A 144,179-nucleotide genomic window follows, 5' to 3' on the forward strand; every position below is an offset into this window, starting at 1 on the left:
AATTACATTTAATCTGATTAAACCATGATCAGTCTATTAGACTGGATTTTAATTTTAATGAGAACTTTGAAGTGATTTGTGTATATTGTGAAACACTTCAGACTGGACTAGAAAATCAAATTTTCCTTGGTCATATTTTGTTTAAGGAAAGGGGTCTTTTATAAATCATCGAAAGTTTTTGGAAAATCAGAAGAACAAAATAGAAGTATAAACAAACCACAAAGTGTTTAATTTAATTGTGACTCTAATTCATGAGATTTAGCAGTGGTAGTTACTGGGTCCTGTATTGATTTAGAGAGAAATGTGGGTCAGACATACCACTGCGCTGAGGATGAAAAACAGACCTTTACTGAAATTACCGACAGTGGTGAATCTTCAAACTATTTTTTACTTGCTCACAAACCATTGGTTTCATCTTTCATTTGAATTAGAATAAAATACTATTAAAAGGGGGCATTTCATCAAGTAAATAATTTTGAAGAAACATTTTTTTCTCAGATCTATAATATAATAAAATCATACCATAATTTCTCAGTTTCTATTTTCATTATAGTGTTTTTGCAATTGACAAGTGTATTTGCTAGAACAAAACACCATACAAATGCAACTTAAGGGAGGAAAAGTGTTTATTTTAGCCCACAGTTCCTGGACAGGGAATTCAAAGTGGTGGGGGTTCAGAGTACCTAGGCATAGCACATTCACAGTCAAAAGACAGAGATCAATAACGGCTTTCTTGTTTTCACTCAGTCACAATTAAGGTCGATTTTCACAGCTCAACATAACTTAGAGCAGTGGTTCTCAACCTTCCTAAGACTGCAAAACTTAATACAGCTTCCTGTTGTGGTGACTCGCAACCAAAAAAAAGATCTTTGTTGCTACTTCATAGTCATAATTTTGCTACTGTTATGAATGTTAATGCAAATGTCTGTGTTTTCCAGTAGTCTTAGGTGACCTCCCCCAGGGGCTGGGATGCACAGGTTGACAACCACTGGCCTACACCGTCGCTCACAAGCATATGCAGAGACATGTCATCAGCTGTTTCTAGATTAGGAAACTGATATGCTACTCATCTATTTGGCAGCATGAATCGAGGAGCCCGAAATATAAAAATGAGCTGGACTAAAGTCTCATTTAGCAGCCAACTTTATTCAGAGCATCGGACAACTTGTATTCTGAGGATATTCTGAAGGTCATGTAAACAAATTTCACTTGAGTTCAAGTTAAATGCAGTCGCAATGCAAGGTCACGTTAGTCCAAGCTGAATAGAGTTAGGAGGGCAACTCATGCTTGAAAGCATCAGTCTGAGCAATAATGGGTAAGATGACCGTAACCTAAAGTAAACCTACTCACATTATTGTAACTGGGAGGAGCACAAAACCATATGCCAGGAACAACTCATGTTACAGAGGAACAGAGGTTACAAGAGTCTCATCTTGTTTGCTTGAAGTTTCCTGACAAGCTCTTGGAAATCTCCTTACACAATTCTATTCATTTCTTAAGTGCAGCACAGCCACAGTGGTTTTGATTCGGGATGTTGACAAATCTAATTGTCACTTAATGTGCAAGTACCCTATAAGTAAGCAAATGATAAACACAATGAATAATATTAGACCAGAGAAAGCATTCTTTGTTATACTCTGCCATGAGGTACAAGGGTCCATTTCTTCTGAAGCTTCAGCTATTCCATCAGTTATACCCTTGAAGAAATGCCTGCTAATCAACGTGAAAATGTATCAAAAACTTTCTGCTATAACTGCATAACATCAAAACTTTAATACATCTCCCAATCTTGTAAATGTATTCCCATGCATCCCATAGAACTGACTGACTACAATTAAATCAATGACTATTACCCAAAGAACAGTTAGCAGTAAATGTTCCATGAGGATTCCAATCAATAAACACATGATCACCAGGGTGATTGATTTTTCCTTTTTTCCTTTTGGCATCTTCTAATAGTAATAAAAATGTTATGATACCAATAGGAAGTGATACAAGTTTAAACACCGTACCTACTTCAGATGGATGAATGAATCTATTATGGTCCAAAAATCCAGGCATAAGCACTGTGTCATTAGTAAACATGACAGGAGCTGGTTAGATGTGTTCAGAGACACCACAGATGTACGGGTCAAAGAAGCTAGCATCAATGGAGAAACATCCTCAGGTGACATAGAACTCTGTGTTTCGTAGAATAATACCTCTCACTTGGTGCGTGGGGCCATAACTTGGTCCTGGGTGGAAAGACTTGGCTTCAGATGATATGATCAAGATCTCCATTTGTCCTTTGCCCTTCAGCTCGAGGGTTGCTATCTTTCTGGTGACTTCTGCTGTCTCCATGCCATCTGCCAGATTGATGGCCCTGGGCCAGAGGAGCAGAAAGAGGAATCCATAATGTTTTAATGGATCACACACTCTTCAATTATACCCTTTCTACACTCACAACCTTTTGCAACATTTCTTGTCTCTCTCAAGTCAGTTCAGTTTCTGTTCTCAGTGCAGCTCAATCTTTCATGTGCTAATTCATACACAAGGTTAGTGTTGAACCCCAGTCTTCCTTAAGAATACCCATTTTGTGTGAAGATAGGCAGACTGGGATTCCAAAGCTGCCCATTATGATTCAAAGACTCTGAGTCTTCCTTAGTCCACACAATAAGTTGCCATCCAAATTTAAATAAACAGCAGGTTCAGTTAAAACAACGGCTGATAAATATCTAATAAAAGCTGATTGGTTACAGCAAGCTGTAGAGCTGTAACAATTAGGGAATGGGTAAAATCTTTTTGCATGTGTATGTGGAGTATGTAGAATTTAATATAGAATTTATGCTTCTTGCCTTTTCAAAGAGCCACTGATAGTCCCAAAGATGGGAGAAGAAAGGTCACTGACCCAAATCATCATGGCCAAATTAATTAAATCAAGATTTTTTTTTATTCATATACACTGTCCACCTCCCTCCTCTTCAGGATTGAAGAGGCATGTTGACAAAGTTTATGTCCCACCCAGTCTCGAAGCCACTAAGTTCTAAAGAAACACACAGAGATCTACATTAATTATAAACTGGTTGATCTAGTAGCTCAGGATTCTTATTAATTTATTCTTTCTCATATCTTAAATTAACCCACTATTCTTGTCTATGTTAGCCATGTGGCTTGGTACCTTTTTCAGTGAGGCAATCACATCTTGCTTCCTCTCTGGGTGATGATTGCAGACTGAATTTTTCTTCTTCCCAGAATTCTCCTGTTCTCATTGCCCCACCTCTACTTCCTGCCTGGTTGCCCCACCTGTACTTCTTGCCTGGCTAATGACCAATCAGCATTTTATTAAACAAGGCAAGGTTTTTATAGCTTCAGAATAGGGGGTTTCCAAATAGGGGACTTGGCTAGTAAAATAGGCAGAGTCATAGTAGCAGAATATAAGAAAACATGTTAGTCATAATGACCTCCTGAAACAAAGACATAATTGCAAGGTGGGCATACCAACAGGCAGGCATGACAAGGTAGCCATAACAACCCTTTTGAAACAAAGTCAGGGTTGCAAGTTGGTTATTGACTTTTTGAAACAAGAACATGATTGCCATTCCTGAAATAGGCAGTACAGAAACATTTGTAGTTAAGCTTACAGGTAGCACCTAGCCCAATCTCTAAGAAACAGAGACTTATTCATAAACAGGAATGAAGCTAATTTGTCATTACTATAGGATGGCTTTTTACGATAGGAGGCAGTCTGGTTCTTTTTCATCTATAAAAGCATTATAAGCAATCTCTATGGTATTTTTAGACATGATTTTAGGTAATAACCATGTTCTTGGAACTCAGGTGAGCAGAAAGGAATGACAGACATCGTGCAGCTGGACAGCTCTGTACTCTTGTCAGATAATGAAAAAGAGACAAGCTCAAAATCCTGAATGTGCTTGGCTTCATAATCAGAAAGTGAGAGAGGCTGTGGTCCACCCTGTGAAGCTGTGTCCGACAGAAAATTTTCTCTTTTTTTTCTCCATTTTTTTTTTAAGGTGGCCCAGTAAACTGCAATTGGAACACTATGCTGAAATCTGTCTTTGAACAGGATAGGTATCTAAAGCAGCAAATTTTGCTCTAGGTCCCCACATTTCCACATAATTTTAGAAAGTTGGAACTTGGAGCTCTGAATCCATCAAGCAAAGTTTGAATTTGAGTACCAGTGGGTGTGTTTTGTGAGTCTCTCCTGTCTACCTCTTCCTTTGTAGGCATTTATGTCTGTGACCCTCCGTGGAAAAGAAGTCTTACCAAAAGGATCACTGAGATTTTAACTATCAAAACCATCTGAAATGCCAGTGCAGCCAAGAAAAGCTTGCAAGTAATTCTTCCTAATCTCAGTTCCTAAGAAAGAAATTCATCTGGGAATGAGGATGTTTGGATAGTAAACCAAACCACACAGTCTCTAAGATCAGAGGAAAGTTACTTCTCAGGGATCTTGGGCACTAATTCTAGAATTCCCTAAACAGTCATTCTGGAAAGTTTAATCACAAACACTCATATAGCCTCCAACAAAACCTTTAGTGTTGTGTCCTAACTAGTGAGGAGAAGGAGAATGAATAAGAACTCCCAAATATCGATCTATATGGGGTATCTCACACCTTTCTTTGTGTTGTCAAGAACGGATGTTGACACAACCACCCCTAGGATCCAGTGCTAGCAGAGAGTATCTCTCCAAACTGTCTCCCTCAAGAATAAGTCTGAGGTTTAGATATGTGGCCCAGGCAGGACTTGAGTCTTTCATAAGATTAGACTCATGCTGGGTGAGAAATGGTATCTATCATTCGGTTCAGAGCATACTGACCTGAAACTATGAAAAGGAGCTGTCTTTGCTGCAGGTTGAAAAGTTTTCATAAACAAACAGGTCAAATAAAATCTCAGCATGGATGGGCGTGAAGTCCTATTTCTAACTAAGGAGCTACTGGCAATTGACAGTAAATGGCGATGAGGATATGATCACTCCAAGCTGTGGTTGAAAAAGAAGGATTTTACTGCATATATGAGGGAGATTAAATCCAGAAGCATCTGGAAAAGTCCAGACTGAAGAGAGCCATGAGAAGAGGTGGAGCAAGAGAGGAGGAAAAAAGAGAGGACAGATAAAGGGAAAGCAGACCAAAAAATGGCTGAGGACAGGAGGACAAAGAACACAGTGCTGAAATGGCAGGTTTGGGTAGGAAAAAGAAGCCGGGGGGAGGGAAGCAAAGTTCAGGGGCTGGAGAAGTTTAGGGAAGGGGGTGGGTGAGATGTGCTGAGGAGGGCCCAGCCCAGGACCCTGTAACAGGTGCTCAGAGCTAGAGTCTGGAGGCCAGTTTGAGCTTTGGTGTGTTAAATAGGCACCACAGTTAGCTAGTTTCCTGAGTTTGTTTAGGACTTGACAAGTGGTGGCTGGGACGGGGAGAGTGTGTTTTCTCTGAGGGTGTGGCCCCTGGTGAGTTGATCATGGTCCAGTGGACAATCACACATATCCAGGACTACTGGGCAACGTCAACTGTACTTAACGGGTTATTTTAAAACAGAGGACACAAAGCTCTGTGGCAGGGAAGTGGAGGAAGATCTGAGAAAATTATGGGAAAGGGTGGATATGATCAAAATATATTGTTTCAAGGTCTCAAAGAACTAAAAGAAAATTGAGGAAATGAAAAAAAGAATTATGTCAGAGGATGGAAAGATGACTCAGAACTTGGGTCCTTATTGGTCTTCCAGGGAACATGAGTTCAGCTCCCACCACCTATAGAGGGCAGCTCATGTCCCTGTAACTTCTGATCAAGGGGCTGTATGGTTACCTACACATACAGGGCACACATATAATTAGACGCACAAAATAAAATAAAATTCAGACAGCTAAACAGAAAGATGATAGATAGATAGATAGATAGATAGATAGATAGATAGATAGATAGATAGATAGATAGATAGATAGATGAATAAAGAAAAAGTAATGAAGTCATCACATAGGAATACAGGGAGACTGGGTGGATCATCTTTGCTAACACTGGGTCACAAAGTGCTCAGAATCTACTTCTTGTCTAGATGTATCTTACTTTAAAAGTGAACAACAGACACATTCCAAAGAAAACCAGATGGCAACAAATATATTTGAGTTTGTATGGATGTGCATTTGGTTTCTTTTGTTTGACTAATGGATAGGCCATCTTTTTCACAGGAAGGAGCCACCAACAGATGTGGATAGTAATTTGTTTCATCAGGGCCTTAAAGAACAAGGGAGATGCCCAGTGGAAATAAGAGAATAAACCAGAGTCTCAGAAACTATCGTCAACCATTGGAAGACAGCGTATGGAATTTGAGTTTGGACTCTCGCAGATTTTTTCACGGTATTGCTTCCTTGGAGTCATGGAAGGTAAGACAGAGGAAAAATATTTCTTAATTTTCTACAAGTGAATGTTAGAAGTTTCTAGAAAAGGAGATTATTATGCCTACTGGAATTTCTTTAAGCTTGGTGAGGTTTCTCACTACAGTGATCTAAAATACAAGAGTTATGTATAACCCATCTGGCTATTTATATCAGAGGAGTAAGACAAGGTCATCCGAGGAAAAGCCGAGTGTTGACAATGAGTACGTCCATTCCTGTGGCTTTGAGAAGACCAAACTAATGAGATAATGTGAAATTATGGAGAAGGTAGTGAGAAATAAGCCTGGTAAATTATAGACAGGTAGGGTCAGAGCATAGCTTATCTGCAAAGCTTTAATTAGACTTAGCATGAAATAGGAGGAAGATTTTTATATTATTTACTCAGATGAGTTTAGCATAACTTGCCTAAGTGGCTTGCTCTACAAATATAATCACATTTCTCATCTCCATGACCTGCTCAAGTTTTTGTAGTCAACTTAAGGACCCTTTAAAATGCACACTTCTCTGATCCAATCGTTCACTGGTCCAAGAATCAGGGAGCTAATTCAATGGAAAATTATTCTTTTTTCATACTCTATGCGGAGAAGTGTGGCTCACAGTCTGACAGTTTTTCCTCTGTTTTTGCTACAGTGCCCTTGCCTTTGCAGACACCTTCACGGGATGGAATGGCCACTGTCTTTTAGCTGCAAGGAAACAGATCTCACGTAAATATTTATTTTCTCAGGATGTACTTCCCAGAACAGGATGTACACCAGACTGGCTGGGTCTAAACCCAGGCTGAGTTTGAACAAGCAACACAGATGTTCCTAGAGGATCAACTCTAAATTTCACAAGCTCTGCCTCCTGGCAGCTGTTCAGGGAATGCACTTTGTAACCCTGCTGCAAATTGGCTGCCAGCATAATGAAACCGAGTATTCTTGAAGCTATGACTAAACTACATACAATTTGAAGAACAGTCTCTCTCATTTAGGGAAGACCAAGGTGTGAGTGTTCGTGTCTACTTACTACATTCCCCAACTATGTACTAAAGAGGAGGGTGTCCACAGCTGTGTTTACCCAAGATGAGGAAATGAACAAAATGGTCACTGGTGGAAAATTACTAAATAATGTAGTACATGAGCATTAAAGAAATTAAGATTTACCAGTGAAAATATGTTAGGAGCAGCATATGGCAAGGTGGATAAATATCGCACTCTCGAATATCTATAAAAGGAAGTCCTATGAAGAGATCAAAAGTTGGGGTCATGTGTCTAAAACTAAAACTAAATATTTAGCTAAAGGGTGTTTTCATGTGTGTACAGGTATATATCATATACATATGGCATAAGTATATAAATAAACACATGCATATATATTATATATGCTAAGGGAATCAAAATGTGCAAGGCAATTTGAGCACAAAAACCTAAGTACTACTCAAATGTTCAGAAGGTAGAGACAGTTATGACCTGGAACAGGAAAACAAGACCCCAAAGATAATGCAAGTTTGTGTCACATGGAGATGGACTTCTTTAATTTTCATCACATATTTGATATCTAGATGCATATATATGTATATATGTGTGTATATATATGTATATCCCCTACATCAGGTGCATTGTGCATACTCATTTATGACATTCTTAATTGTAATAATTCTTAGCCTCATTGGGCTCTTCAAACTAACCTAAGTGGGAATCTAGTCAGTCAGCCTTTGGCGCATCTTCTAGACTCTATACCTCCAAGAACTGGGGACCGGAAGATTCATTCATGCAACAGTCATAAAGTCTCTTTAAAGAGAAAGAATTAAAATATCAGCTCTTCCTGGCTTTGCTCTGGAAATAATTGAAGACAGCTATCATAGTAGCTCTAAAAACTGGACAACATTTCCTGTGCATATTCAGGTCAGGGATAAGACTGGTATCTTCCTTCACTGTAAACCATCTCCCTGTGGGCCACCAGAGCACCAGAACACAACCTTTTAATTGCCCATCTACCCAACCTTTGTTCAGCGCCTCTGCTCTCCTAACTTTGCTACACATTTTTTTTTCACCAACTTTTTCTACTATCTCTCCTCACCTTAATTTTCTATTTGTCAAATTTGTCATGGTTGTTGCTGGTTGTTGCTTTACACATACTTTTGAGTTAACTCACTTGTGAAGTCAGACAACAACTTGTGGTCAGTTTTCTGTCTCCACTGTGTGGGTTCCAGGGATTAAGCTCAGTTACCAAACTTGGAGACATTGTTTGCACCATCTGAACCATCATCACATAGGCCTTAAGAGGCAGAGGACGAGGTGCTTAGGGATCTCAAGGTTTCAGAGAAAGTCTTAGAATAACAACTCTGTATGACCATTCCATGGAAACAAAACTGGAAGTCAGACAGGTACTATTACTTATTATTGTCATTACTAATTATTATTATTATCTTACTATTAAACCATGACAAGGGGTCAACTTCTCTTTATTTTTAATTCAATTACAACAAATTTAAAATTATCATCTAAATTTCAGTAAACATGGCAGTCCACACATTTTTTTTTATAATTTTCAGCTTAATTTGACAAGAAAGAAAAAGCCCTCACCCAAACTCATGTTCCATTACTTTCTATGGATTTTTTTCTCTATTATAGGATGACTCAGCTTTAGATCCTTTTCATTACCAATCATTTTTATCTAAAGACTCTCATTGAAGTGTCGTCTGTACTTTTCAACGAGCTCCTGATTCTGCTTTAAAAATTGCAGGTAACTGGCCGGGCGGTGGTGGTGCGCGCCTTTAATCCCAGCACTCGGGAGGCAGAGGCAGGCGGATCTCTATGAGTTCGAGGCCAGCCTGGTCTAGAAAAGCTAGTTCCAGAACAGGAACCAAAAACCTACAGAGAAACCCTGTCTCGAAAATAAAAATAAAAAAATAATTGCAGGTAACTGACTGAGCATGTGCATAGCATTGTTAAATGCCGACCCTTTCATCTTGAACAGGCTGGCTTTTGGGTTTTGAGCACCTCTTTGGTGATCCCAGGGCAATGAAATGAGCCTCCAAAGATGCTAGGCTCTCATCTGAGAAGCATTGGCTAGATCACATTTCATTGTGTATAGGAGTTTGCAGATGATTTAAGTTAAAGATCTGAAGATGAAATGATGGTCCCAGATTATCCAGGCAAGAGCAGAGTTCTCACAAGGATCCTACAAAGAAGGCAAAAAAAGTCATAATGCGCATGACATTATGTTAGGACCGAGCAAAGGCTACAGGAAAGATGGGACACTGTGAGCCTTGAAGACAGAGGCAGCAGTCGTGAGCCAAGGACTGTGCACAGTTTCTAGAAGCTGAAAAAGATAAGAACTCAAAGTTCTCTTTTGATGTCTTCAGGTCAAGTGAAGGCCTATGCACCTATTTTGAGTTTTTAAAGTGCTTTGCAAGTACCTGAGAAGACAGCTTAAACTGGCTGCTGTATAAAGGACTAAACTTGTGCCAACCTAAGTTCAGTTCTGCAGAACCCACATAAAAGAGCCCACCTGTAATTGAAATGGAGGGTTGGCCAAAGGGACAGGAGACCATAAGATTCCAGTATTCATGATACTTCTTGGCCAGACAGATTAGCAGATCTGATTAGTTCTGGGTTCCAAGAGACAATCTGTCTCAAAAGAAACAAACAGACAAACAAACAAATAAATAAACAAAAGAAATAAGGCTGAAGAGTAATGAAGAAAAGAGACCCAATTCTTGCCGTTTGCTTTGACATAAATGTGTACACAACAGAAAATCAGCAACCAACACACACACGCACAATTCACACATCCATTTATCTTTTTATATGTATTATAGTACTTAGGATGGATACCAAGATCTTATGTTGGACGCTATCTTATCTACAAAATTTATAAGACTGAATTATCACTGTAAGTCATTAATTTTGTGGGTATTTGTACTACATAAGTAGGAAGAAAATAGAAGCTTAATTGGATTTGATTGTTTGTTTTCTGATTGAATGAAAACTCAAGAAAATCTTGGCTTTCAACCTGACCACTCTCTCAGGGGCAGTTTGGCAAAGAACAGAGAAATGCTTTCCCTCTGTCTCTGCCCTTTCATGGACCAGTGAAAAAGTATTTTCCCTATATAAACTAAAATCCCCAACCTAACCCTACTGATTTTATTTACTATAACTACAAGCCCATTCTGACAGTATAGTGTTTTAACACGGCATGCCGGGATCGTGGAGATGAACTAGACTGGACTGGCAAAGATGGCATTTCTTCTAGAGTTCCACTTCATTTTTCTCTGTATACCAATTAATTGTTGACAACATCTGTCCCTCATCTCTTTCTCCCTAGCCTCTAGTTCTCATGTACTCATCACCATCATGAAATTGCAGTTGCTTAGAATTGCCATCTTATTATATGTCTGGTACATCACATGACCAATTAACCTATTTAACCCTAGCTACAACTATAAAGGGATATCACTTAAATTATTTAATTTCTAGAGAGATACTGAATCCTGGGGCCCACTCAAAGCTGTAGACCAGGCTGCAGCAGGGTCAGCATTGAGATTTGGAGATATCAGGTGCAAGGCAGAGGAAACGCACTTCCATTCTGAGCCTAAATATTGGAGAAAAACGGAACTTAGTGTACAAGCAATAACAACCATGGAGTAGTTTGCATCTCCTCCAACTCTCTGTGGCGAGCTAAGAAAGAAGAAGCTGTCCACGGAAATTGTTGACCTTGGTTTTATCAAACTAAAATTAAAATATTAGAATTGATTAGGGGAAGTAAGAGTTATTGAAAGGAATATGTACTTTTTCAAGTTGCCTTTGTGTTCAGAGCGTAACCACAGTGTGCCTGCCTATAAGAGGAGCTGACACCTGTAGATTTCTCACCAGGACAATTTGTCCACTTGTCCTTGAGAGTAACTATATAGAAATTATAATATTTAATTAGAAAAGGAAGCACATCTGCATGGCTTTGAAAATGTCAGCATGTCTCCGTGTGATGTATGAGACTAGATAGCCCAGGGACCTAGAGTAAAACCAAATACTTCTGTCCTTTAAAAAAATTGACAGCAAGATGACTACTAAAGACATTTTGATATACTCATAGATCTCTGTTCAGTCATCATCAATGACCCTTCCTCCTGCAGCAGATAGAAACAAATACAGAGACCCACAGACAGACATTATACAGAACGTGAGAGACCTTGGAACGCTCAGCTGTAAATGAGTCTCCATCAGATCTCTCCGTTTCTTTATTATTGTTACACACATAAGTGCATTGTGTGAGTGTGTATGCGTGCATGCACATACATGTGTGTATGTACAAAGGCATAAATATAGCCTACTGTCCGTGTGTGTTGTGGGCCCATATTTCTACACTGTGTGACAGCCGAGTTCTCAGGCTGTTGCTACCCTAACGAAAGCTCAGCATCTGTGGCTCCTTTTCTTTTGTAAATATGTAGATCTCCTGAGAAGAGGTGTGAATTCCAAGCTAGTGACTGAGCTGGGATGGGATTTAGGAGTTGGCTGGCAGGACAGAGAAAGATTTGCTGCCGTTCAATAAGCTAGAGATGCTAGAAGTTTGATATATGTGGGTCCATTAGGGCTGAGCTCCCCAGGATCTACCATCTTCCTTCACAGATACTCATTCAACAATGTTCATTGCCACACAATTCACAAAACCCAGGATGTGGGGACATCCTAAATGTCCTTTAACCTTGTACAGTACACACACAAAAAATGGTACATGTATATAATGTGTACTATATAATGTGATATATATAGAATGAAAATGTGGTACACATGAACAATGGAATATTATTCATCTGTAGAGCAAAATGAAAATTTCAAGAGAATCAATGCATCTAAAAAGGTTATTTAGTAAGGTAACCCAGACCTAGAAAGACAAACACCACAAGTTCACTCTCATCTGAAGTTCCAAACCTTCAGGTGTGCATATGCGGCACGGAGTAACCACACAAACCTTGGTCCTGTAAATGGACCAAGATATGCGGTTGTTCTTGAGATGGGAATCGCATACGGGTTTTCATAGACAGGTAATGTGAAGTGTGAAACAGAAAAATGTAGAGGGGAGCTTCACTGGGGAGAAGGAAGTCAAGGCATAAAGAGGAATAAAGATGACAGACAAATAGCATCAGTGTTTAATAAAGCCTTAAGGGATTATATTATATATGTTTATATATATATATATACACACACACATATATATATGTTATACACACACACACACACACACACACACACACATATATATATATATATATATATATATATATATATATATATATATATATATATATATAAACACATATGAATGTTAAGCCACTCAGGCTGACAATGATCCCCAGAGGAAGCATAGACTAACAACACCTTCATACCAAACACAATACATATCCTTTAGAATGGTTGGGCAAGTAGTCCAGTGAGTCCTTAAACAATATAGACTGTGATTGTAGCCCTCGGTTGCCACTCAGAAGTTGAAGGTAAGCCCCTCTTGCTGAATACACTGAAAACTAATGATTAGAATTGTGTCTAACCTGAAAACATGATATCAAGGGAGGGACACAATTAGTCTTATGCCTATGAACCACAGCAACGATCATCTTGACAAAGATCTGCAAAGGAGCAATAAATGGCACACATAGGCTAGTGGTGATCAATAGCTGTCCAAATGGAGCAAAGACCTACTCAAGAGTAGGGACGTCATCCTTGTACTAGAAACCTAGCCAGCATCCTGGAGTGAAAGAGGTCATGTAGCTTAGAGAATAATCTACTACCTCCATTTTACTGGATCCGAATTCTTTCTTACTACATTCTAATCTCACCTTTTGTCTACTATCAAGCCTCATCAGAGAAGCTTCTCCTTAGTACAAATGAAGATTGTCCCAGAAAGCCATTGATAAACGTCTTGATAGTTTTAGTAAATTATAAAAGAAATTACTGACATCTTCTATTGTATGTGTTATACACCATACTTAAATATATATATATACTATATATATATAGACACACACACACACACACACACACACACACACATATATATATATATATATATATTGATTTGCTTGGATATGTACATATGTATAGCAACCTTTCTGATGAGCCAAATGAACCTAATCAAAAAGGAAATTGCAAACCTGGGAAGCTTCAGACAGACAGATTAGAAGATTTTAATGGACTATTCAATAACCATTTGTCGTCATTCTCAAAACCAAAGCTGTTCAAGTGACTCCTGGAGGGGTTTGGTGTCCTGCTGATTTAGATCCTTGGAGCTTCAGCTTCCTTTCTCCTCCTTGTCTCCTGAAGCCACTCCTTCTTAACCACATTAGAAAGATTTGCCTCTCATGCATGTCTGGTCTAACCTTGTGCTGTGGGAAGTGTGAGAGGAGGAAGGAATTGTAAGGAGGAGTAGAAACATATTTTCAAAAAACCACAGCACAACAACACTCTACTCTGCACTTGTGATTTGCCTGCAGGACACTGGGAGATCGGCAGTAAACCTATGCTTAGGAATTTTCTGCTATGCCACGAGCCATCTCCAAGTATCAGGACTAAAAATAATTCCAAAGTTCATTTCTAAACCTTGGACTTCCAAACGTCCGCTCCTCTGTTCTGTTACAGATGACAGATCTGAAATGAAAATTGGGCTTTTTCCTCCTTCTGCAGCAAAGGCCATATTCCATCCATCCAAACCACAGCACATTGGAACTCAAATAGTCCAGTCCCTCACAGAGATGAGTCACTATAGTAGTGACTCTAATATTCAGTCCTTTCATATCTAAATTTTAACTTTTTAGTGTGTCTTCTGCTATTAAACTTAGAAACCCTTTCATGGAATTCAAACAGATTTGCTTTGGGAGAAAAAGAAAAGCTATGTGAGGTTATATTTCTAATGATTCTTGTTACAATAGCACTTTCATCGGACTGTAGAGCTAGGCTGTTTAAGCATCAAATATGGGACTCCCAGAGAGAACACGGGGGGCCCCTGTGGACTGACTCTAAGCTTTCCACTCTGAACTCAGTCGGGAAACTACCAGACCTTGGGTTATTCTTTGTGAAGAGTCAGTTCAGAGTAGGGAATTTGATGAAAACAAAACAGAGTGTGCACCCAAATATGAAATCTAAAGCTGTATTTATGAAAGGTAGACTAGCTTGTGCAATAGGGTCCTAGACCTGTCACTTACAAAGGGTAATTCTGTGTGTTGTAAATAAAGGAATCACTATGCTCAGTGGGGCAGTGGGAAGCATGTCCCATGTAAGCCATATTAAAGAAGATGTCCGAGGGACAGTCAACACAGCAGGCTAAAATCTGAGAAAATACCATCCGATTCAATGAAAAATAAAGAAAGCTCTGAGACAGCTTTAGCTTCAGTCTTTTGATTTCCAAAGCAGTAACAGGATGATATTCTGTAGCTTTCATAGACAGTGACTGTGATCCAAACATGGAATCCAGAAAATTTGAGGTAATCAAATTACATTTCTACATCGGTTCATCTTGAGGACGAGGTTCACAGTGAAAGTGCACAGTTATTTGGTAGTTTGGTAACAAATCAAAATGAGGATAAAAATGCTACAAAACTACAAATCTAATTAGGTAAAACAGGAAGCTTCACTGAAATCCTAAATATGTTTTTGCTTGGAATGTCTGTGAAGTCATGAAATAGCAAAAACCCCGTATCTTAGTGTCTCCGCCACATTCACATAATATGCAAGGCTGGAAAATTTATAAAGAACAAAGATGGGGAGGCTTAGAATCTAGTGTAAGGAACCTGCCAGGGCATCACACAGTAAGGATGTGAAATCTGAGTTCAGAGTTTCCTCTTTCTTTTTATAAAGCCACAAATTTCAGTGTGGGGCCCAGGCTTCCTCAGTTCACCCAGTCATATCTGCCTCCTAGAGTCCTGACCTCCAAATGCCACAACATATTGAATTTGGGATTAAGTTGTCAAATATCAGTCACATACAAACCACAGCATACTTCAAAGATTGCAAAGGGAGAAGACATTTCATTAGTCTTGTGTTCTCAGGGCCTTGCTCTATAAACTTCTTTAAAGATACAATGCGTTATAACATTCAAATAGGAATGGCGCCATTATTAACCAGTACTCGATGAAGAGTACCTACTTAGGTTGGTCTTCCATGTATGCCGTCTTCAACAAATCTAATTTTCAATCACTTATAATTTTATTATAATTACTCTTCCTTTACAATGGTAGCAATCTCCATTCTATGGATAAAGTGAAAAGTATTGGCAACAAAATCACAAAAGCTGTGAAGGCTTGATTATTTGCCTGGTACTCAGGATTGCCTACAGAGCAAGGCTATAACAGTCAAGCTTCCCTGGTTTTCGTCTGGGCAATTCAGCCAATTCTTGTCTGAAACTTGGGTGTCTCTAGACTTGATGATATGTGTTTTATAACTTTTAATGTAACTAAGAAAATTGAAGTAAATTAAAAAAAAACACTATAAACACCAAAGCAGTCAGGGTAAAATGCCTGGGAAACAGGCCAGTGGGATTGTGAAGTACAAAACTGAATCTAAATGTATTTTAACTATGAAGGCAGGGTTATGAAAAGGAAATCAAAGAAAATTTCCTAAGTTAACTTTAAAATTGCAAATCTCCCATAGATTTCACTACATTATTAAAAAATAACAGCTGTCCCCAAATTGAGAGCATTATTTTTCTCTCATTTGACTTTTCCAGTATCAGTAGCCACATAAGACACTAGGAGGATTTTAACCATAAAGGTGAATTATGTAGAAAGTTTTTGAGGCATTTCACACAAAATGCTCACCAATATCTATTTGTTAAGCACTGATTATGATTTAAATCTCCAAACCCTAAAATGGGGTTTGGAAAAGTTACTTAGCAGTTAAGAGTGGAATCAGGTTCCCAGCAAACGGAGGGGGAAGTGCCAAACAGCCAGTGACCCCAGCTCCAGGGAATCTGATGCATCTCTGGTCTCTATGGGTACACACACACCCACACACACACACACACACACACACACACTGAATTAATGAATGAATAAATGAATGAGTGAATAAGAAATCTTCTTTATACATAAATAACAACAACATTCGTGAGGGTTTCACAAATACTGTACCCTCTTCTGTGTGGTTAAAATTCACATAAACTTCAAATTGACAGCAACCAGTAAGATGAATGGTCTATTTTGTACCACTTTTCTAAGACGATAAAAATGAGTCAAAGCAAGATGGAGTAACAATGCCCAAGTTAAGCAATTAGTAAGGGAGTCAGACTGTGAACCCACACTGCGATAGAATAGCATCCTAAGCATTCTATGATAACAGTTGCAGTACTGGTCACATTATTAAATAAACACATTAACAAATAAGAAGGGTAGTGAGTAGTTCTACAGACAAAAAAAAACATGCAAAAATATGTAACTATTGTGCCCTTCACTATATTGTCACATTGACAATATAGATACCAGCATATCTGGTACTGCGGTTTTGTGAGCTAAAATTGCATTAGTGTTCAGAGAAACTCCAAAGCCATGAGTGTAGAGAAGTGGGTGAGCCTTATGATGGCTCCTTTGGAAATAAGATAATTCTTTAAATACCTCTGACAGACAAGCAATCGTGGGTTTGAAATCTTGATTTGGCTGAGGAAAATTAGCCTATCAGAGATGTCACCTCTACCAGTTGGCAGCATTCAGGGAGAACTCACACATTTCCACTTTTCAAAGAGGTTGAGCATTCTTGAATTGGGTTAAATAGAAGAGTGGTTTTTCAGAGATGTACTGAAATGCAGGGTATCCTACGAACACTGAAGTGTTACTGGCTCTAAGAATGGGAAGAGACTGTATGTGCATTAGTCTGGATCACCTGCTCATGGATGTGTGATCAGATTGGTCAGGCTTAAGCCAAGAGACAGGAAATAAGAATGTGATTGGAATGGCAGTACCCAAAAGGGCTCTGCTCTGCATAGCCCAGCTGCCCAGAACTGAATAATCACAAAGAAACTATATTAATTACAAGACTGACCAATGACTCTGGTGTCTTACTAGCTAGCTCTGATATCTTAAATTAATCTATTTCTATCAAACTGTGTATCTCCACAAGGCTGTGGCCTACCAGTAAAGTTCCTAAGTTTCCAACATATCCTCCTCTGTTGGAAGCTACATGGTGTCCCCCTGACTCTTTCTACGATCTCTCTTTGTCTTTTCTAGCCTGGCTATATTCTGCTCTGCTATAGAAAAAAAGCAGCTTTATTCATTAACCAATCAAAGCAATACATATACAGAAGGACATCCCATGTCATCTCCCCTTTTCTATCCAATTAAATAGGAAGGTTTTAACTTTAACGTAGCAAAATGTTATGTTTTGTTTTATATACATAATACAAAATAGGTATAAAGCAAGAATTACAGTATTTAGTCATCTATCCTATCTTTGTGAACCAAAAGTTTTATATCTAACTTATCTTTGTCATAACTAAGGAAAACTATAATTATAATTATCTAGTCTTCAACTCCATCAAAGACTCCAGAAGGATATAATATTACCTAAGTAAACAGGAAGTTCATTGTAAGCAACATCTAAATCTCTAGAATTGATGGAGACATCTTGCTGCCTGGACAGTCACTCAAAGTTCTTCTGTAATATTGAGACATCAATCTTCAGGCTACAGGCCCATAGTATCCAGCAGACTTTTTTATACAATAGAAAATTTGAAGATCTGTTCTGCCATGTAATGGCAAAGTTTTTCAGTCACTTTTTTCTGTGTCCTGCTGAATATCTGGCATATTCTTTATAAAGCAAGAACCCTGAAGGACTGTCTCACTTTTAGGCATGTTCATTTTTCTTTGGGTCCTGCATGTTCAGTTCATACAGCATACCATCAATCAGTCCAGGCAAGAGCAGTTTATTGCCCAAATGGCCAGCCTTGTCACAATGAAGGCAAATTGTATAATGAGTTTCCTCACTCATCCTCTCTGAAGTAATTTGTGCTACCAAAAGCAGACATGTCTCATTGTCAAGAAAAGCCTAATTTCTTAAAACATTTTAAATGCCATATTCTATAGGTCTTTGAAGCATTGAAGGTTATCTATCTAACTGAAATATATCTCTATATATTAAGAAAACCTAAATAATATGACTATAAGCTTGACTATTATAAATGACTCTCTATTAATCTATAATTTTTAATTATATATTACATTTTAAATAATCTCTATAAACATATAACCTTAAATAAGAATAGAAATATATTTATAACAAAACTGACAGCAAATTTTTATCAATAAACCAAAGCAAAATCATACCAATGTAAAGTATTCATCTTTATATTATATCTCCCTTAGCCTTTTTTAAAGAAAGAGTTTGATTGTGACCATTTAACCATTTATAATCAATCTACTTTAAATGAAAACAAACATTTATAAACAATCATTTTGGGAATTTGGACATAGTTTTCTCCAAACTGCTTCCTGCTGTTTGTTGCGCAAATTATTTTTAGGGTCATGCAGACCTTTTGAGGGGTCTTGTTCCATCAAACCACATAAACCTGGATAGAATCAACAGGTTCTCATCTCCCATGGAAACAAAAGAAGAACCTCTTTTCCAAAGCAAGATAGCCTTAGACCCAAATTTTGAGGTCAAGATGACTTTAAAATATTTATGTTGTTTTAGCTTAGCAGGTCCCTGAATCAAATTTCTCTCTGTAGTCAAGAAATTCAAAGGAAACACAATAATATGCATAATCCAGACTGAATTTTCCATCTTTACATTGCTTATTTTTTATTCTATAATTTTTTAATATTTATTTTATGTTTACTCCTTTTATCTATGACTGTCTGTACTCTTATTTTACTTTTACTGTCTCTTTAAGGACTTTACTTTACTTTATAACTGTCTATAATCTTTTCCTCCTCTCCCCCAAGCCTATGCACATTTTTAAACACACTGTGTCTCATTTAGAGGTCCTTTATGTCTGAATCTGTCCTATTATATATCTGAAATCCTTTTCTGACAAAGAGCATTTTAAAATGACAAGCAGTATGGTTGAGGCAGCCCTGGGTGCTGGTTCCACCTCTCTTGGCCTTTCAGTTTGGCAGAGGTACATTTTCTGCCAGCTCTGGGTGGGAGCCATGCTCACCGCCTCAACTCTGGGAATCACCATGCAACACTTAAACCCTTTTTGTCTGAGTAAAAGCTAAATCTGTCATGTAGCAGGCTGTGCAGCTTGGAGATATCTGTGTGTATGGCAGCAGGAATCCCTCTGTGTATGCCTAGAAGACCTAATCCAGCTACTTGCTCAGGCAGGGATGCTGAGCAACAGGTGTCCTTTCAGTTACTTTCCCCCTAACCCCTAGAGCGCATAGAAGCACCTGAACCAGAAGTGTGTGGGCATACAAGCCCAGACCAGAAGTATGTGGCAGGTCATGCTGGTTAGCCCCAAATGTAATAGGTGCCATTTTGTAGAAGGAGACAGCTCATTTGTTTTCTGGCCACCCAGACCCAAATAATCACAAGCAACTATAATAATTACAATGCTGTTTGGCCAATGACTCTAGTAGATTTCTAGCTAGCTCTTACATCTTAAATTAACCCATTTCTATCAAACTATGTACTGCCACAAGGCTGTGGCCTACTGGTAAGGTTCTTAAGGTTCCACTGTGTCCTCTTTTGGCAGCTACATGGCATCTCCCTACTCCGCCTACTCTCTATCTATGTATTTTCCAGCATAGCTATATTCTGCCTTGCTATAGGCCAAAACAACTTTATTCATTAACCAATAAAAGCAACACATAAACAGGACATCCTACATCACAACTCTTCATGGCAGACAGGGGAGAGATGGCAGAATCTAAAGTATAACAAAAAAAATGCCATTCCATGCCCTAGGCAGGCTTTTAAAATAATGGTTATATATCTATTTTTCTTTAATTGAAAATAGGTTCTTTTCTCATAAATATATCTTGATTACAGTTTCCCCTACTCTTTTCCTCCCAGTTCCTCAACAACTTTTTCCCCTACAGATCCACTCTCTTTCTCTCATGAGAAAAGAATGGGCTTCTAAGAGATAACAACCCAAACACGACAAAAATGAGAATTAAGAGGATTAAACAAAAACCACCACAGTGTGGCTGGGAAAAACAGCCCAACAGAAGGAAATGGGCTCCAAGAGAACTGTTGAGGAAAATTGCTTTAACCACATAAAAGTGTGCTACATTTGTTTGTGCTGCGTTTGTTTAATTATATAAAGATGTTATGCTGTTTCACCTTCCCTGCCTAAGGCACTTGACTGGTCTAATAAAAAGCTAAATGACCAATAGCTATGAAGGAGAGGGACAGAAGAGAGGTTGGAGGGGTTATCTGACAGAAAAAATAAGTAGAAAGAGAGAGAAAGAGAGATAGAGAAAGAGGGGAGAGAGAGAGGAGAGAGAAAGAGGGAGGATGGACACACTGGGACCAGCCAGCCAGGCAGTCATTAGGCAGCCAAATATAGAGGAAGCAGTGAAAGCAGGACATACAGATCAAAATTAATGTAGAAAGTCCCAAGGCAAAATATAGACGCAGAGAAACAGGTTAAAATAAGTTATAATAGCTAGAATGAAATACTCAAAAAACCAAGTCGGAGCATTCATAACTAATAATAAGTCTACATGGCATGATTTTGGAGCTGGTTGGTGACCCAAAAGAAAGCTTGCCAGAGAGACCCACTGGTTCACAACACTCAGAGGTCCCATAAAAATATTAAGCTGAAAGCTATGATATATATGTAGAGCACATGGTGCAGCCCCGTAGGCCCTGTGCTTGCTGCTTTAGTCTCTGTGAGCTCATAAGAGCCTTGCTTAGTTGATTCAGAGTGGCCTGTTCTCCTGGTGTCCTCCATCTTCTCTGGGTCTAACACTCTTTCTACCTCCTCTTCCACAGGGTTTCCTGAACCCTTACAGAAGGAATCTGATGGAGACATAGCTGTGTGTTTCAAGAACTCTCTCTTTCTCTGTGTAATGTCTGGCTGTGGGCCTCTGCAACTCTTCCCATCTGCTTCAGGAGGAAGCTACTCTGATGATGACTGAATATGATACTAATTTATGAGTATAGAAGAACATCTTTAGGAGTAATTTTATTTATATGTATTGTATGTTTTTATAAATATAAAATGTATATATCCATATATGCATACATACACACAAACATACATACATACACACACACATATACAGTGTTTGGTTATTATCTTGTCCCTTGTTCTTGGACACCCAAGCAATCATTGTCATGGAGTCAAATCAGACATTGGTTGGTTACTCCCCTATTCTCTGTGCCGCCATTATCCCAGTATATTTTATAGGCAAAGCAGAATTTAGCTGAAAGGTTTTGTTTGTGGCTAGGTTTGTTTCTTTGTATCTCTTTTGGTAGCCTGCAGAGTGTTCCCACACCAACAGTACTAGAATGTAGGAGTAAAGGTTTTATGTAGGCACCAGCTCAACTTCTCCATGTTCAGCGAGTTGTGTGGGTGTTGTCCTCAGCAATGGGGCCTTGCTGTCAATTTGTGGGGAACAACTTGTTTTCTTAGCAAACAGTCTGGGTTGTTTGTGAATTTCTATGGGATCCTTTTGACCAACATCTCAATTATCTGGAATCAAGTCTGGATACTGGAAGCTTCATTTGATGAGAAAGGATGGGCAATTGGTGTTCTGTCGCCATCATTATTTGGAAACTTCATTAGGGTTGCCTTTATATTTCATAGGAAGTTTACATTTCATTAAGTTTTTTATATAAACCCTCAGATGTTCTTTAGTTTTGCTGTCTGTCTCCTCCCTCCCTCCTTCCATCCCACTTCCGCTCTGCCTTCCTACTTTATGATACCCTCCCTCCCCCATTCCAGTCCATCCACAAAATCTATTCTATTTTGCCCTCCCAGGGAGATCCATGTGCTCTCTGACCGCCAGTCCCTCCCTTCCTCTATGTATAACCTTCTGGGTCTATGGATTGTAGCTTGATTAACATTTATTTAATGGTTAGTATCCAGATATCAGTGAATATATAGCATATTTATCTTTCTGCATCTGAATTACTCAGAATGCTTTTTTCTACTTCCATCCATTTGTCTGAAATTATATGATGTCATTTTATAAACAGCTGATTAATAGTCCACTGTGTAAATGTACCACATTTTCTTTATTCATTCTTCTGTTGAGGGACATTTAGGTTACTCTCAATTTCTGGCCGTTATGAATAGAGCAGCAATGAACAGGGTTCAGCATATGTCCCTGTGGCAGGATAAAGTTCCTTTGGGCATATGCTCCAGAGAAGTATAGTTGATCTTGAGGGAGATAGACTCCCATCTTTCTGAGAAACTACCTAGGCAGCATTTTAAAGTCTATGCACATGACACCTAGAGAAAGCCTCAGTCAAACACAAGGCACTGTTTGCACGTAGTATAAAAAAGAAGGTGGAACGTTGATATGAGCTCAGAGAAAGAAAGGCTTTGACAAGGAGGCTTTCAATAATACTCAATTATATTAAGTCAGAGCCAGTGTGGATTAAAATAGAGGGCAACATAGTCCCAATTCTATTATTAAGCATGCCAATCTAGATTTCAAGGGGTTGACTGACTTTCATCAACAATTTTAAGGGGAAGCTCAACAAAGTCAAGAAAACAGGGGGGAAAGAGATAAAACACCCTTTCAACCATAAACTAGTAATGATTCAGAGAGAAAGAACTCCCCAACGAGAGATGCAGACAGAGAATATGCAGAGTTCCAGATGGCCAATTTCAACTTAAAGATTTAGTAATGTCATCTTTCTCTGTCTTTCTCTCTCTTATGAAGCTTTAAGTAAGTTAATGGTTATGTGTTTGACTGTGTTCCTAAATGTCTTGAATCACATATGACCTCTGAATTATATGCATCTGGATGAAGTTGTTACTCAGCACGTATGTTATGCAGCTTCGGTAACTACAAAACACATCTGTGATAACAAACTTATGAAGGGAGAGGGCTTATCCTGGCTTATGGGTTTGGATAGATTGATCCCACTGTTTTATCTCTGAGGCAAGGCGTCATGCTGGAAGCACATGGGAAAGCGAATCCACTCACCTCTTATGCCATGCATTAAAGAAAACAAGAAGGGGCCAGATTCACACAAGCCTCTTCTAAAGGACACTCTCAGGACCTAAGGACCGCAACTTCTCCACGATTCTACCACCTGCCTTCTAACTACCCTTGGACAAAAAAAAATTATACATGGGTCTTTGGAGGACATTTAACAGCAAAACTATAGCAGCAGCTAAAGGGTAATAACTGATTGAAGAGAAAATGATGAAGCATTTGTTTTTGGGCAAGGTGATCTAGGGAGTTGAATTCCCATAAGGGGCTTGCATGCAGGCAATTTTTATATCAAATTTCAGAAGAACATGTAGATAGGGCAAACTCAAACTTCTCAGACAAGTAAAGCCAACAAGACAGAGCACTGGAAACAGGAAGGAAGCTCCCGAACACGGATACCTAAGTTCTAACGCAAAATGAGTTCAGTCAACAGGGTTGTAAAATTTTAAAAATTTAAATTTATTAGGATGTATTAGTAGCACAGTTACACAGAGTAGACTTCAGGGATTCACCAATGATGGTCACCAATATGTGCTTCTTCGTGGTTTTTAAACCCTATTTTCCATCATTCAAATTTATTCAGATAGTGGTTGAATTTCATACAGAGCTTCACAATCTGGGTCTGACAGGTCTTCCATTAGTAAAAATGAATGGAAACGTACATTTCATGAAAGGCACATAAAAATAATCTAAACTAACACGGGAGGGATTTCGGTAACCTCGAATTTCTTGACATTGCAAATAAGAAAACCATTTCCCCCAAAGTAAACCACGTGAATGCAATTCATGATTCTCCATACACTTAGGTGTGCACACATGTCAACAAGAAGACTAAGGAAACGGTAACATCTGAGGCGAGTGAGGAACCGCACGCTGGCACAGTCTATAGAAAGACTTAACGTTACAGGATGAGTCAACGAGGGGAATGAGCTGGGCAATGCTGCTCACTTTGCCAACACAAGGGCACACAGACACCCTGTAAACGATTAAAAGGAAAACGGCACTAACAAAGTTCAGTATGCAGCTCTTATGTAACAGATATGTAAGCACACACATACACACTCACTGATCTTGTTAAATACTACTATTCAATGTCTAAGTATAATTGTCCGCTTAATGTCAGAAACCACAGTATAGCTTTAAATGAATATGAATTCCAGCGAGTGGAAGGAATTTGGAAATCGAAGGGAAAAGAAGCAATTTTTGACATAAAGTGATAAAACTTGAAACTAGTGAATTACAAAGCTTGTATGCTATCAGTAATAGAGGATTTTCTGGTTAGCTTCCAAACACGGAACTATCATGTATGCTTAAATATGAGGGACTTGCCAAAGAAAATACATACATGAATGTCTCAAAATTCACACATCAAAAATTTTTACCCACAAAAATGTTTTCACCACTCACCTAAACTTTGCCATAAATAAACTATGTTTTTAAGGGTATAAAATTAATCTGGCATCACCCAAAGGCAATGCAGAAATGCCATCCGGGTACTAAGGTTCAATTGAAACAAAGTGGTGGACTAAAAGCGAAGTGTTTTAAAGTCTAAGATCCTGTATCTTCAAAATTCTGAACCTTTAGCTTCTTCAGACAAATTTAAGGTAGAATCGTAACATCATGCATCCTGTAAAGAAAATGTCAATGCACACGATGCTTGCTTAACTGATACAAAGGCAGTGTGCTAACCTTGGTAAGAACGTCCCCGTGACACACAGAACCTTTAGAGGACAGCTCGTGGTATTAAAATAGTCTGTGCAATGTTTGTACAAATAACATTTTATGAATACAAGTATACATATAATCAAGGAAAGGGCCGTGACGTTTCCTAATATTAATTATGGTACCTAAAATTCATAGGACATGAACATAAATAAAGCTGTTTGAAACTGGCAAACACAGAGCTATTCTGTCATTCAGTACAAGGTACTTAAAAGTTATGTTATTTCCAAAGCCATCACACTAGAATCGTAAGTTGCCACTCTTACAACCTAAACATAATATGGGAAATCAAAAGATATAAATACATCTTACATTTGCATATTTACACTTACACAGAAGTCATCGGTTACACTAGAGCCCAGCTTCAACATCACACCTCCCTCTGACATTGCAAGAATCCTCTTTCCCCTTTGAGAAAGGTCCTAGTCCTTCCAGATAAAGACACAAAACAGAACAACTTTGGTCATGTCCAGGATGCATTTGCAGTACACTACATTCTGTGTGGCTGGGAGACTCTAGTCTAGAGAGATCCATATAGAAGTACTCATTTGGTTTGAAAATGCTTGTTACTACCAACTGCGAAACTTAGAAGAGACCGCAATCTTTCAGGTTGTTTTTTATGATGACGTCGGTGACAGCGTCAAACACAAACTGCACGTTCTTGGTATCCGTGGCACAGGTGAAGTGGGTGTAGATTTCCTTTGTGTCCTTTCGTTTATTGAGGTCTTCAAACTGACACTGGATATACGCAGCTGCCTCTTCATAGGTGTTTGATCCTGAGATGGAGAAAAAGAAGTACGCAAAAAGTTGGAGTGGTATAGGGTTAAGTAAAACACGCCTTTAAACACAGGCCACTTTTCTGCATGTAAGCTATAGGGACTCCATAACTCCACTTAACCCTCTAGAACAAAATGATTTCTTTTTCCAGTTGAAAAACACCTGGGTAAACGCCTCTTCACAACTCATCTTTAACCTTAAGAACTCCTTTCCATGGTAGTCTATGTTTGCTCCGTTTCTGCTTAAGTTTCCAAGAGCCAGACCCCTTTCTATCACTGTCTGTCATCTACATCCCCACGCTGGAGAATTCAAGCCACCGAACCCTAATGGTGGCTTAGTATTATTGAGATAACCCAGCGGTGAATCAGCAATGCCAGCTGAATTCGTTTCACTCCCCCTTCATATTTTCTCATTAGTCATCTTTTTGTCATCATTTTTATTCAAAATCGATATCATGTCTCTAATATGGTAAATGTTATGAAGTTACCAAAAAAGAAAAAAAATGATGTCCTGCTCCTGCTTTTAGGTGAGGGGCTTGAGTCTGGCTCGGAGCAAGAACAATTTAGAAAGGGCCTGGCAGAATCAGGGGATAAGCACACACATCCTCTGACCCAGAAATTCCAGTTGTTAGGTATAGGTTCAGTAGAGCTTTGTTATGGTCAAAGAAAGTTCACAAATAATGCCAGCACAACACGGCCTTCTACTGGAGGAAATAGGACCTGCAGAGAGCAATTTGGGCTGACAACATAATTTTGCCCAGTTAAGAATAAATACGACTATGAAAGGATAGTTTGCAAAAGGAATATAGGGCTGCAGACAGACTTTGGTGAAATGGCAGCTCTCAGTGATAGGAGAGGAAGTGCATTGCAAGGCAGCAGAGGCAGGACACACCCAAGGTGCTGGCACGGCCACCTAGGCTTTATCCATACAAAGCCATAGCCACAAGATTCTGATGCTATGCCAGAAACAACTGAGCCATTCGCAGAGCAAGTAAGTAGTGCAGATTTGAAATTATAATCTTAGCCTTTGGGATATCAAATAATTATGCGATGTTCAGTGTTTATCAAAGACAACTTCCTTTCTGCATCCAACGATACTCTAATTAAAAGCAGCTTGACTGGGGCAGATCTGCAGACATTGCATGATGCATTGAGGTCTGAAGTTGGACTCCGTGGCTGCACCGAGCTCTTGTTCTTGTCAGAACGGGGTTGGCCAAGTAGGAACACCAATGGGCTACCCAATGTCAGCTGTGTGAAGACACTCACTCAACACTCACTAGCAACCCACCCACTGTAATGCTAACTCAGATTTTAGTTAGACTTTAAGAAGTTCTTGAGAATGTTTTTGTTCTTTCAAATAGACTGAGGCAAAGGTTAAAATATTTATATTTAGAGTTCATACAAACTAACGGCAGTTTTGTTTTTTGAAGGGAAAGGGCCCCTCACTTAAATATATATAATACATATTTAATTATGTCATATTAATATATATATGAAATATATATATACATACACATATATGAAAACTGATTTACTTTGCTTGAACAGCAGGAGTGGGTAGGTATTTCTCTTCTCGGCACTCAAGTTTTGTTTTGGAAACAGGTTCTCAGATACCCTGGCCTGTCTTTGGACTTACTATGTAGCCCAAGATGGCCTTGAAGTACCGATCTTCCTGCTTCACCTGGGGCTTACAAGTGTGAACACCAGACTCATGTTCAATAGCAGCTCGGGATGTGCTCCATGGAACTAAACCAAATTTCAACCAACGCTTTATCCCAATTCCTGACTTTGCAGATGAGGCACTGGAACCTGGAAAAGGCATCTGCCTTGTTCAAGATTGTGGATTTAATTCTGTAAAGGCTGGGTTTTTCCTTCAAATCTGCTGTACTCTAGGAGCTCATTGGCCGGAGCATCAACATTGGGACGAGCTGCCCTACTGGCTCCTCTTCCCTGGTCTGCTCAAGTCATGCTCTGTCCATTAGGCTGAGTGACTGCTATTGTTTGTCATGGGCTTATTAGCATGTGTGGGTGTTTGCCACGAGATAGCGAACAGAGACAGATCTTATCTTTGCTCATCCAGTCTGTCATTAGCTTATTGCATGAGCAAGTCAGTTTTTAAATTCATTAAAGACATGGGATCACCTTAGGAAATTACCAGAAAGATTTTCCAGAAAATGGACAAGAGAAAACTCATCCGCATCTTCAAGACGTATTTGTGTTCGGTTTGGAAAATACTATGTCCTCCAGAGCAAGAATTAGTAAGCCAATAAATTCAAGCCAACAACTGAAAATCATGCTTTCGGGGAAGTTTCGCTTAGATACCCATGATTTGCTAAGTTAATCTAAGAGTCCAATACCTGCATATTCCGGGTAGCAGATTGTGAGGGGGCTCTTCTTGATTTTTTCTTCAAAGAGGTCCTTCTTGTTTAGGAAGAGGATAATGGATGTGTCTGTAAACCACTTGTTGTTACATATACTGTCAAACAACTTCATGCTTTCATGCATTCGATTCTGGATCATAAAAAAATCATTTTCATGAGCAGCGAAGGCTTTCAGGAAGATTGTTTTTATTTAATTAACATTTTTCCTTTAGTTTTCATACTGACCATAGTTCCCGTCCCTCTTCTCTTGTTTCCCCCTCCCCTACACTCCAACTAGCCCCCTCTCCATCTAAGAAAGGGCCAGCCTCTGATATGACCTTGACCCCCCCTGGCTCCTACAATCCCTCCTCCCTTTCCGCAGTAGGGCTCCAGAGTTCGGCCCAGCATTATTTGTCATAGCCAGAACGTGGAAACAATCTAGATGCCCCTCTATTGAAGAACAGATAAGGAAAATGTGATACATTACACAATGGAGTATTACTTAGTGGTGAACATCAATGACCTCATGAAATTTGCAGGCAAGTGTATGGAATTAGAAAAAAAAATCATTCTGAGTGAGGTAACCCAGACTCAGAAAGACAAACATGGTGTGTGCTCACTCATAAGTACATATTAGGAGTAAGGTATAGGATAACCAGCCTATAACCCACAGCCCCAGAGAGGCTAGATAACATGAGAGGTTAGCTACAGGTTGCATGGATTTCACTGGGAAGCAGAAATAGAAGAGACCTCCTAGGTAATCGGGGGTGGGAGGGCAGGGGATGGGAACTTGAGGAAGCAGGTTATGCAGGCTGGGTGTGAGGTGGATTGGGGGCTGGAAGAGGGGGAGAGTAATGAAAGAGACATCTTGATAGCGCAGGGCATTTCGGGGTTAGGGAGAAACCTGGTGCCAGGGAGGCTCCAAGGAATCCACAAGGACCCAGCTAAGACCACTAGCAATAGTGGAGAGGGTGCCTGAACTGGCCTTCTCCTGTAATCAGATTGGTGACTGTCCTAATTGTAACCATAGAGCCATCACTCAGTAACCAATGGAAGCAGATGCAGAGATGCACAGTCAAGCACTGGGGAACTGTTTTAAAAAGAACAAACATTGCACCAGACCAGATCTTTGCAGCTGAAAACCATTCAACACCCCGAAGGACATCCCAGTTGTTATCTCATCTCCAATTTTGTCTTAACCTGCTCTGTCTGAGTCACTTGGGCTGATTTCAAACTCAAGCAAAGAAAGCCTTAGCCGGTTTATTCCCTGTGCTGAGACAGAGGCTGGCCCTGAGTGAAAGCTATTACCTCCTCATGGGAAACGAACCTCTCTTCTTTCCTACAAGTAACAACAATTTTCTAGAAGCCAGCAGGAGACCCTGCACAGCTAGGCCTGAGACAATGATCATGAAGACCAGGGTTTGACCCAGACAGTGGAATGATGCATACCCCTCCCCCTTGACTTCCGACTTCTTCTTCCTTATTTAGAATCCAAGAGCTTTTCTCACTATCCAACTAGCAGCATCTAGGATGCTGAGACCCTGTTCTTCCCATAAGGCTGTACTGAAGGAATATCTTCCACTTCTTCCTAGCCAGTTACCTTCTAATTAGACTACTGAGGTGAGCGGAGGCCAGGTCTACCTGACTGAGACCTCTATCCAGTCAGGTCTCCCAACCAAGAACTCATAAGCATTCCATAGCAATACATTTTTGTAGTCATCTCTACACAAGCACAACTTGGATTGTAGATAAGCTGACTGTCTCGGTATCACCTCATCACCGCTGGCTCCGTGCCCACTGTGTAATGTCTTGTGCCTGAGGTCCTGCTGCTGTAGCATGTTGTAACCAAGGGGTGTTCATGTCTGAACCCTTCAAAGAAATGTCACTGTCGTGCAGATCACCTAGGCTGACGACGCTTTGGAGAGTAATTATTAAATTGAGCAAACTGAAATCCAAGTAGGTCAGCACTGTGGATATGAGCAAAGACGACTTCCAGTTTTGTTGGCTACCCTTTGAGGGACTGAGTTCCAAGAGGACACTGCCGTATTTTACAGCGTAGGAATGAAAGAAATGTATACGTGACGCTGTATTTTCCCTTCTGGCCAACAGCTGATTGTACTTGATGTAGAAAAACCTGAAATCTTCCCCCTTGAAATTTTCTTTGTACTTAAGGGCCAGAACTTTAAATCTGGATCCAAAAATGCTTCCCCCGGGAGAACAATGCATTTGTAAAACGCTATTTGAAAATTATTTTTCTATACATAATTAAGGGTAGCGTATATCAAAACAACAAGCTATCAGAGTAACTTGTGAGAAAGTGTGAGCCTGAAGCGGATGCAGGAAATGCACAGGTGTGTGTGTGTATGGGCACCTACGCCTCCCAGCATCTCTACCCTCCAGGCTGCAGCAGAGAAGCCACGGCGAACAGCCTGAACTTTCAAACACTTCCTTTGTAAGCCAGGATTTCTCGGAAATGTTCTTGGCAACATCTGCCGCTGCCGGCGTTTCATGTTGCACCCCAGAAGTGCTTCTACTTGCCATTTCTTCATCCTCAGCGAGAACCAGGTCGTAGTCACTCAGGGCCACACAGAAGATGATGGCGGTCACGCCCTCAAAGCAGTGGATCCACTTCTTCCGTTCTGACCTCTGTCCCCCCACGTCGAACATTCTGTAAGAGGAAGATTTATGACTTGACACCGCATGCAATGTTCAAAAGCCCCGACAAGTTCTGCAACGCCAACAGAAATGCTCCGCATAGCTTGGGGATTGTGGGACGGGAAGAAAGGGACAGAGTGGGAGGGGAAAAATGTTACCAATTTGTTTTCTCAAAGGCCCAGGGTGGGGGGTTAAGTTATTTTTTTAAAATAAATTCTTTGATTGCAGCAAGAGTAACTCTAAACCAAATGAAAAATATTCTTAACAACCAACACATATGGGCCCTTGATGTGTCTCAGAAGCCTGAGTTCAATCCTTCGGTCCCTTCTACAGGCACTCTGTGGCATGTGTGTATGTGTGAGTTCTTGTGCACACACACACAAGTGATGAAAAATTAAAATTCATTTTTTTAAAAGCACAGACATCCATGAACAATCATGAAAGCACTTAGGATATCAAACCAGCAACAGATTAAAGGACCTCACTGCTTGTAAACACTGGCAGTCACAAAAAGCAATGGAGAAAGCCAGAGACCAAAGGAAACACACTCGACTTGCCAGTTCCAAGCAATAGAGCCACGGGACAGGGCTCCCTGTTCATACTGAGAAATGAGTTCGGGCAGGATGTTGGAACGTCAGGGAAACCATCTCAGTAAGAAGAGGGTTATGAGACAAAGTAATTTTAGAAAATGACCAAGAGGTTTGTCTAAATTATAGACTAAAACGAGAGAGGCGGGGGGGGGGGAAGAGGTGACGGGCCAATAAAATAAGAATTCCTCAATAATTATATAATATATAACCATGGACAACGGGAGGTTAGTGTGCATGGTTCTGGCACAATCAAACAATATAATGCCAATGACCTTTTCTTCCTGTTCCTGGCAAGGATACGAAGTTAAGCCAAAGTTTAAATTTGCATAGACTACATTATACTGCCTAGAAATAGCCACTTATATAACGGAAACACTGCGTAAACAGGCACATTTTAAAGGCCCCATTTATCTCAATGGCGCACTAATTAAAGCCACTCCTGGTTAATTCCCCACAGAGGAGCGGTGGCCTAAAACCAAATCTGGATCCGTCCACTAGTGCCGTCACTTTTGGCGTCTTGATGGAGCTGGATGTTAACCTGCTCGTGAATGTTTGCTATAGCAGAACGATCCTACCACAGCAGACATCAGAGCAGACAGGCTGAAAGGAGAACAGAGGGCAGAGGGGTAAGATGCAACCCAGTGTAAAGGAGAACAAAGGGAGAACCGACTTAATTCCATTAACATTAATACAAGAATACAATTTGTAAACAATTTTACCATAAGCTTAGAGAGCTTTTTTCACACAGCACGCCTCGCCCATCCATCTGGAACAACCCATTCCTTCCTCCACTTTCTCTGTCTGCTCTGCTCACTCCGTGACTCAGTCACCTACTAGTGCTTCTGTGTTACTGATGTGGTCGGCGTCTAGAGATGCCTGACTTTAAGCAAAGCAGACTCTCCTTAATGGGGTAGCCAGGCTCCCTGCACTCAGCCAGGAGGGCTAGAACCAAAGCTAGGGTTTCTCAGACAAGAGCTAAAATATCCTCATGATGCCTCCACAGCTTTTAGTTGAGCCTGACAGTCTGCTCTGCAAACTCAGGTCTGCCCGTGCCTTCGAACAACTTAATCATTCCTGCTCTCTGGAGAATACTGAGTGGTACAAAAGGAAGTACCAATAAAGGGGGATACAGTAACAAAGATCTACAGGTGTGAAAACGAAAAGGGGCTTGGGACTGGATACATGAGTAGCATCTTGAAGTGTCCTGAATTACTTCACAGAAAAAGAAACAACCAGATTTTCTTGAAATATAGACAACAAAGTTAATTTTATCTCAAATTCAGATGAAAGCAAAACCCCCGGAGTTTCTACAGTCTTAGAGAGTGCATAGACTATGAGGAATAGCATGCACATACCAAACTGCTTAGAAACAGTTTTAATGAGTTCTCAGAGGAAAGGGGAAATGCCCACTGTGGAGAAGGTGATGCTGTAACAGACGGGCAGACGTGGCTGCTTAGCTTCTCTGCACCAGTCTGTATGTAGTGGACTTCCCTTCTTACGGGAACACAACAGCAGAAAAGCAAACTTGAGGAATGAACTCCAGGCCAGAAGGGAGTCCTCCTCCCCCACACAGGAAAGAGCGACATATGACCGCACAGTTGGCAGAGGTATAAGCCAAGGTGTGCCATGAATTGCCAGCAGCTACCAGACACTAAAATCAGGACAAGAATATTCTTCCCTGGAGCCTTGAGAGGGAGCACAGTCTCCCAACACACTGATTTCAGTTCTAACCTGAAGAAAAGGAGGAGGAGGATGTTTACTTGTTCATGAACCCATTTTTGGGCAATTTGCATGGCAACCCTCGGGAGTGAAAATATTATTTGCAAAGAATATTCTTTACTCGTAAGCTCTATTTTCTGCCTTAGCAATTACCATCTCCTAAAAATTAAATATCTGCTTATTTATCTGCCTTTTTCCTTAAACAGTTTAAAAGCAAAGACTGTCTCTCTTTGCTTGTTTATGTCCCCAACATTTGATACACAAAGAACTTACTACTAAATAAATCAACCATGCCTACTGAAGACTTTTCAACATTTTCAAGAAATAATAGACTAACGTTGTGTTTAAGATTTGGAAATACTTTCTATATCAGGGGAATGTTAAAACCAAAGAGATTTCATTATAATGTGACAGTCAGATCATTTGAGTAGAGAAGAAACCTCCCCGATTTATTTAACTTGTGAATTATAAATGAATGATGCTCCTTCATATATTGGTCATAAAATGGAAAATTCATTCTACACTAGTGGTTCCCAAGTAGCATCAATCAGAAACAACAGTCGGGAGATGCTGAAGTCACTGGTCAGAGACTGTGATTTGCGAAAGAACCTGAAATCCAAGGAGCAACAATAGTTGTAACCAGATTTTGTTTAAATTTATAACTATTTAAAGAGCTAAATGAAGATAATAACCAGATTAATTATTTTTACTACTCTTTTCAGATTCCATATAAATCACAGAGTACTCAGAAATGTCATAATTATTTATTCATAAAATGTTATTAATATAATTCTTTGATATATTGTTTCTCAAATTCTGAGTATCTATTTAGACAATAAAAATTTCTCATAAAATCTGTTCTCCTTTATATGAAAAGGCTGTTAACAACTAGAGAATCAGGTTGAATTTCTTAGGCATTTTTGTGATGTGAAGTCGAAGGAAATGTTTCCTGAGATGCACTATCTTAGCCTTTGAAAACATCTAGGACCAAGTTGGCCAGGACTGACCAGTACAGAACCATCTAACTCTATATGACTATCAAGCTGTCCCTCAAGGGTCCTCACCCCTGGAGTAAAAATGATTTTCTGAGAGGATCACAGTGACAGCCAACCTCATCAAATCCTAGGGTCTATTTGATGTTGAAATGACCACTTTGACAAAGCTTGGAAACGTATGCTCTGGTAGCAAACACGTAAGACTATCCTGAACAAAGTTAAAGTGATTTCATACGGCCAGACTGTCTTATGACTGAAATAATACATGCGCCACCATCACCTGTCACATTGGTGGAAGTTTATCTTTACATAATTATTTTCAAAAGAAAAACAGACTCATTTTGTTATTGCAGTCCTGATTAAAGGCAACATGCTAATATCCGAGCATCTCAGTGGGCTTTACCAAGCTACTTAGTGGAGTAATCACTGTCCAAATTCCTTCTGTTTTAACTGAAATGCTTTCCAATTCCTCCTTAGACCACACGACTTCACGATCAGCCATTTCCTCACCAAAACACGTTTTTTTAGTCCATGGTCACTAAAACTTGAAAAACTTGCGGATGTGGCAGGGCACCCTTTTAAATCCAGAACTCCAAAAGGCAGAGATTCAGGTGGATCACTATGAATCTGAGACTAGCCACAGTGAGCTCTAGCCAGCCAGGGCTACAAACTAAGACCCTGTCTCTAAATAAAGCAGAAAAAAAAAAAACAAAAAATGAACAAACAAAATTTTTGAAAAATCAGACTTGAAGATGTTTTATAGTTAGGCCAATATGTTTTAAGTCTTCAAACAATAAACATTTTAAGATTAAATATCATTGCATAGTTTTAACACAAATGGATATGTCTGTTGTGGCAGTCCCCTCTGTGTGTCGTGATTATAATTAGTGAATAAAGAAACTGCCTTGGCCTGTTGATAGGGCAGAACTTAGGCAGGCTGGGAAAGCTGGACTGAATGCTGGGAGAAGGAAGGCGAAGAGAGAGATGCAATGGAGTTGCCGCCACCGGATATAGACCTGCTGAAACTTTGTTGGTAAGCCACAACCTTGTGGTGATATACAGATGAATAGAAATGGGTTAAATTAAGATATAAGAGTTAGCCAATAAGAAGTTAGAGCTAATGGGCCAAAAAGTGATTTAATTAATACAATTTCTGTATTGTTATATCAGATGTAAGCTAGCTGGGCGGCTGGGAACCAACAAGCAGACCCTCTGCAACGTATGTCCCCAGAGCAGACATTGCATATGGCTACTTAATAACCTACAAATTTATCAGGAGGTTACATGGCAAGAGATTCAGTAGAAAAGAAAAATATACCCACTATGAGGTGCAAAAAAAAAAAGGAAGTGGAAACAATAAGAGTGAATTCAAAATCATTCCTACTAAATAAAATTTGTATTGAAGATAAACAGTCTACACCTTCCCTTAAGACAGCAGGGAAATGGCCACTCTTTCGAGGTAGAGGACATTATAAGAAATTAGAAATGAACTGGGAATTCCTGATAACACAGTGAAATTGACATCAGCAGGTAGGCTTCACTTAAAGCACACACACACACACACACACACACACACACACACGCACGCACGCACGCACGCGGGGGGGGAGAGAGAGAGAGAGAGAGAGAGAGAGAGAGAGAGAGAGAGAGAGAGAGAGAGAGAGAAGCAAGCTGAGATGCTCCAACTTCCCAGCGTGGAGCACTGAGCCTTCATTAGGAAGTGAACTGACAATGGTTTGTTTTGCTAACAAATCTCCAACTGACAATCTCCTTGACAAAATTTCTTTAAAAAAAAAAATCTGTTCCTTTGTCCTTATCATTTGAGAGAGCTGAAGCTACCTGAAGCAGTCTAACCCATGATTCATAGTAAATCTTTCTTTTGAATGACAATCTTGAACCAGAGCATTTTACAGGCAAAGCAAAACAAAACAGAAGATAATTTCAATGACAACATAAACTAGTCCATTTCAAGCTGATGTGGACAAGGGCTGTTGAACAGATGATGCAGCAGTTGCTGCTAGCTTTGCCTTTTGTTCCTTTGTGCCTTCAACTTTTCAGATACTGTGACGATGGTGTAGAAGAAAAGCTAAGGGTGTGTGTGTGTGTGTGTGTATACATACATACAAACATATATATGTATATATAGTCTTTTTAAAACAATCTTATTTTCCATACCAATTCCAGTTCTCTCACCCCTCCCCCTTCCACTCCTTAGGCAGGCTGAAGCCTGCATAGAGAGTCAACAAAGTCTGTCACATCACTTGCGGAAGGACCAAGGCCCTCCCTCCTGTACCTAGGCTGAACAAGGTATCCCTCCATAGGGATGAGCTTTAAAGAGCCAGTTCATACACATGGGATAAATACTGGTTCCAATGCTAGTGGCCCCACAAATTTCCCAAGCCACACAACTGCCATGCACATTCAAAGGGCCTAGTTGGGTCCTATGCAGGTTCCCCAGATGTCAATACACAGTCAGTAAGTTCCCAGTAGCTCAGGACAGCTGTTTCTGTGGGTTTCCCTATCATGGTCTTGGCCCCATTGCTCATAATATTATTCTTCCCTATGTCTGGACACCGGGAGTCCATACCAGTGCTTACGTGTGGATCTCTGCATCTGTTTCCATCAGTTGTTACTAGATGAAGGTTCTATGATGACAATTAGTCATCAATCTCATTACAAGGGAAGGGCACTTAAGGTACCCTCCCCACTATTGCTTAGATTGTTAGTGGAGGTCATCCTTGGGAATTCTTGGGAATTTTCCTAGTGCCACATGTCTCCTCACTAGCCCCATTATGGCTCTCTATATCAAGATGTCTCTTTCCTTGTACCCCCTCTCTGTTCTTCACTCACCCACTTGACCTAGCTGATCCCTCATATTCTCCCCCCTGGCTCCCCTTATCCTCTCCCCACTCCTCTACCAGCCTCCCTACTCCCCCCATGCTGCCAATTTTCTAAAGAGGTCTTTTCTATTTCCCCTTCCCAGGAGGGGGAATCTTGTGGGATAATGCTCTTGTACACTGTAAATATTTGTCACTCATATTGGTTTAATAAAATGCTGATTGGCCATTAGCTAGGCAGGAAGCATAGGTAGGGTGACAAGATTAGGTGAATTCTCAGAAGAGGAAAGGCAGAGAGTCAGTCACCAGCCAGATGCAGAGGAAGATGAGAATGCCACACTGAGAAAAGGTAGCAAGCCATGTGGGCTAAACATAGACAAGAATTATGGGTTAAAGTTGTAAGAGATAACTCATAAAAAGCCTGAGCTAACAGGCCAAATATTTTATTATTAATATAATCCTGTGTGTTTCTTGGTGACTGAATGGCTGTGGAACTAGGCAGAACAAAAACGTCTGCCTACACAGGGATCCAAGTATGTCTTTCTGGAGTTCTCCTTGCTTCCTTTATTCTCTAGGGTTGTGGACTGTAGGATGGTTATTCTTTACATTATGTCTAATATCCATATTATGTATGTATGAGTGAGTACATACCATGGTTGTCATTTTGGGTCTGGGTTACCTCACTTGGATTTTTTTTCTAGTTCCATCCATTTGCCTGCAAATTTAAAGATGCTATTTTTTAAACCACAGAGTAGTACTCCATTGTGCAACTTTACTACATTAACTTTATCCATTCTTTGGTTGAGGAGCATCCAGGCTGTTTCCAGGTTCTGGCTATATATGAATGATGCTTCTATGAACATAGTTGAACAAATGTTCTTGTAGTATGAATGTGAATCCTTTGGGTATATGCCCAAGAGTAGTATTGCTGTGTCTTGAGATAGATTGATTCCCATTTTTTTGAGAAACCATTGTACTGATTTCCAAAGTAGTTGTACAAGCTTGCACTTCCATCAGCAATAAAGGAGTGTTTCCCTTACTCCAAATCCTCTCTAGCATAATCTTTCATTAGTGTTTTTAATCTTAGTCATTCTGACAGCTGTAAGATGGTATCTTAGAGTTGTTTTGATGATGCTGAGAATGTTGAGTAGTTCTTTAAGTACCTTTTAGCCATTTGAGATTTTTTTTTGTTTAGAATTCTCTATTTAGATATGTACTCCAGTTTTAAATTGGATTATTTGATATTTTGATGTGTAGCTTCTTGAGTTCTTTGTATATTTTGAAGATCAGCCCTCTGTCAGGTGTGTGGTTGAAGATTTTTTTCCCCATCTGTAGGTTGCCGTTTTGTCTTGTTGACTGTGTCCTTTGCCTTACAGAAGCTTCTCACTTTCAGGAGGTCCTATTTTTTAATTGTTGATCTGAATGTCTGTGCTACTTGTGTTATATTCAGGAAGTGGTCTCCTGTGCCAATGCATTGAAGGATATATCCCACTCTCTTTACCATTAGTTTCAATGTGGGTGGATTTATAATGAGGTCTTTGATCCATTTGGACTTGAGTTTTGTGTAAGGGGTAAGATATGAACCTATCTGCATTCTTCTACATGCAGATATTCAGTTATGCCAGCACCATTTGTTGAAGATGCTTTCTTTTTTTCCATTGTATAATTTTAGTTTCTTTGTCAGAAATCAGATGTTCATAGGTATGTGGATTCTTTGGGTCTTTGATTTGATTCCATTGGTTCACCTGTCTGTTTTTTGCACCAATACCAAGCTATTTTCACTCCAATAGTTCTACAGTAGAGTTTGAAGCCACAAACCACATAAAATATCTTGTTGTAACTCTAAACAAACAAATTAAAGACCTGTATGATAAGAACTTTTAAGTATTTAAATAAAATATTGAATACGATATCAGAAAATGAAAAGATCTCCCACTCTCTTGGATAGGAAGTATTAACATAGTAAAAATGGCAATCTTATGAAAAGCAGTACAATGCAATTCCCATCAAAATCACAGCAAAATTCTTCACAGATCTTGAAAGAACAATACTTTACTTCATATGGAAAAATAGAAAACCCGGGATAGTAAAAACAACCCTGTATAATAAATCGTATATATATATATTAATCATACACAGTTTGAATTTATATAAAGCAAACATAAAGCTCTAAAAATAACCTGGAAAAGAAAATGTGTAATGCAAAACATAGGGTATGAATATTATGACAGTTTTCATAAGGAGGACTTATCATAAATTTCATTTCCAATAACTTCCGTAGTGACAAATGGGGTCTGCTCAGTCTGAGTCATGGGATCTGTAGCGTCTTGTGGGAACATGAAGGCACCTGCGTGGACTTACACATGAATATAGCTGCAGTGTCCCCAGACCTATCTTACTCACACTGGTTTAAGGAAACCAAAGGAAACCCCCGCCTGCTGAACCAAGGAAAATGATACAAAACCCACGCAACACATTTAATTTCAGCCTTGTATCCTTTCTCTGGGGCTACTAATTAGCTGTTATGTATATGGTCTAGGGAACGTGGTATTTAATATAGTCTGAGTAATCTACCATCAGGTTTATGTGACAGGGGGGCCCAGCAAGCTGTCCAAAGCTTTACATCAGGATCCTTGCCTCTGGACAGAGAACTGACACTTAGGGGATGTGCCAGTTTAAATGAAATTAATCATAACGCATGCGGTATTGAAAAACAATTTCCTCCAAGTTCCTGTATAGTGCTTCAAAATAGAGAAACATGATATCAAGGAGGGAAGATTAATTATGAAAATTATAAACAAGTATATAATTATTTTAAACATCAAGTAACAGCACAGTGGTCTTAGATTTCTATGAAAACACAGGCAGTTTGTTTCAGTAAAAGGTTCTGTAGCCAAGTTATTGTTTTCAGACATACATATTTATGTAAAATAAGTAGCCTTGTTTTCCTTGCTTCCGTCGTCATTACTTAAATGAGTAAGGTAGACAGAATGAGGAGCATCAGGGTACACGTTCAGCAGTTCTGACTGGGAAGGCATTGGTTTAGCAAGTCCAGCAATACAGCAAAGAAATGGGGGACAAAAAATAAACATAAAACTCCAGCAGCAGGTATTGACAAGGGAACCCTGGATGAAAGAAACTACCAAGGAGACTTTAGGGCTGGAGGTGGACTGGCAAATTAAAATTTGGGTTTGGCTGGGATTCAATCCCTGTCTTTCTCATGTTTTTGAAAAGTATTAATTATTAGAAGAAGAGAGATACAGTTTTATGAATGTCTATATGATTACTCATTGCCTTCCTCTGAAACTGGCTCATTCCAAGGAAGGAGATGGAAGGAACATTCCCCATACCCTTTCATTCCTAATGCTCGTTATGTACCATTATTCACATGCAGTAGGTTCACACTGGACACACTTGAAACAAACATTGCCCCCCCACCAGACTTCAAATATTAGTTTGCTTCATGAAATTTTTCAAGAAAAAATTAAAAGGCACCTTTGTGTGGTGATATTTTGTTTCTGATCTAACAAATAAAGCTTGCCTGAAGATCAGAGTGAGGAGGGAGCCACCAGTTAGCCATAGAGGCCAGGCAGTGGTGGCAAACGCCTTTAATCACAGCACTCTGGAGGCAGAGGCAGATGGATCTCTATGAGTTCAAGGTGGCCCTGGGCTACACAAGGTTGAAACATTTTAAAAGAGAAATGGAGCCAGGTGGTGATGGCTCACACCTTTAATCCCAGCACTAGGAAGGTAGAGAAGGGAAGGGATATCACTTGCTGGAGTGGGGAATGTAAGGTGGGAGGAGACAGGAGCTCAGTGCACTCAGTCTAAGAAATCAGTTTGAGGATTTCATGGAGACAGGATCTTGCCCACCATGGGTCTAGATTTGGTAAAGGTCTCTCTAGTATCTGGCTCCTTTCCTTCTCTGATCTTTCAGTATGGATCCCCTAATATCTGATTCAAAAGTTTTAAGTAATAAGACAAATTAGAATTCACACAACACCTTTCTTGAAACAGTTTTCTAAGTAAGCACATATTCTACAACTAAAGCTTCCCATTTTACCTAAAGACACACAGTGATGCCCTCGTTAGACATATGCTTATATATTAAAGACACATCTTCTGTTGAGTCAAAACAGCCAGACACTATTATGGTTTGGGTACCAGAAAAATAGCACTCAAAGGGCACTTGTCCGGTTATTTTTCCTTAAATAAAAGTTAAAATATTCTTCTGAAAATGTTGTTCTCGCTCATTTCCATACAATTATCTTGTCTAATCTTCTGAAAAAAAAATTCCCAACAGTAAGCATGTCATAAACATTTATTACTTTGCCTTTTGTTTCTAAAGCAATGCATTTTATCACCGTGCTTATGGACAATATCTTTGAAAGTTACTCACTTAAAATGAAGATCTTTAAAAGTAAAATGGGTCTCCACAATTCCCGTTGTTTTCACCCTGGTTCTCAGGACGTCCTGCTGAGTTGGGATATAATTTGGCTGTGCTATTCTGTCCAAGTCATTCAAGTAACTGAAAACAAATAACAACCACATTGTCAAGAGGGACTAGAGCCAAATAAGAGTGCTCAAAACCAAAACTACAGCATAGTTTAGTTATACGGTGCCCTGAAGTCTTCAAGGGTCTTTATGATCAATAAAACAACCAGTTTAAGCCTCTATGTCACATAGTCACTCACAAATCTTTTAGTACCTGTTCAAATTTGTTTTCTGGTTATAGAAATTCAAAGGAAGGTGGCTTAAAAATGCCTAAACTGAAAACCATTATGAGCTGTTTCTTAAAACTCTAACTTATACTTTTTGTATAATGCCATGCTTGGGTCTATACTTTGGCCTCCGCTGAAGACCTCACAGGTCTTAATTGTGGAGGCGGTGGTAAGCAAGCTCAGCAAACACTGGGTGGGATGTTCCTTCCTCCTAGCCCTCTATTTCACTGTTCTGTTCTCTGATTCAACAGCTCTACAAACATCGAGTCCCCCAAAACAACATAGGCTCTTGTCAGTGGCCTTAGTTGTCCATCACAATTAAAGAATAAGACACTACTGTTAAAGGTGCCACACACTCCAGCTTAAGATATAGAAAAAGCAAGGTAGAACAATTTCTTCCCTGAAAACAAGTGTCCCAAAGGTGCTATGCAGCTGCTGAGGGAGAGAAGACACCACAGGGCTGGTGAACCCTATGATTCAAACATCCAAGCTGCCAAGCAAGACGTTCCCATCTTTCAACAGTGGCACCACTCTCTGCCGTCTGATTTTATTTCAGACCTGCGCCACAGCTGAGAATCCCACTAACAACCTTTGTCTGGGGAAGTCGTAGGCCCAACTACAGTTACTAAATTGATATGACATAAAGCTACTTTCTAAATATCTATGTTTATGCTCACAGACAGAAGCTACTCTCAGTCTTAACCAGAGAAGCCTCTTTCTACAGTAATTGATGGTGAACATTGAGACCCGACGATGTCTAAGAGGAAGAGAGGAAAAGATGTCTGAGGTCTCCAACCTAAACAAGACATTGACACCACCCTCTCTAAGGCACGGAGAACTTAGGAAGTGGAGGAGGGTGTATAAGAGCCAGACCAGTCCTCTGAGAAAAGCAGAGTGAGTTTTTGAAATTTCAGTGACATTCCTGGAGATAAAGTGGAGAAAACCCTGTTCTATACAGTTCTAATTAGAGATTAAACATGAAAGATGCTTTTCGGAAACATGGGTAATAGCAGCATTGCTACCACAAACACACACACACACACACACACACACACACACGACAGGGAAAGCATTCAAATATTGTCACTCAGCAGGAACCATGAGTATAAGAACGTGCCAGGCAGTTCTCCAGAACAAATGACCTGGAGATAGAGTTGCTAGCACAAGATGATTCACTAAAGTTGAGTTTTGAGTTTAAGCTGTGGCTACTTACTATGCTGCAGAGTCATTCAGCTGGTACTCCCGGGATCTGTTGAAGCAGGCTTGCACACCGCTGTCTTTCCACAATCTCTTTATGACTCCGGCAAGCTCTGCCGTCATGAAGCCTTCTTCTGCAGCCCCAGCAAGCACGAAGAGTTGGCGAGCGTCATCCTGCACATTCGACGGAACCAGAGGTGTTAGAGTTAAAAGATCCAGATGGAGAGATGAGCAAGAAGAAAAATGCAATTGTGAGTTTCCTTCGTGGTTTTTATAAAGGGCCACAACTTTTCTCTATCTAAAGCACCACTTGCAAAGTTGGCTTATGCAAAACAAAATGATAAACAGATGTCACAAGCCTCTGCTTGGTGGTACAGGTGGCAGCTATTAAATCACCTGGAGCAATAAGAATAACTAATCACGGCATGTGAAGAGACCTCTGCTATCCACTGACGGAATGTTGTCGACAGAAGCTCATTTAAAACAAAAAAAGATGGATGATTCAGAAAGTCATTCTTCTCCAGAGACTTTTAATCAAAGAAGCACAGCATCATTAAAGACTACCTAAAGCACAATCTAATTAAGTGTTAGCATTTTGATGCAGTTTACAGATGCAAAATATTGTCAGGGAAGAGAGAAATCAATGTGGCGAAAGCAACAATGGTTTCACAGAATAGTCTGTGGATTCTCACGATGTACACATACGGATAATCAGGGAGAGAGAAGCTAGGAGCAGGGTCTGTTAACCCAGGCATAAGGACGGACATCTGGAGGCTTTGGAGTAGATACACCCACAATCCACGTGAGGACAACACACACCAAGCTCTAAGGGAAAGAAGACTGAATATAAAGGGGGCCTGGTTCTGCGTTGGAGATGAAGCTGCTAACAGTTACTGAACCACAAATAACCAACCACTCGTAGTCCCTGTGGCCAAAGAGAAACAGGGGAGGAGCCTCTGGGTGTGATCCAGGCTGCCTTACACAGCCATGCGCCAGAGGAATGAGCTCCCGCTCCAAGTGCATGCACTTTATTCGCACTGAGACTTCCACATCTGGGCTGTAGTGTAACACATCTTTACTAAGACCAGACACATATTCAAGTTCTGAGCTCCAAGTGTGGGTAGTAATTACCATCCCTGGTGGCAGAGTGGAGACTTTAGGGAGAAACTGTCCAAAAAGGAAACCTTGGTGTCACAAGTTACTACTTTACTCGGGTTATTTTTAGCTTGAGATGTGTGGTTTTGTTTAGTGGGGGGAGGGGGAACACTGCTATTCCCAAGGGCCATTCTTTCTAGCTACATCTGGCTCTCCAATCTTCAGGTTGAAGGTATTTGAAAGGCACCTACTGGGGAGGTATAGAGGCTTTAATATTTTGTTATTCTTATCATTATTCTATGCAAAATGCTGTATAAAATCTATTAGCCTATATGATCAGGTTATTATTAACAGATACCTAGAAATGATTAAATATACACAGGTAGGATTTCTGTAGATTACATATAAATACACTTTTGGCTTTTCTAAAGTAGGTGTTTACTACACAGTCCTGACTAGCCTTGAACTGGGGATGCTCCTGCCTCACTGCCAAGTATTGATACTACAGAAGGGTACAACCACATCTGGAAGCCAAATTATAAATAAACTTGATCACCTTCAGATGTTAGTATTTGCTGGGCTTCCTTGAACTAATCGCCCACCACAACTGGGGGATGAAAGCATTGCAGTTGAGTCTTACAGATAGATGACGAAGTATAAGGAAGAAATATGTCTCAAGACAGGCGACAGGCTTGTGGAACAGACAAGCTGACGATACAAACTCATCCTACCGCTAATTCATGAAACATTTTCTTTTCAGCTGGAACTCATCATAGAAACTAATTAAGTTTCTCGGCATGGGAACACATTATCCAAGCATATGTTTTCTTCCTTAGTAAACCACAAGAGAACTGTGTGCAAGCCAGCAACACGCACACGTCCTTAGTAAAGCAGTCCCTCAGACTGCAGCCACGCTTGGGTACCTTGGACCTAGCTCCAGGAGCAATAAGGCCACCCACTTTCCACGTAATAACCTAGGCACAAACTACCTGCCGATTTTATTTACCGAACCACAGAAAACGTGATTTTGTTTAGAAAAATACTTAAGTAGTTTTTAAAACTGCACTCCATTATGCGATCTCTCGTCAATGATTGTGAAGTTTTGGCAGAAGAGAACAAGACCCTCCAGGTTAGATCATCGGGTCGAAGCCCTTTCTTGCATACTTTCTAGGAAGAGGCCCTAAAGAAAACACGTAAGGAACTTTAGACGCTGTATTTATAAACTGCACTTCCCTCCCGAGGCACTCAAATGTCTCTTCCGTTTTTAGACTGCACACGTCAGTGAGACCACGCGATCCCTTTCTTTCCATGTCTGCCTTATTCAACTTAAGACAGAATCCTCCAAGTCAGAAGAAAATGTTGGCCAAATGTGCAGAGGTAGAAAATTAAAATGTGCCCCCCCCCACCAGAGGAAAGGAAGTGGGTGAAGCAACAGGAAGTGTTCTTCAAAGGATAAGCAGCAAAAAGCAGTTTGAGATTAGGTAGTACGAGGAGCAATTGCACAGCACCTAAACTAAACATATAAGTTGCATTTTATTAGAATTATGTTAATTAAACTCATGTTAGCCACTCCCTTAAATGTGAGATACTGGACACGTCAATTCACTTTCCTGTAGTAACTACGCTATTATCCTGTGGATTCCATAACATCGAATTGCAAACTCCCAAACTACACAGTAAAACTAGCATTAAAAAAAAAAAGAAAAGAAAAAGAAAACTCTCTTCTTCACAAAATGTCAAGGAGCTTCTTCCCCTAAAGTAACTGGAAGCCTGGCATGGCGTGATGGTAGACAGCTGTAGTCCTGGTACTCAGGATGCTGATACAGGAGCATCTTCAGTACTAGGCTAGCCTGGGTTGCATAGTGTGTGCAAAGTCAGTCTAAATGACAGTGAAACCCTGTCACAGGAAAAACTAATGGATTTGAGCAGAAAGCACTATAGGAAGATGTCTACCTAATCTTCTGTGTTGCACAACCCAAGCGATTTGCCTCAAATCACATAAATTGGTACATAAACAATCACTAAGTCCTTATCGCCTGAAATAATTGCCTAGAAATATGAAATATTTGTCTAATAAAATAAGTCCTTTTCTTCTCTAAAGCAGGAAAACAAAACTGTAGGACAATGACAGTGTTTATACGCCACTCTGGAACAAGTGGAGCATATGCAAAATGTACATAAAACAAAACTCAAAATCATTTGTAGGCATCAACAGGAACACACGCCGTAAGAGATAAAAGGCACAGAGACCACAGAAGAGACGACTGGAGTGAGGTAAGCCTGAAGCAGTTTACAGGAGCCTGAAATGGTGTTGAAAGCAAAGAAGGGCTGGAGGGCACAGCTCAGAGCTAGACTTAGTTTGATTTCCAGCCTCCCTACCGTGTCCAGACCAGACCACACTCCACATATTAGATAGCACGGCAAGCGGCATGTGGGGCACAGTGTATGTATACAATGCCCCCACACATAGAAATAAATATTAAAAAAAATATTTTTTCTTTTTAAAGACAGAGTGGACATGAACATGGAAGTAAGCCAATTGAAATGTGATCTGAGAGTGTCAATCCTAGCTCATAACTGAGCTTTGGAGTTCATAAATTAGCCACTTCAGTACTGTACTAGGGAGACGACACAGGCTTAGCCAGGGGTAGCTAAACACTGGGCTGGGCTGTGCGTTTTATGTGAAACTATCTCATTCTCTGCAAGATTCAGAAGCCTCTATCCAGGATGGGGAACACATTGAAGGACCAGGATGGTTTACTTTTGACATGCTAAGGATCACAAAAGGCACAAAAAGAGTATATTTGCTATTGGGTACAGAGCAGCAACAATGCACTCTCAGGGCCAAACACATCGGGATTCGTTCAGAAGCTCAAACACTCTTTAGTAGTCAAAGCAATCTGAAATATGAAATCCCCAGGGGAGGCTTTTAAAGCAACGGCAAGATGAGTAATCATGACAGAGAAGACAAAATGCCAGTAATCTTCGCACACCGAGCATCAAAAGACCCGTCTGAAATACAAGGTGAACAATATGACAGACTAGATGAAAAGCAGTGGTGGCTCTGATCTGAAGCTTTATAAGGATAACTTTGGGCCATCAGGTCTGAGATATGAATGGACATCCCTTGTCCCAGAGCTTACATCATTTATAATATTTGTCAGTGACATTGGAAATCACACAAGGATAGCTTATGTGTAACCTACTACATTCCTATAAATGTCGCTATATATATATATATATATGTATATACACTACATGTATACACACACATATATATACAAATAATATATATAAACAATACACATATAAATATATATACAAACAAGACACGTATACACAAAGAATAACAAATATTCATAAATAAATAATCAATAAAAAGTTCTGAAGAACCTTAATCGGGCAAACAAAGGCTTCAGTGTGTTTGACACTCTGTGGTTCAGTGGCAACCTCAGATGATGAAGGGTTGCTTTAAGGAGCATGAAACTAAATATATTTTCTCTACAATCACAAGTAAAAATGACAAAAAAATCGTCAGTCATTTTCTTTTGCCACAGTATTTAAAAGGATAAATTTTTAGGTAAGTCTAAAAAAAAATAAAAAATAAGTTAATTTTAATTCCATTTAAGATGGCAAATTTTTTTTGCTAAATTTCAGTGAATTTATGAGGGATTATAATGTATTAGGAAAGGAAATTACTGCTATTACCAAAAATAATTTTATGCATGTTTATGACAATAAATATATCCAAATTCATAAAAATAAAATGTACTGTCGTTCTTGCTTTTCATGTGGATGTTTAGAAGTCAACAGAAACCCAGAAAGACATGATAATTAAAGGTAAACTGAGACAAGGAAATAGCCTATGCTGGAAGAACACATCACACTTCAAATTTTCCTGTCATCCTCAGATGGAAACACAGAAAACCACGAGCTCCTCACCTCTCTGCTCTAACATAAAGTGGAACACTACTGTGAATGCCTCCAGTGCTCATCTAGCAGGCCCAGCGAGGAAAAATGCCTCAGGGACATTTTGAAGAAATGAGATTCAGAAAGAGTAGAAATTACTGGCTATTAAAAACCTACAGTATGTAGAACAGTCTGAATTTAATACAAGCCAAGAAGATAATATTACCAACATAAGCTTCTATGATAGAATGAATCATTGTAAAAGGATGTGCTTCTCTACAAACACTGATAGGTAACAAGCTATAAATAGGAAAGTAAACACAGCTTATACTATTCATACTAGTAGCTAATAAGTTATTAATATGGAAGCATAGATATGGAATATTGTGTTCATCCAACAGAAGTTTTCGGAGGGACTTAAGGAACAAACAAAGATACCAAAATTCACTGCCTTGCAGAACCTTTAAAGGGGGTATAAATATTTGGTAAATCCTTGGTCAACTGAAGATGTTCTATATAAAACATAGCAGAAATAATACTGTAGGGAGTTTAAATAATGAAAAAAAAGGAGATGAAGGATAATAAACAAAACATAAGAAACTAGTTACTAATTACTATTGGGGAACAAAAGGCTAATGCAGATGGACTTACAAACCAGCAAACAGTGGGTAAGCAAACAGGGCGCAAGCCACAACAGAAAATAATACATAGCAAGTAAGGGTGTGGAAAACCACACACCTGAAAGAATTCGCATTACACTGAGCTAGGACTCACTAACCACCACAAAGCAGGCAATTCCCTTAACTTTGGCTGCCTTGGGTATATATATATATATATATATACACATTCAGATTGCTGCCAAGGTGAACTGTTAAATATTCCTCAACAGCCATCTTGCAAATCAGGCAGACAGACACAGAGTAACCAACAAGCTGATGAAAACAAACCACACAAGTATTCAGGAGAAAAGTGACCATCTTCTAAGGGAAAGCTGAGGCTGGTCAGGAAGATGCTTAGTGGACCTTGGGCAGGCTCAGGGTTCCTCATAGCATAAGGCATGAGTGAAATTATTAGCTATGTAATAATCCTTTATAATAATAAACATCCTAGAATACATACATAATAATATAATATAAATAATAATAAAATCCTATATAATAATAAAGCTGTAATAATAGTTTAGATTCATTACCAATTTATTTCAGATCTAATACTACTAGAAAAATAAAGTCCAATGATATATAAATAAAACTTCCTATCTTCAAAGCTATCTTAGCAAACATTCTCTGCCAATCACTATGAACCCATATAAACATGCTTTCCGCCTGGCCTCATTCTGTGTATTTTACCGTAGGCTAGACCATTGCTCTAATTAGAGTAACAAGGGCCTATTATATGTTAACAATTCTACACAAAGCTTCCTACCACATAATAATCTAAATTATCAATACTTCAGTATGCATAGATGGACCACCCTCACTCTGAGAAAGATTTAAAAAGACAGCAGCCATAAATTTAACTGTACTATGTCAATCTTGAGAATTATTTGCTGTGGAATAATCCTTCTGAACACTGTGAATATGTATTACTTTCAAGGGTTAATAAAGAACTGACTGGCCTATAGCTGGGCAGGAAGAGATTGGGCGGAAGACCCAGATTAAAAGGATGCTGGGAAGAAGAAAGGCAGAGTCTGGAGTAGCGAGGATACACAAAGAAAAGCAAAATGGAATGGACATGCCATACTGAGGAAAGGTTCCAAGCCATGGGAAAGAGCATAGATAAATATGGGCTAAATTAAAATCTAATAGTTAGCTAGAACAAGCCTGAGCTATTGGTAGAGCATTTATAATTAATATTAAGCCTCTATGTATTTATTTGGGAGCTGTTGGTGGGAAAGAAACATCCACCAACAATTATTTTTATTTTTCACAATTAAAATATATAATGTGAGCTGTGGTCATATCAGTCTGAACATGCCTGACCTTGCATAAAATAGCCAATGTATATTACTGTGTACAAACCTGCTATTTGTAGAAATTATCATACATTGGTCATAACTTCTGAAAAGTCTATTCCTTTTCCCCCTCACTTCTTAAGAAGCAAACTGCATATTAAGATATAATCTCAATGCAGATGGGGGAAATCTCACAGGGCCCCACTCCTAGATGAGGAGTGATAAGCAATGAACAATGGCTGAGAGAGGGTGAGATCATCTCCCATAAGCATAGCCCTCTTACCCCATGTTATATATGAATACATATTATTTATATAATAAATACACGTTTATCCATTTATATGTATATGTAACAATATGGTTAAAAAAGGAGTCCTGAATTAGGGAATGAGGGAGGGCAGAGAGGGAAAGGGAAATCATGTAATTATACTCTAATTCATTATTTAATTAAAAAGATATACTCCCAACAAAAACAAGCAGGCTTTTTTTTTTTAGCATTTGTTTCATTTCAACAGAATTAGAGAAAATTAATTCTCAAGTCCATTTGAAACAGAGATGCATACTGATTTTAATGTCTGAGAAATGAATGAGGCAGTGTGATCAAACCTACTAGGTGCCAATCCATCTGTGAAGCAAAGCAAACTAACACCCTGTGAATCTGTCAGCAATATCAGTACAATTATAGATATCAACACTAACAATTCACTGAGATCCGCTATGTCCAAGGCATGTTATAAACAATCAGTTCTGATTTTATCTTTTTAAAAATCCTATGAGGCAGATGTTCTTATTTTTTCCCGTTCCAATATAATAAAACAAGATTAGAGGCATTGAGTGACATAATTGGTGGCTTGTCTGGGAAAGAAACAAAGTCCCATCAGCAGGGGGAGAGAAGAGTCTATACTCACCACCAACTGACTGTTAAAGGTGGTATTCCCAAGTCATTGGTGAATGGACTGGTTACTCAGCGAATGGCAGGCAGGCAGGAGTCAAATCATATGACATTTTTAGATCTTATGTAATAGGAAACACCCACAAGTAGGTGGATACAAACATGTAGCACAGAAAAACCATGGTATCATAGAACTTGTAATTTTCAGGTTGGGAGGATGGATCAAACAGTAAGAGCCTATACACAAGCATGTGTACCTAACTCGGGTCTCCATCATCCAGGTAAGAAGCCAGGCATGGCTTCTCTAATCCTAGTTTGGGGAGACTGAGATGGGAGGAGTCCTGGAACTCCCTGGATAGCCAACCAGGCTGAATTAATAAACTCCAGGTTCAGTGGGAGCTTCTGTACCAAAAAATAAAGTGAGAACAATTGAGGAGACAAAAGAGGACGTGGACTTCTTTTTGGACACAACATGCACAGGAACACATACAGTTGCACACATACACACATACACACAGAAACATGGGAACACACACCACACACACATGCACAAACGCACACTCTCAAGTTTAAGACCATCTTAAGATCTACATTGGACTTGATCTCATTCTAGGATACATGAGACCCTGGCTAAACAAGAACAGCAGTAATCAGAGTAATTGGGAATACTGTCTTTATATCAAGAGCAAGACAGAATTGTTAGAATTAATTGCCAACAAACAAACAAAAAAAACCAAGCAAGCAAACAAAAATCTTCTGTAAGAAGAAAATATTTACAACAGATGAAGGGTGAATGTTTCTAATATTAAAAGAAACCTGCTGCAAAAACAACCAATTTAACAAAAATGAGAACATTTAGAGGAATCCATGGTGGAGACACAAATAAAATAATATAAAGCATTCTCATCTTTGATCAATGCCAGAGAAAAACGAAAAGGTGATCCTGATAATCTTCCCCATTTGTAAGCTGTTCAAATTTAGAACACTGGTAAAACTTAAGTCAGTGTGGCCCTCAGAAAACAGACAGAGACGAAAGTCTTGCTACCGAAGATTATCCACTCTGCCTTCACATGTGAAGCAGATCCGTGGTCCTTAGCAGAATTAACATCTATTTTTCTTTTACCTTATAACATTCACAGGGATGGCTACTTCTGAAAAGGGAATTTTCAAAGTGCCTTTGAATACCCTATTCCTTGGTTGTAGACTGTCTTTTCTGCATTTTTCTCTATAAACGTCTGACTCTGTACAATATTCAGCTCAGGTGTGTTGTCCTCATGGGTGGCTCTATTTGATTCATCTTTATAGCCCTGAGGGCAGTTGCAAGGCCTTGCAGTGGTTTAAATTCTATGCAGACGTAAGGCAGCCTGAAATACAGGACAGCTGGAATGGCAATAGACCCTGGGAGAACACACCCTGGGAGAAGCGGTAACCGAGGAAGGCTGTGAGCATCAGAGACAATGGACGGAGAGCAGAAAGGAACCACTGCTGGGTACAGTAGGGAGATGATCAGAGTGGATGCACACACAGGTCCCACAGCTGCGGGAGACAGCCAGAAACCAGAGCTAAGGCTAAGCAAAAAACCATATTTAAAAAAAAAAAAAGAGTTTGAAAAAAAAAAAGAATTCCTGCAGAGAAACGCATGAAAATCAAATGCCTTCTCATGAAGTTGCTTGCATTGCCCCTGCCTGCTCTCCCAGCAGAGGTTTGAAGCATCTTTTCTTGCAGCCACAGGAAGATCTGCTTCACAGTGCGGTGAGTGTGGGTTGTTGCTGAGTTTGGTTTGGTTTTCAAAGATGAGGTTTCTCTTTGCAACCCAGATTAGTCTGGAACTTGCCATGTAGGTTTCTGAGCTCAAAGTTATGACAATTCTCCTTCCTCAGTTCTCCCAAGTGCTAGGATAAGAAGCATGAGACACTAGATCTCACTTACATAAAAGAATTTGCTAAGTTTTAAATTGCCATAATTGGAATTGGTATAAAGTATGATTTCTGTTTACTTTTTCTCCTTAATCTCAATGTGGATTCCATCTGTGCCATTTTTTTAAACGGAGATTAAAAAGGTACTGTTGCTGATATTTCCAAGAACATCTCAAAATAACTTTTAATAATTCATAATATTCTTCTAAATTTTCTTTCCCAAAATAAGAGTTGATAATATCTAGAACATCTTATCTCATCTACTAATCATTCACTCTGTAATATATGCATTTATCATTTATTCCACTAACAAATGTCCTGAGTGTATTAAACAAATGAAAAATACATTATTTAAAATGATCATGACCAAAGCCCCCAAATTGGACATTTTCTCTCTATATTTCTTTGCCTTATATGTCTGCTACTTTGCAGAGTTCCAACCACACACCTTCATTTCCTTCCACTCTACCCTAAACCCCTAGTAACAATTGCTTGCTTTTTTCTTTGATACTTGACTTCTATATTTAGTTTTGATTATCATATATGTAAAACCAGACAGTACTTTTTCACCTTTCATAATATTGTTGAGGTTCATACATGGGGCAAAAATGGCAGACTTTCCATTCAGTGGTACATGGACAAAAAGACAAGCAACAACCCTGAAACAGACAGATGAAGTCTCAAACGGAGAGAAAGAAGGAGAAAAATGTGCCCTGTGGAAAAGCCCAGGCTCTTTTCCACCAAACCAAAAGCACGTTGGGGTTCAAAGGAGGGAGTCCAGCCCAGCACCTGGACCAACACTGTGCCTACTGCCCTCAAAGCCTATGGCAGTCCTGCCATTTAACCTCCTGCCTCCCGGCTGCTCTACCAAGCACTGGCTTGTCTGCTGAAGTCCTGCTGAGCTCTGAAACTCTGATTCATATCTTTAAGTAGCCAGTATTTTCCTGTTCCAAAGATACGCAATCTCAGAGCGATCCCATTATTCAACGTTCAGTTATCATTGTTTTAGTCTAGGCCCAAGAACAAATCGCTAAATCATTTCAGTGCTGAAATGTCTTGTTTTCTTGCTGTGTAGCCCAGGCTAACCCAAGTGGTCCAGCGTGGGGGTCATTGCAGCAGTCCTCCTGCCTCAGCCTCCCCAGTGCTAGACTGAAATATCTAAACTCGTGGGTCAAAATAAATCTTCCGTCTTTTTAAGCTAATTATCTCTGAGAGTTTCGTTGTGGTGACGGCACAGAATGAGTACTGGACACAGAGGCGTCTAACATGTCATGGTCTGGATATAACAGGGTTGCTAATCTCCATGTGCTGAATGTGTGGTCCTGGCTCACGGGCGATTGAGAGATGTCTGGATCGGCGGTGGGGTGAGTTATAACATCATCAGTAAATTAAACCACTGGCAATTTCAGAGGTCAACGGGCAATTAGAACTGGGGCCTGCCTGGCTGGCGGATTCAGGTCACATTGTGTCCCTGGCCCCTTCCTGTCTCTGTCTACTTCCTGTCTACCATGACGTGACCCACTGTTCCATGACACCCTCCCCACCATGCTGTTTCAGCCTGGCTGAAGACCACAGCCATGGAACCAGCCAACCATGGACTGAAACCTTTGACGATGTGAGCCAAAAGCAACTTGTCCCCACTTTACGTGGGTTTGCTCAGGTGTTTTGTAGGATTGACAAAAGTTCCTAAGACTCTAATGTACCTGATGTGTAGAAAATACTTCAGTGATTCCTGGACAGTCTGGATAAGCCAGGAGAAACAGCAGCAAAGCTGAAGAGTACACATCTGTGTTCTTGTATTGACTTCCAAGGCTTTTGACTTACACCTGTTCTCTTGACTTCTTGTGTAAAGCCTCCCCAGTAGCTGTCTGGCCTCAGTTATGCAGCTACAGAACTATCCCTGTAGTGGCTGAATTATACTATATAGACCCATATTCCTACATTGTCTGGTGGTCAGAGAATGCTGAGAGAGCTACAAGGCACAGTTTGCACCTGCCACACAGAAGGTGGTCGCCTAGCCTTTTGATACTGAAACAACCTGATGCCACCTAAAGCAAGTGGTCAGGATATGCTAATATCGTTCTGCTCCTTCTATTGTAATTTAGGAGGTCACCTGGGGAAGAGGTGTTTTTTTATGTGACAAAATGGGAATGTGCATGACCGTGACAAAACAAGCATAGCTACAGACATGACCTAAGTCTTTTCCCCTTGCTACCTAGGAAACAGAATGCTAATGAATTTTTCCCCCTCAATTTACATTTCGAAATACAAGTTGTTTGGATAATAAATGTGGGCGATTTGTAGGATGTGAACTCAGGATTTCTTCAAGGATCACCAAAACTTCCTCCCCAAAATAGTTGAGTGAGTTGTGTTTTCATTCCCACATCTCCACTCTGGTATAAGAAATGGTTTATGTCCAGGCTGGTCCCAGACATCATGGCGCACAACGTGGTGCCCAAACCCACCACCATGAGACTCAGAGTCTCGCGCTTTACCAACAAGCTAGTCCTCAGACGAGCTCCAACAAAGCCACTGACTTACTGCCCGAGCAGAGTCTCCGAAGTCTATCTTCAACCTCCCCATGGCCCTGATGATGGCAATGATGGACTGGATGGTGTTACTGTAGACCACCGCCTTGTACTGTTTACACTCTTCTTCTGAGTAACCGGCTTCGTGGATGATTCTGAGGAGAGCAGAGGGAAAACAGGCTTACTTCCTGTACAGAAGTCGCTCAGAGATATACGAACATGTCTAACGCCTCCATCTACTCACTTCATTTGCTTCACAATCGTACTTTTCCCAGATTCGCCAGCACCTGGAAAACAAAATAAGGATTTCCTCATTCAGTATCATCACTTAAGTATCTCCAGCTCCCAGTACACACACACACACACACACACACATGCGTGGGCAACACCCTCTGTGTCGCTTATATTGAATGTTGTATTATATTACTGCAAAAACAAACTATGGAGGATGGAGAAGTACAAAGACCAAAGGTATAAGGTGCATCACACAGTCAATAGGAAGCGGTCTCAGAACTAACATTCTTCTTTCCTGACCTTTTCCTTCCCATTCTTTCTTGTGGTGCTAGAGATCAATCCTCAGGCCTCACATATTCAAGGCAAGTAAACGCTCTACCACTAAACAATACTCAGCCCTGTATTCAGGATTTTGCTAAGTAAATAGATTCAGCCATTCTTACCACTGGAGGAAAAATGGGTAATTGTGTGAAATGGTTAATGTTAACTTATTTTGACAGTAACCACTTTACTATAGAGAGATTTCTTAACAGTATGTTGCACATCTAAATACATTATAAAACAATACAATTTAAAATTAACTTTGCCTGCCAGCATAAAAATACTCAAATTTAAGTCTATTTTCTATTACTTCATAATAAGCCTTTCAATGACAATACACTCGGCTGAAAAAAAAAATGTTTCTGGTATTATATATTCTCTAAAACATTAGAAGTATTCAGTCTTTTGTAGGCAGAGACTGGTCGTTCATTCCCAGCTGCCCAGACCCGAAATAATCACAAAGACTGTATTAATTAAAACACTGCTTGGGCAATAATTAGGCATCATGCTAGCTAGCTCTTACATCTTAAATTAACCCATTTCTATTAATCTGGGAATCACTATGTGGCTATGGCATATGGAGTAAAGTTCCTAGACATTTGTCTCCTTCAGGAGCTACATGGCTTCTCAGTGACTCCACCCACTTTCTTCCCTATCTTGGCTTGGTATTCCTACCTTACTCTATTCTGTCCTTTGATAGACCCAAGGCAGGTTCTTTATTAACCATTGGTATACAGAATAGAATCTCACATCAGTCTTTGGCTGGGCATGTTAGCTCACAGCTATAACCCAACATTTCTGAGGCTGAGTCAGAAAAATGACACAGTTTAAAGTGACCCTTGGCTACCTAGTGAGTTTCAAGATAGCTAGTGAGCCTCTATGTCACAAAACCAAAACTATGAAAATAAAAATAAATCAGCTCTGATTGAAAATTGAAGTACTATAAATTGTTTTGATCATGGTTTTCCACATTGGTAGGTATTTCAACTGTTGGACAAATATCTTAACAGTAACTTTTGGCTACTTTGAAGTAGAAGGACACTGGTATAAGAAGCCATTTGAGGGACTGGAGCCATGGCTCAGTAGTTAGAAGTACTTGCTGATCTTACAGAGACCCAGGTTTTGTTCCCAGTACCCACATTAGAGAGCTCACAACCACCTGTAATTCCACTTCCAGGGTATACAACATTCTCTTCTTGTCTCTGCAGGCACAAGGCATGTATGTGGTACATATTCACACATGTAGGCAAAAGACTCATATACACAAAATAAAAATAGATATTTTAAAAAATCCAGAGAGCCATGGAAATGGGTTAGCAATTAGGAGCACTCTCAGGTTTGATTTGCAGCACACACATGGCAGATCACAACAACCCTAACTCCAATGCCAGTAGATTTGATGCCCTTTTCTGATATACACAGGTCACACGCATATACATGGTACACATACATACAGGCAGAACATTAATGTATACAAAATAAATAAATCTAGAATAAGGAAGAATAGGGGAAAGGGAGGGGAAAGGGGATAATAGGTGATGGGGATAGAGGATCAGGAATGGGAGGAAGGAGGAGATTGAGAAGATGAGGGAAGAGATGGAGGATCAGGAAGGGGATGGAGGAAGGGGCATCCATATCCATGATAGCCACAGTCTCCAGGAACTGTAGAGATGGCTCAGCACTTAAGAGAACTTGTTGCTCTTGCTAAAGACCCTGGATCTTAGCACCCACATGGTGACTTTACAGCCATCCATAACCACAGTTACAGGAGATCTGACACAGTCTTCAGACCTCTGTGGGTATCAGGCGCACACACAGCGCATATACATATATGCAGGCAAAACACTCACGCACATAAAACAGAATTTAAAAATCCAGAAAAAATTAAAGAAGCTACATGAGGAAATTTTAAAGAGTAAATGTCAATAGTAAGGGCTCTGCACTGCCTGCCAATCGCTAGGCAGCAAGGTTATGCCAGACAGTGCTTTTTCCGTCTTCCTTTCAAGGAGGTCACAAACCCAGGAGCCATTCTCTAACCTGTCCCCCTGACCACTTGCTACATGCAAAAGGTTTCCTTAGGAACCAAACCCTAGCTTTATGCGGTACTACCACATAAATATTAGCAAGGAAACGGGGTTCCCCTCCATTCGCATCCCACTCAGCAAGAGCTGCTCTTACTATCTCACACTAGACCGATTAATTACACTTTCTATGTGTTGAGAAGATCTGAGCACAGGGCACAGGGCACAGGGATAGCTGACAACCGCACACAAGTGTGCCCTCTTTGGCATAACCATGTGTACAGAAGAACTTAGTTCCTGTTTGAGAAAGAGCCTGGGTCATGTGCTTTTATGAACCTCATTCTCCTGTTTTCCTAGGGTTGTCCCCATGGTGTTTTCTGCTCAGCATTACTGAAGAGCATAGACAGGAGAATGCCCAGGGCTAATCCGATTACAATTCTTCAAACGCTATCTCCCCTGCTCCACACCCACCAACCCTGTTCGGCTTCCTCTGGCCATCTGTGATCTTCTATCAACCACACTTATCTCCTCTGCCAGCCCCGCCAGATTCCACAGGTGATAACTTGCTGCCTTCCTGCATCTGATTCTACTGGAATTCTCAGCACCTGTCACCACACAGTCAGCCAACCAGAAGGGAAGAAAGCTGTTATGTTGAAGATTTTAGAACTCATAGATGCTAAACTTCAGCATTGCCTTCGTCTTTTCCTCCTGGAATGACTGTCAGACACAGAACACACATGTATACACACACACACACACTCACTCACACAGGGGGCATCTGAAAACAAGCTGTAGTTAAATGACCTGTTTGAAACAGCTCAAGAAGAAACTGACTAAGTTTACTAAGTGTTTGATATTCAAGGAACCCTCACGTCAAATAGAAAAGCAGGCACTGAATAAAGAATAGGGCTATTCTTTCTCTACAGTCTTTGAATCTTTTGTGGCATCTGCCCATAAAAAAAAAACAATTCCAAGATAAACAACCCATCATTTGCTCTCAGTGACAGTGGCTTGGCTCTGTGAAAGGCACAATTGCAGGCATTGTGGCGCACACATTTCTCTAAACCAGGGCTGGGTCCCCTAAGTGGTACAGGGTAGGCAGTCCCCAGGAGAGCAGTCTCTAATTCTGCATTTAGAATAGTGCAGGAGCTGAGAGCAGTGTGTCATGCCGTGGTAGAACACGTCAAAACATAGGGTCCATCAGGACACACGGCAAGCCCACAGGTCCCCTCACCTGTGCTGTTAGTGAGACCATTCCGAGCTAGAGAAGTCAGTGAGGTCTGACATCCTTGCTGAAGAGAAAGTCAGGGGGCTGAATGAGACTGTTCTCAGCTGACTATTTATACAAAGAATAGGATTTCCTTTTGCTTACTTTGTTTTGTTTTGTCTTTTAAGATAGGGTTCTCTGTGTAGCCTTGGCTGTCCTGGAACTCACTCTGTAGATCAGGCTGGGCTCAACTCGGAGATCCACCTGCCTCTACCTACCAAGTATGTGCCACCACCATCTGGCTATAACTTTCAAACCTTACCATGAAGGGAATTATTTTAATGCTAAGCTTATCTTAAAATTCTAAACCATTTTTTTCACTCTCTGAAAATAATTGGTGACATGGGGTACTTGGATTATTCTGTAAGGAGCACTCAACCTATTGCTCCTGTTGACGCCTGCGTAGGATTGAAGAGTAGAAGCGGCCATGTTATTAACCGGGCATCTCCTCTTTCCACTGGTGACAAAGCTCTGGACAATAGGTATCTAGAGGCATAAACCCTGAAAAATGTTTTAACACTTGGCAATGTATGTAGTTAGTTTTCAATTTTTGCTTCCAGGCTAAGAAAATATTAGCATGAAAATTATAAATCCTTCCTGTTGCAATTTCAGCATTCCAAATCGTGATATCCTGCCTCCTAACATCACGAAAGAAACAGTTTAAAGGTTGTTCTCTGCAAACCTCAGTCAGAACAGTCGTGTTTAAGAGGGCAACAGGAAGCAACGTTAAAAATCAAACATCAAAACCTGTAAAGTGACAGAAGGAAAAGCCTGCTGTCCCTAGAAGTACTCCGCCAGGAGGCTATTACTTTCCACTTACATCCGGAGTGAGACAAGGAAAAACAGTTGCACAGACCCTACCAAGTGCAGCTTCAATGAGAACATGAAAGGCTCACGTTCAACACATCGGACAGAAAAGTCTCAGGTGTGAAGGCATTGGGGTCATAGGCCCAGAAGCTCAAGGTGACTCTCTGGTCACAGTGATGTGAGACTTGAGAGGAGACAGAGAAGGGGCAGTGACTCCTAGGGGACTGAGGATATGTACAGACATGCATAGGTCATGATGGGCCCGCAGAGCTAAAAGTGGAGGCATTGAGGGGAACCCTCCCCTTCCCCCGGGCCTCCTTTTAGGAGGAAATGACTGGCAGAACATCGCATCTCTGAGAGCCCATGCTGGGCGCAGCATGTGTGTGAAATGGAGCTTAGCAGAAAATGACTACAGAAACAGATGCTAGAAGAGCAACAGCCACAATGCAGGAGCCCCAGGACACAGAGGGAAGGCCTTGCAATAGGAGGTCCCACCAACTTGGCAGCCCATCAGTTGGGTCACTGAGAATACGCTGAGGACAGCTAGGGTGAGGGAGGGCGGTGAATGGGAAAACCTAAGCAAATGTAGGAAGTCCGTAGTCGATAACTACGTGACCCAAATTCCTTGAACATAAGCACAGTTAGGAGGGATTGTGTGCTGGTGGAGGAAGGTCTAGTTCTCCTGCCTGAAGACTCGGTTACTGCTCAACTCAAACACTCATCCTCAGCTCGACTACACAGTCTCTTAGCAGACTCTACAATACACCTTGACTATCACTTTAATGGTTATTCAATAATAAACATACTCTACTACGTAGGGAAGGTTTCTGGGCTGTGTGATTTTGTTATAAATTGTCATTCCTCAACAGTTGAAATAATCTATAATCTTTTCTACTTTGCTCTAAGAGCTCCAAATGTATTCAACTTATATTTACAATGCGCCTGGTAATCTAGGATAAAGGGCAATTTGATGACTGTAACCCCAACAACTTAAGACCTCAAAAGGAATCCATTTTCTTCAATTACTATAAAATTATTCACCATGAAGAACGAGTATACAGGAAGCAACATCAGCCTGGCCCTGAGTTATCCGCATGCTCACTACAGCACTAGTCCCACAGTTCAGACAGCCTATGAATCTAACGGGAGTGGTTCAAGAACACATGATGATGATGGACATGCCCGTGTGTGTGTGTGTGTGTGTGTGTGTATGTTTGTGTGCGTGTGTGCTTCATGTGCTCGCGCTTCATGTGCTTATGTGTGTACTTGAAATCTGTTGGCAGCAGATTTTAAATATCTTCAGCATAAAAAAAAACGGTAGACATATCGTGATGGATATGACAATTAGATTGGTTTAAGCACACATACGCATATGTACTAAACATAGCGTTATACACTGTAAGCATACACCTTCACATCTATTTCAAATACACATGTATATTGCATGTCAAAAAAGAGGGAGAAAGTGATCCTACCAACACCTCAACCTTGGAGCTGCAGCCTCTAGAACCGTGAAAGAAGAGTGTATGGACAGAAAGAGAAAATGTCGATGTGCTGGTTAGGGAACCCCAGAGAAGGAGGGGAGCATTAAGGAGAACTGTGCTGCACTCTGCCCATCCCGGGCATTGCTGGGAAACACACCACAGGCGGGCCAAACTATGGTGAAGAAGAATGGAGGACTCGATGCTACAGGCATCCTTCTGCGAGTGTCTGCAGGGAGTTTTAATCCAGCGGCTCTTTTTGGGCAGCAATAATAACAGCTTATTCTATCCCATTCTGAGTCACTTTCACGGCTCCATGAGAGACAAACAATACCAAGGTCTCTATCACAGTTTGCGGTTATATCTTCTTGAATTCGAATTTGAAGCATGCACTGGCGATGCTGAGGCATGCACGGGCAGCCCGTATATGGCGGTTCTGTTGAACTTGTCCATATTGGGTTTCATGGTCTACGTTGATGAGGACGACTGACCAGGTCTCTTCCTAATAGGGGTACCAGATCTCATTACAGATGATTGTGAGCCACCATGTGGCTGCTGGGAATTGAACTCAGGACCTTGGGAAGAATGGGCAGTGCTCTTAACCACTGAGCCATCTCTCCAGACCTTATGTTTTCTTAGCAAGCATCAAATACTATGCACTGTAGTTGGTTTAGTTGTCAATTACCTAGCCAGCAACCTCCAAAGATGGAATTATGTATTTTGAGCTAGACCAGTGTATACTACTAGGCCTGAAGCTTCTTAGGTTTGCAGGTCTTAGACGAAGTAGACAAACTAATGACTACATGCAACCAGAAAGAAATCTCTCTGGATACAGGACTATCTCCCTCCCCAAGATACAGGTGCAAATCAGGTTCCTCCCATTGCCTTGACATTAAGATTAGCTCCAAATATCAAGGTACTAAAAGAGTGATACAAAATTGAACACACTAAAATCACTTTGCATGATCAAATGGTGGAAGGAACCAGAAAAAAATAAAAAACAGCCAAAAGAGTCCCAACAAGTTGTGAGAAGGAAAAAAATTCACGTATCTGATCTGTTTATGCTTCGGGGGGTGGGGGTGGATGCTAAGACAGGTCACATATAGTCTTCACCGGCCTCACTCCCTAGAGAGTCGTAGCTAGCCTTGAACCCCTGATGATCCTGCCTTGGCTTTGCATGGGCTGGAAACACAGGTTGCCGCCACATCTGGCTCTGCATATGCTTGTAAACTAGAATTAATTCATCACCATCATGACCGATCAGATAAATCAGGAAACCTATCACTCTAGTGTGTCACCAAGGATAAGTCTAACTTGGTATCCGCACTTGCTACTGAAAATGAATATAGTCTATAAAGTAGATATAGCCCCGTCAAATGAGACAAGTACTATGGTTTTACCCATTGGCAAATTTCTTAACAAAAGACATCTGGATTTTCATAATTATTTATGCATTTAATATATTTCTTTGGTTGAAGAAATGCACAAGGTAAACTCAGTTTCACAAGTTATGTAGTTAGAAAGGGGAGGGCATTGGTACATCATTTCCTGATAACTGGTTGTCTTTGATTCGGTATCAAAAATTTATGATGAGAGGCTTCTCTGTATTCTCTGTATCCACTGGTAATTTCTTGTATAAGTACAATACATGTAGATCATATTTACTCTGATAATGTCTTAAAGTTGGTTAGAACACAGAATCCTAAGCTGTTTCTATGAACTCTTCATATTTTTTGGTCAGTAACATCCATCAGTTTAGCTTGTAGTCTTTGAAACTGGTTCACTGATTTACACAGAATTGGATGCTGATGTATTTCATTATGAAAAATTTTAATCCTATTTTATTATACATAATTTCATCAGAAAATGTGTTGGGGGGGGCCTACAAGTCCCATGCCAGAGACAAGTAGTTTTCTGTCTTGAAAGGTTAAATGTTATTATTCCTCACTGTACTGTTCAGTGTTTTCCCTGGACTTAAACACTAAAATCAGAGCCCCAAGTCAGAAGGACTATAATTTTGCAGCCTGGCAAGTAAAAATGGTTTCCAACAAAAGCAAGGTGAGTCCCTTTCACGATTCAGTTACATGTCTGCTTTCCCGGGAGAAACTTACACATAGGGACACTGCAGAGGCACTTTGGGGGTGCTTCTGATCTAGTTCTATAGAACATTAATGAAGTGAGCCCGGGGACCTGCACTAGTAATTCCAGCAGTTCAGGCAAGAAAGTAAGGAGTTCAAGGACAACCTGGGCTATAGAGCTGGATCCTGGACAAAACAATACCGACCCGATAGTTGTAGAGATGTGTGCAATTAAGAGTAAATAGTTAACAGAGAATGACTCTTAACTCTTCATTTTTCTCTTTTAATCAGAAGGTGCAGGCTGCGGAATACAGTAATTACTGGTGCAATCTGATGTCACTGACTTAATTCCCTCTGCTGACCAACATTCTGGCCCCTTATTGCTGGGGTACTGTTAGTACCAGGAAGAGCACAGCAGGAAAGAACAAAGTTCCTATGAACATCCTATGAAATAGTATCCTAGAATGCCCCACACCCAGTATCACTCTGGTAATGTAATGTCATCTTTGCCTAACTCACTCCACTCCCAAAATAAAGAGAACCCATGTTTTTCACCATCGTGAGAGCCCACTGCACACTGCTGTATTTAACACACAACAGCAACTCAATAGATTATAATGAACTGGTCCGGAGGGAGAGAAGAAACACCCCATGAAATATAAGAAAACAGAGCAGATACGTGGATTGTGGGAGGAGGCAAATGTTTGTGGGAGAAAAATGAAGATCATGGTGGCAGCCTGAGTCTGGCTGCCCACGGGAGGAGGGTTCCCTCTCCCTTCTATTCAGGCAGTAGCTGGGCAGTGTTGAAGGGCAGCCCGGAACAATGCTTCCTTTGCAAGCTCAAGGGCCTGAGTTTGGTCCTAGCAATGCAAAATATGAAGTCGGGAACATGTCTGTGATTGGACAGCTGTGTATCTCATGCTCTCCTGCTGCTAAAAGGAAGTCATGTCACCAGATTCGTCACCAAAGCCCAAGTCACACCCATACAAAGCAAAAGTGGCCATGTGGCTTCTAATTCTTATCCTTATATATGAGGAGACCTATTCCTATGGACTTGTTCTACAGTGTGGATTAAGGCAATGTCCAGGAGATAAAGGAGCAGTAAGATGCCAGGACCTGGTCTCTGAATGACCGGAAGTCTACCACATGACTCTGGGATACCATAAGCGTCTTCTTTGGTTAAGTTTCTCAGATATAAGAACTTGACTTCCAGGAAGACTTATTTTTTTTAATTGGTCAGAACCTAAGTAAAAGTTAAAAGAGTAATACAACTACATAATAGGGAAATGTTCATAAAAAATAAAGATTTAAAAAATGGCTTTCTACTAAGTCATGAAATATTAATTGATAATAAAAAATTCTAACATTAACAAAGTGCAGTAGCTGATAAGAAATTCTGGGGTGGGGGTTGGGGGTAGAGTGATGGATCAATGGTTAAAAGCACTTGTAACATTTTCAGAGTACTTGGTTCAGTTCCCAGGACCCAAAGGTTGGCGCACATCTGTCGGTAATCCCAGATCAGATGTTCTCTTCCGGCCTGTGGTACCAGGCACAGTATGTGGTATACATACACACACGCAGACACTTAGTCACACAAAATAAATCCTATTTTTTTAAAAAGAAGAATCTTTGGCACTATAGATTATCATCTACTTCCCAGAAATAGTCCAGGACTCCAAATGATACACTTATTCAATATACTGTGTCCTAGGCACTGGTTTAAACAGGAAAAATATAAAAAATATAAGAACTCATTTAGAAAAAGACATAAACAAAAAATTAAAACTATTTATAAGTATATGTATCATATATTTATATGCATCATATATTTATATATGTATCATATATTTATAAATATAAAAGGGAATATAAATATATAAGAGAAAATTATAATTGAATATAGCATAATGGTATTTATATCTGAGTTATATCATCAAACATGTCTGCGCTTTCCCACTTTTTATATCGTACATAAAACTGAATCAAAATTATGTAATTTATTTAGAAAAATTCAGTCACATTTCTCCCATGTTTAAAACTGAATAAAATCATCCTCTTTAGGCTCATTTGCATCTACCCACCTTCCCATCTCATCAGCCATGCACATAAATCTCACACTCCAGTTGTAGAAATTTACTTTTATTCTCAGAATTTCATGAGCCTTCTTGCCTGCTTTATTCCCTGGCCTCATTCCAGAACTGAGCACTGTACCAAACTGGGTCCCAAAAAGGTAAAGGATGTGGTTAGCACCGGAGCCACTGGGGGTTCAGTGTTCCCACCCAAGACCATTCTCACTCTCAAAGGCTATGCTACATGAGTTGACAGATGCTGAGCTTGTTCATGGATCACCATAGTAGTGGGAAGGGCAACAACATCAAAGCTACATAGTGCAACTGAGGCTTAGGGGAGAGTTCAGGGCCACACTTAGAGGGAGCTATGACAGACAGGCTCAAAGCAAAGTTGTGGAGCAACACCCTTCGTCACCCTCAGACCAAGAGAAGCAAAGTGTATGGCCCTATCAGGTGCAGGCTATGCTTGCCAAAAGGAGCTCAGGTGCTTACTCTTTTCCCCCTCAGACTCACCTTCTCTCCCCCACACTAGTGATACAAAGAAGGGGACAATATATGAAGGAACATTTTCCTGCAACATCACATGCATTGACTGTTCAAATGTCTGGGCTTTGTTAAGGCTCCCATGAGTTGTTTTATCTTGTAAACACGTTGTGGTTCTCCCTACTAACCAGCAGGCGATGATCTGATTACAAAATAAATTCAGATGGTATTTCTTTCTGCATGAGAGCAATCGTATGAATTAGCCCCTGCAGTCCTCACTTAAAAGTAATAGATCCTGAAACATATTTAGAAAGGGAACTGGATATTAGATTTTGACTTTCCTCTCAAATGTAAGCTGACTCCATCTTTATATGAGCTTTGCAATGAGTGGGAAGAAGCACAGAGAGAAAATGGAAAAATTAAAAAAAAGTTCTTTCCTAATAAAAGCATAAACCCAAAAGTTCCTATTGCTTCTAGTCCCATCTCCATGGCTACAGCAAACTGTTCCAACTGCCCTTGGTTTAAACTAAGACTCTGAACTACACTCACTAGGTATGGGGAGATGTATCCCAGAACAGTTACCAAGAACTTTGCAGCATGTAGAATCCTATTCTCTCCTTATTTTTCCTCTGTCCTATTGCTTTTGAAGTGAGTATTATGTGATTCAATATATGCATAATTAAAAGGTTGAAATAGTGTCCAGTATGGGTTCTATCTCACGGAGTGGGCCTACAGTCAAATCAGACATTGGTTGGTTACTCCCATAAGTCTGTGCCACCATTGCTCCAGTGTATCTTGCAGGCAGGACACCACTGTCAATCCAAGGGTTTGCGGCTGCATTGGTGTTTTACATTTCTCTTTTAGTAGCATGAAGAGTACCTTCCTCTACCAAAGACACTAGAATCTGGGTTTCTTTTTTCCTTCATTATAATCTTTGTCCTGTAATTTAAGTCGAATGCCTTGAAGAAATGAGAAATTAGGAAAATAACTTTTTTAAAAGCCATGAATTCAATAAGGGTAAGGCAATGGTTAAGCACAGAATTTAACTACGCAGTTTGGAAGTACTCTTCATTCAGATTGCTTTCTGCCACTTAATTTTGAACCATGTCAAAGAAATAAAGGATCTATCTTGAGTTTAGAACGAAAGGAAAATAGAAACTATCAGCAATGAATCATAACAAAACAAAGTCATGAGCCCATGGAGAACATAGCTGGGTGAGAGAATTTTCACAACTTTTGAAGTAAGATAACTTTTGTTTTAATTTTAGAATTTCCCCTCAAGAGAAGTTGTTGTTGGCTGTCAAATCCTGATACCAAAAGACATCCCCTGCTTGTTAATTCCAAACTTAATTGTATCCCATTCCCATGAGAACGGGAACAACTGTAACAATTTTTTCTGCAGCCTTCCAAGCACAGTGCATAAGCATTGCACAACTGGATCCAAAAGCCTTCTAGACTCCCTCTTTACATACATCTAACTACCCAAGACCACATATACCTCTAAAATTACCTAGTCCACACAGTCCAGACACTACGGCCTCTTTTATCAATAACTATACTTTTAAATTCAAGCAGAAGAATGAAGGGTAAGAATTTCCAAACTCTCTGATCTTCAGTCCAGACTGCAAGGAAACAGAACCATTAGAGTACCTTTGCATTCATTCAACATGGTGGATTATGTGGATACCATTTGATAGACACACTGTGAGATGCCAAGGAAAGAGACCACGAGGATCAGATTTGTGTTTCCTGCTCATAGAAGGGGGAGGGAACACAGGTGGCAGGAAATACTTCACACTGCGTGATAAAGAAAGGAAGTGATTAGCATACATGGAGCCTAAAGTTAAATTACCAACACCTGCTATTAATATGAATCAAAAACATACATAGGAACTCATCGTGAGAATTTAAATGAAGGAAAAGCAAGAAGTGACAATAGAAGACTATAAAGAACTCCAGTATAAAGCTTGCGCTCACAGAGAAGACAGCCAAGTTCAAGGTCTGTCTGCTGCCCCATTTCGAGTTCTATTAGTCCCCTGCCATTTCAAACACAATGCTACAAATCCGCCCTACTTGAAAGGATCCTGAGGAGGGGGGGGGAGATTACAACCAGAAGATGGTGTAAGAAAAGACAAACTGTTTCCATTTGAAGGGTGATGAGGCAGGAAATGTTAAGAAGGGAGAAAAGCTAGAGATAAGTAAGATATCTCATGAAGAGCTGAAGATCCATCACACAGAATATATTATACCATGTGACACATGGAAGATCAGAATTAACAACGGAAACAGCAGTCACAGATCTGGGACTGGGGCCGGAGAGACAGTAATCTGTTAATTATCAGATGGCAGAACATAGCCTACTATGTCATTTGTCATAGACTTGCCGCCCTCCACACTGGTGCTTTACTGTTAAACGTTTCACTGGGTGCCATCAGTGTGTGACTTTGACGGAAATAGGAAACACTACTCACTCGCTGGCATGCCTGAGAAGTACGGACTTTGTCTACCTTGATTCAGGCAGAGATTTGAAAATTTTAAGTTGGGTATAAACATCAGTGAAACCACCATGTAGTTCTCACATCCTAGACATAGCCAGGTCTACAGAAAATCAAAGCACATGGAAATCAATAAATGATTGGACAGACTGACTTTCCTCATCATCTCTCTTCCCCTGACTAGAGGGAAACTAAGGATGAAAAATGACAATGTGGCTTTAACTAAGCCCCTACACCTCCTCATACCATAGACATGGCAAAGTAAGGTCAATATAAAACCATAAACAAGAATTCTTAGCACTCAATAACTTAATTTGCTTCTCTTTATAAGGAAATATGGATTTTATGGATTCTTTTGGCTTTTTCCCTTTTCTTTTCTCTTATTTGTTTCTCTTTTTTCTCTTTTAGAATGAGAATATTATATCAAATTCTTTAAGAATGGCCCCAACATGGTAAAGTAGGAGCTACTAGTCATTCCTTCAAAAAAATAAGTTGAGATGGTACAGCCTAAGTTATTTAAAATCTTAAGCTGGTAATAAGAGACAGAATCAGTCTTAATCTGAGAGTGTCAGATTTTACAAGTTGCTATAGGGACTAGAGAACCCAAAACAATAGATTTCTTAACTATTAAATGTGTTATTATTTACAAAATGCCTTTTAAGCAGTGATATTACATTTACTGTGAGATATGAAGGTGCTTTAAAGTGTAAAAAAGTGTGTGTGTGTGTGTGTGTGTGTGTGTGTGAGAGAGAGAGAGAGAGAGAGAGAGAGAGAGAGAGAGAGAGAGAGAGAGAGCGAGCTAATGAAATATGGTCTGAATCCCCTTGATCTATTCCCACTAATAGATGTTAATAGCAGGCTAATGCTTCCATTGGAGATTCTAAAGTATAGTTAACTTTTAAGAGCAATGAAATCAAAAGGCTTTAAAAGATATTCAGGACCACGAGTGACGGGAGAAACCAATATCCAAACGACAGAAAGACACTACCAGGACTTCAAGAATAAAGACAGCAGAATGAAGGTGAAAAGGTGGGACCTGTGGAGTCGTCCTCACAGAGTTCTGGTGCGACTAGGAGCCAGGCAGTGAGTTTGGAAAACACTGCTAGACCTGAAAGATGTTAAACAGTTACCATTCGACTGACACTTCCAGTCCTCCATGCATGCACCCAACAGAAATGATTGACACTTCCAGTCCTCCATACATGCACCCATCAGAAATGATTGACACTTCCAGTCCTCCATGCATGCACCCAACAGAAATGATTGACACTTCCAGTCCTCCATGCATGCACCCATCAGAAATGAACCCATCAGAAATGACTGACACTTCCAGTCCTCCATGCATGCACCCAACAGAAACGATTGACACTTCCAGTCCTCCATGCATGCACCCATCAGAAACGATTGACACTTCCAGTCCTCCATGCATGCACCCATCAGAAACGATTGACACTTCCAGTCCTACATGCATGCACCCAACAGAAATGATTGACACTTCCAGCCCTACATATATGAATCCAACAGAAATGAAAAAAAGAAATCTGTCCAAATCATCATCCATGGGTGTTCACAGAAGCGCCGTTAACAGCACAAAGCTGGTAAGGCTCCAAATGTCCACTGTGGGTGGGCAGAAGGCAGCTCATCCTTAGCACTGAACTGCACGGCCACGCACAAGAATGAGGTTCACACTGGGTCTGCTGCAACACTGGCCAAGGGCTGCGACATCCATGTAACTGAAGGAGGCAAAAACCAAAGGCAACACGGCGTGGCACACGGCTGCTTACAAAATGTCCAAAGCAAGGAGTAAATACGGACAGAAAGGAATGAATGCTTCCTCAGGGAGGGAGTTGAGGGTGGCAGTGGAGGTTACTGCTGAAGGCCCCAGACTTGCTTTTAGGGATAAGTAGAATAGTCTAACGCTGACACGCAGCGACAGCTCTGCAATGTCGTGAACAGACTCAGAGAAATATCAAACCGTATACTTTAAAGGAGTAACTCAGGTGGCTGGTCAGTGGAAGCTCAACGCTCTCATTGAAGTTCATGAAACGGAATTATGGACGATAAGAGAACCATTGTGGTTTAAATGGGAACTGTCCCCACGATCGTGGACTTGCACGCTGGGGTCTCCAGCTGCTGGTGTTCCGTTGTGAAGCTGTGGAACCTTTGAGAAGAGAGGCCTGAGGTGGCCGGGGTGGGCATTTGGGGCTGCAGCACGGCCACCCCTGCTTCCGGGAAAGCAAACTTTGGTGCTGCCACTCACTGAGCCGCCCTGCCCCGGGACAGACCTTCCTGAAACGGAGTCAAGAGGACTCTCTTCCCCCTGAAGTTGCTTCTCTAAGTTATGTTGCCAAAATGACAAGAAAAGTAACTAATAAAATAATGAGGAATTATGTTCAAAATATAACTATCTCGCCGTTGTCATTCTAATGACCTCACCTTGAAACGCGACCACCGTGTTCCTCGCTCAGAGAAGACCGAGCCTCTCCTACACACAACCCTCGCTCCCCCCAGCTCCTCTCACCTTGAAGCCTTTCTAACCACACAGTTTGCTCATGCCCGCTAACTTCATATAAAGTTCCACGATTTTTATACCCAGCACGTGGGTGCTGTTTGATGAGAGGCTGGTGTATTTACATTCCTTCACACCATCCTAGTAAAACCTCCCTTTGCAGGAAAGTTTAGTCTCTGTGTCTCCAGCTGCTCAAAAGTCTAAAGACTTAGGCCACTGAGTAGACAAGACACATCTGGTCCTGGTAGAACTAGCCTGTTGCTAGGGTTCATGAGCCTCCTTATTCCCCAGGGAAAGGTGAGTGCACTATCCACCCATTCCTTGGACACAGGACAAATCAGAAGCAACAGGGAGTCAAGTCAAAGCAGGAACTCTGTTTATTACTGTGTGCATCCGCTTATAAAGGGTAAGTGACATCCTGTTATATAAAGGGTACCTCCAGCCGATGAGAGGCAGCCAAGCCCTCCCCCTGGCTGGAGGGGTGTCTACCTAGTTTTTGCTGTCTCATGCTTACTCATACTTGAGCCAGGCTTTTCTCTGTCCTACAGGCCTTGGAGTACAGGCTCTGAGATAACTGTGGACAAAAGCTTGTGGCTACACCTACTTGGGAGACAGAGGCAAGGAGATCGCAAGCTAGAATCCCACAATTGATCCACAGCGAGGCGGAAGCCAGTAAGACCCTGTCCAGAAATAAAAGAAATGTGCACAGTTTAATTCTAAAACACTTCTACAGTAGTGTGAACGGGCCTAGGTTCAAAGTCCAGAATCACAAAAAAAAAAAAAAAGAAAAAAACATGCCCTGATATAACTATATTAAAGAGGTCAGGAAGGCCACTGTGGGCAAACACCAGTCATGTGTGAGATATGTAATCGCGCTTCGTAACTGCCATCTTTTAAGGGATGACTCTCAGTCTCTGATCTGAATCTTAAAAATCTGAATTTTAAAATGAAAAAGAATATCAACGAGTTAAAAATGTTGTAACAATCGAAGTGGAAAATGAAATAAAGAACAAAAGAGCAGAAAGAAGATAGTGAGAAAATCTCATGCACATGTAAAATAGGCTAAGATGAAATCAACACATCAATACAGATTAAGGAGAACACAAGAATCGAGACAGGAGCACAGGAGCTGACGACTGAGGCACACACGGGCTCCGTGCCCATGAAATGCCAGCTAGCTACACTCATGCACTGTCAAAAACATTCTTCAAAAAATACTTCAGTGACACCAGTGAGCCAGATTGCTGGAATGTGTGCAAAGAGTCTGCTTGCTTCCTGAGAGCACAGTTACTGTAGACTTTCCATCCTAAATACAAACTCAAGCATCCTTTTTAGCAATTGGTCCTAACACATTTATACATTTTAACTCTGGATTAAAAGAAATAAAAACAGCCAGGCGAGATATTCATGAATAGGGATTATATAAAGATCTATATATGCGATGCATTTTTAAATGCATTACATGTGAGGGTTGGATAGTCAACACAAAAAGTGTGCAGAAAATGCCATCACTTTCTAAAAGGACAAGCATTAGGCTAGGAGTAGTGCTGGTTTTTATATTCCCCACAAAATGAAACCAACATGAGATACCAACTGACACTTCCTAGGGTGGTGGCCATTTCACACACACACACACACACACACACACCTCATACATACACATCTATACACATATACATACACACGCACACACACACATATATACAAGTAAGGCATGGGAAAAGTGGGAGTTTTTCACACTAAGTGTGGGAATGTGAAGTTGGGCAAATACTAGAAAAAACAGAACAGTAAAAATGTTTTTAAATGTACTGGAAAGATGTGGAGAGATGGTTCAGTGGTTAAAAGCACTGGCTCCTCTTCCAGAGGACCAGGTTCAGTGTCCAGCACCCACATGGCCGCTCACCAGTGTCTGTAACTCTAGCTGCAGGGAATCTAATGCCTTCAAATGGATATACATCTTGTCAAAACACCAATGTATGTAAAATAAAAATAAATAAATCATAAAAAGAAATTCTTTTTGAAACATATATATTTAAAAACACAATTACTATATGATCCAGCAATTTTGGTTAGGATACATACATACAAACATACATATATACATACATACACACATGCACATACCAAATCCATAGTCTCAAAGAGACATCTACCCACTAAAGCTCACTGTAGGATTTCCAAAAGTCAAACAGTGAAGCAACTCAAGTATATATGATGCAGATGCACCTACCAACACAAATGAACCTTGAAGGCGTGTGATGCAAACAAAGCTAGATGGAAAGACAAATATTTTTACAGGGGCTTAGGAGATGGATCAATGCTTAAGAACATTTGCTGCTTTTTCTGAAAATTAGAGTTAAATTCCACGCACCAAGGTAAGGTGGCTGAGAGCTCTATAACTCCAGCTCCAGAGGCTCTCAAATCTCTCTGGCCTCTACAGGCATGTCCACATCCACACACATGCAAATACACAAAACTAATATATATGTGTGTGTGTGTGTGTGTGTATGTTATACCTTCATGATTCCGTATTATGACATTATGACTTTCATATATGACACTCAAACTCAAAGAAACACAGAGCAGAAACGTGGGTGTCAGAAGCTGGAGGAAACAGTGATGGGGAGCTACTGTTTAATCACTGAGTTTTGGCATAGACTGATTGTAAAAATTATAGAGAATAGACATTGATGATGCTTAGATAAAAGGTGGTTATACTTAATTTCACTGAATTGTATATTACAAAGAGCTTAAATGGTGAGTTTTATTTATCATGAGTAAATAAACCTGTTTCTGCAGGTATGGTCATTTTCTATATGCATCCTTGTTTCTAAACAATTTTACAGTGATTTCAGAAAGGAGAATTAGATCCACAGTGGGGATTCGAACACAGCTTTCAAACAGTCAGGTTCATGTATGTTCTCTATCATTAGGTAGTACCGGGGTGTAGACTGCTGGCTGAAGTTCTGAGTCAGCACAAGGCAGAACAACGGGAAGTTTAAGAGTATCTTCAGTTATCTGAATGTTTGGGCACACTACCCCATATACAGAACTTCTCAATGTATACTGAATATCTTCCTGATGCACATACTTTTGAGGACTCTTTGTGTATCCTACTTGGGAACAGATGGCAATTGTATTAGCTCTATTTTCACCATGAACACAGACCTTTTTGTATGGCTTTAAAATTTGTTAAATATCTACAAGAACTAGTTCCAGGTCAGGCTCCAAGGCTACAAGCGAAACTCTGTGTCAAAAAACAAAAACAAACAAACAAAATACATTTAATATATGTTTTTTTCTTAGCAATGCACCTACTAGAAAAAATGAAGACTATCGCTTGTAAATTCTAGAGAACTTGAGCACCACGCCCACAAATCATATCCTTGGTGGCACACAGACTGCAGTACAGGAAGCCACAAATGTTATTATTTATAGAAGAAACACCATTGGTTTCTGTAGTTAAAGTGCTGAAAGCAGTTACATACTGAGAAACACAAATTCCCCTTTCTTCTTTTCCTAATCTACTGCAGTTAGGATGGGCTAAACTTAGTAAACATACGAAGACAGACAGGTTGTGTATACATTTTGTTTCAGAATATGATATAGGGCAGAAGCTATTTGTTAAGAAAGGGAGCATTGATTGTGATAGGGATGAGAACCATGAACTGTCCAAAATCTCAGCTTCTTTTCCCTCCACGCATAAGTAACCGAGCTTTCCTGGTCGTGGTATAGACCATCTTATGCACAGGTCAATGACACCGCCTTACAGACTCTACAGACATCTCTAAGGTCTGCCTTCCACAGGATGCACTACAAAGGAAGATGCCCATGATCTTCTTCTCTCCCTTCCATCCTCCCAAGTACTTAGAAGCCAGATGGCCCTTAATACAGAGCTGGAGGAGGACAATGTTCAATTTCATTTCAGCTGGGAGGCTACACTAAGGTCAACTCCAAGTTCCTTTCCTAGTCTACGTGTACCACATCACCAACTGTTCTCAGATGGCTCCAGTTATGACACATGACCCGGGAACTGCCATCCACTAGCCATTGTTATCAGCACTACCGTATGCCTCTTATCTATCTTTGTGAGCAATGAAACATCCCAGGTAACACACTCTAAAGACAAATAGGTCACATTAAAAAGTACTACAGACCTTATCAACTCATAAGCCTGAAGGCTAAATAGCAAAGCACCAGAAACCTGTAGGAGGAAATGGAGAAAAAAACTTCAGAAACCAAAGAGATGTGTGTGTGTCCATAGATAAATGCAGATAGACAGACAGACAGATGGATGAATGATTGATACATTACACAGAGAAGATTAACATATAATCCCATATTCCTATTCTTGGGTGTAAGGCTAATATGGCAGATAATAAAAAAAACTTCTTTATTTTTATTTGAATCAATGTCTCATGTAACCCCAGATGGACTTGAACTTGCTACCCAAGGATGTCCTCTTCTTGACCCTCCAGCCTTCATCTCTCAAGTGCTAGAGTTACAGTTGAGAATTGCTACGCTAAAATTTTCTGAAATAATTGTACAGATGTAGCTGTTCAAAATCCATATATAACTTGATGGGACTGGAGTTAATTCAAATCAAAATTCAAAGTGACTAATTCTAAAATGAAGGGCTCAAACTATCAATGCCAATTTGTAAATATGCATGCTAGAATGGACTTTCTCCTTCTTCCATAGCATCCCATTATTGTTTAGGCTCTAACACATGAAAACTCCCTGCCTAAAGCCAACACCTTTGTCTGAATGATGCATCCACCTGACGTGGGAGTCCCCTCTGTGTGTTGTGATTATCATTAATGAATAAGGAAACTGCCTTTACCTGTTGATAGGTGGGGAAAACTAAATGGCATGCTGGGAGAAAGGAGGCAGTGTTTGGAGGATGCCATAGAGTCGACATGCCAAATCTTTGCCACTAAAGTCACTGACACATGTCGATATACAGATTAATAGAAATGGGTTAAATTCATATAAGAGTTAGCCAATAAAAAGCTAGAGGTAATGGGCCAAGCAGTGTTTTAATTAATACAGTTTCTGTGTAGTTATTTTGGTTCTGGGCGGCTGGGACGAACAAGCATCTCCTCTCCCTACAACAGTCATCCACCTTTCAAAAGGAAATAGTATCTCTATTTTGGGGGGAAAATGTTTTTAAGAGTTTGAAAGATTCGTTTGGCCCAGTGATTAATTATCCAACTCACGACACGTGTTTTGTGTAACGCTGTAGTTGATCCCTTTGGGACTCGGCCCGGCCTCCTGGCGTAGACCCAGGGTCCTGTAATTATTCTTTTCTACCCCTTTCAACCGTTTCTAACCCATCTTCACTCCTTTGTGACTCCTCACCTGGCCTGTAGAACAGTTCTCTACCAGGGACCCCACAGTCCCCCTGCATGTTTAAGACTCAGGAAGCCCAGAGTTTCCACACTTGGTTGGAACCCCAAGTGGAAACAGCATCCAGAGAACACAGTTGTCTCCATGAAGACATACCTTAAATGTCCTAAATCCAGATGCCTGGGTAGGTTCTAGTGCAAAATCACAAACACGAACCACCAGAAGCCAGCAGCCTTATTTTAACAGGCTCTGAGAAAAAAAATCGCGTTTCTATGAGGCTTCTTTTCTCATAATTTATTTCTTCCGCCTACCTTAGCCAGGCAGGATTGTGTCTCCACAGAGGAAGTAATGAACATCTTCCTTCTTGTATACTCTGTCTTTAGCATTGTTCTTAATGAGCAGCGGCAGCTAGCTGAACGTTTTCACTAATACCTACCACAATTACCGCTAAGCGCTCACTGTGTGGCCAACACTGTTTTGCTTTCACCGTTCATTCATCCTGACAATCATGTCCTCACCAAGCGACATTATCAATGGTAAAATTGACGCAGCTCATCTCCAAGGCAGAAACTTGAAGAGGTGAGATTCCCAGAGAGCATCTGTCTTTTTAGGTAGCTGATAGACCCTGCTCAGTAGCAACGTATTTTTTTATCATTACTATGAAAAACACCTCCAATTACAGAATTATTTAGCCAAAAGCACTACCTAGTGAGAAATGATCTGAAGGCAAAATAAAAACAAGAGCACAGCAAAAAGAAATAAATGCTCTGTCAAAACGTTAGAGGTAAAGAGAAAATAAAGGCCGTCTTTAAAACTGAGCGGCCGGCATCCCATTGCTCTGCAAATTGCTGACGTACCACAGAAATATTTAGGTCCTAGCTAAAGATGTGAGGCGGAGCTTTATTTCACTCTGAGAATAGTCCAGCAGACTTCGCGGTCACTTTTCCATTAGCAGATTCATGAAGGAATGCTAACAGGACTTTAAATGACACCCAGAGAAGGCACTAGACGGAACCTGGTGGAGCAAAGCTCTAGACGGGAAAGCAGACTTGTGAAAAGAGCCCGAGGAAGAAAGGACGCGTGAAGGTCAGCGAGTCCCCGTCTGCCTGCGGGGGAACTGCATGGCTCCTACCTCACTGCGGATGAAATCCAGTTATTTTTAAGAGAGTTTGGAGTGGGAAAAAGGCACAACATTTTCAAAAAGTCATTCCAGGGAAGAAAACTATTTAGAATCATAAAATTCTACTTGTGCTCAACACAAATCCTTGAAGGACGCAGTGTAAATTCATTTCCTTGTTTGGTCCCTCAGGAATGTATACAACTTTGGGCTATCAAAATCCAACTTCACATGAAAAGTCTTTGGCTTTCTCATTTCAGAGACAGATAGCCATCCTCAGTTTTCTCTTAAAGGCTTCACTTTCTGAACGTTTCAAAGTCCTTCTCTATGCTGTTTTCACCTTACCTGTTTAGAGGCCCAGTCAAGAGGTGAGAAATATTCTACTGCACAATGTCAACCTCTTTGGACATCTTTCTGGCTTCTCTGATTACAGGTACCTTTGTAAGTTGATCCAAGTGGATACAAACAATCACGAGTTACGTTCACAAAAAGCTGAGGTGGAAAAGCACCCTGAATGTAAAGGAAAACAGAAGCTAGACAAAGCCTAGAGTTGACTTCAAGTGATTTTGAATACAGCATTGTGACTAGTTAAAAAAGAAATCACAAGAAGTAGCATAAAAGCACAGAAAAAAAAAACTCAAGCAACAACAACCCAATCCCTTTTAGAAATTATTATTTGACAAGAAAAAAGGAAATTGGCTGTGTCTGAGACCTGCCTGATTTCAGTGAAGCTAAACAATGTGCCCTATAATGCCACCGCACTCTATATAAGGATGCAAAGCCAAACTCAAGTCATTCGATGAGTTTGTATCTAGTGGTACAGCCATGCCAAAGAACCCTTCTGTAAGAGTTAGGACCAACATCCGGATATGCTACAACGTGAGCGAAAAGATGCAATGCCAGCTAGTCTCTTCTTGTCAGAAATTCAGTAATAAGGACTGCAACAAACTCTTCACATACACAGAATTTGATATAAAACATAAAACATGTGCTAAAAGTGTTCAGTTACTCACATATGTACTATGTGTTTGAGCTAAATACTAATCTAGTTCAACTAGTAAGTCAACAGTGAAGAGGTCAGTAACGGAGAACCCACTCTGAACAGAGTTTATGGAGATATGTACAGGGCCAACACTTAGATGAGAGCTGGACTTTGCAAAGACGTCTGAGCATGCTCACAGCCGGGTTACTAGGATCCTGAGATAGGGGAGAAAATGTAATAAAGATGACCACAGGGATAAAAATATTAGGGTAAATAAATTATCGATAAAATAATAAAACAATCTTGATAAAGGTCATCTTGTACTTCTAGTAAATAAACTCTTAAAGATGCCATATCAAGGAGAAATGACAAACCATATTGCCACAGAGGGATAAATGCAAGTTCAGGCAGACAAGTAGGAAAGATATGCCAGCCTCTCAGGCAGCAATCTCGTAAACCCTCCTCGATAGAAAGTTTATACTTCCTATAAAAAAAAATCCAGATTTGCAAATTATTTTTTCAAAGATTTAACAAAGATTTTATACAGAGACAATGGAAAACATTTGCACAAGAGACCAATCAGTCACTTGGGGTACTCTGGATTGTGAAACTCTCATCTCAGAAACAAACCTACACTCACGTTAACAATAATCCTGTATATTAACATATATGTAAATGTAATTTAATAATTTAATTTAATATGTAATATACATGTAAATGTAATTTAATAATTTAATTTAATATGTAATATACATGCAAAGTAATTTAATAATATAGTGTATATGTAAATGTAATTTAATAATTTAATTTAATAAATGTAATTTACTGATAATCTATAATGACCTTCTGAAAACATACGACTTTTAATGAACACCTCCTTGTTTTCACAAACATTACCAAGGAGTGGAAGTTCTCTCTAGCACACCTAGGGTCAAACAGATGGTACTCTTGAGATTCATCTTCTAATCTATATAATTATTTTTAATCACCAAAACCATATTCAATACTTCCAATACTTCTCAAAACAAGATACTGGGATGAGACTTAACTTCTTACTCTAAAGACTTATTAACCCCCAAGCAAATGAGTAGGTATGCAGCTGTGGGGCAGCCACAACCTCAGAGGTACATGACCTGTCAGGAAGACAATGCTTCACAGGACCGGAACATCAAAAGATGCCCAAAGACAACACCACTTTACCAGCTGCAAAGAACATGTGAATGAGTCTCTCAGAACACTGACACGAAGAATTGCTAACACATGATCTGTGGAGGCCAAGCTACACAGTCGAATAAAGTATAGATTACACTTTCCTTTTATAAGAAGTTCTCCAATAATATTCAAAAGAAGACCACAGCTTTAAAGTTTTAGTTTCCTTTAACTCAACACTTGCTAGATATAGTCTTGAAGGCTCTCTGGCACGATGACTCAACAGAAAGAATATAAAGCATATACCTCTCGATTTACTTAGGAGATACATTGTGTTAGCAAAATATCTTCCCCATTAACAGATTTTCTAATTGTTATAAGGAGTATAATATGTGTTTATATAGTCCAACACACTATTTACAAAAAAATAAAACTTTTAACTTTCTAACCCGATAACTTCTTTAATGTCATAACTTACAAACTTATTATAAAATTGTATTTTTACAACTTCATATGTAAAAACAAAAGTTCAGGACAGGTAAAACAGTCCTGAATGAAAAATGAAATGCTGGAGGTATCCACTGTAGTAGAGATTTCAAGGTCTACTACAGAGCTATAGAAATAAAAACTTCATGGTATTGGCATAAAAACAGATAGGTTAGTCAATGGAATTGAGCTGAAGACCCAGACATAAATCCACACAAAAATCCATAATTTTTGACAAAAAAAGCCAAAATTATAAAATGGAAGAAAGAAAGCACATTCAACACTTCAACAGATAGTACTGATCAAACTAGACATATGCATGTGTGAAAAGGCAAGTAGATCAATATTTATCACTTTGCACAAAATTCAAGTCCAAGTAGATTAAAGTCCTCAACATAAAACCAGGCACACTGAACCTGATAAAAGAGAACATGGGAATAGCCTTGAATGCAATGGCATGGGAGACAACTTCCTGACCAGAACACCAATAGTGCAGGCATTAAGATCAACAATTAATAAAAGGCACTTCATGAAACTGAAAAGCTTCTATAAAGCAAAAAGCACCATCATTTGGACAAAGAAGCAGTCTGCAGAATGGAAAAAGATCTTCACCAACTCCACATTCAAAAGAGGTGTAATATACAAAATATATAAAGAACAAAAGAAAATAGATATCAAAAACCCAAACAACCCAACTTAAAAATGGGGTCCAGATCCAAACAGAGAATCCTCAATAGAGCAGCAGTTCTCAACTTGTGGGTCATAACTGCTTTGGGGGTCACATATCAGTTATCTTGCCTATCAGATATTTGTATTATGATCCATAACAGTAGCAAAATTACAGCTATGAAGTAGCAATGAAATAATTTTATGTTGGGGGTCACTACAACATGAAGAACTGTACTAAATGGTCTCAGCATTAGGAAGGTTGAAACCTGCTGCACTAGAGGAATCACAAATGGCTGAGGAACGTTAAAAGAAATGTTCAACATCCTTAGTCATTAGAGAAAAGCAAATAAAACTCTGTTCACCGTGGGAGTGCAAACTTTTACAGCCACGATGGAAATCAATATGGTGGTTTCTAAGATAACTGGGAATCTGTCTACCTCAAAACTAAGTTATACAACTCTTGGGCATATTCCCAAAGGACATGCACCACCAGAACACTTGTTCAACTATGTTCACTGTGAGTTTATTCACAATAGCCAGAACCTGGAAACAACCTAGATGTCCTTCAACTGAAGAATGGATAAAGGAAATATGATACATTTACAGCAATGGAGTATTATTCACTTGTTAGAAACAATGACATCTTGAAATTTTTCAGGCAAAATGAATGTAACTAGAAAAAAATCATCCTGAGTTAAGTAACACTGATCCACAAATACAGTATATATTCACTCATAGGTGGATATTGGTTGTGAAGTAAATGATAATGATGCTACAATCCAGACCAGACCCAGGGAAGCCAGGATAATAAGTGGGGGGGGGAGCTCTTGTGGAGGAATGCATTGACCTCCTTTGGAAGGGGAGACAGAATAAATCTTTTGAGTAGACTGGGGATGGGTGGAGACAGGATGGGGCAGGATGAAGTGGTGGAAATTGGATGGTAGAAAAGAGTAGAGGGGGCAAGAGCTGGAATTGGGGAGCATTTTGGTGGCAGAAACATGGTTCAGTGGAAACTTCCTGGAATGTATGAGGGTGAACTAACTTAATTTGGACTCCAAGTCATGAAGAATACAGAGTCTAAACAAGCCATTATTTATAGCCAGGTAAAGCTTCCAATGCTGAGATTGGTTTACATGCATTTGAGTTGCTGGCCCAATAGTTCCCATGGAAATCCCTAAACAATCCAGACTGATGCTAGAAAAAAAGGTTCTTCTCTAAAACCTGGCAGTGGGTCTCTACTGATGAGGACAATATTCATACCGCTCATAGAACACAGGGAGGTTGAGCTGGTACCTGAGTGAAGCTTTTACCTCGTTGTTCTAGTCTCTTTGGCACGAGAAGGCACTCTGAAAGCTACCAAATAAGAAACCTGGAGAGCAACCCAGTCACAAAACCCTAGACCTATAATCTGTCCTGCCTGCAAGATGTACTGGGGCAATGGTGGCTCAGAATATATGGGAAGAGCCAAACGTAGTTTATTTTGAGGTCACCGCATAAGAGGAAGCCCATGTTCCACACTACCTGGGATGGCCAGATACCAGAGACTGGATAGACCAGAGATATAGGTTAGAACCAAACACAACTGGCAAAGAAAAAATTCAAAAAAGTAATCCCAAATGATTTTCTGTGATACTTAATGATACTCTGCTATACTCATAAATTGGTGCCCTGTCCTTGTCCAGTTGTCATCAGAGAGGTTTCCTCCAGGAGAGGATGAGAGTGGGTGTAGAGACCCACAGCCAGACATTAAGCAGAGAGAATGTCTAATTTGGAGATCTCAATTGAATCATTCTCCTCAGAGATCAGGAGCTCCACGGAAGAAGGAGAGGAAGAATTGCAGGAGTCAAAGGGGAAGGAGGAGGACACCAGAAGAACATAGTTCACTGAATCAGCTAAGCAGAGCTCACATGTGCTCAAAAAGACTGAAGCAGCAATCACAGGGTCTAGTGGCAGGGCAGAATAGATCTGAGCCAGAAAAACTAAACTGAATGCTGGGAGAAAAAAAAGATAGAGTCAGTGAGAAGCCACGTAGCTGCTGCAGGAGACAGACACCCCCACAGGAGCCCATCGGAACTTTGAAGGTAGGCTACCACATCGCGGTGATGCACAGATAAATGGAGATGGGTTAGTTTAGGATAGAAGAGCCAGCTAAAAATATGCTTAAGCTATTAGTGAAACAGTATTGCAAATAATATAGTTTCTTTGTGATTATTTCAGGTCTGGGCATCTGGGAAATGAACAAGCAGCCTCCACCAACAGAACTGGCACCAATGTGGGTAACTAGATCCACATAAAAACCTGAGAGCTTGTATAGGAATTCTAGACTCCAAAGAATAGAGTTTAGCACAGTTTCTTGGTAGCCACATTTTTTTTTATGGATGGGCTTGCAGCAAGGGTGGCACCATGGCTGCTTTAAGAGAGGTGCAGTAAAAATTGTGCAGCTTCTTTAAAACTGGCAGCTTCCTGGTTTGTCAGGATGAATGGCTCTGACTCTTTTGGGAGGTCCAGCTATACAGCATTTACATTGGCTTTGTGAACAGACTTCTACAACTTGCTTTATGGCCACACAGATCCTCTGTGTGCCTGAAAATGAGGCTCTCAGAGGCCGCAAACATGCCTCTGCCTTGTTGATCTTGGTGGAGTTGATCCAAGCCACACGCACTTAGCAAAAAAAAAAAAAAAAAAAAAAAAAAAAAAAAAAAAAAACACTCTCCTGGTCAGAAATAAACCTCTGTTTGGGTCACAATTTGTTTTTAAAAGATTCATAGGCTTTATATAAAGAGAAGAAAAAGAGTATAGACAGTTATAAAAAGAAATAGTTTTAAAAAATGAAGCAAAATCCTTAAAGAAACAGAGTACAGACAGTCATAGATTAAAGGGGCAAAGAAAAATAAGCCATGTAAAGATGGAATATACACAGAGAGCCTAGGTTATGTATATTAATGTGTTTTCTTTGAATTTGTTGACTGTGAATGAACTAAATACAGAGAGGCATTTCATTGTACTGGCTGCTAAGCTAAATGAAGATATATATTTTAAAGGTATCTTGACTTCAAAATTTGGGTCTAAGGGTATGTTGCTTTGGAAAAGAGGTTCTGCTTTTCTTTCTATATAGAATAAGAACCTGTCAATTCCTTTCAGACTAATGTGGTTTGATAGACCAAGACACCCTCCCCAAGAAGTCTCCATAAACCCCCTAAAAGAAAATATTTTGCCCAACAAAAAGCAGGAAGCAGTTTGGAGAGAACTATACACAAATTCCCTAAATGATTGTTAGAAATGTTTGTTTACATTTAAAGGGACGAATTTTTACATTTTATAAATGTTTACATTTATAGAGACCAATACTTTGCATTGGTATGAATCCTGGTTGATTGATACAAACATGAGGTCAATTTTGTTATATGTACATTTCTGCTCTTGATTAAGGTACTGTGTTTGCCCAGCTCATTTAAAAATGTAATGCATAATTAAGAAATACAGGTTAATAGATAATCATCGACAATAGTCAAACTCGTAGTCAAGTTAATTAGGTTTTCTAGATACACAGAGATATATTTCAGCTAGATAGATATCTTCAAACCTTTTCAAAGACTATAGAATACGGCATTTAAAATGTTTTAAGAACTTAGAACTTTTCATGACAATGAAACACATCTGCTCCTGGCAGCACCAATCTACTCCGAGAGGATGATGGACATCTAAGAGGCTCCTTATGGTGTTTGCTAGACATTAAGGCAAGAAAATGCTCTTGCTTGGACTGCTTGATGTTATGCTGTATGAACTGGATATGCAGGACCCACAGAAACATGCTGAACTTGCCTAAAAGGGAGACAGTCCTTCAGGGTTCCTGCTTCATGAAAGAGTCTGCAAGACATTCTGCAGGACATAGAAGAAAGTGACGAACAAAACTGCCAATATAGGCAGAACTGTCTTTGAAATTTCCTGCTCCATGGGAAAGTCTGCTAGATACTATGGTCCAGGAGGCTGAAGATCAGTGTCCCAATGCTACAGAAGTACTTTGGGTGACTGTCCAGGCAGCAAGATGTCTCTGTAATGTCTAGAGTTTTTAAAGTTGCTTACAATGAACTTCTGTTTACTTTGTACAATTATATCCTTCTGGAGTCTTTAATGGAGTTGAAGAACAGAGAGTTATAATTATAATTTTCCTTAGTTATGATAAAAGATAAAATACATATAAATATTGTAACTATAATTCATACTTGATAACTGTTTTCTTGTATGTAATCTTGTAATGTTAAAGTTAAAACCTTCCTTTTCATTTAGACAGAAAAGAGAAATGGTCTGGGAGGTCCTTCTGTGTATGTGTTGCTTTTATTGGTTAATGAATAAAGAAGCTACTTTGGCCTTCACCAGGGCAGAGTAGAGCTAGGTGGGGAGGGGGGATTAAACTGAATGCTGGGAGACAGAAGACAGAGTCAGTGAGAAGTCATTTAGCTGCCACAGGAGACAGACGCCTCACTGGTAAACATTCCTGCTGGATCATTGCCAGTAGGCTATGACTTCAAGGTGATGCACAGATGAATGGAGATGGGTTAGTTTGGGATAGAAGAGCTAGCTAAAAATACTCTTAAGCTCTTGCTCAAACAACATTGCAAATAATACAGTTTCTGTGTGATTATTTCAGGTCTGGGCAGCCTCCGCCAACAGAATCCTAGGGTTGCTCTAAGTCCTCTGCATGTATGTTACGGTGGTTAGCTTGGTATTTTGTGGGACTCCTAACAGTGGAAGCAGGTGTGTTTCTGACTCTCTTGCCTATTCTTGGGACTCTTCTCCTCCTTTTGGGTTTCCTTGTCCATTCTCCACATGAGGGCTTTGGCCTGGTCTTATTTATTGTCCTTTATGTACAAGTTCACTTCCTGGAGACCTGCTCTCTTCTGAAGAAGATAGAGGTAAGCAGATCTGTTGGAGAGGAGAGGTTGAGGGGGAGTAATGGAGAGAGTGGAAACTGTGGTCAGGATGTATTGTATGAAAAGAATCTATTTTCAATAAAAATGAATAAATAAACCCTGGCTTTGATTTTAAAAGAATATCACAGTTATTACTCTTTAAAATATTTGAAAGTTAGGTCAAAGTGAGTAGACACTGTCTGATCCATTTCTACCTGACCTCAATGTGAATTTCCCCTGGATATTTATGTCAGGATGGAAACAACTGACTCTTGTTATATGCAAACTACCTGACTGAAAGGCAAAACTAAACAAAGTAGATCTTCTCTCGTGGGCTAAATTTTTTGAACACAGAGAGATTCTTACAGCATCATTTGACTCACTCATCTGATTGTAGTGGTCCATGTATGGTCCAGAGAACTCAACTTGACACTATGAAACACTAATATTTAAACTAGGCTGCTGACTGTTCCATGATCACATGGGCAGACAGCTCTGCTTCCTTATCACTTTCTCAATGTCTTCAATTACCCAAAGGACAGGGGAGTATAATCAACACAGTCTACCTGAAAAGCAAGAAGTCAAGGCCTGAGCATGGTGCCACTCAGTCCAGAACACTGGGACTTATTCTTGAATGGAGCACAAAGGTACTACAATACAAAACTAAGAAAACCCCAAAGAAGTAACTCACAAAAATCTAGGTGCTAATGTGAAGGGTAAGACACTAGAACTTTTGCTGGTTGCTGTATCACTTATGTGCGGTAGGATAAAACTCTCAGCTTCATCTTGAGAACATGGCACAGAGCAGGCCCAAGCCTTGTCAATAGTGGGCTACAAATTGTGGTGCAGATGTTGTACTAAAGTCAACTCAAAAGCTTTGAAAGAAACTTCAACCAGGCCACAGTAAGAGAGGGGGCAAATGATTAAGTCCATAGAAACCAAGAGCATGATAATGAAATCTGTAAATCAAGACTTAGGAGACTGTCATTGTCAACAAATGGATTCTAAAGTTTATCTAGAAATAAGAGATCCTGAGTCGCCTTTGACATGCCGAAGGAAAACAACACTGGAGCAGTTACATTAATTACCAGTCCTCAAGATCTTCAGCGCAGTGCAGCTTATCAAAACCATTTGCTCCTGGTCAGAGAGCAGAGGAGAGCTAACAGGGGGTCAGAGTGAAAGGCCAGCAGGAGACCCACACACCGTCAGCTGACCTTGGACAAAGGCACGAAAGCCATGGGAAGGAAGCAGACGGTCACCTCACACGTCAAGAGTGCCGAGCTAGACGTCTGCATGAAAGGAATCCAGGCAACGGTTGAAAGTGAGAAAACAATAATCCTCCTGAAGAAAGTCTACGTGATCTGAGCTAGTCTCAACTTACTAGATTCAGCCCGCAAGCAGAGTGTGTTAAGTGGGACCTTAACAGATTTGCATACTTCTGCTTGATGAAGGGACTGCCAAGACAATACTGGCAGAAATTGTCTCCAACATATTGCAAACAGGGATATCATGCAAAATATAAAATGGCCTAGTCAGTTTAAAAAATTAAAAAAAAACTAAAATATAAAATATGCACAGAAGTCTTAATAAGACATATTAAAAATTAGACCAATGACCTTAATAAGAGACACGGGTAGCAAATTAGTAAGCGAAAAGTTGCTTCCCATTTAAGAGAATCAGGAACCCACAAGTGAGTGGAACTCTTACACTGCACGCATACCAGAATGTCCCAGTCACAAACCTGGAACGGCAAAGTGTGGGACAGAAAGGACTCTACACACTGTTGGTGGAAATAGAAACAGAAACAACCAGTGTGGAAGAGTCCGGCAGTTACTGTTTTACTACTGCAGAAACCAACACCCCTTTCTGTTGACAAGGAGCTGGGAACAGATCTATACGGAAGTCCTGTACACCGATGCTTACAGCAGCTTTATTCATAACTGTAAAACTCGTACCACTCTAGAGACAGATACTAAGAACACAGAAGGCCAAGCACGGATAGCTTATCTGGACATGGGGAACTCACTGTCTCCTGCTCAATATTGCCACAAAGGCAAGGATGCTACAGTAAGAAGCCTATGACTTTTAAGGGGTAGAATTAGACAACAATGTTTGCAAACCTCCCCGCCATTCACCAAGAGATGAGCACACACTCTGGAGCTCTGTCACCCCACAGAAGACAGCCCCCCCCCACCCCGTCCCCACAAATACTCTCTCCCTGTTGGCCTTGGCATCTTTAGAGCAAGCCCACAGCACATGCCTAGTGAACACAGTGCGATGTGTCGAGCAGAGTTTGGGACGGTTCTACACATGAAGCAGCATCCTGAAACAAGCAAGGCCTGCAGCAGGAGCTCTTCCTTCCTCGAGTCACAGAGTGGAAAGGCAGCCTTGCTTGCTGGTGGGTACATTAGCTCCCTAATTGTCTGCTCAGTGACACGGAGCTTTTTTTTCTTTTTCCCCCTTAAGCACCCAACTGCATAACTCTGCTATCATTCCTCCTGGAATACCACTGCTACTTAGAATTTCAAAACCTCAATTATAATCACTGATCTTTAATAATAAAGACACCAGCCTACTCACTAACTTTGACACCTTAATGACTACGCGTGCAGTCTTGAAAACCAGACTATACGAGATGTATTTAAAGAAGTAAGCACATAGATTTTCTTTAATTGTGATGAAATCATCTTATTCCAGAATAAGAAAAAAAAATCTCTAATAACTGAATTCTGAAATGGTCAATTATCATAGGCCTTGCACACAGTAAAAAGATCATTTTATGCATAATTATACTGTCTGCTCAAAGTGCAAAATAAAACATCTCTTGAAACAAGTATAATAAACAAAATTGTATTTACTTATTTATACTACAACAAAGTCATTTTGATTGCAAGCATCATTGGTCTGAATAACGGGCTGATGAGAATGAACTTGGATATTTTGTCCTTCTTCAAGTAAAGAAGTGGACCAAGCACTTACTTTCAAAAGCACTAAAAGTTAAAAATGTACACAATCCCAGTCACTAACGTGGAAAATCCTCTGCGCTTTTGTTACAGTTGTAACTAAAAGATGGACAGGACATTTAAGATGAGTCCAAAAGCAGATTAAAAGAAAACAATGCCCAATGTATCAATCCAGATTTTCTGTAGTATGTCATAGCTGTTTGTACTGAGTATGTGTCACTAAGGTAAAAAGATACTCTATAGAAAAATAACCCACTTTAAAAGACACTCCACCTGTAACCTACTAAGCCATAAATTCAAGTCTTTAACAATTATATTCCTCTCATCATTCTGGAACACAGCCCGGAACTGTTGATCCCGGAATTCCAGTTAGAACCATTGAAACCATTGAAGTTCTTGCTACTCGGGAATAACGCCATTCTCATATGGTTCTATCTCAAACATAGAATCTATTCATGATTTCCTTTAGTACAAACAAGAAAAAACAAGCCTTCAAGGAGAATGTAGTAATTAAATTATCTATCATCACGAGCCTATATAAAGGTGCTGGAGCAAATTCCCTTCCCAGCATGAGAATGTTGTCTTCCATATGGCGACCTCCACGACAGCTTAACTTAAATGGCATGGCATTCCCTCCTCCATCTCTGTGCCTACCTCCTACACACAGCTGCCAAGACTTAAAGTTTGTGTGACCTTGGGTTTTTCTTTATAAATAAACATCTAATAAAATTCTCCTCAAGCTCAAAATAATTACATGTGTGGTGTGTGTGAGTGTGTGTGTGTGTGTGTGAAAAATCTCAAACTGAAGACTAGAATACTGGAATGCCTAGTAACTTCAATCTGGAAATTGGTGCTCATGAGGAGTATGCAGAACTGTCCCTTCCACCAGCTTGGAGAACTGCCACTAGACCCTGGGTACCAAGGCCAAGGCTAGTCCTCAAGGTGCAACCACACACAATTCCTCAAATCCACACAGATACTTGAAAATACACCCCTAAAAATGCTTACAACCCATCACTCTGCCACAAGACAGTAAGGGCATAAAATAATAACTGAAATAAAGTATCCCTTCCATTTATTTCCTGCAAAGATTAACTTGGTGGCTTAACTAAAGCCGGTTTCCATGGGAATTCATGCTTGAAATATGTCTGCGTATAATGCAGAGGGAAATATAAGTCACAGAAGACAATACTGAGATCAAAAATCCAGTAATCTACCCACAAACAAGAAAACAGTATCTTCTGATGTTGTTTTTTTTTTATTTTTATTTACGATTTTTTCTCATACATTTACATTACATCCCAACCGCAGTCTCCCACACCTCCTCTCCTCCCAGCACCCACCTCCCTTTCCGAAAGGAGCAGATAGCCCAGGGATTTGAAGCAAACACGCGTAACAGGTTACAAAAGACTAGGCACAACCTACTATATCATTGTCATACGATCCTGAACACGCTCGATCTCATCAGTTTGGGTTTCTTAACTTCCCTTTCCTTGACAACAGGACAGAGGGTGTGCATCTATCTCTTCACAACGGCATTTGGGGACAGATATCTAAGACAGTGGTTGGAATGGTAATGTCATTGACAAATATGACCTCTCAAAATGAAGTCAAAAGAAATATTCTTTCTCCACTCCCATTACATTAGTGTTTGGGATAGCAGGAACATACTGTCATCCTGCTCACTTCACTGACAATAACCCCACTAATGTCTCCAACGACACCACAGTCACAAGACTAGAGTACCTTCCCAGCCAAATCGGAGTTGGAAATGTCTTTAACTTCAATTAAGTCGTCAAAAACAAGTCAGTTTTCAAGCAAACTCAGAACGTAATTAGAAAAAGGATGTCTTAATTTCAGTTGGCTAATTTTAAGATAAACCGTTTACAAGAGAAACATTAAACCTAGAATGTAAAACTTTATTATGGCCACAAAACGGAAGGGAAACAAAGTCAAAGTGTGTCCTTCAATCCCTTTGAAGGCTAAAGTCATAAACTTCATTAATATAATCTTCCTTCTCCCAGTCTCCCTCATAAAACTGGTAGAAGCCAGAATGCTAGGACATGGATATTCCTACATTGTGCCAAGTTCCCACAGGTTCAGTGTTCTTGCTTGCTTGATTAATGGAAAAGTCATTGAGATCTAAAAGGAAATGTAATGGAACAGTCTACAGTCTATCTTCAGTAAGTACAGTGCATTAGATGTAATTAACTCTCCCTTCAAAGACTCAGGACATGAAATTGCCTCAGGTTTTTCTTTTAAATAAATTTAACTTTTTAGTTGAAATATTTCATCCCTAGATACTGACGATGTAAGACATGAGAGTAAATACACATATATATTAACTCCAGCTTTATTCTGGAATTAGCTTTTCATATTCTAGTTTTTAAAAAGCAACCCATACCGTTTTGATGCATATAATCTTATATATATGAGATTCAATCTCACCTTTAAAAAAACAGATTAGGCATACGTTCTTATTCATGTTAAGTGGCTTGTTTATTTTTTCATCTATCATTATTATTAACTGATTCAGTAAATATGTGCTTAGTATTTATTCTGCCAATGCCTGTTTCCATAAGTAAGAGACCCTTCCATTTAGAGCTGCAAATGTCCGCATTTTAAAAGAACGTAAGGAAACTTTGCTCAGATTCCAATGTAGAAAATTACTTAGAGGAACATCAAGAGATTAAAACACGGAAGTCAGGAGAAAGGTAAGACCCAGTCTGGCAGCTCATATCGTGGGTAAATAAATTAGCTGTTAGTCTCGATTTCCTGCTTTGTAACATGACACCGACTCTATTTACACCATCTCTAGAAAACTGAAGGAAGGTTGGAGCAGGGAAAAGAACAGGAAATAAATGGAAAAGCATATACACATTTTTAAAAACACCAATGAAAAGGAAATGTATAGACAATATGCTTTTTATTTGAAACCAAAGGTTTACTTGATGTTTCCGTGCCTGTGTGTTTGTGTATGTCCATGTGTGCAGAAGCCCACAGCCGCCAGAAGAGGGCTTAAGATCCCCCCGGGGATGGAGTTAAAGGAATTGCGAGTTATCTAACCTAGGGGCTGGGAACCAATCCAGAGTCATCTTGTCCTGTACAAGATTCAATCCCACTCTCCAGCTCACATCCTTTCTATCTTGTTTTCTTCGACACTACATTTCTCCAGGACAGAATCCACTCTAGACACAGGTTTGAATCTGTATCTCAACCCATGACTGACAGTAACTTACTTAGTAGTACTAACTGATAATTTGCATTTAGGCAATTTAAATTCAGATACAGATGAACTGTTGTGGTTTTTTGCATTTTTTATACTACCCCCTCAAAAGGTGATAATTGGAGTTGCAATAATGAGCCTTTTTTTATTTTTAATCATAGATGGTGCCTCAAGGAAGAATTCATTCTACTGAAGAAGGTGGAGCAACTCTCCAAAGAGGATTTTTGCAATCTGAGGAAGAGGAGGAGAGTGCAGAACCATCCGGCATTTGGGAGTAGGCGTGAAGCATGCAACTCATCCTAGGCCTGTGTGACATCACAGCTAGATGTCACAGAGCATATGGAGGGAGCCAATCTGCTCCACTTTGGAGTTTGTATGCAGTTGTTTGGCTTTGTAGTTATCTAAATCTTCAGTCTAATTATATGTTTGCATAATTGCACATATTCGAATAATTATGAAATATATTTAAATCATTATTAGGAATCAATAAAGAGTAACTTATTAAGAATCCAACATTCAATATTGCGAAAAAAAATCTCAGATTTTGTTCTTGAATTTGCATAGTCAAGATTGGAGCAAGTGAGAGGGAAGGGCACGCTGGGAAGAGGAATATGACAAGGACACAGATAGAGATCCGAGCCTTCAGATATGCTTGACGCCATATTCAAACATGAGAAGGGCTAGAGAATGGCAAAGCCAAGTCATGGAAAACATGCAGAGGCAGAGTGGAAACCAGGCCCGGTGGAATCTTTCCTACCATGGTAACAATTAGGGCGGTGCTCTGTAAAGATGGGAACCACCTGGGACTTCTGAAAAACTTCTGATAAGATCAAGGCTGTCAATAAGGAGGTCTGTAGGCTGAAGGCATGCAGGAAGGCAGACTGGGGAGGAGACAATTGCAGCAGATAGACTTGGGTAAAAATGGAAGAGATGGTTGGAGGGGTGTGCAGACCACATTCCAAAAGAGGAGTAGCAAGACTAGGGGACAGCAGGGTGCAAAAGCACGGGAAGACACATACACAAGTTGGCAGGTTTTGGCCCGCTTTTATATGTGAAATAATTTTGCCAAGAAAACAAGAAGATAAGCATCTGAGTACCTGGCACCCTACTAGGTAAGAGCTGAAACTTTACAACACCATGGCAACTCTTCTCCTCTTGATCCTTGTAACAGCTCAACACCAATAACCTAGGAATTTAAAGACAAACCCAGGAACATAGGCACAAAGTAAGCTCAAGGCAACAGATTATGCTACAACAAAACAGGAAGACCACAGTCGCTAACATGAGACTGGTCACATGATCTGTGGAATGGATGATAATAAAGCAGACCAAAATAACTAGACTATTTGATTTGATAGCAAATGTTTAAACACTGTTTTCTCTAACTCTTATTAGCTTCCCAAAGACTGTTCCATTCCAAGATATGTGGAGCTGCAAGCCATAGAGTTGGCATTCTATAAATATTTGTTAAATGAACTACACGTGTTTAAGAACCAGATGTGGTGACTAATTTCGAGTAAGCCCAGTCCACAAATGTTACTCAGGAATGAAAGAAGCTGAGGACCATGGGCTACATCTGATCATCAGTACTTAAAATTATTAATGAGAAGCTAAGTCGTAAGCTCAGAATTCCCTCCTAGATGCAAAAATCATGCCACAACTTTGGATTAGAAAAAATTAGGTTATGAAAAAATACATGAAAGACATACATGATCAATCATTTCAAGTCCAGTCTCTATAATAAACATGTTCACCTGATTCTCAGCTTCCTCACACTTAGCAAAAGTCTCAATTGGTTTGGGCTGCTCTGACACCCGAACAGACTAGGCAGCTTTGAAAATGAAGTATCTGCTCCTCCCTCTTCTGGAAGCTGGAAAGCTGTGAGGAAAAGCCATCACTATCTGCTTCCACCCTGTGATGAAGGTCTGATGCCCCTGCTGAACTCCAGCCCTTGGTACCTCTGATAGGCTCCATGCTTAGTATTACATGGGGAATCCAGATTTTAGCAAGAGCCATGGGAGGTACACAGAATTTACCCAAAGAGCGACTGCCCTATATTTACGATCAACAAAGGCATTTCATCACCAATGTCAACAGAAGAAAACAGTCATAAAAACATTACGGGGGCACTTCCAGCCAGACCTGAATGATCTTATCATCAAAGGGACTTCACTTGAAAGCTCTTCCACGCACAGAAATAGAAGATTGATTGTCACTAATTATAATTTTGGGGTCAGTCTTCAGAAAGTGCATGTTTCCATGTAGGAAACTATTTTCCCTCAAAATGTCCTACTCAAATTAGTCTTCAGATTCATATCAGAAATTTATAGAGTAACAATGATATTTATGCATGAGAGATATTGACAAATATGTATGTGTGCATATGTGAATGTAAAAAAAAAAGCATAATAAGGCTTCACGTTATACACGTTAAACCCAATTGACAAAGATTACATGAAGTTTCATGAATGCGGCAGAGAGAGAGAGAGAGAGAGAGAGAGAGAGAGAGAGAGAGAGAGAGAGAGAGAGAGAGAGAAGACCAAGCATGAGAAGACTTATGAGGAGGATAAATGTGACAATCATTTCCTTGAGGATTGCACACTTCATAACATGGACTGGCTGTGGGCCTGTAGCACCCAGATCCCCTGGGAGTTTGAGGAAACAATGCAGACTCTTGGACCGAATGCTACACCTCCTGAGTCACAGTCTGAACCCCAGCGCTCAAGCACATCCATGCATGCTAGAAATTGAGAAAAGCAGTCCTAGAAAAATCGGGCTGGCTCTCTTGATATAGCAGAGGTGGCTAAGGGGAAGAATTTCAGGAGAAAAAGATTGTTAAAAAAAATAAAGAGAAAAACATAACTTCAGAGCAGGCAACCGAGAACGTAATTCTCAAGGCTAGAGAGTGGGCTCTGTCGAGGGGAAACTGAGTTCTATTCCCAGAATCCACATCAAGCGTCCAACAACAACCTTAACTCCAGCCCCACAGGGATCCACTGAAACCCATATTCCTACGCACATACCACCAGACACACACACACAATATATATACATAAATTTTAAGAGAGGATGATGTTTGTAATGTTTAGAAATATGCTGGTCTGCTGGTGGTTTCTTTTTTTTTTCTTTTTTTTTTTTTGTACTTAGAAGAATAATAGGGAAAGAAGCAGACATGAGTGTCATCCAGATGGAGATTGAAGAATATCCAAGTGGCCTACTTTCCCAAGCAACCCTCTTGGCAAAGGCTACAAGCTTGGGAGGTAATCAGTAGCAAAGGGAGAAGGCAGATGGGGACAAGCCAAGCTGAGTTGGACCTCTCTCTTCGTTTCTCCTCTGGACCAAAGTTCTCGGGGTAACTGGCAGCCCAGGAAGAGGTTCCAGGCAGTCTGGTGGGGAAGAATGGCTAGGAAAAGCTCAACCTGGAGCTTCCAACCTCACAGAACCTGTGAGCAATGAACACAGCGTGTGATTCTCCAGAGGCTTGAAATGAGCAGAAAATGCAGAACATTCTAGACAGTTCAGAGCTTGGATCTCCACACAGACCTTGCAACAACAGGATGCCGGAGGAAAACGGTAACTGGGGAGAAGCACAGCATCCACATAGACAGTCAGTCAAGGCGGAAAGAAAGGATGGGCCAGTCGAAACAGAAACAAGAAAGAGTGGACAAACAGGTGCAGTGACGATTGAACGGGGTTAGCCAAAAGATAAGAACTATCTTAGGGTACTAGCTGCTGTTGATGGGATCTCAACATGAAAGTCTGTAAGGATCCCCAGGAGAGTACCAGAAACTTCCACATTTTCGCATATCAAGAATTGACGGTACCATCAACTATGGAAGGAAAAAACAAGTGGGGGAGGGGAAAGTGTCTAAACAAAGAATGAGAAATGCTACCTTGGACATATGGTGTTGGGAAACTTAGAAAAACCTACCCTCGCCTTGCATTTCACGGGATCCACGGGTGGGGGGGGAGAGGGGGCACCCTGCCAGTATTCACAAAACTCACACATTGCCCTATGCGCACTCATGGGAAGGAGCCTCAAGGAGACACACTCTATGGTGGGATAGCATCAAGATACTTTGAACAGCAGACCACACCAACTTTTCAAACAACACACAGCAGGCAGTGATTAAAACTCTGGAAAATAAAAGAGACAAATAAGCAAACTTAAGAGTTTAGAAATGCTTTCCAGAAAAGGGTTTAGAAATGACAATGGCACCATTAAAAGGTCAGCACTAATATAATTAATATAAAAAAAAAGCAGGATAGCTTGTCAAGGAGCTTATTAAATGAGGATTTGGAAGTAGCACAGAGAAATATGGAAAAGTCCAACTGAAATATAAAGTGTTTCATTCAAGAGGTAAGGAAAAACACAAGACACTATCTCTTTAAAAAAAAAAACACTGATAGGTGCGGTAACATGAATGTCTTTTATTTTCCTCAAGGCTTCTAAATCTGTGAAAAAGTCTTTAATTTAAAGTCACTTCATTAAAAAAAAATCCATAATGTAGGGAGATATGGTGGTACATGCCTCTAGTACCAGCTAATTTTAGGGCAGCTGAAATAGGAAGATAGCAAGTTCAAAACCCATCTGCGATATACAGTGAGTTCAAGGCCAACCAGAGCTATTGGAGACTCCAACCCAATAAAAGAGAGGGAGAAAAAAAAAGTCTATATAGGGATATAACACTGGTACAGAACCTTGCTTAACATTCATGAATACTTCAGTTCAACGTGCAGTACCACCAACAGGTAAAGAAGAAACCAATCTTTTAATGACCAAATTATGATTTATAAAAGCAAAACCAGAAATAACCTAGTATTATTTAAAAGATTTAAAATTATTAAGAAACACATGAATGGCTTTCTTTGTCTCATATTACCTTAATGCCAGCATGAGTTGAACTTATCTAAAAATCAGGACACAGAAGTATGAGGACGCCAGAAACCATGGCGAGGAGAGGTATAGCCGTTGGGGTAAGTGAGGATCGATGATGGGGCAGAAGCAGAGTACAGTCTCCCATCCACAGAGCAAATTTACCAACCAGTCATGATACAATTGCTCCAAGTGACCGCAAAGACCCGTGCCAAGTCAGGCCGCTAGTTATGTTTATAACATATAAAAATGAATTTTAATTCTTAAAATTGGATTAACATCAGGACCACTGAGTCAAGGAAGAGTTTTCTCTGGGTCCCACTCTACGGTGATGATCTCACTGCAGCTTTACTTATCTGACCCGTGCCTGCAAAACACGGTGAAGAAGAGAACTGGTGTGTATTAGACTCTGAAATAAAAGGCAGCTTTCCAAGAAGGAGAATTACAACAAAGATTAGGTAAATAAATTCTGAAAATAAAAGCTCAGGACCCTAGCTTAGGAGGGCCATGCAAGCAGGAAGCATTCCTTATAACTCCTGTCTGAACCTTAAGGGACTCTTTTTACTGTTTGTCAAAAGGTACCAACACAGGCCTGGAGAGATGACCCAGTGGTTAAGAGCACTGGATGCTCTTCCAGTGGACCCAAGTTCAATTCCCAGCACCCACGTGTTGGCTCACAAACATCTGCAACTCCAGTCCCAGGGGGTCTAAGGGCACCAGGAACACATGTGGTACACAGACACATGAAGACAGAAAGTCATTACACATAATCTTAATAATTAAAAATTCAAAAAGAAAGAAGAAGCTGGGTGGTTGTGGCACAAGCCTTTAATTCCAGCACTCTGGAGGCAGGGGCATTTGTATCTTGTGAGTTCGAGGCCAACCTGGTCTATAGAGCAAGTTTCAAGATGGTTCCAAAGCTACAAGAAACCCTGTCTCAAACACTAACAAGTTTAATAACTCATAATTTAAAATAAAACCTACTATAACTTTTCAAGAAATGCATCTCCTCTCCCAAAAAGTAAATTTAGGGTAGGTCTGGAGTTTTATTTTTTTTTAAATCTTGAGAATCAAAAATATGGTAATTTTAGGAATTATTTAAAATATTCTGGAATATAATCAACTTTCCCAGGGAAAAGTACATTCTTTTGAATCTGTCCAAATGATGTTTCAGAATGTAGTCTTACATATTTGTTTTATTTCAAAAAAAAATAAGAGAGAGAGAAATATAAAACGAAAATATGTAAGAAAACCACAGCATTTATATTATTAGTGAGTAATACCATGGAAGAGAAATACTGTAAAATCATTTCAAAAGTCTTCTGACTTCAGAATTCTAAACAATGTACACACATTTCCCTGGTGTAGCACCAGTAAAGGAACCTGAATCCATGAGGAATCTGTGGTAGGAGCAGAATACATTAATTGAAATTGATTTTTACCTCCAGAAGTCTTTGCTATGCACACATCTTTAAAAAAAAAAAGCCAACAAACCGATTGTTTAATACAGGAAATGGCTGAACTCATAAGGCGGGCTGAAACTACAGTGTCTATAACCGTTTCTGTCTATTAAAAACTCATGTGTCCCCTTCACTCATATTATTGCTCCTCCCTCTCTATGACTGGACCCCAGGAGCTCGGTCCCGTGCTTAGCTGTGGATCACTGCATACGCTTCCATCAGTTACTGGATGAAAGTTCTATAGTGACAATTAAGGTAGTCGTCAATCTGATTACAGGGGAAGGCCAGTTCAGGCACCCTCTCCATTGTTGCTTAGATTTTTAGCTGGGGTCATCCTTGGGGATTCCTGGAAATTTCCCTAGTACTGGGTTTCTTGTGAACCCCAAAATGGCTCCCTCTATCAAGATATCTCTTTCCTTGATCTCCCTCTGTGTCCTTCACCCAACTTGACCTTCCCAATCCCTCATGTTCACCTCCCCCTGCCCTTCTCCTCAGCCCACTCTTTGTCCCCTTCACCCCATCCCCCATTCCCACTTTATTCAGATCTTGTCTATGTCCCCTTCCAAAGGGGATCCATACATGTCTCTCTTAGGTGATGGGTAAACCCTCAGAAACAGCTGACCCAAGCTAGTGGGAGCTCACTGACTCTGGGTGACAGTTGGCATATGACCCAACTAGACCTCATGGTGGGTGACAGTTGTGTGTGTGGCTTGGGCCCTATGTGGAGCAACTGTCCCTGGAATCCGTCTTTATCCCTAGTGCATGAACTGGTTCTTTGGAACCCATTCCCTATGAAGGGATACCTTGCTCGGCCTAGGTACAGGGAGAAGAGCCTTGGTCCTGCCTCAAGCGATTTGACAGACTTTGTTGACTCCCCATGGGAGGGCTCACACTCTTTGAGGAATGGATGGGGAATGGGGTGGTGGAAAGGTGGGGGTGCAGGAGAAGGAAAGGGAGCGGCAACTGGGATTGGTATACAAAATTTTTTTTAAAAAAATGTTTAAAAATTAAAAGAAAAAAGTAAAAAAAAAACTCATGCGCTATTTTCTGAGAACTTCAGTACATTAACTTATTCTACCCCTAGCCCCATGAGCCAGATATATGTATTATTCAGCATTTACAACTTGAAAAAAGGAAGCTTAAAGAACCGGAACTACTTAAAGAACGGGAACTACTTAAAGCCTTAAGCAAAACAATTGGCGGGAGAGTTCTCATTCACCTGGCCTTCATTCTGGTGACCACCTTTACAAAGCTCAGTTAACCTAAGAGGATAGAAACTATTTACAGATAGCAGAGGGCCCACTGGGATGCTGGACCACACAGAGCCCACAGCCAGTTAGGCTCAAATATGCCAGAAAAACATGACAGAGACTGGTGAATTTATAACTACAGGCATTCCGTGCACTAAAAGCCCCCAAACTAAAGTGCATTCTTCCCTACTGCTAATTCTATTCTCTGACTTCCCCTTTGCCTATAGGAATATTGATTTTTTTAAATATAAATATGTTATCAGCCTAAGACTGATAACAAAAGCATAGGGCATACTTTATAATTGCCACCAATAATAATTCCTGCCGCTTGAGGACAAGCAACTCAAGAAGACATTGTGGGTGAATTCTCAGCACACCCTGTTGGGGAGCATATCATCCTAGGTGACACACAGCTGTGATAGTGCATGACTCCTTTTGTGACTGCATCCAATTCTACAGAGTCAAAAGTGAAGAAGCCATGTAACAATCCTGTCCAAACTATCTGTCTGTCTATCTATCTATCTATCTATCTATCTATCTATCTATCTATCTATCTATCTATAAATATAGATCTACCTATAGATATAGATCTATCTATCTATATCCATCTATCTATATATAGATATAGATCTATCTATGTCTATCTATCTATCTATAGATATAGATATATACACACATATGATAAATGGGGATATGCTAATATACTGGGTAAAAGTTTATTCAAATCACCCCAGATCCAACACAAATGTTTCAATTCTTTCCACATAAACCCTACTAGTCAGTCTTAATGTTGACTCACGTATGTAGCACTTCACCAGCAACTTAGAGAAGGGTGATACAGGCCGCCCCATCAGGTGGTAAACAAGTCTCACGGGATTCACTCTCTGAGAGCCAATCCCACGGAACAGGGCAACCGACAATTTTTCTTTTAAGTCTGCGATTTCAGTATGGTGCAATCAGGAAGAAAGATTAATTTAGACTCGACGATCAAGAAAAACCTCACCAACGAGGAGAGGGAGGGAGAAAAGCTACCTTCATAGTATTGTACATAAGATTCCAGGGGAGATGCCCGGTGGAGGCAGCTGCTGCGCATCTGGCAGGATACAGGCGCATTGCCCTGGGTGTGCTCAGGATGCACACAAACCTGAGTTCTCTCCGAGCGAGGGCTCAGAAGAAAGACAGAAGCGTGATCACTTTCGAGTTCTCATTCACACCCTGTTGGGACACACAGGAACTATGAACACAGCCGAGAATAGCAACATGGAATGGAAGGCCACTTGGTTAGGTACAAGAGTAAAGGCAATGTTTATGATACAGAGTTAGAGATTCCTGTGAGAAGCCAACTTGAATATTCAAATGAAAAGACTTTGTGGTTTTACATATTATAATAATAGTAACAGATCGATATTACAGTACTGTAGGTGTATCCTGTTTGGGTTAGCTTTTTCCTCCTTGCTGAGTATGATCAAATGAAAATCATACTTCTCACAGGTATGTTGTGAAGAAAATGAAATAATGCTATAAGTCCGTCCAAACTCTTTGAACAAGAAACGGAATGACGTCACTACCAGCTGCAGATGTGTGCGCCCATCCCTTAAGGAGAGAAGACCACAGGGCAGAGAGCAGCATCTCATGGTCCAGATCCTCAGCAGATCTTCATGGACGGGAGATCTGATGGCACTTGGGAGTGATAGAGAAGGACTCTTTTCTCCTGCTCCCTATGGACTCCATTTTAAATTGGTGTGGTGGGGGCGTGTCTAGATCTCATGGCCTCTTCTTGTTGCGTCGTTACATTCTGGAGCTGACAAACTTGTTCGTCTGTTTGTTTAGCCAGTGCAAAGACTCTCACCCACACACAGTCAGAAGCTTCACGGGTGCTGTGAAGGGCAGACATTTTACATGCAGAATAGACTTGAATCATTGGGAGCTGCACACTTGGCTGTGGCAGGTTCAGTGAACGTCAAACCCCAGCCTCAGAACCTGTGAAGGTTGCCTTATCTGGTAAAATAAATGCTGCAGGTATCACTGTAAATTCTAAGGTGGGTGTGTTACCCTGGAATCTGGAGGTGAGTTTGATATAATCATAAGATTGTAATAAGTGAAAAAGAGCAGGGAGGGGAACCCCAGTGGCCCCCGTGGGATCTGAAGAAGTAGAGGACTTCTCTAAGCCAATGCAAACATGCGGCCAGAACCCCCAGAAGAAACATCTTGCCTTCATTCTTCTTAAACTAGTGGAAACCCATTTGGAAACTCGGTTCTCCAGGACCCCATAGTAAATCTAGGCAGTTTGAAGCCACTTAATATAAACTAATAAACATTTAGTTTAAAATTATTTCCTCCGACTTGTGTTAAGATTTCTAACTATCAGCCGGATGGTGATAACGCACACCTTGAATCTTAGTATTCAGGAGGCAGAGGCGGGTGGATCTCATAAGTTTGAGACTAGCCTAGTCTATGGAGCCAGTTCCAGGACAGGCTCCAGAGCTACAGAGAAACCATTTCTGCCTTGGGAAGGAGAGGCGGGGAGAATGTCTAACCACCATTTAACAAATTATGGCAAAGATGGCCTGGGCATTGCCAGATAATGGATGCTCTCTTAATCTTACTTCCTCCTAGGGTCCAGCACTACCTGGGATCTGAGCCTCACTAGGACCTTATCCTGTGGAATCACAGACTCAGTAAATCATGCCAAGGAACGCGTGACCAAAGAATGTGACCAATACACTCCATTCCTCTCACATGAATGTGTTGATCTTAAATGTTCCCAGGAAAAGAGAACAAACAACAAAATAAAATTTCAGATTCTGGCTGGGTCCTCAAGTTCTTGTTTAAAATCTTGCAATCAATGCTTTCAGGCTTTACTAAAATCTTTACAGAATTCTATTTCTTAATTCAGTCACTAAATCCTGTAACATAGTTACTGCTCTTGATACATTTCACAAGTCTCGGGCTCTAAATGAAAGGAGCCCAAAGAAACACTGAAGCAGAAGATCTACTTCTACCAAAAAATAAAAACTAAAAATAAATGCACCTAGGTCTCCAGGGCAACTGGAGCAATAGACTCTGCTGCAATAAACTGCCAATGTCACTTTCTAGCATTTATTAGATTTATCAAACAATATGGCAAGTGTGGAGAATTAAATGTTACAGCATTGCACTTGCTTTTGGATACCATCCATTTACTTTGGCCATTTCATATTTTCGGTAGTCCTTTATCTTTAACATGGGCTGCAGATAATAGAAATTGGTGAAGAATACATTCCAGCATAACTCTACATGATTTAGCACACATTTACACACAACAGAGTAAAGGGACCGTAAAGAAAGTGCAGAACACAAGGAAAACATAAGGACTTTGCCCCCTACTGTGGTCACAGTAGCTGGACCCCAGTGAAAGACTAAACACGTGACATCAACCTTGATCTGTGTTAACTCTTCGGTGGGAGAAGTGGAAACCCTGAGAAGATAAAGGCAGGGGGACTCGGGTCTAAAACAAAAGTTTATCCTGCAAGCAATGGAGAAGGCAAGGAAGGTCCCGGATGGAGTAGACAGCATAGAAGGGCCATAGGGAAAGACAGGAAGGAAGGGGCAGAAAACTCTTTAGTGTGTGAGGCTGTGTGAGGCAAAGAGGCCTGTGGTTAGGGAGTGGGAGGTGGTATGTAGAGAACAATTGAAGAAAAACTCAACATATCCAAAACACAAAATCACACAACCAGTGGCTTCCATTAGAACACTTGCTGGTACAAATAGACCAGAGACAGAGAAACACACAACCCAGTTGAAAACGGCAGGTCCATTTGTCCAAGGAAACAGACTCTTTTGATAACTAAGGTTCTGGGCCAACTGTTAAGAAAGAGCTAAAACAATGCAAAATTAATAGTCTGACTCAGCCAGAATCTCTCAGCTAGGGAAGACATTGTGTAAGTCTAAAGGTGATAGAAGATCAATGATGGGGGGGCAATGGTAAGGAGTCCATCAACAGAAGACTCCAGATCTCTTCCCCCAATTTTTCCCCAGGCCTGTAATTTTAGCTATACTAAAGGAGGGGGTAGGGCCGTGGGTTGTGATTTGCTTGTTTGTCTATAAAAGTGGGTTCAGCAAAGAAGAGGATTGACGTGATGGTGAAAAATGAACTCAGCGCACTGCAACTGGACAACTGACTCATGAAAATTGAACTTTCTTAATATAGCGCCTTTTATCTTAGAAAAATCATCACCAATTTTAATTTAAAAAAATACCAGGAGTACAACATGGTCTAACTGAAAGACACCATAGTTATACTCATATTCCCCTTAAAATTATGAATTCCAGAATCCCAAAAATGTAACAAAAAAAATGGCACTTTCCTCTGAAACAATTATCCATGCATAGTGGAAAGAAAGCTAAGCACAGCCTAGTTCATCTAAACCTCTTAGCTTATTCAATTACTAAATGCTGAAAATTGAAGTGAAAGAATTGAGTAAAGAAACATCGATCCGAGTTCCTTCAGGTCAGTAGACCAGATGAGGTCCTCTCCATTTGCTTAAGCCTAAGTCACTGTACCTAAAGAATCACGTGACACCTATAAAATAAATAGTAAATATTCGACACCCAGCACCCAAATAATTACTTATTATTTCTAAATCTCATGCAGGAATCTCTCACTTCAAATGTTTAGAACAACGTATGCTTTCATGAAGAACTACAACATAACCAGACAGATAGACTTCTAAATTTTTTTTCTGCTTTAAGTATTTGTAAGTAAATTGTTGAAAAAAAAAACTGAAGATGAAGATGTCCTCTTAAAAATCGAAGTGCAATAGGTTACAGGTCACCTAGATACCACTGTAAGTCTCACATGACCAACTTCTACTTGTTAGATGGGCGATACCGTGCAATTACTTGCACACAGCCTTAAATATCCAAACATGGGTCAATGGTCAAAATTCACTGCTAAACTCTGATCTGGGGGGAAAGAAAATGTTTCAAGTATTACAAGAACTAACATTTGTGAAGTAAGTAAACCAACATATATATATACACATATATATATATATATATATATATATATATATATATATATATATATATATATATATGAACTAGTGTATCAGAACTCTGGCCAAAGGATAGAGCAGGGTAGGACAAAGCAGTAGAGGGTAAGAAGACAGCGATGCACTGGGATTCTAGACCAAAGAGTCAGTTGTAGGGAAAAGCAAACACTCAAAGCTAGAAACAACATGTAAGGAACCCATTTGCCTTTTGTTCGTTTGCTTTTCATCATTTGGGGATTTTTCTAAAACACTTGTTTGGAGGAATAAGAACAAGCATAATTTCTGCAAACCAGGACTCTGGTCTGGGTCTCATCGCCTCTCTGTAGATGGTTAGAGATCAACTTTAGTTCTCTGTTGAACACTCAACCCTATTATTTTATTTAATTCTTTTTTTCTTGTTTTTCCCTCATATTTATTCTTAATCTAAAAGATTAAAAATGTAGCCTTCAGCAGGCTACATTTCTGCCTCCAGGGGGCATTTGGCAACACGTTGGGAGATTAGAGCCAACCGTGGGACATCCATTAGCATTTAATGGGTGGAGATCAACAGCATTGCTTGACATCCTACAGCACACAGGACAGCCAGAGCCGACAAAGAATTATCAAATTCCAAACATCAACAGTGCTAAAAGGGGATACCGTGCCCTCTGAACCCTGCAGAAGCAAAAACCCTGCTCTCCAACCCTTTCATAGTTGTCTAGCGAAAGACAAGCCACCAAGGGCAGCTCCTTTACAACTGCTTTCAATATGGTGGCAGGCAGCTCCAACGGAGAACTGAAACCCATTAAGATATTCCAGGCAGGTGCACCAAAACCACAGGAAAATAATTTTATAGTCTTTTTATGTCGTAATTATTGTAAGTCACCCAACGGGCCTCTACGTGGTTCAGTACCAAGTTGTGTGCCCTCTTCGGTCAGTATTCTAAAAACCCACCGGCCCCACGAGCACACAGTATCTTTTTAATACAAAAAAACTCAGGACAATCCTATTTACAGAGAAAGATTTATGGGGGAGGCTGTGGAGGGTGAAAAATACCACCCAGCTCTTTAAAATGCAAAGTTATTTCACAGTTTGCTTGCAAAATGACTCAGATCGTTATTACTTTTAGTCATGCCAAGTTTGCTTCTTCTAAGCCTACTAGTAATGGGGAAAGAACGAAATAACCACCATCTTCCTGCAGTCGTTAAACCAATGAAACAGGGGCTTGCTAAAAAGCAGATCCGGGCAATAATGTTTCTCTTTTTATAACAACTGTTAGAAAAAGGACAAGCAATCGCTGGAAGTGCAAACGAAGATTCTAAGAAATCTGTCATCTGCCTAAATACCTAGAGCGTGGGAGGAAAACAAACAAAAGGAAACCCCGACTCACAAATCTGAAAGCCATAACCTATGGATGCTTTTCTAATATATGGCTCAATCAAAATCCGATTTATTCTCCCACCTCCGGTTCAAATAAAAAAAAAACTGGAAGAAGGACCTCCACATCGGCTCTCAGCTAAACAGTGTTAAGAATGGATTTTTAAAAAGCCTGATGCACCTGTCAAGGCTCGCTAGAGCAAACACTGCAGCGGAGAGGACGACCCTGTCGTGGAGGATGAGAGCCTCGCACCTCTCCGGGCTGTTTGCACCGCGAAGCATCTTCGTCTCCTACTATGCGAGCAAACGTAAGCCAACTTTGGTAGTTTCCATCCCCCCACCCAGGCAAAATCCAGAAGCCAGCGCAGCTCTTGTTCTTACGCAGGAAAATCTACTCAGCGCTCTTTTCTACTCGCTGAGTCGCCATATGAAGTTGACAGGCGAGACAACCGAGACCCCCTACGGAGGCCACACAAAAGGCGCCCCGAGGCCACCCAACGTGACACTTTCCCCGGCGAGGGCAATTACAACGCGGCAAGACACCTCTCACCGCGGGGTGTCCGCGGAGAGGGGGTGCTCGGCTTTTAGGTTCCGAATTATCCCTCATCTAGGGAAGGCAGAGCTCAACTTCCAAAATAGGGTTCCCACGCGTCCGGCCGCCCAGCCACGCTGTGCGTTGCCCGTGGGGTCGCGCGACAGTCACCACCGCGGCCGAGAAGCCGCCTGCGCTGTGCAGGGGCTGTGGGATGCCGCGCTCGCTCCCCCACCGTCCCCCGGCCCCGGGCCCCGTCCCCACGGCCCCCGCTCACCCAGCAGCAGCAGCTTGACCTCCCGCGCCGCCTTCTCGCCGTCCTCCCGGAGGTTGCGGTCGATCATCTTGCTGCGCTCCACGGCCGCCTTGTCCTCGGCGCTCAGTGTGCAGCCCATGGTGGCCGAGCGTCGCCGCGCCCTCGGCGCCGGGGCCGGCTGGCAGCGCGGGGAGAGGCTGGCCCGGAGGCGGCCCCGCTACGTCCGCAGCTCCGGCAAGCTGGAGGTAAGGTCTGCGAGCTCGCACGCCGCCGCCCCGGGCGGCCGTCCCCGCCGGCCGGCGACACTCCGCGAGCAGCACCTCCCGCCGCTGCAGCCGCCGCTGCTGCTGCCGGTGGCCGAGCCGCTGCAGCTCACAGCCCGCGCGAGCCCGGCGTCCGCGCGCCGCCGCGGCCCCGCCCCTGCCCGCCCCGCGACCACTCCCAGAAGCGCGCTCCCGCCCGCCCTCCCGTGCACGCGCGCTCGGACAGCGCCCCCTCCGACGGCCGCGTGCCCGCGTGGTCGCCGCCCCGGGCGCTTCCCGCGCGTGCCCCCGAGGTGCCCAGCGCTCGCAGCCCTCTCCGGCCATAGCCTGGTGCCCCCAGCTCCCATTCCCCACCTCCTGAGATCCGCAGGCGGGATCAGTGCGTACCTGTCCCTTATGGGTGCGGATGGGACGGTTGCCAAAGTTGCCAGCAAGAAAAGAAAGGCAGGGCCTGGGCATTTGAGCATGCCCGGCGCTTGCAGCCAAGCACGGGTTTGCAAAATGTGTCGGCTTGTGTGAAGCACCGTGGGAAAGGGGAGTGAAATGAGCGTGGGGCGCTGGGAAACCCGAGGTGGGGACCATAAACAACCAAGAGGGAATTGTGGAGCGAGTCTTGGGGCTACGAATGTCCACATCCTCCCTGCCACTTTCTTTCTTCCAGATCTCCCTGTAATCTATTGCTCACCTTCCTTTTCATAAGGGAATGCGTTTTGAAGAATTCCTTCCGAGCCTGAGAAGACGTTTGGCAAAGAATCGAAGAATGTGTTTTAAACCGACAAGAGCAACAAGACACACAGACAAGGCTGGCTCTGTGGTAATGGGTCGCCTTTAGGGCACATGTAAGTTCCTAGCCAAGCTGTGTGGCCATGTTTATGACCGTGGGGAAACTTCTGTGCCCGTGGGCATGTTATTCCGTTTTGCAGGCCTTAGCTTCTTTGCTGGTAAATAATCAGTTGATACACTCTGCAGTCCATCCGTTTAGACCCAGACCTAGGCCTAGGAGGCTTTTTGCCCGTGTAAGGAGACAGGCAAAGGTTTTAAGGTCTGGGCTCTGCCTGTCAGTTGCTCTGCTGATTATAGAGGAAGCAATGACTGATTAGAAAACGGAGCCAGGAGCAAAGTAAATACTTTCTTTGATGAGGTAAAAATTAAGAAATTGCTCTTTGGCTCCCGCTTAAAACTCATATTTTCTAAAAATCATTTGGAAAGCTGGTCTTGCGTTTGAAGGGGTGCCTGAACTAACACAGGGACAACAGCTGCCGGTTGGATCCCTCGGGGCTGGCAGGGCTTGTGGGTTCCCATTTTGTGAAAAGGGTCAACCCTGCTGGGCATGAGATACGCAATTGTAAGAACTGCCTCAAGCTTTTCTATGATTTCACAAAATAAAACAGTAAAATCTACACACTTTTGCCACTGGGTCGCCGAGCTCTCTATCTCCTGGCATGCTAAATGTTCCTCTGGAATTCCAGAGTTAATGAAGCCAACAGTCAACCCAGTGTGAGCTAGCCATTGGAAGCTGTAAATTAGCTGTCTATCCTGTGAGCTGGAGGCTCAGATGAAGTGCAGGGCCAGCAGAGGAATAGGACTGAGAGCTGGAGGGGAATTAGGGAGGACTGAGAGCTGGAGGGGGACTAGGGAGGACTGAGAGCTGGAGGGGAATTATGGAGGATTGAGAGCTGGAGGGGGACTAGGGAGGACTGAGAGTGGAGGGGGCCTAGGGAGGACTGAGAGTGGAGGGGGACTAGGGAGGACTGAGAGTGGAGGGAGACTAGGGAGGACTGAGTGCTGGAGGGGACTAGGGAGGATTGAGTGCTGGAAGGGCATTAGGGAGGACTCAGTGCTGGGGAGGATTAGGGAAGACAGAGTGCTGGAGAGGGATTAGGGAGGATTGAGAGCTGGAGGGGGACTAGGGAGGACTAAGAGTTGGAGGGGGACTAGGGAGGACTCAGTGCTGGAGGGGATTAGGGAGGATTGTGAGCTGGAGGGGGACTAGGGAGGACCGAGTGCTGGTGGAAACAACTTGGGTTTTGCTGAAATGAAGTTGTAAAGAAAGACATGAATTGCAATTGCGCCTTTCCTCTGAAAAGCTTGTCAAGGAGGGGAGGAAACAAAACAAATGAATAGAAGTGAAGCCAATCTTCTAAGATGACATAAAACAATGGAGTGGGTGAACGGGGTGCTGGCATGGACTTTAAGGGTATGTGCTGGAGCATCTGCCATAGCAATGTGTGGTGCTGAGATGTCTTAAACAAAGGGGTGTGTTTCTCATATTTGCAAGCCTGGGAAGTCCAACGTTAAGGGGCCAGTGGATCGAATGCTATCCAGCGAGGGGTCTCCTTCTGGCTTGTGCATGGCCACTTTCCTAAGTAGGAAGAGATAGAGGAATGAGAGAGGGGGCAGATTTGTCTGGTCTTTCTCTTCTTATACCAGCACTGACACCCCACCTTCAGGACTTCGTCTGTACCTGTGTCCTCCCCAAAAGCTCTGCCCCCAGTACCATCACACCAGGAGTTAGGGCTTCAAGCTAAGAACTTTGAAGAGACACAAACATTCAGCCCAGAACAGGAAGTATCCAACTAAAAGATTAATAGGCAAAGAATGCATAGAAGATGACAATTGTTTTATGATTGACGTCACGTTTGCTGTGATAAATTAAAGGTTATGAGACAATTAAGAAAGCTGTAAATACTAAGATGAAAAGTTAGACGTAATGCAGTGAGTTCTGTGTTCCTACATTCCCGAGTTAGGCAATAGATGTATAAAAGGAAAAAATGCTTCTTGCATCATATGCAAAACAAACAAGCTACCAACAAGTGGGTGACATTAGTAATTCAGATATGAGATGGTAGCCCATGCTCAGGCTAATAATTTACATAAGTAAGATGCTGTGAAACATGATTCAACAAACTTGTCATAGACGGGGAGCAGACATTATTAAACTGTGCAATTTATAGAGAATCAAAGAGTGAAACTGGAATTACATAGGTTAAAACAACAGCTTCTGAATGCTTGCTTTCCTTTGGAACACCATGGTTGTCTTTAACAGTGATACTGAGACATAAATCACACCCCATAGCATCTGCCCATTGGAAGTGCACAGTTCAGTAGCTTTTAGTGTAGACACAGACTTCTCCAACCATGCTATTTATAAGACGTTTTGTAGCTCCCCCAAAGAAGTCCCACATCCTATAACTTTCATCCCCAATCCATTCCATTCCCCAAGCCCAAGAAAATCACTGATCTCATTTTTCTTCTGTTTTCTTCTATTGCTTTTCTACACATTTACATAAGCAAAAGGAACCATATACTTTTCAGCCTTTTATTACTGACTCCTTTTATTTACCACTATATTGTCACTGGTTTCCTCTGTTACCTTCTCCTATTGCGAATGACACTGAGCTTCATATGCTAAGAGAGATGGACGCATATGTCAAGAGAAAATTTGGAACAGGTTTAGTTAAGAGCATCGGTTTAAAAATAAATAAACAGTGTCATAGTATTATCACATACATTATCTTTGGAGAAAAATGTGTATATTTAATGTAGACATGCTAAGGCACATGCATCCTGACTGTTACTTGCAAATGAAAGAGGAGAGGTCATAAATCAGAGGCACTGTCACTTTAAATCTAGAATTATGGAAAGAATGCAACAGTATAAAAAAACGTGGAAAAAGTAGGAGGAAGGTAATGTGGGATGGGGATGTCCTTCTGTATATGGGTTGCTTTTATTGGTTAATGAATAAAGCTGTTTTTGGCCTATGGAAAGGCAGAATAAAACCAGGCTGGACAAGAAGTATAGAGAAGAGTAAATGGAGTCAGGGAGATGTCATGTAGCTGCCAAAGGAGACAGATGTCTGAAACTTACCAGTTAAGTCACAGCCTTATGCCAATATACAGATAACTAGACATGGGTTAACTTAAAGTGTAAGAGTTAGTTAATAAGAAGCCTGAGCTAATAGGCCAAGCAGTGCTGTAATTAATATAGTTTCTGTTATTCTGATTATTGGGTGACCGGGAAATGACAGAGCAGTCTCAGTTTACAGGAAGGGGCACACAATTCCTGCAAAAGACAATCTGAGAAGCTCATTCATCATTCCCTAAGTCTTAGACATAAACATCTAGACTGAGCAATCTAGACCTATATGAATTTTTAAGATTTTGTATTTTTCAAACATCAAAGAGATTGGAGTCAAAAATGAAATTACCAGAACCCATTAAATGATTTCTGGCAGTAACACTATCCTACTCATAATAATCTCAGAAAAATAATCAAAAGTTCCCTCAAGTGTTGCTTTGAGGGCTCAGTGGATTAGTATGTGAAGGAGGAACACAGAGAAAACCAAGTCAGGATACCTATAGGTTAGGATATAAACCAGGAGTGAGAGAGGTCGAAAGGACGCTACATGCCGTTGGCTTCAGTGTCAACGGGGGCCACTAATGAGCCCTGCACCTTTGATTGCATTGATTGACCTTCTACTTAATAAATCAGAAGAGTTTGGGTTGGACAATCATTAGGGATATTAGGAATATATGGGAGAGCCTGGCATCTGTTTCCAGTTAGAGATTTACAGATCCCGAAATGAAATCCTTTCATGAGAGGTCATGTGATTTCTAAGCAAAGATTGGTTGGGGGGGAACCTATTGAGGTGACACAGAGGATGTGATCATTAGAGTTAATGGTCAGCTTGACAAAAACCTAGACCAGTGATTCTCAACCTGTGAGTCTGACCACCTTTGTGGGTCACATATCAGATATTTATACGATAATTCATAACAGTAGCAAAATAACAGTATGAGGTAGCAACAGAATAATTTTATTGTTGGTGGTCACCACCACATGAAGAACTGTATTAAAGGTTTGCATCATTAGAAAGATAGAAAATCACTAGCCTGGACTCACCTAAGGACCTTTGGACATGTCTCTGGGGAGTTATCTGGATTACGTGAACTAAGGTGGGAAGATCTGCCCACTGTGGGTGTCACCTTTCACGTTACTCTTTCATTATAAGAGTTACAACACCATGATAGTAAAATCAGATGTCGGCTTTTCTCTACACATAACCACCCTGGCATGGAGGAATTAAGATCATCTACAGGCAGCCCTTTGGGCGTGGGTAGTTTCAATTCCATAATGGACCTTTTCCACTGCAATGTTCCGTCTCCCTCAAGAAGCTTCACAGACAGTGGCCACAACCAACGGAATCTGTAAGAGTAGGTTATGGAGTATCTGAGACAGTATCATCAAGCAACAGACTAATTTATGAGTGCACATGGATGTTGAAGACATCTTGAAGCACTCAGAAATATTGGGACACTTTTAATTTTTCCAAATTAAACTGTATTTGGGTGGTTTAATTTCCTGCTGATGCTAGTAATTCTTGAGGTCCTTGTCGGTGAAGCCAGGAGGCAGAGGTGAATGAGGAAGAGATTTTAGAAAATAAATAAATAAATAAGGAAACCTAAGTTGCTATTTTTAACTGTTGCCTGGAACACACATGAAGAAAAAACACTATCAAGAGTGGGGAGAAGGAATGTGCTCTAGGCCTGTGACCAGCTATTCTTGAGACAGTTCAGAGGTCTGTGTTCAATTACATACATGTCTCAAAAAGTTACAGGCTCTTCTAATTGCAGAATTCTTGTGTGTCAACACAAATATGGTGAGTTAGATCTTCTGTGAGGGTCTGATTACTGTGTATTTTCACGAGCTGTCGTTTCAATAGGACAGAAGCCTTTTGATATGCTCTTATGCACAGAAGCCTTACCATGCAGGATGAAGTCGTGAGCAAATATGGGGGACGGTGGCAGGTGAATGAGGAGGTGCAGGCACGTGGGGTAGCACATGGAGACGTGGGCTGGAGGACTTGGGCTTTCCTTCCACCTAGACCCTTCGTAAGTGCTTGCACAGGGAGGGTTGGAGCACATTGTGCTCCGAAAAGGAGAACATGCCTTCCCTATTCGCTGATTGCACCTCCAATCTTCTCACTTCTAGGACCTATTCACCATCAATTTTTCAATCCAGCAGAAATCTTCCAGCCATTAACTGACCATATTTTATTTTCCCACCCTCTCTGCCTTGCCATGGGTTGATTTCTTGCCTTAATCGATTTAAATTCTACTTTCTACCAGGAAAATTATTTCTTTGTAGATATCTAACATCCTTCCCCACTCCGCCAAAAAAAAAAAAAAGGTAAAAACTCCTCCATTGTGTTCAATAGGGAAAACTCACATTCCAACTGACTCTAGCCTTTGCCTCTCTATATCTGTACCGGCTAAAAGTAAGTTCCACTGCAGGAAAATACTAATCAACAACTCTACTTTTCATTTCTCGAGGTAAATACTTGATTTGTTTTCTTTTTCCCCAAGGTCTAAATGCTCAAAGTGTCAAGAATAAATAAATCCTATAAACTCTACTCTCAAGTATTCCCAAAGTCTTGCATCTACGCCAGTGTACTCCAATCCCAGCTATCTGTGGAGCTGTTGTCTGGCTTCTCCTTGTCCACTCTTACCTTCTGCTCCTTTGCACCCAGTGTCAAGAGTCAGACTCTTTAGATGTCGGTGTTACCGGGTCACTTTGTAACCTGAAGAATATTCTATCTACATTTCTTAAAATGCTTTCCAGGGTTTGCTTGATGCACTATGTCCGCTCCTTTCAACCACGCTGTTGCCTATCTTTTCCCTGTTTCTCGCCATAGCTGAGCCTCTCTGACCGCTCGGCTATTGCTTGAACTTTCCAGTGCATCCCTTCGTTGAACCTTTGCACATCCACCTACCTAACGAGAACATCATTCCGCCAGAAAGTTGCTTGAGTCCCTCTCTTATTTCATTCCAATCTCTGTTCAAATGTCACCTTCTCGGATGGGGCACTGTCTCTGTCCACCCAGCCATGCCTCTTTATTCCTTACTATGCACTACAATTTCACTACAACGCTTATCATATAGTGCACATTTTGTGATTACTTATCACCCATCTTCTCTCTCTGAAGACGCATTCAAAAGGGCAGAAACTCTGTCTCTCTCATTTCCTGTTTGGCGTTCAATGCCTTCAATAGAAAAAGCTGTGGAAAGAAGCTAAAATCAGGAAATAAAACCCATTGCTTAATTCATTCAAAAATAGTCCATAAAGACCCCTATGAACTCAGAACCATTCTTAGCACTGGGATAAGGTAGATAATAAGACAGGTAGCCATAAAAATAATGGCAGTTGAAGGAGGAGGATGTTTTAAAAATATGTAAATGGATAAATGAAATGAAATAAAATAAAATAAGTCCTCATACTTGAGGACTGAGATAGATTTGATCGTGATTTATTATAAGTGCCCAGGAAAATCAAAGGCAAACGTGTTCAGGAACAGACTGTGAGAGGCCTCAAAGCAAAGCAGCTAACAAGCACGGAGAAAAGACAAGAAAGGCCTAAGGGACCTCTACTCGCTGTATTCTGTGTAGGTATTGCTCACTAAAGGAATCCTGTATTAGGCAGAAATTAAAAAATTGTCTAGCAGTTGATGTCACCACCATGCTCAGGCTTGGTTTGAGGCAGACTTGTTAGCTAGGGAGAGCCCAGACCATGAATTTAAAATATGGCAGGTAAAGCTGTCAGCCAACCATACTCTTTGGAAAGCTGACCTGAGTGATGAAACTCAAGAACCAGTTAGTCGAGGAGGGAACTTAGACTGTTTCGCCAAACATTCAGGTAATTGTGATATATAAGAACTAAGAATTAGATAACAAGAATAAACAATATTTGAATGGAAAGATTCTAGTCTCTAAGGCAGAATGCAAAGTCAATAGACTGGAGCTGAGGCTGGCGTGGTCAAGGAGACTCCACGTTAGATTGATTGGAGTGTAGTAATGAAGATGCAACAGGTAAAAAGTAAGAAGGACAAAGGCTGCAAGTCAGTCAGAGGCCAGATGGCGACTTGTGGAGGCCATTCTAATGTCCAACGTTCCCCATTCTTTCTAATAACTATGGCGGTTTCTTCGTTACGATGGAGGATCTTGGAAGGATTGTGACGATTAAATAAGATGATGTGTAAAATTGTTCTGTTGTATGCTCATAATTACAGTGCAGTTACTGAGCTCAGACTAAGGCAAAATTAGAAAAAGACACGAAGATGGAAGGAATAGTTAAGGACGTTGAGGGCCAAGATTAAGGGGTCTGGGTAAGAGATAAAAAGGCCAGATTGTGTGATAGCCAAATTCAGAGTGAATTATTTACTTGTAATTTGTTAACAGAAGATTATATATGTGTGTGCATGTCATTCACATTTTCTCTTTTCCTTCCTTTCTTTCTTTCTTTCTTTCTTTCTTTCTTTCTTTCTTTCTTTCTTTCTTTCTTTCTTTCTTTCTTTCTTTCTTGTGTGTATGTGATTTTTAAACGTCAGTTCCTGTTTTCCACTTCATCAAAATGCCAAAAGTGTTGTTCTATTAAAGAATCGAGCCAGCCTTTGGCCAAGCTCATTGCAAAGATTAGCTTCTCGGAGCTACCTGCTCCAGCTTCCTTGGAGTCTGTTTGTTTACTACATGAGATTTAAAAACAGTTCTGTTGCCACCACCCCCTCTGTTGGGGCTTCCTGCTGGCTCAGCTCTTTTTCTTTTGCTGCAAGGCTCTGGGGAAGCTGTGAGACTGACTTGTTCCTCTTGTTCTTCTCAGCAGGACAATGACAGAGAGGTTGGTAAAGGACGGACGCTGGGGACAGTCCAAAGGATTCTGTGAGGCACTCAGAGCTCTGCCATTCTAGTCATTGTTGGTGGCAACATTATTCCACACACAGGTATTAAGAAAGTTAGAAACCTGTGCTGAATATCAACACCTTATTAGGCTACATAGGAAATGTTTTAAGCTACATATGGAATAAAAGGGGAAGACATATTTTATATTAAAGCTATAAGACATAAGCTCTTCTGTCTTTCACTGGGTGGGCGGACTCAACCATGACATCTGTGTGAGTTTCTTCTCTGTTTGAAGCAGCACCTGGGTTGCTGTACAGGCTCCAAGCCTTCCTGTGCTACAGTGTTTGTCGTGAGCCCAAGCACACTGGCCCACATATTTCTAACTTGGTTTCTTCTAAATGAGAGTTGAATTAAGTCATACATTATTGTTTAGTCTTTGTTTTTTTTTTTTTATTTTAGGATTCCCTTGGTCAAATTACTCTTTCTCTGAAGCAAAGGACAGTCACCTATCCCAGGAGTAGCTGCAAGACAGTAGATATTCAACCACACAAATGGGGGGTTGAGGGTATGTTAAATATAACTTTAGTGGTTTCATGAAAAGCCCTGAAAGCCTTTAATTATGGGAATGTATTTTTGAACCCTGCTGCAGAGACTTGCTACCTCAGTGTGTTCTGTCACTATCAGACTATTTAAAGCAAGCAAATTTAATACAATAATACAGCCCAGGATTTGTTGTTTGCCCTTGCTTGCTATCTGCTCTGAGGCTCATTTGCAAGGAGATTTTGGGTCAATGATTGTACATTTTTCGTCTGTCAATAGGTAACTGGATGGGCTGTAATTAGTTGATAAGCACCTGGGTGGAATATAGAAATGAAATGTTTGTAGTCCCAAGTCGGTGGATGCCTACCTTCCCCAGGCATTCTGAGTGGAATAGATTCCACCTCAGCCTCTGTTTTAACACACATTCCTTCCGTCCCATGTAGAATTTACAGAGACACGCACATACTCACACACGGTTTCTCATTTAGATAATGTCTACAGAGAAAACAAATGATCAGAAACTAAAAATGCCATAAGAGACATATTCTTTTCTAAAAACTGTAGGGTTTAGCAGAAGAGATGGCTCCACAAGCTAAATGTGTGCACTGGTCTTAAAGAAAACCCAGGTTTGGTTCCCAGCACCCACATGGAGTGGCTTACAGTAACCTGAAACCCCCAGCTCCAGGGGGAGCTGATGGCTATGGTCTCCTTAGGAACCTAAAGTTATGTGCACTTGTGTGAGCATGCTCATGCACACACACACAGACACACACTTAAACGTGAAAATCTTTAAAATAAGTAAAAAAACATGGAGGAGACGTTGTTGAACAAGATTCTGTACCGTGGGGAGAGCTCTGTCTCTTCTCTCTACTCCAAGCAGATTCCATGGCCTGTGCTTCTTGGGCTCTTCCTTCCAACCCCCTCCATGCCTTGGTTTTGCTCTCCAGTCCCCTCAGGAAGAAGGGCAATGCCTTTAACTTTCTGCAACAGAGAATCCTGAGCCTCTTTTGTTCTTGTAACTCCACTGGTACAGATGCCCTCAAGATTGCACTTCTCTTTCAGGTCCTTTGTTGAAGTATCTTATTTCCTCTCTCAAAGAAAATAGCTCTGTCCCTCAGAGAAATTCTGTTTTTATCTGTTAGCATAGGGCTTTTCTTTTTCTTCCACTCTCACGGGAGGGAGCTGTGGAAAGTTACAGAGGCATTGGCTCTATAGAGAAGTCTTATCCAACGCTCCAGTTTTGGGGGGGAAGGGCTCTCTTCAGGGCAAATAACAGTCTTCACCCCACCCTTATTTCACTTCTTTTAACCTTGAACATTCCTAGTTTCGCAGGACAGATACCCTTAGAATCTGTGTTTGAATACGAAAGACAAAGCTAGAATCTTTATTTGACTGCGTCTGCAAAACACATTCTGTGGCTCCGTGGGAAGCAGCGCCATTTCACTTATGAACAGGCAAAAGAAATCTGGCTTTAAGTTTTTTTGTTTTTTTTTTTAATGCTTCTGACAGAGAACAAACAGAAAAGATGAAAGGAGAAGCAATTGGTTCCAGTTCTTTCCTGAGAACTTGATGTGTCCCTGGTTTCAGATACCAGGAAACTGTTCCCTGTTTTTAGCACAGTATCCTCTCTCCACCTTTTGTTCCCCTCCGGCTAATTTGAGTTGATTTCTATTGCTTAAAATCATGCGATTCCTAATATGAGAAACAGTAGCAAAAATGAGGGCTTGTTAGAGTTATTATTGTTAAAATCGTTCTGAGCTTTCAGAAAAATCAATCTTTCTCTCTCTCTTCCTGTCCCCCGCTTCCCTCCTGCCCAACCTGCATCCCAAGATAAAGCATATATTCTGCCTCATTTGGTTCTCACAGCACGTCTGTGAAGTAAATAAAGTGGTATTATTGTCCCCGTATTCAAGACGAGAAAATTGACTTCCAGAAAAATTAATTGGCATGATCTTGGTTATATAATCAGCGGTGGCAGAATCATAAAAGAGGACAGAGATTGTAAGAGACACCCCAGAGAGTTCCGAGTGCCTTCTAAGTGAGTTTCCCAAGTGTATATGTAAAGGGCTTGTCTCCGAGTGTGGGCACGGGTGGGTTCTCACTAGTCACGGACAGTGGTGAAATTATTCTAACAGTCCACTGCTGGACTGAGTGCCCACTTAGTGCCCGAGTAAAACAGCCCTGTCATTTCACTCGTATCGCACAAAGCTTGAGAGCATCCAGCTTGAGGTAACGGCAGCAGCATGAACCTAAGCCCTGCTCTGCCCAGGATATGACCACGCTCCTTAGAGAAAGCGAAGCCAATGTGATAGTCATACCGATGTAAATGTGGCGTGCCAATCGCTCTCAACTGGACTCTTAAATGATGCTGCACATTAATATAGAGTCCTTAGATGAGTTTTCCAGCTTAGCATAGGATGTCCTTTCCCCTTCCTCAAGGAGCTACAGTCCACACTTTTCCCACTGTGTTTCGGCCATTAGGTCCCTGGAAACAGACTCTCTGCTCTCCTAAGGTCTATCTACCCTGTTACTGGGCCTCAGAAACGTTGGGCCCAGTTATTCTAGACTATGATTGGACTTGTAAGAAATAATAACTGACATAAGATCCAAAAGACATTTTGTGACAAATTTAAGTATATATTCTCTCAATAATAACACAGGTAGAAAATAAAACAAAATGCCATGACACGAGTGTATGAAGATGCCATATAATATATATATTACTTTATATACTAGCTTAAAACGTAAACTTTCAAAAGTATTTCCTTTTCTACACCTGTGAGTTTCTTCACACTCATCATGAAGCTTGCCGTGTAGAAATGTAACAGTAGCCTGAGACACAAAAATGTCAATATTTGGACAATATGCTGGGTATGCAATACCGAATTGTTGACCATCTGGCGCAATCAAAGCACAGAGCAAAGGTAGACCTGCCCATTTGCTTCCTCTACTTTGCGGGTGTTATGCTTCTGGAGGGCCACTGCTGTGGATTCTGACCACCTGCTCAACGCCCTTTGGAACTATCCTGGGAAGTATTTCCTTCCTGATCTTTGCAAACTCCTGAGGGATCCTCGACAGGAGATAGGAGCTTAGAAGTGACACACACTGTCTCATAAAGTCAGAGGAAGTGTTCCTGTCTGTATGCCTTTGTCTTCTAAAGCTGAACACGGTATCTTTCCAGAGGCAGGAACAAATGACAGAAAATGGCCATAGATTGCAGCCACTTATATTCCTGGGCTTGCATTCATTTTTCCTTTTAAAGAATAGCCTTGCACTTGCCTAGGGTTGTTTTTTAAAGTCTTCTTTAAAAGGAGATATCATCATAGTAATGTAGTCACAAAGTTAGAAATAAATCTTAGCACTATAAAAAAATGTGCTCTTGTTAGAAGTCATTATTATGTGCTCCATACAATGGGTCAGTTGCTCTATGGAAATAACAAGTTTTATAGTGTATAAAAATGTTCTTCCAAAAATTTCCATTGGATCCCTCAACTTCTTGACCATTTAGCACAAAAGACGAAAAGACATGTGGTTCTTATAACCATTCTTCAACAGCAAATGTGTCCTTTAAATTCTTTTTCCCAACATTATATACAAAAGTAAAAAATAAAATACCCGTTTGACTTTCACTAACAAATAATGTACTGTTCCATAAAGTTAGATACTAAGCAATTGCTCCAAAATTCTAAATATATCTTCTTTATTTATTGCCTTCAAAAGATGATTTAGTCAAATGCTCAGTCGAATAAAAAGCCCATTAAAAAAATCTTCATTTTAAATGTGTGAAACTATACATATTGAATAACCATCCAATAGAAACAAGCTATAAATCATTTACATAATTTCAAATCTCATTACAACATTAGGAAAACTAAAAATAAATTCCTTGAATATATCTTTGTATCATATTTCACTTTTTAATATCCAAAATATTACTATTTTAATATGTAAGCCATGAAAACATTATCTTATATGTTCTTTTTTTTCTACAAAATAATCCATGCATCTCTGTTCTGAGATTATAGCTTTAATAATTAAAGTGACAAGTAGCCATGACAAAGTGATGTTTGCAAAAAAAATATATTATTAATTACTTTAGCCTTAATTTCATTTATTTTGTTGTTTTTTTTTCTTGTGGTTTTGTTTTGTTTTTCGAGACAGACTTTGGAGCCTCTCCTGGAACTCGCTCTGTAGATCAGGCTAGCCTCAAACTCACCTGCCTCTACCTCCCGAGTGCTGGGATTAAAGGCTTGTGGCACCACTACCTGGCCCTTAATTTCATTTTTAATAATTAAAAATAAAATAAAACCTAAAGTTAGTTCCTCATATGTATCACCATATTTCATGTATTCAAGCAGAATATTTAGATCCATAGTAAAACCCGTGAATTGTATAATATAATTGCAATTTGATTCCAACTAGCTAAAAAGAATTAGGTACTTATAGATTATTTTTAATTAGGTAATTGTTAAGTAAAGATGAAGAGTTTTCTCTCCAAACTAAATTCCCTTTAATGCTATTGTGTTGTTTTCTGTATCCTAGAACTCTTTTGTTTGTGTTTGTTGTTTTTCTTGAATTTTCTAGGCAATTGTGGTTGTGGAATCTAAACTTCTTTTGGATTACATTGTGATGTCATCCAGTTTCACAGTATTTGTCCTCATCTCTATTACGTACAGAGCAACAAGACAGATGTAGCGTCTGTCTACGTACTGCACTCGTTTGACCATATATTCATCATACTTCTGTATAGCAAGTGTTGTATGATCAGATACTCCTTTAGGCCTAAAGTAACACAACATTGACATGGAGAAAAAGATCTCTGCTTATGAACAATGGCCATCCGAGTAGACAGTCGGACCAAGAGGAGGTCAATAAGAAAGGCAATGCAATACCGGAGTCATCAAAAGATAAAGATTAGGAGTAGTTAAAGACTACTACTAATCGCAATTCACAGATTAGTAGAAAGTGTGGTCAAGTGAATGTTAGGGATAGTAAGGTGAACAGGCAAGAACCAAGTGTGACTTCTCCAGAGGTTTTTCTTTGTTTTGGGGGTAGGGTGTGAGTGCTGGCAGGCCTATTTCATATGCTAGAAAAACAATGACAGAGTGGGGTAGCAGAGCGAATCACCATTCTCCTAAACATTTCAGTCCAATGAAGTACTGTGAATTAAATAATAGTGAAGGTGTCAGAGAGGCTGTTGAACCCATGAGTCTAGAATTTAGAACAGGAGGGTAAGTCTGAGCTCCCAAAGAGAATCCAGGCATATGAGCCCTAGAAAGCTACCTAATGTTGAACTCAAAAAAGGATCGGAAGAAGATGTGAGTCATTAAAAGTGAAGTCAATTGTTGGGTCACAAATAAGAGCAGGACTCGACTCAAAGAATGAGTTTGAGGTGACAGGGAGATTGGAGGAAACTATCAGATCAAGGAACGTAGAAGTGCATGTTTTCAGAACAGTGTTGGTAACATAAGGTTACTATGGGAAGGTCAGGCAGGTTAAACATGGAGAAATTCCCATTAGAACCGTTGACTTTGACCTTGGTCAGGAGAAAGGAGAATAAAATCAAATGTGTGTTGTTTGTTTGATCAATTAGGGAAATGAAATTAGAACAAGAAAATCGAGTGGGTGGAAACGGCTGAGAAGAAGAATAGAAAGGACATACGGTAGCTGGTGGAGATGGGAATGGGAGAATCGCTTTTGAAAACTGGAAACTGTAGACGATATTTGTACACACAGGAGAACTGATCTGACAGGGGAGAGTGAGTCCTTCCGTGCACATGTGTAGGGTTGCTGCAGGAATGCACGGACCTCTGCAGTAGTTCCCAGGGAGCAGTGAGGGCAGGTGTAAATCAGCTAAAGATTAGATAGAGCCTGAGCTGAGTGGAGACTCACAAATCACAAAGAGCTGAGTAACTGGAGTAGAGGTGGGTGAGATATAGTCTCACCAGGAGCAAAGACAGGATGCTGGTTTGCCTTACTCTAATGTCATAAGGAGTGAGTTATCTTTAAGGCATGAAGAGTTTAAAGTGAATCCCATACAACTTTTGTGTTTTCAAAGGAAAAAGAGAAGGAAAAAAAATGAGCCTTCATGTCAATTTTAGAAGCCGTTCTCTGATAATTGTTAAGAATCTAGCTGACTCTCTTTTTCACTTAACTGCCTTATTGCCTGTTCTCTGTTTAGTTATCTGAGAAGTACTTGTCTTCTATAGGCAGTGACACTCAACTAAACTATGGTAAAGTTTAGTTGTTTAGATGTAAACGTCCTCAAAACAGGAGGTGTTGAGATGGAATTCAGATTCTAGATGCACCTATCCATATCCTATCGATTAGGCAGTGCTGGTTCACTGCAGAATTCTCCATCACATCTTGAAAAGATTTTTCTAAAATACAAAAATAAACTCATGTGCAAAATTTATTTAAAGATAGTCAAGGAATGACTAAGATAAATTAAGCGACAGCGTAATATTAGCTCTTGAAAGACAGGAAAACACAGAAACGTGTTGTAATAACCATGCATGGTTATGCTAACCGAGAACCTAATGAGTGCTGAGGAGTTAGTAAATGTCCCTCTAAATAAGTCAGGACACTATATCACACACCAAATTAAAATTCTAGAATAGCCCACTTCCCAAACCTTTAAAGTGCAAAACAGGCCAAATTGTGTAGCACAGATCCTTAGGAGGCTGAGGGAGGAGGATACAAATTCCAGGCAAGTCTAGGCAGCATAACGAAGTCAGGGACAGTCTAGGCAACCTAATAAAATCCTACTTTAATTTTTTTTTTAAATGCAAAGAAAAGGGAGGGAAGTTTGAGGATACTGTTCAGTGTGGACCTTTTGCCTGTTATAAGTGAGATCCAATTTTTAATCCTCCATACCAAAAGCTAGTTTTATATAATGTATATCAAACTATATTTTCTTTCATATATATATGAAAGAAATATATATATGTGTGTGTGTGTGTGTTTTGATTGCATGTATGTATGTGCACCACATCTATGCAATGACTGTGGAAATCAGAAGAGGGCGTAGTGCCCCCTGGAAGTAGACTTGCCAACTGTTGTAATGCTCCATGAGGGTGCTGAGAACTGAACCTGGGTCCTCTAAAAGAATGGCAAATGCTCCCAATTCCTGAGACAGTTTTCCAGCCCCTCAAACTACATTTCCAATTAAGTCTCATCTGCATTGTGATCTCAGCATATTCTCTGTATGTATGCTTGTCCACAAGCTAGTGTTTGCATGAGGAATCAAATCCATTGATATGTAATATGAACATATTATTTCTATTCCTTCATTGCCCTTAATTCTAGTAGGCTTATTTTTTTAGTTGAATAATACATTATGATTACTGGGTAAATGCTATTATAACATCATCTCTCTATGTTATCTTACAGAACTCTTCATTGATCAGTCAAGTATCAAAGAAAATTAAAGTATTTTTAATTGTTTACTACTCGGTACCAGTCTATCAAATGAAAGTAAATGTAGAAAATGCTTATGTCTCCTCCATCCACTCCAAAGGACAATATTGAAGAGTTCAAATGACTGTAACTTTGCCTTAGCCAAGAATAATGTCCCAAAGGTCCAGTCACTTGAGATATGTCTCTTTCATATAGCAACAGCTTCAGACTTACATAGTGTTACATCCTGAACCTTCCTTCCACTTGAAAACTGGCTTCTTGGCAAACTGCCTCTTTCTGCTCTTTATTATGTTTTTATTTAATTGTTTATTTCATTTTAAATTCCAAAGACAAGTCTCCCGTCACCTCTCCTCCTACCTCCTTTCTCCCCTCACCAGCCCACTCCCCATCCACTCCACCCTCCGCATAAGGGCTCTCATGGGGAGTCAAGAAAGTCTGGCATGTTAAGTTGGGGTAAAGACTAAGCCCCTTGCTCCTTCATTAAGGCTGAGCATGGCACCCCACCATAGAGAATGGGCTCCAATAAGCTAGCTCATGTACCAGGGATAGATCCTGGTCCTAACTGCCAGGTTCCTCTGAGATCCTGCAAGCTTCACCACTGTCTCCGACCTATGGACGGCCTAGTTTGGTTCCATGGAGACTCCACAGCTGTAGGTCTAGAGAACATGAGTCTCCACGAGCTGAGCTCACCAGTCTTTGTAGATTTTTCCATCATGACCTTGACCTCCCTTGCTCATATATTTCCTTCTCCCTCTCTTCAACTGAATTCCCAGAACTTTGCTTGATTCTTGCTTGTGTATCTCTGCATCTGGTTTTGTCAGTTGATGGATGAAGGCTCTTGTGATAGTTGGGTATTTGTCAATTTGATTACAGAGAAAGGTCAGTTCAGGCCCCCTCTCCACTATTGCTGGGAGTCTTAACTGGGTTCATCCTTGTAAACACTCCAACTATTTTTTTTCTAATTCCATTAAAGCAAGTATCTGTTAGACCAATTAGTCCATTACCCAAGTACTTTGACCAATCAGACTATAAAAGCTGACAGTGTCTACTTCATATTTTATCAATTTCTTTTTTTGTCTCTTAAGAATATCAGAATTTTATTTTTATTTGTGTGTATATATTTATTAAAATAGTGTCAGTACTAAATAGCAAATAAAAGAAGCATGTACTGCTAAGCTAGAGTGTGTTTTACCTGACATTTTTATAAATATTACTTATAGTCCATCTATTTTTTGAGCATGTATGAATTAAATTTCAACATCTCTAAACTCTGTCCTTACTATCATGTGTGATGCTGTAGATATGTAACGAACTATGTAATATCACAAGCCAGTGCCAAGTACTTACATCTGCTTTGAACACAATTTTACCGAAAAGATTTGCAGACGGAATGACCTGTTGTGAGTCTTTGCATTCTCCTTGATGCCTCCAGCCTTACTCCAAGAAGAGAGGCCTTTCTTACTTCCTGGCTTCTTTGGCCAATGGCATTTGGACCCATGTGGAGGTGTGCTGGCTCAGCCAAGGTTTGAGGGGCCTTCATTGCTTTTCCTGCTCTCCCAGGCCTGCGGCATGGCCACAAGAGGGTCAACACATCATCCGGGTTCCTGTTCCCTTGGGAAGGATCAGGATCTATAAAGGAGTATGCCAGCTGACTGGAACTCAACTTAGCTGCCTATGAACAGTCTGAAGCAAAGCCAAAAAAACATACTCATCCATCTCCCTCTCACTACTCCCCAAGTCCTCATTTCCACCCCAAACTGAGCGCTCACACCTACACTTAGGTATCACGCTCATTCTCTAGCTCGTCTTTCTGGTGACAGATATGCTCATATCTGTCATAAAATAAAAACGTTGTTTTAACCACCAGATTTAGGGTTGATTGTTATCAAACATTAATGTAGTAGTGGTCAATGGATGTTATAGGCCTCTTAAATTAGACATTTAAAAAAAACGCAATCCTTGACTTACCAAATTTGTAATCATGTATCATTGTAAAAAATAGTGTATCACCATTATTAACTTTCATTATTAACTTTTTGAAACCATGTATTTATGTGTGGAAGTTAGAGAAAAACTATTAATCTATTCTCTCCTTACACCATGTGGCTTTGAATCTCAAACTGAGGTCAGCAGGCTTAGGGAGAAGGGACTTTTCACATCGAGCCCGAGTGCTGAAGTTCCAAACTGAATTCATAACATTGATATAATTTTCTAAAAGTCAGATGCTTCACCGCCAAAATTTTCACTTCTGACACCATTTTGATCCCTAAACTTAATGGCAAAATAACTTTAATGTTCTTTGAATCAAGGTTTTATATTTTCTTATTTGAAGCATCTAATAGTACTTAAATAAAAATGACATCAGAGCTATTTCCTACAGTTTCTAGGTGGCAAAGGAAATGTAGAACTGAAATAAGTTACGTTATTTTTAAAGAATCCTTGTGGTGTAAATGAAAGCTCACTCTTAAAAATAGAAGGCATCAATGCATGAGTGGAAGAGTCACTGAGAAAATCCCTGTGTGTGCGTGTGGGGTGCACACGTAAGCGTGTGGATAAATCCCTGTGTGTGCGTGCGGGGTACGGGTTCACATGTAAGTGTGTGGATAAATCCCTGTGTGTGCGTGTAGGGTGCACACGTAAGTGTGTGGATAAATCCCTGTGTGTGCATGTGGGGTGCACACGTAAGTGTATGGAGGAAATCCCTGTGTGTGCGTGTGGGGTGCACAAGTAAGTGTGTGGAGGAAATCCCTGCATGTGTGTGGGGGGTACGGGTGCACATGTAAGTGTGTGGATAAATCCCTGTGTGTGTGTGTGTATGATTGTGGGGTACGAGTGCACATGCAAGTGTGTAGGAGTCAAAGGTGTCTTCCTCCTATCACCTTTCCCTCTATTTTTTAAGGCAGGGTCATTGACTGAACCTGAAACTCACTACAGTTTTAGCTAAACTTGCTGACTAGAAACCCCCTATATCTGCTTGTACACACACACACACACACACACACACACACACACACACACACATATCCTGAGGTTACAGAGGTCATTCTGCTATGTCTGACTTTTGTTTCTTTATTTGTTTTTAATCAGCTAACTTCTTACAAACTTAGATCTTCATGCTGCACAAAAAGGCCATTTTCACTGAACTGTGTCCCCAGATTTTGAAAAATCCTTTTGAGAGTAACTAATGCTTACGTGCTTAAAATGGCCAGAAGACTAATTTAATAAGAAAAATTAAACTATTAATTTTGTAATAGTGATTGATTTGTGTATTCTTCTAGGGACAGTTAACTGCACTGTGGTCTCTATGGTGAGCAACAAACACAGACCCGTTTTGGTTCAGTTCCCATTATCTCCCTACTTGTTTGAAAAGTGATGCAACTATTTTTTTTCCTTAAACATGACTTTTATGTTTTGAGTCGATTACCTCCAGAGGAGTCTATTTAAAAATAAGAAGCTTCAATGAACAACAAAATAGATATTTATAGATTTGCCATATTTAGCAAATGACAGAACTATTCTGACAAGAGATTGCAAAGAATTTTCTACATTATACTGCAGCACAAGAGGCTCTTCTTCCAAGTGGCTGATAGCAGCCACTGCTTCCAAAGCATCTCTGAAGACCACCTGAAACCCTAGCAATACGTAGCCTAGGTTGCTTATATCTAAGTGTAGCTGATTTTGTCAGCGAGCCTACTGTGCGCTTCTTCATCAGAAGATCAACATTAGTTATGCTGAAATTGGAGAGGCTCAGGAAAAAGTCGATGGTTATTGTCCGCTGTTCTTAGTAAATATTTACGTACTGGACATAGAGCAGATGGCAGAAATACAAAGGCTATGGCTACTGAACTCAGGATTGGTGATTGTAATGGGAAAAATTAACACTAGTATTTTGATTAAAAAAGAGAAACTCTGGACAAACGATAAATAATTATGAACAAATAGTTGTGGTGTGCTATAGACAAGCTAGCAACTGAAGACAAACACCACACACACACACACACCAGTAGAGTAATAGACTTCTCACTGGATTCTATTAGTCTGTCTTCTATTCTTCTTACAAAGAGAAAAGAAAAGCGGCTGTAAAATGTCTCTGTACCAATGAGAGGGCAAGGCGCTGTGAACAGCGAATGTAGCATCTATTCTACGGTCTTAGTACACTTTATGGTAAGAAGCAACATGGACTTGATTGGACTTGATTGTTCTAGTCATTATAGCCATCTCTGGTGTCTTCTTCTTGTTATAACTTTGTTTCTGGACATTGCTTGAGATGTTTTTCTTTAGGAAGATAATGAGAGCATCAGCAAACTAAGTATCTTTTATGTTGATGATAAAAATTTTAATTTACAATTCATTGGCTTTCGGCTATTAAAACTAAACAGATAAAAGTATCTATAGCTTTCTTTTCAATGTTTACCTATAGACATCATTGCATCTGGTTGTGTTATCATTGTGAAATCAATGTTTACAGAGGACCTAGCACACGCAGGCACAGATCCCTAGTGCACTCACGTGGAGAGAACCATAAGAGGACCTAGTACATGCAGGCACAGCACCCTACAGCACACACATGCAGAAAACCATCCAACAGAGAGGACCTAGCACATGCAGGCACAACACCTTAGTGCACTCACATGGAGTAAACCATCAAACAGGACTGCAGATATGTTGAATACTATTAAAACTTTAATTTAAAACGTTGAAGAAGTTGACCAGTAAAACATATTACTATAACAACCTGTTATTTTCTTGCTATTCTAATAAAAAATTTTAAGTAGAAATAAAACAACCTTTTCTACTAGATTCTGAAATTCCGAATTATACCTATTTGCTTACTGGATGCATTCAGTGGCCTAATTACAATATTTAGATTGCAATAAGAAGCCAAGATGTGAAAAAGTAACCCTGAACGTAAATAGGATTACACTTCTTTGTAATTTTTTTTCTTCTCTTCAGTACCTGAGACTTCTAAACTTCTCAACCTGTTAGACTTTTTTTCCCCTTGAGCAATTGTGCGGTCTCTAATGTGCAGTCTGATAACTGGTCATCTTGTTAACGTGCAGGTTAGTGCCCCACAGATCTGACTGGAGGCCTGACACTCTGCTTCCCAGAGGGAGCTAATTCAGGTGCATCCAAGGGACAAGGCCCAGAATGACAATCCCAGATGCTAATCATTTGCTAGTGTCATCAAAGTAACCGTGACAAATCAGCCACACACTGTGCTAGAGTTGATAACAGCATTGCGGTAGCTGCCTGGGCAAAGCGGTGAGCTCTGCAACACCAATGGTCATCAGGATCCACCACGGTTAGCTTCACCAGGATCCACCAGAGTTTAGAGTACGGAATGGCAGAAATGAACTGTGCATTTTCACAGTTGGACTTTAAGAATTTGTAGTGTGATCTTCTATGCATTATCTAATCCCGGGATGTATAACTGTCAATCAACAAAAGCAATAAAGGTAAAGATTATCTAGGCGTTTTAACTGAAAATACAAAATTTGTTTGGCAAACTGCATTTATGGCATTTTCCTTTTCTTTTTTTCTTTTCCTTTTTTTTCTGTGCAAAATAAATTTTTATTGAGGGGACCCATCTTGGCAGCAGCTTCCTTATGGCTTTTGGTACCTGTGAGGGTCCCCAACCTTTTCTGTAATAGGGCAAAACAGTGCAGAGGTTCCTCCATCTTGTTTTCTTGCTGAGGCCATTTCAGGTTTAAGTAGAATTTGATCTCCTTCACGGAGAATTCGATGGAAAATTACCAAACTGTTCTAGCAACCTGAAGTCAGGATGTTCTAAGCTAACTTATCTTCCTTTCTGCCAAACTGCCTGTTTATGTGGAATCCCTCCAGCTAACTAACTCCGTATCTTAGCTTCCATCAAACTGCTTGCTCATGCAAAGCCCCACTCCACCCTTTCCCAAGCCGCTAGGATGCCAGGACTTAGTTTGTTCAAAAATCCTGTCCTGGACATTTAGGGCTACACCTAGGTCCCCGAAGACTTGGATGTAATCCCAGCCAACTAGAATAAAGGCTATTAACCATGTTTGAGTGGTCATCTCCAGTGGACTAACGTTAGCATTGATGTCCTAGAACACTTTGAATAGCTCCATGACAGAAGCTTGTAGGGCATGAAGCCACACATGTCGTAGATCATGTCCCACACATACTTGGTGTGTGGTGAGTGGCCGGGATGCCAGTTGTCCCTGGGCCTGCTGATCGTTGTCACCTTGGGTCCCTTGTGGAGGCCCGTAGCCACGGGGCAGCGTAGGGATGTGACTGCTGCCCTCTGATGGTAGCCGCATCTGGGAAGCCTTCAAGTATTCATTCTTCACATTTGAGACAGAGCTATTTTCTCCTACATAGTCTTCATTGATGTTAAGGATATAAATCCTTGAGTCTGCCTCCTCAGTGCTGGGATTGTAGGTATACACCACTCAGTCTGGCAACAATAGCATATGAATCTCTCGTATGTATGGGCTCTTGCAAGGATGGGCATATTGTTTAACACGTTGCTCTAATATTTGTTACTGTCCATTTTCCTTGAATTTCTATGTGAAAGAAAGCCTATTGGGTAGGATAAATGTTTTCTAAACATGCATCTGCTGTTGTAGAAGAGAATAATAGGACTAGTGTAAAGGTGGAATTTCATTAATGCAGTGTTTGTTATCAATTGTTTCACTGACTGAGTACATAGTTTCTCCAACTACACGCTGTTTCTTCTAGTCTGCAGTAACTCTAGAAATGCTTTTATATTAACCTGCTATATTAAGAAAATGGGCATTTAAAACAAAACAAAAAAAGTTCTATTTCAGTGGAAATCAGAACCCTCAATTTCTCTCTGAACTTTGAATTAAAAATAGCGTCATTTGCATGAATACAATGAAGGTTTTTTAAATGTGGCTAGGATCATTTCCATAATTCTATATTTTCAGTTTTTCCTTAGAATCCTAGAACCTGACATGGCACTATAATTTGCAAAGCTGAACTCCATTCAGAAATAATTCTTGGTAGAAAAGGGATTAACTAGGAAGGCAGGTAGAGCCTTCCTTGCGGTGTTTCTCGGTCCCTGTTAATGGGCTGTGGGAAAGCAGAGCATCTCAAACCCAAGGGCAGCTTGCAGCCACTGGCTGGAAAGGGGCAGCTTCCTCTGGGGTTGATTGGCTGATACTTAGCACCATGGGGTTTCACCTGGGTGTGGAAGTCCGCAGGTGCCTGCCCTGGGCAGGAAGTGTACGTGGGAGCTGCATTCTCCTCTGACTGCTACACCCTGCTATGAATGTTAGATGAGAAATTTCACAAGGAAACCAGGAATGTTACAACACTTCCGTGGCACTTTCTAGAACCCTGGGTTTCACCCTTGTCTCTATAGCTGTTTTTGTTCGTTTATGAACATCAGGCTTGTTCTCTGTGTGTGTTCAGTTCATTTAAGGGATTTGATTAACTACATGCTTAACTGAGGAAAGCACCTTTTTCTTGTTAAAAAAAAGGGGGGGGGAGTTGAGTTTGATTTAAAGCACTTCAGTAAGTAACATTTCTTTATTGTATTGATATTTAAAATTTTTGTCAGGGAACTACATCTTTTTTAACCATCCCACCCCACCCCCACCCCCGAAATAGGTACAGTGCTACTACAAGGAGTTAAATATAATTCCCCCGGAACTATTTATTACACCCTGAAGAGCAAGCACTTAGGCGTGTAAAGTGAAACCATATCTCATAAGCCACATCCTCAATAGAGATCTTTCAGAGGAAGCCTTTTCCCCCCCAATCGAAACGTGGTAAGAGATTTAGAGCCTGAACAGATAAAATAGAACCTGTTCTGCAGGTCTCGTTCCACATCTACACCTGCCGTTTATTCTTTCGTAAGTGAACTAACTAAATATACAAATCGGATGGGTTGTGTGGAATCCATCATTTCTGTGATTGGCTCCAGTCATGTCTTAGGACCGGACGTCACTTCATGTTATTCGTGTGGTTTTAAAAGGTTTCTCTTAGTGAGCTTGCCAGTTTTATTCTCATTTTGTTTTCTTATTTTGAAGTTGAAGTAAAATAATAATAAAAGATTAGCAAGTTTAGCATGAATGTATGAAAGTGCTCAACACATAATTTCAAACTTTCCCGCTACAGAAAAATGAAGGTGCTATTCCTTTCCTTCTTCCTGGACTCCTGGAGAGCAAAGTCACTTCTGCACTTGTTCCTCGGTCTGCTCTAAGGCTGTGCTTGTGTCCAAGATAATCACAGGGACACAAGCTGCTCTCTCTCTGGCTCAAAGTCTCCTGCCTACTCAGAATCTGTACTGCCGCCTTTTCCTCAGTCCCTCCCTCCGTCCCTCTGTCCCTCCGTCCCTCTCTCCCTCCCTCCCTCCTTCTCTCCCTCCCTCCCTTTCTCCCTCTCTTTCTCCCTCCCTCCCTCCCTCCTTCTCTCCCTCCCTCCCTCCCTTTCTTCCTCTCTTTCTCCCTCCCTGCCTCCTTCTCTCCCTCTCTTGGTTGCTCTTTTTCTCTCCCTCCTCCTCCCTCTCTCTTTCTCGCGGTTGCTTTCTTTTCTCTACCTTCACCCCCCTTCATCACCGTCCTTCCATTTCTTTCCTTGTCTCCTGTTCTTGCTGCTTGTGCGCCCAAGTCTGCTTTTTTTTTAAACCAGGCATCTTTCTTTCCTTTCTGAGTATAAACATCCTCGTGTCTTCAGTTCTAAAAATATTGTAGTATAAGTGGCCTCGTGTTTCCTTCCCTTCAAAGCCAGACGACTTGAGAGAGCGGAACTCTGCACACCTGCCCGTTTGTTCAAGTCTAGTTCAGTTAGACTTGAGCCGGCAGCAGTTTGGCCTCGCGCGTCCCTTTGAAGGAAGCAAAGGCATCAGGAGCTCACCCCACTTATACTGCCTTGGGGACAATGTTTTGCCAGAACTGACAGGTTCTTTCCAGAACTCATCCCTCTCTGGGTTGTCTTGTGGACTTAGATAAAACTTTAAGGCTCGCAATATTATAACTGTGTACTGAAGCGGGAGTGGGACCAGCTGTTTCTGTTCCCCAACAGTTTCAAACTCTGTGCTCAGCATCGGCATCCATCGTGAAGAGATGATGTTTCAGAAAAACGAAAAATGACTCCTACAGACATACAAATATGCATACATCAAGAGCTTATTTACTGATACCAAAGGAACATATGACATGGATAACTGGTACAAAGGAGTCATAAGGAAATCATAAACCATCACGGGATGAGGAAATACTGATAGGAACTTCAAACGCAGACAGAGCTAATCGTCTACAGAGGAGAATCTAAGTCAGTCATAGCCAGGCACAGCACAGTGACTTACCAATAGTTTCCTACAAGGCTCTAAAACTTAAGAACTAGCCTTCAGAAATCAGAGTTATCTTCTGATGGCCCAGCGGGCTCTATTGTTGAAGATATGCGGTTTCCCACAAAAAACTAACACAGTTTAGTCTACCATATGTGTTTGCCCTTCATGGAAGAAACTGAAGGTTAAGAATTGTTTACACCTATCTATATAACTTGTAGATTAGAAAAAAAATGACTTTTTCTTGTAGCCTCAAGAGCTGTTAAGAGGTTCGATTGTATTTTCCCCGTTGGAGACGATATTGCCTGTTTACCGCCTGAAGATTGCTCATAGCAGAAGGGTTTTGTTTTCTGGCATTTTCACCTTTAAAGTAGAGACTTTTAAGCCTCCAAGTGGCTGTAAAGGAGACACAGACTGGAATTTGGCGCTGAAGCATGAGAAGATACCATCTATGTGTTTTTCCATATCGTACAATCTGCACAGCTCCACGGAGGCTTCTCTCTTCCCCTTTCCTCACTCTCCTCTTCTGTGCCCCACATCTCTAGTTCCTTTCTGCTACCTGAACTCTAGGCAAGTGGTTCTCAATCTGTGGGTCACGATCCCTCTGAGATTAAGTGACCCTTTCAGAGGGGTTGCCTGAGATCATCAAAAAGCACAGATATTTGCAATCAGAAGAGCAGCAACATTACAGTCATGAAGTAGCAACAAATTAATTTTATGGTTGGGGGTCACGACAGCATGAGGAACTGTATTAAAGGGTCACAGCGTTGGGGAGGCTGAGAACCACTGTACCACAGTGCTAAAGTGGACCTGGTTGAACCTTGCCGACTTTGGAAGCAAACTTGGTACAACAAACATAGATACAGAAGGCGAGAAATAGGCAATAGTACTGTATACAGAAGGCGAGAAATAGGCAATAGTACTGTTTTTTTCCCCACGCTTGCCCAGTATTGTTTCTGGAACATTTATAACCACCACACAGTACATACAGCATCCAGAGATGTTGTAGCACAGCTTTTCATGACCATATTTTTCCCCAGGAGGCCACAGAAACTATAATATTACTGTGCATGGCAGAGCCTGTTAGAATAAGCAAATACCTGCTCAGACATGTAAATCAAAGGAGATAAAGGAGTAAATGTGCTCAAATTAGTCCTTCAGTCAGGTTTTATGGTTATGCATTCATGTATTTTTATGTATCTATTATATGTATTACATGCCAAAGCCACTTTCCAGGTTATTCAAAAATTACAAGGATCTTAGGGGATTAATTAGTTCTATTGAGTCATTAGAGACTAATATAATATGAAAGTTTTCATTGGCACCGTCTGCAAATACCATCGTCTTCCATTCAGGTCACAGCTTGAGGAGGTAGATACTTGGCACGGTGAAGGAACAACCCAGTTCAATCAGTGGAACTAATCACGGGCAAAAGCATTGCAGCCGCCTCCTTCATGTTTGCACTACAAACAAAGTGAAGACGTCTTCGGAAGACTCATCGGGGAATGTAGGAATGTTTCAGATGAAAGACAGATCTGCAATAGAGGGTCATGCCGTCCATACGTTCTGGGTCCTAATCCATAATTTAGAAATGGGAATAATTTTAGGAAACAGTGTCTGGAAGCTGCTGTGTCCTGATTACATCACTGACTTCTGTTAGCCCAATAAACCGCATGGCTGATGTGGAGATTCAGGGGCAGAATCTCTTCCCCCACCTCTTTACTCAGCCACACCAGTGCTCCTGTGCTTTCCCAGGGTGGCAGGAATATTTTAAAATAGACTGGTTATCTAGTAATCAGATGACAGCTGACCGAGGCAACTTCATTTTAGAAACTTTTGTTTTTGTGGCTTTACGTGATATGCAAAAGATAACAGACTGCGGTGATGGTGATCTTGTGGTAAGCACTTTCCTGTGATCCACACATCTGATACTTCTGCAACTGTGCCCTCACCGTGCCGTGGCTGGGCTAAACAATCTGGAGCCCTCGAGTGAGAAAAGGAAATCCTGATGCTGTGTAGAGTCTTTGATTGGGTTATAAAGTCTGCAGCTTCTTTGGGGGCTCACTGTTTCTCATCACAATTGTTTATACATATTTCAGTAGCTATAAAGAAGCCTGTCCAATGAGAAGGTGAGCTCTCTAACAAAGAGAAAGGGAAGCTTCCCAACCATGTGTGAAAGAACTTGGAAGCAGATCCTTCACTTCCAGATGAGACTGGAAAAGGCGGGTCCCTGGCTGACAGCTTATCCAGAACCCTGTGAGAAATCTTGCACCAGAACAGGCCAACTGTTCTGCCTTTCAGAAACTGTGGTCTAAAATTAAGTGAATGGGTTGGAAGGTTGGCTCAGTGGTTTAGAGCATTGTCTGTTACTGTTCTTGCCAAAGACTTGAATATAGTTCCCAGCACCCAGTCAGGCAAAACGCCAGCACCATTCCAGTTAGAACCTCTGGCCTCTGTGGGCACCTGCACATGTGTGTACATGCACACAGACAGGATAAACAAAAATATTAAAGTTAACTCTTTTGAGATGCTGAAAATTTTCTGCTGATAATTTTGAGAAAAAAAATTATGTGGCAATAGATAACTAACATAAGATCCTGTATATAATAACATATCAACTTGAACATGTAAAAAAAATCAGATGGCAGCTTGTAGGTGTCTTTGTTTAATTAGATGATGACTTAACTATTTTAGTGTTCTGGGTTAGACCTGGAAAACCCTTTGTTCTATTCAAGGGACTTCCTTATACCTTTCCATAAGTGACCATGTGTAGAGGGGGAAGTTGTGGGAGGCATTATGCTGGACCAAATGGCCATCAGTTCCTTTAACACTAAGTGATTGTATTCTTGCTGATTTATTTAGGTTTATTTTAGGGAGCAAATAAAATATAAAATATGTCCTTATGTGCTGCCATATTTATATAAAAAGCTCTGACCTATATGGTTATCGTAGTTTGGTCACTTCTGAATGTAATTTCATCCTCTTCAATGTTGATGTGGACACTTATAGCTGATTTAGCATCTATGGCAATTACTGGATTAAGCAGATTTACTTTTACTTTCAGTAAAATTTTTCCTGTTACTTTTTGTGCAACCTCATTTCTAACATCTTACAAACCATCACATAAAAAAGATATTTTGAATCCAAGTAAGAAACTTTAAAATATTGATGTAATATATTTTCAAGTTCTATAGTTATTACATCACATGTATTCAAGTCTCTTAAGGTTTTGGTTTTAAATTATTTATTAAAAATAGCTCAGCTTTGACAGCCAAAGCTTTTCATTCATGTTGATAAATTCTTTGCTTCATAACTGACTTTATATTTCAGGTTGGTGTGCATGTGACTAATCCCAGATAAATATAATTGTTGTTATATTTTTGTCTCACATTAAAATATGACTTAACTGGAAAACAAAAGGAATATAAATTATTTATCAATGATACTATCATGAAGGATGTTTATTTTGTTTTGTTCCACAAAATAGTGGTACCTAGTGGTCTATCCAAAGAATATTTCCAGGTTTTTTCCAGCTGTCTTTGTAGCTGCAGTGTTTCCAACAGCTGGCTTAGTTCTCACTTACAATTAGTAGAATCTTTTTGTTTTACACCTTTTCTCATATGAAGCTGACCTATGTTTTAGTTGCGTGCCTTGAGTAATGACTTACTATTGGTGCACAGTTAGTCTAATGTTGAGCCTCATGCATGGCTAGTGTTAATGAGATGTACTAGGAAGAATTCAAATCACTTTTACAGCACCAAACAGGAGACTGCCTTAGAACAAAGGGCTATGGAAAGAATGTGTGCCAGGTGGTAGTGGGCATATACCTATAATCCCAGCACTGGGGAGGCAGAGGCAGGTGGATCTCTGTGAGTTCGAGGCCAGCCTGGCCTGCAAGAGCTAGTTCCAGGCCAGGCTCCAAAGCTACAGAGAAACCCTGTCTGAAAAACAGAAAAAAGAAATAAAGAAATTCACTTATAGGTAAAATAAAGTTTGTCCTTGCTTCTAACAGGACAGTTATGTGCTGTGTTATTATTCTTTATTAGTATATAGCTGAGTGTTCTCTATACATATCTACTAAAAGTCTGTAAATATGACTACAGGGCATTTATGTTTTGAACTTTTTATTTTGTTTCTTTGTAAAAGGGTGTTACTCTGTGGCCTGTGATGGCCTGGGCCGCACTGGTAGCCTAGCCTGTCTTCAGTCTTGCAATGATCACCCTGCTTCAGCCTCTACAATGCTGGAATTGCAAACATGACCCTGTACGTCCAGTTCTGAGCTTTCTTAAACATTGCTCGTCTGTAGAAAAGGTTAGCATTATCTTCCTTTTCACATATTATCAGTAGATAAGTTCAAGAAAGACAAATAAAACATTTTTATATAGAAAGAAATGAATGTAATGATGAAACACAACCTCCTTTCAAAACTGACACTTTTATCTGCCTAATTTATCTACCTGATGTAATCTACAAAAGACAAAGTGATAATGATTTCAAATACCAGAATATAATTGTGTTTTAGAATAAGCTCACTCATATATATTAAAAGTGAAATTTAGATCTAATTATCATTATTTTCTAGAAGTGATGTAAAATAGTTATAATGTAAGTTTGCTCAGAAATGAGTTGAATAGAAAATATTAATTTAAACAAATTCATAGTCACACCTACTTTCACATTTTGCTACACAAAACAAGGAAATTTCGTAATAGTCACATGGTTTGGAGGCTGATTATGTCTTGTATAAGTTTATATCACTGGATTTGATACTCTTCTGAATCACCTACTCTCTGAATATTACGTATAACAGATAAATGCAATTAAAATTTATATTAACAACTAGAGAATGCAAAAATTGAGAATTTTGTAGAAGTTTTGGTTTTATAACCAATAATGGAAACATTCAAGCCTTAATAAGAAATGTTACATTTTTTTTATTTTGAGTGTTTCTGTATGTAAGTATGTGTGCATGTGTAGGATATATGTATATAGGGGTGATTGTACCATTGCACACATGTGTAGGATATATGTATATAGGGGTGATTGTACCATTGCACACACGTGGGATGTAAGAGGACAATTTGTGGAGACAATTCTCCCCCTAAACCTTTTTGGCATTTCTCAGAATGAAACTCAGGTTTTCCATCTTGCTCTGTAAGAAAAAGAGATGAATGAAATAAGATACAAAAGCAGAGTTCTAATTCAATAAGGAAACCTCAACTGAAACAATGCTGACAAAGAAAAACCTAGTAAACCAAATTAAATTCTCAGTGGAAAGTCTCAGCAACAGGCTGGGCCATGCCGAAAACAAAGTTGGGAACTGGAGACACAGTTAAATAATTAGATTACTCAGTATAGGTCAGAGGGAAGTTTTAGAAACATGAAAGTGAATGGAAAGAGTTTTTTAGGACATCAAGAAAGCATATGTCCTCTAAAGTATTGGCCTAGAAGGAACAGAACACCATAGTAACAGCATAAAAGATATCTTCAGTAAAACCACAGAAGAAAAATTCTTAAACCTTGAGAAAGAGATGCATATACAGATACAAGAGGCCTTCTAAGACACCAGACAAAACCAGAAAAGAAATTCTCCATGACATACCAAAATTAAAAACATTAAAAACACAGAATAAAGTAAAGGTATGGCAAGATACAAGAGAGAAATATCAAATCACTTACAAAATCAGGACAATGATAATAAATCAAATTACCTGACAGAAAACTTTAAACCCAGAAGGGCCTGGAAAGATGCTCTCCAAGTCTTGAAAGACCAGAGTTGTCAACACAAGCTATTATATCCAGCAAAACTATCTATTTAGATTAAAGGTAAAATGAAGACGTCTGTGATAATTCAGACTAAAGGAACTTATGGCTACTAAGTCCCCTCTACAGCGAATTCTGAAAGAAACGCTTTAATCTTAGAGAAAGATAAACACACTCAAGAAGTCTCAAGAAACAGACAATATTAGGACAAGTCAAGACAACACAACCAAATCAACAAAATGGCAGGAATTCTACACATCTTTCAAAAATAACTCTCCAAATTAATTGTCGTTACAAGTAGCTGCTTTTCTATTACTGTGATGAAACTCTATGAACAAGGCAGCTTAAGCAAGAAAACATCTAATGGAGCATATGGTTTCATAGGGTTAGGGCCCATGATGGTGAAGAAAGGACATGGAAACAGGAAGAGGTGAGAACTCTCATCTCAAACAACATGCAGGTGGAAGAAAGCTAACTTGAAGTGAGATAAATTATTCGAAACTTCAAAGCTCTGCCCCAGTAACATACTTCCTCCAGCACGACTGTGCTAGCCAATCCTCCCTAAGAAACTACCCACTGGGATCAAGTATTCAAATACCAGAGACTTATGGAGGATATCACATTAAAGCCACTACATAAACAAATGGAACTAAGACACAGACTCAGCTATTTTAATATCTGACAAAATAATCTTTCTACCAAAACTAATCAGAAGAGATGAGCAGGGACACTTACTACTTATTACAGGAAAAAAAAATCTACCAACAGGATTTTATAATCCTAAACATGCATCTGCAAAATCCAGGCGCACACAATTTCACAGAAACAATCACTATTGGCTGTAAATATGCAAATTGACCCCCAACCCAGTGAGAGTAAAACATTATTGAGGTACCTTTAATGCAGGGAGGATCACAACGCAGCCACAGCCTGAAATAAAATTTAACGTCAAAGTAAGTTATCTAACACTGATTCCTTTTTAAAATTTGTTTAGCTATCAAAACTAATTAGCAAAAGATTATTTTATTTCATGGCTACTTAAAATAGTAGAAATAGAAATGGAAAGGATAAGATTCATGGTAGAATTCAAATAGAAAATATGAAAAAATATTGCTTTGCGATTAGACATTTAAAAGTCATGTAATTTAGTTTAGTGAACATTACAAGCATCAAGCAAATTAAAAGATACAATTGGAGTAAAATTGTATCATGTAGTTTCTAGTTTCAGAAATAATTTAGAAAATGACTCAGAAACTCTAGTTGTAAATATTCATGAAATGATTATCTGGTGGATCAGAATGCTTGCATGTTTTCAGATTATTCCAAAATTATAAGGCATATCATTAAGATACTAGTTATTTACAAATGAACAAAAGTATTTCTGGATGATTATTTTCTTTTTACAATTAAAATATGGTTCCAAACTACTGGAGTGCAGCTTCAAGAAGAAATGATGTCTACCCATATCTAGAAGACATTCTCCATCAAATCTGGGGGAGAGAGACACAAGAGTTTCTCAAACACTGGATCTATGTCCTCAGAGCCTCCTGGCCTTGCCTAGTTGATGTCATCCATTGGTCCGCATAGAGACCAGGGACACACAGAAACTCTTCTCATGGAACAGATTTTGCCAGTAGCTGATAAGAAAGACAAAGTGATCAGCAGACAGTTTTCTGTGTATTCTTCCTCCTGTGGTACCGTTTTATTTCATCAGTTTTTAAGGATAAAATAATGACACCCCACCTAATGATATCATTTTGAATTTCTTTCTAACTTCTTTGCTTTACTCTTTCTTTCACTAATGCCATGAGAATGTGCCGTCTATTACTTAGTACATGGACAAAAGGGCCTTTCTTACCTCCCAGAGTACAAGATAGGGATTTTGTTTTTTTAGCTCGACTTGTATATGGGAAATTTTATATTACCACGGTAATTTAAAAACTCAAAATCTTTTATTTTAAAATAGAAGTTTTAGTGCTTTTAATTTGAGACAGAGTCTTGATATGTATATAGTACAGGCTAGACTAAGACTCAATAATTCCCCTGTCTCATCATCCTAAGCGCTGGGATTACCATAAAAAACTTCAGTTTTTAACAACATCTGTCACAGGTACTACTTTTTAAAATACGACTTGATATAGTTAGTGCTGCCTGAGAAACATTGTGAGAAGAATTTTTGTATTGTTGAGAACGGAGGACACAGCATGAGTTCAGTTTTGGACATTTAAACTTGAGGTGACTTTTGGACTTCGACATCAAGAGAGCATGTGGTATAGACCTTACAAGGGGGTTTCAAGATGGAGACACAGCATCAAGAAGACATACCAAGCCAGGAAGTTAGAAAACATTGCCAAAATGGGATGTTGGTATAAGGATATGGTCCTAAAAAAACAAATCACTCAATTTCTGAGTTTCAAGGTTAGGAGACTGACAAATGGGTGTCCAAAAATATATAAGCGAGAAAGAGTTGCTTTTTTTCCAGGAAAAGTGTCAACTAATATGTGCACCGACTTTGAAAGCAAAGGAAAGAGTGACGAAAGGACTAGACTACAGGGTACAGAATGAACACTGACATGCCATTACTTCCACAGGAATATATTTGGTGAAGTGGAGAGGGTGAAGAGTTGATTAGAATATTCAAAGGAGAATAGGAGCAGGGGAAGTGGGTGTAGAGACACATCATTCACGGAATTTGGTGGCGAGAAGAAGAATGAAATTGGGAACAGGAGGAAGCAATGAGGATATAGAGAGGATTTCCATCAATTATTTTCAGAAAAATAATCGTTAGGGTTCATCTAGTAGGCTCCTTGTGTAGTGTAACAGGCAGCCTGTCGCACAAGAGGAGAGAACACAAAGATGCAGATGGTTGTACACTTTGTAATCCCTTTCCAATATTTCCTGACTGGTGTTTTCTTAAGAATTAGAAATGAAATACTTCTTTTTCTTTTATTTTCTGTCTTCCTTTTGGACAAGGTTCTTCTGCGTAACAGTTTTGGCTGTCCTGGAACTCACTCTCTAGACCAGCTGGCCTCAAACTCAGAGATCTCCCTGCCTCAGCTTCCTGAGTGCGGGGATCAAAGTTATGACCCACCAACATCTGCCTCCTCTTCCTTCTTTTCTTTTGGAAGCAAAGTCTTAAATTGTAAGTCCAGGCTAGTCGAGGACACATTAATCCCCCTTACTCAAGATACTGAATAGAAAATAAGAGAATTAGCTGGTCATAAAGATAGAAAATAAATTGCAGAAGAGGGGCTGAGATTATAGTAGAGAAGAAACATGTAGGTGAATAAATAAATAAATGACCTGTGTATTTGCAAGACAAGGTTCAGGATGATTGAGAATGACTTGGCTCCTCTTGACTGGCATTACATGCAGTTATAATATAGATATGAGTGCTGGGAAGAGAACTGAGGTTCTCTACAAGAATAAAAAGTGCTTTCAATTTCTATGTCATCTCTCCAGCTCCAATTAAACAATTAACTTCTCTAAATCATATGACTTTGCATGAGTATGCATGTATCGTATTTGCACATATGGGCATGCATGGTTTCATGAGTGAGGACATACATGCATGGGGTGCACTTTGTGTGTGAGCATTGTGTGGAGGACATTTGTTGGCATTTGGTACCTTAGCCACTTCACCCACTCTATTTACTGAGCCTGGGTCTCTCACAGAACCCAGAGTTTATCTACTTAGCTAGTCTACTGTATAGCTTGCCTAGGATATTCCTGTCTCTGCTCCCAAGACCTTGAATTTAGATGGACCACAATTCCTAATGATCATACATTTTTATGTGAATATTAGAGATCCGAACTCCAGTCCTCACCCTGTGCAGCAATCCGTTTACCCACTGGGTCACCATCCCCAGACCTATTGTGTTTTTAAGCTACTTTTTTTGTTTTGTGTTGTGTTGAAAATGTATTCATATATACTAAAGTCTAAAAACTATTAGGAAGATTCTTTCTCCCTTAAGCAGGCTATTTATGATAGCACATGGCCTGCTATTGACTATGGTTAGGGGTAAGCCTTTTGGTTCATCCATTAAATGAATATTCATTATAGTGAATAAACCTTAAGTCTACATAACCCAAGCCTTAAAACTGCACTAAGCTTAGCAAATTTCTCTGTATGTACTCAAATAGTAGTAAGATCTTCAGGCTTGAGAGCTGTTTTTCTCTGTTAAAATCACTCCATTTTAAAATTGAGAGTAAGAGCAGCAAGTTTATATATAAATGAAGAGCATGGCTGTCTTTTGATAAAAATCATTTTGTACAGTAAGAGTGTAGGTTGTTAGTCAATCTTCTAGACTGTCAATGGAGTTGTCTGCATTGTGAATTTTCAGATCACAGTGAAACAATGTCTTGAAAGTAAGGTGACTGCTGAGGTCTTTCTATTGACAGATTGTTTGCCCGAATTCTGGAAGCCCTGGACTTGAATCCTGCATAAACCAGGAGGGATAGTGGAGGCTGGATTCACAGCACAAGGGAGTGTCAGACAAATTTCTGTCTCTGATCTTGGTACAATAATGAAGTTTCTAATTATGTCATTGAAGTTTTCCAGAACAGATAATATGGTCTATGTCCACCCTAGGTTTAGGGACTAAATCAAAAAATCTTCTTTGGGCTGGCCCTTCCCTTCCCTTCCCTTCCCTTCCCTTCCCTTCCCTTCCCTTCCCTTCCCTTCCCTTCCCTTCCCTTCCCTTCCCTTCCCTTCCCTTCCCTTCTCTTCCCTTCTCTTCTCTTTTCTCCTCCTCCTCCTCCTCCTTCTTCCTTTTTTCCTTCTTTTATTCCTTCCTTCCCTCTCTCTCTCTCTCTCTCTCTCTCTCTCTCTCTCTCTCTCTCTCTCTGTGTGTGTGTGTGTGTGTGTGTCTTTCTCTCCCTCTTATACTTGAAATAGTTATCTTTTAATAGGAAAAATAAGTGGATCTTGACTAAGGCAAAGCTGCATTAGGAAATAGAATGGACATAGAGAAATTTCTTCATCACAAAAATGTCCAGAGGGTATAAAACAGAAGTCAGCATGTTTACTTGTTGTATCAAACAGAAAGACTGAGTGAATGGATAAAGTGCAGACTCAGGAATAAAAACGAATGATCACCTAGGAAAGGGATTAAAAATACACTGCATGTTAAAACCAGCTCTCAAGCAACTTCCCGATACCCAGTCACATCTCCTTTATAAAGATCTAGCCCAAATGCTGGCTTCAATCCTGCTGGGAAGCAAAGCAAGTCTTCTTCAGGAAGACATTGTGGAGGAAGCAGCTATCGAATAAAGAGTCTATTTTCAGACATTTACACTCCTGCCTTCTAAACAGTTGTTTCTCAGAAAATAGCTAAGATTAGATAAACATTCAAAGTTAGCATGTTTAACCTAACCAAACTTTTGAAAGCTACAGTCATTATAAGTGCTTCGTCTAGGGTTTTTTATTTATCATTTATTCTTTTCTCATATATATTACATTTTGACTGCAGCTTCTTCTTCCCTCTCTCCTCCCAGTAACTCGCCCACCTTCCCTCTCCTCTAGACCCACTT

The 144,179-nt window shown here is 40.4% G+C and overlaps 1 protein-coding gene across 1 annotated transcript; it reads right to left on the reverse strand.

Moving 5' to 3' along the window:
• Positions 1-23,888: 23,888 nt before the first annotated feature.
• On the reverse strand, positions 23,889-106,975 carry Gnai1 (G protein subunit alpha i1). The gene is made up of 8 exons (XM_075955982.1): positions 106,720-106,975; positions 55,564-55,606; positions 55,333-55,474; positions 43,042-43,199; positions 41,507-41,635; positions 30,850-30,979; positions 28,309-28,462; positions 23,889-25,951 (listed from the first exon to the last, which is right to left on the reverse strand). Exons 1-8 carry the CDS (start codon positions 106,835-106,837, stop codon positions 25,761-25,763), a joined length of 1,065 nt encoding a protein of 354 aa, XP_075812097.1. The 5' UTR covers positions 106,838-106,975; the 3' UTR covers positions 23,889-25,760.
• Between the last annotated feature and the right edge of the window lie 37,204 nt (positions 106,976-144,179).

This window comes from Microtus pennsylvanicus, chromosome 22 (assembly GCF_037038515.1).
Source record: "Microtus pennsylvanicus isolate mMicPen1 chromosome 22, mMicPen1.hap1, whole genome shotgun sequence".
In the NCBI taxonomy this organism is placed as follows: domain Eukaryota; kingdom Metazoa; phylum Chordata; class Mammalia; order Rodentia; family Cricetidae; genus Microtus; species Microtus pennsylvanicus.

Bases quoted from the DNA above. Each gene is read 5' to 3' on its own strand.
- Gnai1 (XM_075955982.1), bottom strand. From the start codon at position 106,837: ATGGGCTGCACACTGAGCGCCGAGGACAAGGCGGCCGTGGAGCGCAGC. The intron at 55,475-55,563 runs GTGAGTAGATGG...TGCTCTCCTCAG, and splicing joins ACGATTGTGAAGCAAATGAA to AATCATCCACGAAGCCGGTT. The intron at 41,636-43,041 runs GTAAGTAGCCAC...ATTTGTTTTCAG, and splicing joins CTGAATGACTCTGCAGCATA to TTACTTGAATGACTTGGACA.